Below are 138212 nucleotides of genomic sequence, written 5' to 3'. Positions count from 1 at the left end.
TCAGGCAGTGCAGCCCTGGAGTCTCAGGATCAAGAAATCAAAGCTGGGAATTCCCTGGTGGTCCAGTGTTTAGCACTCCATGCTTCTACTGCAGGGGGCACGGGTTCAATCCCTGGTCAGGGACCTAAGATGCTGCACAATGCAGTAAAAAAAAGAAAGAAAGAAATCTAAGCAAGGCTCTGTCTGCTCACACCTTTCCCCTCTGTGGCAGTGACAGTTTCCCTCCTATCGTCTGTCCTAGACCTTGAAGGCCGTTTCTGGCAAGGAAGCAAGGCGGCCCTTATTTGTGGAGAGCAGAGCCCTTTATAAAAGGCCTTTCACTGAGGACAGCAGGATTTAATCAGATTGTCCTGGGTGGAGTAGTGGCGATAAGGCTAATAAACAAGCCACAGAGCGTGTTCCAGTCATGAAACTCTCCCTGGGAGGGCACTGGAAAGCCTTCTGGAAGAGGAGGGCTTCTCTAGCCTTTTAGGGGGAAACTGGTTGTTCCTCTTTTGCTAAAGAATCCTCCACTCTTCAGAGAGGATGAGGAGAGAGGAGGAACTGGGATATAGCTTCCAGTCGGAGCTCTGGCCTCCACTGTGTGATCTGTGCTTGGGCTTTCTGTAAAAGTTGCGTGAGGAAAACCTACCTGGGAGGTGTGGTGTGAGGTGTCTGTGAGCGGGCATACGGCACGCAGGAGGTCCAGGGGCAAAGGCTGGTTTCTTCCTTTTCCCTTTTCTATTTTAAGCTTCACTCGCCTGTCAAATCCTCCTGGCTTGACACCTTCAGGACACCACATGCCTCCACCCCAACCGACCTCTGGAATGTGCTTCTCACCTCCACTTCCACTCCCGGAAAGCTCTCTCCATCTCTCAAGAGCAGATCACATCTGTCACCCTTGCCTGCTGCTGTGGCCCATCTTGACCACACTGTCCCCAGAATGCAAACCAGGTGCCCTGGTTTCTCAGCACAAACTGTGCTTTCAGTGGTCACAAGTGGTCCCGGCAGTGTCCTCACCAGACTGTGAAAGCAGAGTGGGAATCTGATTTTCACACCTGTGGTTGTTAGTTCAATGTGTGGTCACCCAGGATTCTTCCAGGAACAGAGACCTCAAAGATGGTGATGGTTGGCAGACAGACAATACATGGCTGACAGACGGATCCACTGGATTCCTCTATCAAGTACCCAGAGTTATCCCCCTCATAATGACTTGTGGCTTCCCTGATAGCTCAGTTGGTAAAAAATTCACCTGCAATGCAGGAGAACCTGGGACCCCAGTTCAATTCCTGGGTGGGGAAGATCCCCTGAAGAAGGGATAGGCTACCCTCTCCAGTATTCTTGGGCTTCTCTTGTGGCTCAGCTGGTGAAGAATCCACCTGCAATGTGGGGGACCCGGGTTTGATCCCTGGATCAGGAAGATCCCCTAGAGAAGAGAAAGGCTACCCACTCCAATATTCTGGCCTAGAGAATTCCATGGACTGTTCAGTCCTTGGGGTTGCAAAGAGTTGGACACGACTGAGAAACTTTTACTTATATTGACTTACACACATACACACATTGAACTCCCTCCCTCCCTCCACAAGACAGAGCCCCTTACCATTTAATTTACAAAGCATACCGGTCTCTAGGGTGGAGAGGGTCCTTGCTCTCTATCTGTCCCCAACCTGGACACCCTTCACACTCTAGATGTGTGTCCTTAAAGGATCAGAGGAAGACACTCTGATGGTTCAATTTTTTTTTTTTTTTTTGGCCACGCCACCTGGTTTGTAGAATCTTAGCTCCCTGACCAGGGATTGAACCCAGATCCTGGGCTGTTAAAGCACAGAGCCCTAACCACTGGATCACCAGGGAATTCTCTATCAGTTCAGAGCACCAAGTTCTGGAATCCTAGTGCCAGAAAGGAGGCTGAAGATTATCCAGGCCCATTTTCTCACTTCATGTTGAGGAAACAGACCCAGAGAAGGTAAGAGACTTTCTAAAGCTCACACACGTTGGGCACATCCTGGCCAAAAACACAGGTGTCTTCGTCTAGTAATTTTACTCTAAGTATTCAGGCAACATGAATGAGTCCCCACTGTGGGCCCAGCCCTAACTAGGCATTTTCACATTCATTCTCTTAATTCTCACCATACCGTTTGAGATCGCTCTCTCGATCATCATTGAACAGAGAGGCAAACTCAGGCCCTCAGAAAAGGGAAATGACTGGCCCAAGACCTCGCAGCTAGGAAGTGGCCAAGTCAGGACTTGAACCCAGATCCTTAAATGCCTTCTGGGCGCCTTCCCACCAAGCCTGCAGTCCCTCCTTGGCAAGACCGAAAGGCTGATGGGGGAGCCGGCACCATGCCCAGCTGAGAGGAAAGGGTAAAGGTTAAGGCCCATTGGAGACACTGGGTGGCTGAGAAAGGCAAGAAGCCAGAACTGTGGCCTTCCAGAGAATAGAGTCCTACTTCACACAACAGGCAAACCAGGCCTCACAGTCCTCAGGAATGCCGCAGGACCACTCCTGCTCTGGAGAGCTGAGTGTGGGCAAAGTCCCACACTCAGGCCAGGCCTGGCTCACGCGTCCTGCCTCATGCACGAGGCCTCCTATGATGCAGGCATCATCCACACTCAGCCCTAGGGTTAGTGCTTTCACCTCCTTTGGGCCTCCTGGTCTCAGATGGGAGAGTGATTGTAATTGTCTAGGTGAAGGTTTTTTCCTGAAATACCACTTCATGGAGGTCAAGGCTCCATGCAAATACCTTTAGTCCCTGGATACACCCATAATAACAGCAGTTATGACTTGTTATTAAGCACCTACAATATTCTGGAACTTCGTTCTGTCGATACAAAGTCCCATTTTACAAATAGGAAAACTGAAGCACAAAGAAGTCAAGGCTGTTGCTCGATGTCACACAGCTGGTGAATGGCAGAGCTGTGACTTAATCTCAGGATCATCCAGTTCCAAATTCAGGGCTCTTTCTATGATATCACAACATTCCGCAAAGTCCTTCCTCCATAACCTGTCTCAACTTCCCTTTCCAATCCCAGCTTCAACCTCACAGGCCCCCTCAGTGGTTCTGTTTTCCCCATCTCTGCACTGGCCTAAATGTATATGCTTGTGTTTGGGAGTGTGTGTAAGATTATGGGTCCTTAGGTACATTTGTTTATATGTATGTATGATTTGTGATATATACCTATGTATGTATGGTGAGCATAGTGCACATGTATTTGTAATGTGTGTTCAAGTAAATGCATTTATAAATGTTCATGTGTGTGGTAGATGCATACATGTTCATGTTAGAATGTACATTTCTACATGCATGTGTATATTGTGACAAAGGGGAAGATTTGACAAGAACTCCACGAAGAAGGAACCATTAAAAAAAATATATTTATTTTGGCTGCATTGCGTCTTAGCTGTGGCACATGGGGCCTTCACCCAGTCTTGCAGGACCTTTCATTATGGGGCAGCTCAGTGGTTGTGGCACAGGCTCAGCTGCTCCAAGGCGTATGGGCTCTTAGTTCCCCGATCAGGGATTGAACTCACATCCCCTCATTGCAAGGCAGGTTCTTAACAACTGGACCACCAGGGAAGTCCCTCAGCTAGGATTCTTAATTGTAAATATAATATTTTACTTTAGCTGGTTTTAACAGAATCAAATTAAATCATTTTTAACAGAATTAAATTCAATCAAAGCTTTTGAATCACTATGTTGAACACATGAAAGTGATGTCATATTGTACATCAACTATACCTCAATGTAATTTAAAAAAAAATAGTGCACTACTATATAGTATTCCCATCATACAGATATAATAGATGTAAATAATCTCAAATACATGGATTATAGTGAAATATTATACATTAATAAGAAGCAATGAGTTTCAAATATTTGTTACTTTTGTTTTTAGCCATTTCTTATTAGTGTTTGTACAATCTCTGTTTATAAATGGAATATATATACTCATATTTTAGTAATCCCCGGGTGGTCCAGTGGCTAGGATTTAGTGCTTTTACTGCTGTGGGTCCAGTGTCAATCCCTAGTCAGGGAACTAAGATCCTGAAAGCTGCTGCTGCTGCTAAGTCGCTTCAGTCGTGTCCGACTCTGTGCGACCCCATAGACGGCAACCCACCAGGCTCCCCCGTCCCTGGGATTCTCCAGGTAAGAACACTGGAGTGGGTTGCCATTTCCTTCTCCAATGCAAGAAAGTGAAAAGTGAAAGTGAAGTCTCTCAGTCATGTCCGACCCTCAGCGACCCCATGGACTGCAGCCTTCCAGGCTCCTCCGTGGGATTTTCCCAGCAAGAGTACTGGAGTGGGGTGCCATTGCCTTCCCCGTGAAAGCTGCTAGGTACAGCAAAAAATAAAAAATCATACATTCCTATTTTGTTCATCAATCTCAGACATTATCAGCTTCCTATTAAACTATGATTTAGCTATAATGTATACAGGGAAATTTTAGGTTTTTCAAATCAAATATGATTATAACCAATATTCAGTGTTTGCATTTGAATGTTTATGCCTATACTTACAGTTGGGCATTGTGGTATATAATGATTACAGTTCCTTTACTTTCATTTTTAAGTTGGTATCTGTTTTGTTAACTTAGTTTTCTTTGTATACATTACTAACCCTTCTCATCCCATCTAAAGGCCTATAGTACAGTTTTCCCAGAGTTTATTTACACCAGGTGCTCTGTCATTTCCATATCATTTCTTGGAGGCCTTCATTTTCCTCCACCCTGGCGACCGCCCATCTCCTTCAATCCAGGTGAGTTGCTCTCCAGACGTGCTGCTTAGCTGCCATGCTAAAACTTCCCTGGTGTTCCCTTTTCCTTTCTCTGATTTGGGTCTTCTGCATTCCTCCATTCCTGCATTCCTGGAACCTATTTACCAGCAGAAGGTTGGTTATGACAGCCTTTAATATGATTGCCTCATGAATCGTCCCTCTCCAATGTGAAGCAGTTTTCCTTTATTTCTGGAGCATAATTGGCATCTTGATACCTACCTTCATTGTCATTCTGAAAAGTCCCTTCTTTCTCTTCTAGGCTGGATCTCCTATTTTTCGTGTCTGTTTCTTTTTTATTTTATTATTTAGCTGCTGTATGTGAGATCTTCCTTGTAGCTCATGGGCTCTGTAGTTGCAGTGTAGTTGCCCACGGCGTGTGGGTTCTTAGTTTCTTGCAGGTTCAATGTGCGAGGCAGACTCTTAACCCCTGGACCACCAGGAAAATCCTTTCTGTGTCCGTTTCTTGTCTCTTATTTTGCATCCTCATTTTGGAACATAATTTCTAATAGCTTGATGTGGAAGGATATATGAAGTAAACTTTCTGAGAACTTGAGTATCTGAAAATACCTGATTCTACCTTCATACTAGAATGACAATTTTGTTGGTAATAGAACTAGGTGGGAAATAAATTTCCTTCAGAATTTTGATGTCATTGCTCCATTGTTTTCTTCCTCCAAGTGAAATCTAAAGTCCTTTTTATTCCTGTTCTTATAAAAACTTTTTTTTTGTTGTTTGGAAACTAGTAAGTCATCTCTTTGTCAATAAGACTTTAAAATGTGACAATAATGTACCTTGGAGTGGGCCTGTGTATTTTTTTAACAATTCTGCTAGACATTCAGTGGACTCTGTCAACCTGTAAGCTCACATCCTCCAACTCTGAGATGTTTTCTTGATCGATCTCAATGATGTTTTCTTTTCCTCTAGTTTTTTGGGTTTTTTTTTTTGCCCTTTCTTTTTGGATTATTTGTTTTTTCAAGTCACTGGGCAGTCTCTCTAAATTTACCATCTTTCTTCCACATTTTCTGTTTTTTTTTTTGTTTAGTAAGTTGATTTCCTCAACTTTCTTTGAGCTTTTTGCTTCTATTATCACGTTTTTTATTTTCTTAATGGTCTTTTCCTGATAGCATCCTGTTCTTGTTTCATTGAAACAATGTCTTCCATTATCTCTTTGATAATGTTGGTGACATTATAGGGATTTTTTAAAGTTATTTATTTTTGGCTGTGCTGGGTCTTCCGCTTGGGCTTTTCTCTAGCTGTGGCTACCTGGGGCTACTCTCTAGTCGCATTGCTGGGGATTCACATTGCATGGGCTTCTCTCGTTCCAGAGGATGGGCTCTAGGCACACAGGCGCAGTAGTTGTGATACATGGACTTAGTCACTCTGAGGCCTGCGGGATCTTTCTAGACCAGAGACTGAACCTGTGTCTCCTGCATTTGCTGGCGGATTCTTCACCCCTGTGCCATCAGGGAAGCCCAGGGATATATATATATATATATATATATATATATATATATGTTGGGTTTTTTTTAACTTTTCTTTTTCCTGCCTAACTTCTATTTCTTCTGAGTTTTGTTTTTCCGGTTTGCTTTCGTCTCTATCATCAGTGCTAGAGGCTTTCTTCAGAAGCCAGTAATCCATGCATTTGGTTATGATTACTAGTGGGGAAACAAAAGTAAATTAAATGCTCTGAGCCAACTGTAAGTTGCACTGTGATGACCTGGATTGGTCATTTGTTTGGAAATGTGTCTCTATCTTTGGGTCTTTCCTCTTTAGCTGTTCAGATTACTTGGAAAAGACTCGTCAAGTCTTGCAACTAGAGGGTAGAGATTTTACTTTTAGCATTCTGAAAGCCCAGTAAGAGGAAATGGATGGAGGTTTGAACTTTCAACATGTATAAATAATTAGTACTTATAATATATAATTTCACCTTTCAGTGTAGTCCTTGACTGTGCCAGTCTACCTCCCCCATGCAAAGACCTACTATTGTTCCTTGTTGTAGGAATAAAACCCAGGATTTCCCTGGTGGTCCAGTGGTTAAGACTCCGCCTTCCAATGCAGGGGGTGAGGGTTCAGTCCCTGGTTAGGGGGCTAAGATCTCACATGCCTCTCGGCTAAAAAACCCCAAAGGTAACACAGAAACAATACAGTAAAAAATTCAAAAAAGACTTAAAAAAAAAAAAGAATAAACCCCACTCAGCTGCTGCAGTGGACGAGGGCCAGTGATCCCTTAGTGCCGAGTAGCAAAGGGGACTTGGCTTCCAACTACTTCTCAGCCTTCACCCCCATCCTCTTGATTTTAAATTTTACTCCCATCCCGTCTCTGATTCCGGATATACATACTTGTAATTTCCAATTACTGAGTATTTTAAGGATTCTCTGGTGAAAATGTAGTTGGTTCCCCACTGCTGTCTCAGAATTCTGCCTCTCTGTTCTGTTAAATCACTTGAGCCATATGATCGACATCTTCCAAAATGCTGCTGCTAACTCTCCTTCTCCAAGTCATCTCCCTTCCTTACTTTGATGTATGGCAAAACCAATACAATATTGTAAAGTAATTAACCTCCAATTAAAATAAATAAATTTATATTAAAAAAAGAAAAAAAAAGTAAATATCTTTTGAGACTTCCCTGGCTGTCCAGTGATTAAGACTCTGAGCTCTGAATGCAGCGGCTGTGGGTTTGATCCCTCGTCAATTAACTAAGATCCTACATACCACCCAGTGCATGACCACACACACACACAAAAGTAAATGCCTTTTAAAATCTGTTTACTGTTCTTTTTGTGGAGTATGATGGCAGTGACATTTGTTGCATATGTTGAATCTGCATTTTAACCTGGAAGTAACTCACTTTTCAAATTTAACTCCTCCTCCATACTTTAATTTGGAAGTTATAAAGCCTGTTTCTCTTCTTTTTGAATGTTAACATATTAGCATGCTTGCTTTGTACAAAATTTAAATTATTCAGTGTCTCTGTCATTCTCCTTAACACCAAGACCAATCACCTCATCCCATCTTACATGTCATTGCAGTCCATGGTTTTATTTCTTTTCTTAGTTTCCGACCAGGGATCAACCTGTGCCACCCCACTCCCCCAGCTGGAAGTGTGGAGTCCTAACCATCTGACCACTTCTGAAGTCACTCATTATTTTATTTCTGTTTATGTTTTACAGCCTCCTTCCAAATTAAACCTTGTCATTATAATGTTGATTTGTATAGTTAATGTTTGCTTTGATTTACTCACTTGCCTACCAATTTATTGGCACACAACTCCTTTTTTTCATCCCAAACCTGATTTTTGAGATCACTTATCCTAAATTGGACTTATCATGAATCTTATCATTTGTGTGTCCTTCTGAATTTTGGATATTCCTCAACTAACATTTCTTTCAAAAATTGTCTCTTCCCATTCTCTTTAGATTCTACTCCCAGAATCCAAATTAGACCTGTGTTAGATTTCACATTTTATTCTTCTGGCTTCTTAACTCGATATTACTTTTCACATTTTGTTTGCCTCTGGGTTGAGTTCCGAGTGTCTCTTTAGTTTTGCCTTCAAAAACAGTCTTCATCTGAATCTAATAAACACAGATATATGCTTAGTCAGTGCTCTGGATCTGGTTTACTTTTATTAAAAAAATCAGAACAAAATATGTGTATGTGCAATACTTAAGAGGGTAGAGGTGTTACATGCGTGCGTGCTGAGTCACTTCAATCGTGTCCGACTCTGCGATCCTACGGTCTATAGACCACCAGGCTCCTCCGTCCATGAGATTCTCCAGGCAAGAATACTGGAGTGGGTTGCCATTTTCTTCTCTAGGGGATCTTCCCAACCCAAGGACTGAACCTGGGTCTCCTGTGTCTCCTACATTGGCAGGTGGATTCTTTACTGCTGAGCCACTGGGGAAGCCCAGAGGTGGTAGAGAGGGTAAAATACAGGGCTAAAAGAATTTTTTAAAAGATGGTATCTACTTAGCATGCTAACAGGAAGGACCCAGGAGAAAGAAAGAAAAAAGAAAGTAAGAAAGAAAGAGGGAGGGAGGGAGAGAGTGCAGGCGTTTGTCATTCTCTCATGTGGAGTATGCATGATCCATTAGCGTCTACTGGATCATCTGTTGTTAATCAAGGTTCTTAATTGCCATCTCCAGCATCCAGTCTAGCTGATTTAACTGTGAAAAGTTTATAAATGGATATCAGACGGCCAAGGAATCTCTGGGAGGACCAGAGAACTGAGGATGGAAGTTAAACTATCAGGCCAAGCAGTCAAGAATAGCATGAGGAAAAATACCTAATCCGGCCACAGAATTTTCCAGGAAAAACACTACTAATGGCACAGTTCATTGTCCAGTCCCTATAACGCTGCAGTTTGGACCCTGCAACCTCATTCTTGTCTAACACCCAAAGGAACAGGACAGCTGTTCTATTGTGCTTTAAAGATTTCCAGACTCCCCGCCTGGGGTCTGTAGCCTTCATTGCTCTCCTGTGGGTGCCTGCGCTTGAGGTGGCTTAGGTCGCTGCAGCCACATGGGAGTCTAGAAAACGTAGACTCTCTCGGTCTCTAAAATACAGGGGGGCAAACTCGAAATGGGTTGGAATGGTGCTGAGCGAGCTGTAGTTTTAGTCCCGGTGATTAGAGAAGCAGAGTATGTTTTCATTTGGGGGTCAAGGTCCAGTAGCTGTACCGCCAGCAGGGTCCATGTCCAACAGTGTTCTGGTCACAGTGGTGACAAGCTGTGTCCTGACAAGACAGTTTCTTGGGCAAGACTTGGCTGTGGTTCCTGATTATTTTCCAAGCCTGGCTTTTCAGTTTTCAATTCAGTGCATTCCTTGATGACCTTTTATTTATTATTATCTTTTTAGATTTTTTCCTGGTGGTCCATTTTTAAAGTCTTTATTTACTTGTTACAATATTTTTTCTGTTTTCTGTTTTGGATTTTTTTTTTTTAAGCCATAAGCCATATGGGATCTTAGCTCCCCGACCAGGGTTCAAACCTGCACCCTCTGTGTTAGAAGGTGAAGTCTTAACCACAGGACTACCAGGCAAGTCCCTTGATGACATTTTAGAGAATCTCTATTTAGGTTAGCTAACATCAGTGTCTACTGTTGCCAACAGAACTCTGACTCATACCCACCTCAATCTTGCTTTTTATTCAACCACTTAATCTAAACTACTGTAAATAATCTATAAAGTAAGATAATAGTGTGTAATAAAAATATTATGTAATAAATGTAAAGAAAGATACAATTCAAAGAGAGACTGGGAATATTGGGTAATTATATTTTTGCCTGCGAGGCTTCCACTCCTCTCCTTTTGACTTCTGAGGAACCTCTCTTCCTGAAATCAGTCCATGCAGTGGGGGTGGAGTAGGCCAGTGACACAGCCCTGGCCAATCACAGCATTCACATACCGGCCAGGTGATTTGTTCACAGCCTAGGACTCAAGCCAGGCTAATGAGACTTAATTCTAGTACAATCAAATTCTTCTTTTTACAGTCGTAATATTCTGTAAACTTGCCAGGAATGCTGAATTAGCCAATAGTGAATATTGTAGGGGAGATTAAAGATTAGGTTCCTGTAAGCCTTTGGCCACATTTTCATCAACCAATCAATAAATAACCTTGTTCATATGTATTTCTGTTTACATACCTTATTTAATATATTATTGACTCATGGAAATTGAACTCATAGCCCACAGCACTATCACTCATGCCTGAGAAGGCTTATCTAACATATTTATTTTCTCCTTAAGGCACATTGGCAGCCTGCTTGCAGTTAGGAACACTAGACAGCACTCCAGTATTACACTTGGGGGCCATTTAAAACAGTGAAGTCAGCAAGAAAAAAGCACAAAAATGCCCCCAACGTGGCACTAACTAGATTGTAAAAGGGGCGCTTGTTTACTGTATGAGCTGAAACAAGAAAACAAAGCATCATGTTGTTTGATCTAGCTGGGAACAAACTGGGCGACTCAAAGTTTTCACCACTCCACACTTGTCCACGAACGACCCTGAAAACATGGTGAAAGTGCCCAGTATTGATCTCGGGGTTAAAATAAATTTTAGCAGCTAGGTGAATTCGCGAGTCTATGATTCACTGTCTTGCTGCTCACACGGCTCACTGGACCCAGGGTAGGTAAGGCGCGACCAGGAAAGCGGGAAGAAGACTTGAGGAGCTGCGGGGACTGCAGACAGAGACGTTTATTCTCTCCGGGCAGCAGCACAGGGAGTCTTCAAAAACTACTAATATATTAAGACAGACAGACATGGCCCATGGCCAAGTGGGCACCCAGGCCCAGTGCTCCCAAGGTCAGCAATACTGCACATAAGGCATGAGGCCATGAGGCCATGAGGCCATGAAAGAGTGGGGCGGGAGAGCCTGACTGACGCCGTGTTGTCAGTTAATTGCCCCACATTCATCAGTAATGAGGACTGACTGTACTTTTGTTGGGACCGTAGGAATGAGGAGCTCTGTTTCTGCAGAGGGTGGGGCTGGGAGGGCAAGCTCTAAGTTGGGGGCTGCTTCTACCAGGGGTGAAAAGCCTGAGTGAAGGAGACCAGCACACAGGTTAGCAGAGCTGAGGGGGCAGATACTCAGTCCCAAGATGTTTGTTGAGCCGCTGGATCAAGCCATGCCTGAAGCAGACTTCCCCTAAATTTTTATGTGCAGTGAGCCAGTAAGTTCTTTGGCTTGAAAGAAAATGAAATGAAAGGCACGGGTAGCAAGGTCTTTTTATTTATTTATTTAGACTTTTTTTCCCGCTGGGATAAAATATCCATACAGAAAAGTGCATAAGTCATAGTATATAGTTCAGTGAATTTCCATGAAACAAACATACATGAGTAACCAGAACTCACATCAACATATGGAGTATTAACAGTTCCTTTGAAGCTCCTCCATCCATCACCCCACCCAGCGTAACAACTGCCTATTAATGGCAGACTTCAGCAGTATTTCTGGTTTGGTTTCAGACCACTGCAATAAAGCGAATATCTCAGCAAAACAATTCAACAAGTTTTTTTGTTAGTTTCCCAGTGCATATAAAGGTTATGTTTACACTATACTGTTAGTCTATTAAATGTGCAACAGCATCACGTCTTTAACAATGTACACATTTTAATTAAAAAATACTTTATTGCTAAAAAATGCTAACCATCACCTGAGCCTTTGGGAAGATGTAGTGGTAACACCAAAGAACACTGAATACAGAGCACCATAATTAATATAATAATAATAAAGTTTGAAACACTGCAAGAACTACCAAAGCGCAACACAAAAACATGACGTGAGCAAATGATGTTGGAAAAATGATGCCAATAGATTTCCTCCATGCAGGACTGCCACAAATCTTTGATTTGTAAAAAACACAATAACTGGAGAAATTTTCACATATTGAGGTATGGGAAGGTCATCCTGGCTTATACTTAATTTAACTTAAACCTTATGCTAACTAGGACAGCCAGTTTTGTGGCCTATTACACATACATGGTATAGCCAGTATTTTATAACCACTATAAATGGGAAAGTACCTTTAAAAATTGTGAATCACTATGTTGTACACCTGAAACTTACATGATATACATCAACTACACCTCAATAATAATAATAATAAAATTCATTGTACACCTGCTTTAATCATTAAAGAAAAGGGTCCAGAAGAAGGGCCACTTTGAAAATAGAGATAAATGCCTTCCTTTGAGGAAAGCCAGTGCTGGTATGGCTTCTTTTCTTTAAAGATATAATTGAATTAATTAATCAATTTTACTTTGGCTGCGCTGGCTTTGTTGCTGTATTGGCCTTTCTTTAGTTGCAGAGAGTGGAGGCTATTCTCTAGTTGAAGTGCCCGGGGGTATTCTCACTGCGGTGGCTTATCTCGCTGCAGAGCACAGGCTCAGCAGTTGTGGTGCAGGGACTTAGCTGCTCCACGGCATGTGGGATGGCCCTGGGCCGGGGACTGAACCTGTGTCTCCTGCATTGGCATTGGAGAAGGAAATGGCGACCCACTCCAGTGTTCTTGCCTGGAGAATCCCAGGGACAGCGGAGCCTGGTGGGCTGCGGTCTGTGGGGTCGCGCACAGTCGGATATGACTGAAGCGACTTAGCAGCAGCAGCAGCAGCTCCTGCATTGGCAGGCGGTGTCTTTACCACTGAGGCACCAGGAAGCCCTGGTGTTGCTTTGATGTCTCTCTTCCCAGATACCAAGGTCATGCTGACTCACTGTGTACATGCTATTTTTTTTAAACCTTGAAGATGTATATCCCTGTCCTGTTTGATGTTCTTTGTTCTGACAAGACTTAAAACTATGTTTACTTCCTTAGTGGGTATTCACAGAAGCGTATATTAAACAGCAAGAATGAATGAACTGCAACTCTGGGCAACAATATCTTCCCTAGTGGCTCAGAGGTTAACGGGTCTGCCTCCAATGCGGGAGACGCAGTTTTGACCCCTGGGTCGGGAAGATCCCCTGGAGAAGGAAATGGTAACCCACTCCAGTATTCTTGCCTGGAGAATCCCATGGACAGAGGAGCTTGGTGGGCTACAGTCCATGGGTCGCAAAGAGTCAGACACGACTGAGCGACTTCACTTACTTACTTACTTACTTAGAGTAATCTAAGAGACTGTCTTCCAGGTTAAAGTCCTCAGTTTGGCTCAAATAAAACTTTTCTCTATTCCTGCTATATGCTGTTCATTGATATTTCTGTCAATAACAATACCTGCCTATAGTCAACCTTAGATTTGTTTTGACAGTTCTTCGTAGGTTATGGAAGTGGATTCATGCAGTAGGTTTGTCTCTGATTTCTTTCCCTTTAAGTTATGTTGGTGAGATTCACGCATATTGTTGCCTGGAGTTGTACTTCACTCATTCTTGCTGTTTAATATACGCTTCTGTGAATACCCACAATTTCTCTGTTTTGTTCCTGACGGACATTTGAGTTGCTTTCAGATATTCGGCTGTGTTGTCAAGACTTGATATTTCCTTTTAACTATTCACTATGTAGTAACATTGTATTGTGGCTTCAGTTTGCACTTCCTGGTGACAAATGAAGTTGTGCAATTGCTCATATGTTTATCAGTCCATCTGGATATTTTCTGTGGAATGTCTGTACAAGTCTTTTGCTCATTTTTTTTAAAAAAGGGCTTCAGACCTCCCTGGTGGTCTAGTGGTTGAGAGTCCACCTGCCTGTGCAGGGGACGCATGTTTGATCCCTGGTCTGGGAAGATTCCACACACTGGGGAGCAGCCAAGCCCACATACTGGGGAGCAGCCAAGCCCACGCACTGCAACTACCGAAGCCTGCACCGTCTAGAGATCCTGCTCTACAAGAAAAGTCACCGCAACGAGAAGCCCACACGCCGCAGCCAAGAGCAGATCCCACTCACCACAAGTAGAGAAAGCCCGAGCAATGCAATGAAGACCCAGAGCAGCCAAAAGTAAATTAAAAAATTTTTAAATGAGCTTAACTTTTTCATATTGTTCTTAGGAGTTATTTCTATATCCTAGATGGAAGTGCTATCTTCTATTCTATGGCTTGCATTTTCACTCTTTTAAGGGTGTCTTTTGATAAATAAACATTTTAATATTTCATATAGTTTAATTTCTGTATTTTTTCCCATATAGTTCGTGATCTTTGTGTCCCACTGGAGAAAAAAAAAAAACTCTTTGCCTATTCTGAGGCTACTAAGTATTCTCCTATGTTTTCTTCTAAAAATAAGTCATCTAGAATTGATTTCTGTATAAGGTGTAATGTAGGGGATAATATTTTTTTTCCATGTGGTTTTCCAATTGATCCAGGGCCATTTATTAAAAAGAGTATCCTGGGAGTGGAAATTTCAAGAGATATTACTGTACTAATAGCTTATGAAGGGGATCTTTGGAAAATGTGGGTAAATGTTAGAATTACTTTTAACACTTTCTGTTGCTAAACTTTTGTTTCTCTGCAACAGAGCCCCAAGAGGAGATGAGATGGAGCCAGTGCTGAAGCATATTTTGTTACATTCTTTATTTCTAGGTGGACTACTGAATATATATATTTTAAAATTTTGACCTATTTTTCACTAATAGAGTTATGGTTAAAATAATTGAGCCTCAGAAATCGAGAATGCATTCAGTGACTATTCCTTGAGTCTCAAGACCTTTTATTGTTGGCAGACAGAGGATCTAAGGAGCTCAGGGTGGGAGATAGGGAGATATCTGGAAGGAAAGGTCTGAGCTTGGGTAAGGTGAACCTTGGGATTAAAACCATCGCTAAGTCATGTCTGATTCTTTTGCAATCTGCCAGGCTCCTCTGTCCATGGGATTTTGCAGGCAAGAATACGGGAGTGGGTTGCCATTTCCTTTTCCAGGGGATATTCCTGACCCAGGGATCAAATCTGTATATCCTGTCTTACAGGCGGATTCTTTACTGCTGAGCCATGAGGGAAGCCCCTTCACTGCCTTGCCTGGCTTCAGTCTCTGATTGGGGAACTAAGATCCCACAAAGCCACCTGGTACAGCTGAAAAAGAAGCCCTGGTACCCTCTCAGTTCCCTTTCTTCTTTGGAATGTTGATTCCTTAGCTGTTTGGATAGAAACAGGATTTGGTCAGTTTAACTCTATTGATTAAGATCTTGCTACCTGAATTCACTGCCAGGCACTTGCTGGACAGTTTATTTCATTACTTAAATCCTCTGAATAATCCTAAGGGTTTTGTAATTTTGTCACCATTTTGAGGATCAGAAAGTAGACTCCAAGAGCTTAATTGGCTTGCCCAAAGTCACAAAGCTAGCAGATGTCTTAAAATTATATCATTTTCCTCTCTCCTACCTCTCTCTCTCAGCAATTGATATAACAATTAGACCAAAAATCAGTAAGTATATATGGAAGAACTAAAAAACGCCATAACTAACAGTATCTAATTGACACTTACAGAATATGCAAAAATCAGGTGGCACTACTGGTAAGGAACCTGCCTGCCAGTGCAGGAGGCAGAGATGATGATTTGATCCCTGGGTCGGGAAGGTCCCCTGGAGGAAGGCATGGCAACCCACTCCAGTAGTCTTGCCTGTGAAATCCCATGGACAGAGGAGCCTGGCAGGCTATAGTCCATGAGGTCACAGAGTTGGACAAGACTCCAATCACTTAGCACACATGCATGCATGCAATGTGTATACGTTAATCCCAACTTCCTGATTTATCCCATAAATTTGTTTTCTGTGTCTCTGACTTTATTTCTGTTTTGTAAATAAGTTCTTTTGTATCTTAAAAAAAATCCATATATAAATGATATCATGTCATGTTTGCCTTTGTCTGGTTTACTTCACTATGAAGCTCTCTGCTGCTGCTGCTACTAAGTCGCTTCAGTCGTGTCTGACTCCTAGTGACCCCACGGACTGCAGCCTACCAGGCTCCTCCATCCATGGGATTTGCCAGGCAAGAGTACTGGAGTGGGTTGTCATTGCCTTCTCCGAAGAAGCTTTCTAGGTGTATCCATTTTGCTGCAAATAGAAAACAGAGAGTTTAAAAATAGAGAAGGTCAAATGGGAGGAAGAAAAGCTGGTTCTTTGAAAAGACCAATAAAATTGGCAAACCTCTAGCAAAACTGACAAAGAAAAAAGAGAGATCAGCACTTTGCCTATCCAGAATAAAACAGGGATAATCACTGCAGGCCCTGCAGCCATCAAAAGGATAAGTGAAAGCTATGAACAACTCTATGGGCTTTCTCAGTGGTAAAGAATTCACCTTCAATGCAGGAGATGTGGGTTTGATCCCTGGGTTGGGAAGATCTCCTGGAAAAATGGCAACCCATTCCAATAATCTTGCCTGGCAAACTTCATGAACAGAGGAGCCTGGCCAGCTACAATCCATGGAGTTGCAAAAGAGTTGCACACGTCTTAGTGAGGAAATGACAATAATGAACAACTCTACACACAGAAATTTGACTAACTTAGATGAGATGAAACAATTTTGCAAAAAGCACTAACTACTAAAACTCACCCAATGTGAAACAGAAAATGTTCATAGTCCCATGACTATTCAGGAAATTGATTTTGCAGCTTAAAAATTCCCCCAAGAGGAATCTACAGACCCAAATGGTTTCACTGGGCCAAATATGGGTATACCCTGATTACTGAAAGTTTACTATATACCATTTTCTTTTTTTTGAAAAAAAAAAATTTTTTTTTTACTTTATTTTACTTTACAATACTGTATTGGTTTTGCCATACATCAACATGAATCCACCACGGGTGTACATGAGTTCCCAATCCTGAACCCTCCTCCCACTTCCCTCCCCATACCATCTCTCTGGGTCATCCCAGTGCACCAGCCCCAAGCATCCTGTATCCTGCATCGAACCTAGACTGGCGATTCTTTTATACATGTTTCAATGTCATTCTCCCAAATCATCCCACCCTCACCCTCTCCCACAGAGTCCAAAAGACTGTTCTATACATCTGTGTCTCTTTTGCTGTCTTGCATACAGGGTTATCGTTACCATCTTTCTAAATTCCATATATATGTGTTAGTATACTGTATTGGTGTTTTTCTTTCTGGCTTACTTCACTCTGTATAATCGGCTCCAGTTTCATCCACCTCATTAGAACTGATTCAAATGTATTCTTTTTCATAGCTGAGTAATACTCCATTGTGTATATGTACCACAGCTTTCTTATCCATTCGTCTGCTGATGGACATCTAGGTTGCTTCCATGTCCTGGCTATTATAAACAGTGCCGCGATGAACACTGGGCTACACGTGTCTCAAAGTGCTTATTATCTGGCTGCATGGGGTCTCAGCTGTGTCGCGCAGGATCTTTTGCTGCAGGGTGTGGACTCTAGTTGTGGTGTGCGGGCTCAGTTGCTCTGCGGCATGTGGGGTCTTAGTTCCCTGACCAGAGGTCGAACTCTTACCCCTGCATTGGAAGGTAGATTCCTAACCACTGAACCACTAGAGATGTCCCTAAAGGTTTTTTTTTTTATTTTTGATGTGGACCTCTTTTAATGTCTTTATTGCATTTGTTACAATGTTGCTTTTGTTTTATGTTTTGATTTCTTAGCCAGGAGGCACATGGGATGTTAACTCCCTGACCAGTGATTGAATTCATGTCCGCTGCGTCGGCAATTGGATTCTTTTCGGGGGTGGGGGAGGGGGCAGGTGGATTCGTAACCACTGGACCACCAGGGAAGTTCGCCATTTCCTTTTATGTAAGACCTATGTTAATACCTGTTTTCAATAAGCAAAAGAAATCTGAAGAGAATTTTCACTTTTACAAAAAGATGCTAAAAATGAAAATAGTGTCCAGCATTTGTCTTGCAGCAAGGGTTACAGAGGCAGCACATGCCCCTGGACAGCAGCAGTAGCACCCAAGCTTCTTCCCTGGGAGCCACGCTCAGCATCTCAGCATTCAGCCGCTACAGCTTGGACCTGTGCCCGTGAGCATCTGTGCTTTATCTCAGCTTTTTGTGCATCTGTTAGCACAGGTGTCCTAAAGAAGCAAGACGTGTGCTACTTTGCTTTGCCCTATTTCAGCGTGGGAAAGGTTTCATAGGAACACTCTGCCTCCAGATAGCGGGGGAACCCTACATATAAAGAGGTTATATATATAACACGATCCTACAATCGCTTCCAGAAAATAAAGGAGGAGGGAACACTTCTCAATTCATTTTATGAAGCTAATATTACTCTCATACCAAAACCAGACAAAGACAGGACCAAAAAAGTAAGCTACGGACCAACAGGTCACATGAATATGAAAAAAGATGCAAATAAAATTCAGCAACATATAAAAAGAAAGAATTACACACCATGTCCAAGAGGAGTTTATTTTAGTCATGCAAGACTGTTTCAATACTTGAAAACTAAACAATGTAATCCATCATATAAACAAGTGAAAGGAGAAAAATCACATGATTGTATCAATCAATGCAGAAAAAGCATTTGAGAAAATTTTATCTTTTTCATGATTAAAAACTCTCAGCAAAATAGGAATAAAGAGGCGCTTCCTCATCTTGATAAAGAACACCAACAAAAACCCTACAGCTAACATATTGGTGGTGAAAGATTGAATGTTTTCCTCCTAAGTTTGGGAACAAGACAAAGACTGTCTATCTACTCTCACCACTTTCTTCAACAAAGTACTGGAAGTTCCAGTCAGACCAGTAAGACAAGACAAGGAGATTGGAAGGCATGCAGATCAGCAAGGAAGATAAAACCATACCTATTTGCAGATAACATGATTGCCTATATAGAAAGAAATTCCAAAAAGATTCACAAAAAGAAAGAAAGAAGAAAGGAAAGAAAGAGGAAACCTATAGAACTAGAGAATATGCATTCATTAATACATCAGTACACTGAAATTTAAAATATAATACTGTTTATAAGCACTCAAAAAAATACTTAAGTACAAACCTAACAAAGTATATACATCACTTGTATGTTGAAAACTAAAAAATGCTTAAGAAAGAAATCAGAGAAGATCTAAATAAATGGAGAGGCATGGGGTGTTTACATATTGGAAGACTCAACATCATAAAGATACTGATTCTCCCCAAATTAACATACAGATGTAATACAACCCCTATCAAAATCATAGCAGGAGTTTTTGTAGATATATACAGGGTTATTCTAAGATTTGCGTGTAAAGGCAAAGGAGTAAGAATACCTAAAAACAATTCTGAAAAGAATACTACAGTGGCAGGTACAAGTCTACCCAATTTCAAGAGTTTTCATTTCAGTTCAGTTGCTCAGTTGTGTCTGACTCTTTGCAACCTCATGGACTGCAGCACACCAAGATTCCCTGTCCATCACCAACTTCTGGAGCTTGCTCAAACTCTTGTCCATTGAATCAGTGATGCCATCCAACCATCTCATCCTCTTGCCTTCAATCTTTCCCAGCATCAGGGTCTTTTCCAATGAGTCAGTCAGTTCTTTGCATCAGGTGGCCAAAGTGTTGGAGCTTCAGCTTCAACATCAGTCCTTCCAATGAACACCCAGGACTGATTTCCTTTAGGATGGACTGGTTGGATCTCCTTGCAGCCCAAGGGACTCACAAGAGTCTTCTCCAACACCACAGCTCAAAAGCATCAATTCTTCGACACTCAGCTTTCTTTATGGTCCAACTCTCACACCCATACGTGACTACTATAAAAATCATAGCTTTGATTAGATGGACCTTTGTTGGTAAAATAATGTCTCTGCTTTTTAATATGCTGTCTAGGTTGGTCATAGTTTTTCTTCTAAGGAGCAAGTGTCTTTTAATTTCAAGGCTGCAGTCACCATCTGCAGTGATTTTGGAGCCCAAGAAAATAAAGTCTGTCACTGTTTCCATACTTTCCCCATCTATTTGCCACGAAGTGATGGGACTGGATGCCATGATCTTAGCTTTTTTAATGTTGAGTTTTAAGCCAGCTTTTTCACTCTCCTCTTTCACTTTAATCAAGAGGCTCTTTAATTCCTCTTCACTTTCTACCGTAAGAGGTATCATCTGCATATCTGAGGTTATTGATATTTTTCCTTGATTCAGCTTGTGTTTCATCCAGCCCTGTTTCATTCCAGAAAAACATCTACTTCTGCCTTGTTGAATATGGCAAAGACTTTGACTGTGTGGATCACAATAAACTGTGGAAAATTCTTCAAGAGATGGGAATACCAGACCACCTAACCTGCCTCCTGAGAAATCTGTATGCAGATCAAGAAGCAACAGTTAGAACTGTACATGGAACAATGGACTGGTTCCAAATTGGGAAAGGAGTATGTCAAGACTATATATTGTCACCTTGCTTATTTAACTTATATGCAGAGTACATCATGCGAAATGCCAGGCTGGATGAAGCACAAGCTGGAATCAAGATTGCAGGGAGAAATATCAACAACCTCAAGGGTTATAGTTAGATTAATCAAGACTGCAATTGGTGGGGGATTCCCTGGCAGTCCATTGGTTCAGATGCTGCGCTTTCACACCTGCCTTCAATCCTTGGTCAGGAAACTAAGGCTCCAAAAGCAACATGATGCAGCCACAACAAAAACTAGTATTGGTGGAGGAATAAACCTGTAGATCAATGGAACAGAATAGAGAATCCAGAAGTAGACCCACACAAACATGCCCAAATGATCCTTTTTTTTTTTTTTTGGCCTTACCAGACAGCTTGTTGGACCTTCATTTCCCAACCAAGTACTGGACCTGGGCCCTCAGTGAAAGCATGGAGTCCTAATCACTTGACTGCCAGGGGATTTCTCCAGCTGATTTTTTTTAAAGGAGCAAAAGTAATTTAGTGGAGAAGAACAAGTTTTCAGCAAATGATCCTGGAGCAATTGGATATCCAAAAGCAAAACAACAAAAACAAAAACAAAAACCCTCAACCTAAACCTCACATCTCAAACAAAAATTAACTCAAAATAGATCCTGGACTAAAGTAGAAAATGAAAACTGGGCAACTCTTAGGGGAAAAGTGGGACAAAAACTTCAGGAGGTGGCCTAGGCAGAGTTCTTTGATCTGATACCAAAAACACCATCCATGAAAGCAAAAATTGCTAAGTCAGACTTCGTCGAAATGAAAACTTTTGTTCTGAAAGACCCTGTTAAGAGGATGAAGGATAAGTGACAGACCGAGAAAAAAAGATCTCTTGCAAACCACCTATCCAGCAAAGGACTAATATCTAAAATATAAAAGAACAGTCAAAACTGCATTTAAAACATCTAATTAGAAAGTTAGCAAAAGATATGAAAAGAATACACAGATAGTACATTTCTCACAACTGCATGTGAATCTACAATGATCTTAAATGAAAAAGTTTAATGAAAAAATTAAATCCTTATGGGGTGAGAGGTGGGAGGGAGGTTCAAGAGGGAGGAGACGTATGTACACCTATGGCTGATTTGAGCTGAAGTATGGCGGAAACCTTTGTAAAGCAAATATCCTTCAGTTAAAAATAAATACATTAAAAATTAAATCCTTCCTGACAGATTGCAAGTGTTTGCATGACAGAAGGAAGTAAAAATCCTTTATTTAAAGACTTTGTTGTTAATATTCTTCTACAAACACACACACACACACACACACACACACACACACACACAGAGGACTCAGTTGATAAAACATTCTGGTCAATGAATCCTTAATTAATGACCATTTGCAGTGAGAATTCTCAGCCCCAAAGCTTTAGTTTCAGAGGAATGACTTTCCCAGAGAAGGATTTCTGGCCCAAGACCAGTTCAGTGGGTGTGGTCATTTTTTCAGGAGCTTCCCATAGCCCTTAATCCCCACTTGTTAATATCCCCTGCCTCTTTTTTTTTTATTTCCCCTGCCTCTTGATGGCTCTGGGGCTCCTGCGCCTGCTCCAATTGTAAAATGGGAATATTTAGAGGTCTCAACGAGATAATATTGCATTTTTTTGTCTTTCTTTTAGTTGGAGTATAATTGCTCTATAATATTATGTCGGTTTCTGCTGTACAACAAAGTGAATAAGCTATATGTATACATATATATCCCATGCCTCTTGAGCCTCCCTTCCACCTAACCCCCATCCCACCCATCTAGGTCATCACAGAGCCCCCTGTGCTATACAACAGCTTCCTACTAGCTATCTATTTTGCACATGGTAGTGTGATAATATTGTTGAGTGTTTAATACAGTGACTGATCCCACTGTTGGTTTGCAAACTGACCCCTGTACATGCAGGGCAAGGAAAGACCAAATAAAAGAAGCAGCCACTCCAGATGGCTCGGTGACAGGTTTAAAATCACCAGAACTTACGTACCAGGCTTGTTTTGGGTGACTGCAAGAGGAGTAGATCTCCACCAGCATCTTTAAAATTTATGTAGAGGCCTTATCTGGGCTCAGTCGTATATACTAACCAAATGGCCTCAAAACATCTATCTTAAGGCTGTGTCCTTGGGGCACCTTCTAGAAGGGGGAGAGGGAAGCTTCTAGAAAGGCCAGTTGGATGCATATTCCAGGCACAGGGGAGAGTGTGAGGAGCTTCTGATTGTCCTGGTCTAGCCTGAACGTCAACTGGAGGTACTGTCCTCTCAATAATCCCCTCCTCCTCTCTCACTTCTTTTCCTCCTCTTTGAGAATAGGAACACTAATTACACGGAGGTTGAAAATAGTAGGTGATGAATTGAAGGCTGATGGGATCTGGAGAAGAAATGCTGGCACTCAAGCCTGGAGGGGATAAGAGGTCTTGTGATCAAGGAAGCCGGGGGAAATGAAGTCTGTGCTGAGAAGGAAGTTCCTGGTAAAAGGGGATGTGAAGTGTTGACAGGCTAATGCTTCAGACTGTGGACTTTTCTCCTCAGTGGAAAGAATCACAGAACCAAGAGGGCTGGTCTCTGGGAGGTTTGCTGAGGCTGTGGTCTGACGCTTACTTGCAAGATTCTAGGAGAGTCCTGGGGTCATGACTTAGAATTGGCTTACTAGAGGTAATTGTTCTTGTGCATACCTTTATAAAGCCTGTCATTGCGTAAATCCACCCACTGAAAAGAACCTTTTCTCTTGACAGTTCTTTGTTTGAAAAATATGCTTGGGTTCACTTTCAAGATGTTGGGTGAGGTTTCTATCCTCAGGTTGGGGACTTTGTCAGAGACTGGCAAGTACTGTCATACTAGGACATGGCCACCAGGAAGCAACTGAGAGAGCTTGGGACAGGTCTAGAGAGAAAGTTCACTAGGAGCAGGATGCAAGGAGAAAAGGAAGACACGGGCAGCTAAGGCTCCCAGTGGCCAGGAAGCCAAGAATTTCCCAGGCCACAGAAATTGAAATCAGTCTTGCTGCTGGAGCCTGGTCCCTGGTGTTACCCTCAGGGTGGTGGTCACTGAGCCTGTGCACACTCCTTAAATCCTATCCTGTCCCTCAGTGGGGTCTGCTCTGAACAGACTAGAGCCCTACAGCACACTGGCTGTCTGGCTGCTCTCAGTAACACCCACTCCAGCGCTATGACGTTCAAAAGAGAGCCTTGGGGAGACCCTGCTGGAACTGGACCGAAGATAACCCTTTGCAAACCACACTGAATATTCTCCATCCAGCTTCCTGTATCTCCAGAATCTATCCAGGTTGTAGCTGGATTGAGGTCAATGTCTTCTTCCGACTGGCCGTCAACTCACCTTCTGGTAAGAGCATATTTCTCTGCATGCCCCACTGCACGCAGCCTTGGGAGAAACAAGATTCCTCTCCCAGATTGAAAGGTGCGCGTATGACCCGGCAGCCCAGCCAACCTCTCCATTTCTTGGGGACCAGAATCTTGAGAGTGATGGAACAGGGTTACAGCTGCTTTCTCCTGGCAGCAATGTCCAATAAAGTGTGTCTGATGGTTCCTGCTGCCTGGATTCCCAGAACGGTCCCATTTCCTGTCCTAATTGTGACCTGTTGTTCAGCACTGTTTGTCTCCTGAGAGTTACCCTTCCAAGATCTTTAAAAAATCCTTAAAAAAAGAAAATTTATTTATTTGGCTGTGTCGATCTCAGCGGCAGCATGCAGGGTCTTTGTTTCATCATGCAGGATCTTTTGTTGAGGTGCACAGGCTCTCTAGTTGTGGTTCACGGGCTCAGTTGCCCCATGGCACGTGGGATCTTAATTTCCTGACCAGGGATCAAAGCCACGTTCCCTGCATTGCAAGGCGGATTCTTAGCCACTGGACCACCAGAGAAATCCTAAACAAATCCTTTTTAAAAAGCCAGAATTTGTTTCTTTTCCTTGCAACTAGAGAGTGTTAAGAGACACAAATGGGCTGAATCTCACAAGATGACATCACATGTAAGGGCTACTTGTATGGGCCTGACCAGGGGTCCCAAACCACCTGCACATGGGCCAGATGGTGGACCCAGGAGCAGAGTTTGAGGTGGAAACTTGGGGATTCCCGGAACAATACAGTAGGAGCCAGCAAGGCAGTGAGCGTGCCCTTCCCATGTGCATGTGTATGTGTACGCTAAGCCGCTTCAGTCGTGTCTGACTCTGTGCGACACTATGGACTGTAGCTGCTAGGGTCGTCTGTCCATGTGATTCTCCAGGCAAGAATACTGGAGTGGATTGCCATGACCTCCTCCAGGGGATCTTCCCGACCCAGGGATGGAACCTGTGTCTCTTATGTCTCCTGCATTGGCAGGCAGGTTCTTTACCACTCCCACCCCACCCGCAATTATGGTTTAATTAAGGGGACCAGGGATGCTCCTGTACCATCCTGCAAAGTAATCTGTTCCTGCAAGACAGGTCACTATGGGGAGGCATGTGGAAATGCCACCAAAGGAGGAGTTATTGAAGGAGCAGAGGTGTTCAGCCTGAAGCCTAAAAGGCATGCTATCTTAAAACATCACTTAATCAATCATCTGAGATTTATTCCTGGCATGTCAGACACTGCTAGATAAGGAAAGAAGCTAGTACTCTTTTGAGGGGATCACAGCTCTGTGGCCGTGCCTGCTTCAGATGGGAAGTGGGCTTCTTGGAGGAGGGAGTATCTAAGGTGATTCTAGAAGGATGTGCCAGTTCAGTTCTGTTCAGTGGCTCGGTCGTGTCCTACTCTTTGTGACCCCATGGACTGCAGCATGCCAGGCTTGCTGTCCTTCATTGCAAGGAGTATTCTTGCAGAAGTAAACTCCACTTCCTGGAGTTTACTCAAACTCGTGTCCATTGAGTCAGTGATGCCACGCGACTATCTCATCCTCTGTCACTCCCTTCTCCTCCTGCCTTCAGTCATCAGAGTCTTTTTCAATGTGAAGGATGTGAAGTTATTCCAGGAAATAAGCAGGGAGGGAGTGGTGGGCATGGGAGAGAGACTTTCTAGCCAAGGGCAGTAGCAGGTGCCAGGGTACTATGGGAAGTGGGCAGAGAGTCTTATGTGGAGTGGGGCTGAGTGTGAAGGAGCTGGCACCAGATCAGAAAGAGCCTCTGATGTCAGGCCAAGGGAACTCTTGAAGGTTTTTAAGTAGGGAAGTGACCCAGTAAGATTTTTCAAAGGTTGCTGTGGAAAAAGGTTTGGAAGCAGATGAAGACAAAAGAGTATAAAAGACAAATTAGGAGTTAGCTGGAATAGCCCGAGGAGAGACGGAGCCTGGGCTGGTGGAGTGGCAGTGGGGTCAGGAAAGAAATCGCTGGGGTGGCTCATCGGGGCGGCAGAATAAGGGAGAGGAGAGGAAAAGAAGAGGTCCCGGGAGGCCTCGTTCACCAGGCAAGATGTTTAGTGGTGAGGGTGGCAGCCAGTCTGAGAGCCGTCCAGGCCCAGCAGCAAAATCTTGGGCAGCCAGATGCCACCTTGTCAGGATGGCCGGACGGTGTCTGGTTTTCAGAGGCTGACATGCAGTAACCGAGACCATACAGGACTGCCTCATGGTTCCAGATAGCTACATGTTACCTCCTCGTAGGGAATCAAACTTCAGAAAATCTAAAGAAATCCTTAGAGAGGGACCAGAGTAGTTGTACCTGTCAACAGACGCTTCCACCCCATTCATCAAGGGCCCTGGAGGTGGAAGGGTCATCAGGGGTCACCAAGGGAGATGGAGGCTGAAGGCTTGTGTATGCGTAGACTGTAAGGTTATTTATGAAGACTCTGAGCAACTTGCTGACAAGGACTCTTGTCCAGTGAGGTCTCCATGTTGCCTGTGAAGTGAAGGCTTATGGCTACCCAGTTCAATGCCTCTCACCCGAGAGTGGATAAATTACCAGATTTCAGTAAGAACCTACTATATAGCACAAGGAATTATAGTCAATACTCCGTAATGACCTATATGGGAAAGGAATCTAAAAGAGTAGATTCTTTTTAAGATTTTTTAAGATTGGAACCAATCTTTAAAAAGAGTGAATATATGTATATGTATAACTGATTCAGTTTGCTGTACACCTGAAATTAACCCAACATTGTAAAGCAACTATATTCCAATAGAAACTAATTTTTAAAACATTTATCAAATTTCATCTTTCCCTTTGATCTCCATTTCCTGGATGTCTCCCTCATCCTATCTTGGGCCATTCTTTTTTTTTCGGGGAGGGGGGGAAATGTTTTTTATTTATTTTTTGTTTGTTTTTAATCTTTTGGCCACACTGCACAGCACATGGGACCTTAGTTCCCCGACTAGGGATTGAACCCATGGCCCCTGTATTGGCAGTGCAGAGACTTAACCACTGTACCACCAGGCAAGTCCCTGGACCACTCTTCATATGACACATTTTTCCACTTCAAGAAGTGCCTGATTTCTTACATACTGCAGAAGTTAAGGATACAGAAGTACATAAATAGGTTTACATGTGATATGGTAGAGTCCATTCGCAGAACTCATGAATGCTATAAAATTCCTATTTATTATATAAACATGTATGAGTTTTTTTAGAACTCAGTATGATCCCATTTATACATGATTTTCTTTTTTAGAAACATTAAACATTGTTTTTTCGACAAGCCAATGACATGAAGGGAGAAGAAAATGGCACCCACTCCAGTACTCCTGCCTGGAGAATCCCAGGGACAGAGGAGCCTGGTTACAGTCCATGGGGTCTTGAAGAGTCCAACACGATTGCGCGATTTCACTTTCATGTTTCACTTTCATGCATTGGAGAAGGAAATGGCAACCCACTCCAGTATTCTTGCCTGGAGAATCCCAGGGACAGGGGAGCCTGGTGAGCTGCCGTCTATGGGGTCGCACAGAGTCAGACACGACTGAAGTGACTTAGCAGCAGCAGCAATGACATGAAGAGGAGGAAAAAACAGATGAGGAGGAAGGTACGGAACAGAGAGACTGTTCCAAACAAAAGAGATTTAAAAGCTGTGATGTGCCCTTAAAATGCATTGTGTGGTCTTGTTTGAAGTTTGATTCAAGCACATCAGTAATAAAAAGACATCTTTTGGAAGCACTTATTGAATACCCAGTATTGGATCATATCAAAGAATTGTTCTATTTTACAGTATGAAATAACATTGGACTTATGTGAGAAAATGTCTATATATTTTAGAAGTGGAAAATAGGGGGTGAAATGACAGAACAGCATAATGTCTGGAATTTGTTTTTAAATACTTCAGCCAAGGAAAAAAAGTGGTTGAATCTGTGGCAGGATTTTGATAATTGTTGAATCTAAGCAATGAGTCCATGGGGGGCGGGCGCGGTTCATTGTGCTATTCTATTTTGTGTGATTTGAACAAGTTCATAATCATAAAAAAGTTAAGATGGATTAAACCATATCAGCAATGAAAATTAAGTTCCTAGGCTAATTTCTTATCACCCCATTTTCATTTTCTCATCCTACTGAGGAGACGGGGGAAATTCATTTACGCTTGGGAATGAGGGCTTGCTGAGACTGATTTCTCAACAGGGACTTTATAGAAGATTGAGTAGAAGATTGTGATGTGAATGGGTTTTAGTGAACTTCCTTGAAAAATTTCAAGAGGAAATCGAATAGTCACTTCTTTGTTTGAGAAAGGACTCTAATGAGCTGGCTGTCTGCAAACAGATCTATAGACCCAGGAGGCGGCAGAGGGCAGGAATAGCAGTCTAGTCCTGGACGCAGGCAAATAGGGTTCCAGTGATGTCTTCGACTCAGTTACACAGGACTTCAGATAAGTTACTCAATCCTTAAATGCTTCAGTCTTCCCCTTTATGTGTGTGCATAGTTGCTCAGTCGTGTCTGACTCTTTGCAACCCCACGGACTCTAGCCCACGAGGCCCCTCTGTTCGTGGAATTTTCCAGGCAAGAATACTGGAATGTATCTCCTCTAGGGGATCTTCCCAACCGGGATTGAACCCAAGCCTCTTGAATCTCCTGCATTGGCAGGCAGATTCTTTACCTCTGTGCCACCTGGGAAGCACTCAGTCTTCCCCTCTGTAAAGGAGAACAGTAATAACCACCTTGTAAGGTTTTATAAGGATTAGTTGAGATACTACTGTGCTTGTCACATGGTGAATATTCATTAACCATTAACTACTAATATTTCTTGATTTGGGTCACTGTAATATGGGTCACTGTAAAATGGGTCACTTTTGCACTTTCCTAAAAAAAAAAAAAATTGCATATCAGAAAGACTGGGGGATATCCCACTATCCAGAAGCTGGCTGACTGCTTATGCCAATTTTTACAGGTTCTCTATTATTCATGGGGAACACCCAGGAGCTCTCTGATTCAGGTTTACACTTTGAAAACAGAGGAAATAGAGATAAAGAAAAGAAAACATGTATTTAAAAAATATTCAAATGTACATTTTCAAAACATGAGGAATTGTAGTGCACAGGCAAAGTTTTTATCTGAAAGGAGATTTAGATATATATCAAAAAGAAAGGATGATGTCATGGTGTTGGCCTGAGGAATTAGAATTCCTGCAAGAATCCTATGTTGGTTTTCATCATTTGCACTCCAGTTCATACCAGCGATCCTAAGGAGATTTATACTGTGCTCCGGGTAGATGGTTTGATTCTAATCCATCCTTTTAAAGGCATTCTATTTCTTCATGGTCTTCCCAGGCAGTGCTAGTGGTAAAGAACCCGCCTGCCAATGCAGGAGACATAGGAGACGCAGGTTGGATCCCTGGGTTGGGAAGAGTCCTTGGAGAAGGGGGTGGCAACTCCAGTAGTCTTGCCTGGAAAATCCCACGGACAGAGGAGCCTGGCAGGCTACAGTCCATGGGGTTGCATAGAGTTGGACACAGCTAAGTAACTAACACTAACTATTTCTTCATGTTTTATTTTATTTTCATTTCTTCATGCTTTAGACACACCCCTGGATATATAGTCTCATCAGTCCACAGGGTTCTTTTTTTTTTTTTTTCTTCCAGTTTTATCAAGATATAACTGCCATCATATCTCAGAGGGTGAGATATTTGGATGGCATCACTGACTCAATGGATGTGAGTCTGAGCAAGCTCCGGGGGTTGGTGATGGACAGGGGAGCCTGCAGTCCCTGGCATTACAAAGAGCTGGACATGACTGAGCAACTGAACTGAACTGAACTGCCATACAGCACTGTATAAGCCTAAGGTGCCCAGCACAGTGATTTGACTTATATACATCATGAAATGTTTACCTCAGTAAGTTTAGTGAACATCTGTCATATAGAGACAAAATTAAAAAAATAGAAAAAAATTTTTCCTTGTGATGAGAACTCTGATTTACTCTTTTAACAGCTTTCATATATTCTGATTTACTCTTTTAACAGCTTTCATATATAACATACAGCAGTGTTCATTATATTGATCATGTTGTACATTACATCACTGCCACTTGCTGCTGTTGCTGCAGCTAAGTCGCTTCAGTCTTGTCCGACTCTGTACGACCCCATAGACGGCAGCCCACCAGGCTCCCCCGTCCCTGGGATTCTCCAGGCGAGAACACTGGAGTGGGTTGCCATTTCCTTCTGCAATGCAGGAAAGTGAAAAGTGAAAGTGACGTCGTTCAGTCATGTCCGAATCTACGGACCGCAGCCTACCAGGCTCCTCCGCCCATGTGATTTTCCAGGCAAGAGTACTGGAGTGGGGTGCCATTGCCTTCTCCGGATGAGCTTCTCCAGTCCCTGGAATTTTGCCTCAGGTGGTTTCTTGGCTGCTCCTCTTCTGATTAGCTACTTTGGAACTCAGGGAAGGTTATGAAGGCTGGAGTCAGGACTTAATGAAGCTCAGGTTCTTGATGTCTCATCACAGAGAGACCTTAGTGAGAAACAAAGTGATAGATAAGAAGTGGACTTATTTAGAGAGAAACACACTCCACAGGCAGAATGTGGGCCATCTCAGACGGCAAGAGTGGCCGCATTTCTAATTAGTGTTTTTGCTCTTCGGATAAATACTCAGGAGTGGAATGGCTGGATTGTATGGTAGTTCTATTTTCAATTTAATGAGGAACCTCTATACTGTTTTCCATAGTGGCTGTACCAATTCACATGCCCATCAATGGTGTACGAGGGTTCCCTTTTCTCCATGCCCTCACCCACACTTTTTATCTGTTGTCTTTTTGTGATAGTTATCCTGACAGGTGTGAGGTGATAGCTCACTGTGGTTCTGACTTGAATTTCCCTGGTGATTAGTGATGCTGAGCATCTTTTCATGTGCCTGCTGGCCGTCTATATGTCTACTGTGGGAAAACGGCTTTTCAGAGATTCTGCCCGTTTTTCAATTGGATTGTTTGTTTTTTTGATGTTGAGTTGTATGAGCCACAAGCCTTCTTTAAATTTGCCCCTTTCCTTCACTGCTGAACACCTGTCACTCACTCTCAGGGCAACGAGTACTTGCCTGTGGCCCAAACCCACTGCTTTCAGGGGCCTGGTGCCATTCTGTCTTTTATCTGACACCACAACAGGGTCAGCTCAGTGTTTTCCCTTTCCCCACTCAGTCTTATGAGATTAGGGTACCCATGAGGGCCCAGGGTGCAGTGGCTACAAACAGCAGCCTCCTTGATAGTATATGCAGCCTGTTGCTATACAGGTTGCCCTAAGGGAGCTTGGAGACAGACCTTTCCAGTGGACATTTATTACTGGCGTGCTGTCCCCAGTCCCAGGCCCCAGACGCGTCCATGGCACCTTTCCAAAGCCCCAGGGCACAGCAGCCAGGGTCCACGTTGGCCAATCATAATGTCCATCCGCACCAAGGTGCAGAACAAGGAGCATGTAATTGAGGCTCTCTTCAGGGCCAAGTTCAAGTTCCCTGGCCACCAGAAGATCCATACCTCCAAGAAGCGGGGATGTATTAAGTTCAATGTGGATGAATTTGGAAACATGTAGGCAGAAAAGTGGCTTATCCCTGATGGCTGTGGGGTCAGATACATCCCGAGTCATGGCCCTCGGGATAAATAGAAGGCCCTGTACTCATGAGAGCCTTGATGCTGTCCCCTCCTTACACATACCCACCAATAAATCCTACTTTCCTGTCCAAAAAATGGCGGTGGGGGCGGGAAGGGGCAAATAGCAATTAAATGACAAAAATAATTGCATAGAGGACTCCCCTGGTGGTCCAGTGGTTAAGAATCTGCCTGCCAGTGCAGGGGACATGGGTTCAGTCCCTGGTCCGGGAAGATCTCACATGCTGCAGAGCAACTAAAGCCTGTGCGCCACAGCTGCTGAAACCTGTGCCCTAGCACCCGTGTTCTGCAACAAGAGAAGCCGCCACAATGAAACCTGAGCACTGCAACTGCGTAGTAGGCTCTGCTCACCACAACTAGAGAAAGTCCACGCACAGCAACAAAGAATCAGCATATCCAAAAGAGTGAAAAATAAATAAATAAATAAATTTTAAAGATGGAGAAGGCTAGTGAGACAGCCTGAAGTGTGGGTTTGGCAGGGCTGAAAAGTGCTCCAGCCTAGCCTCTGAGAGTCGGCCTAGGAGCCCTGGAGTGTTAGTATGAGACGTCAGCGCTCGGACCTTGGAGGGCACTGGCTACCTCGACAGGTTACGCTGTGGGGGATGGGAGAGCGCGTCTGCTGCTGTCAACACCGAGCCTGGCCAGGGTTAGCTGGGGTTGCAGCTTTTGCTTTCTCTCTCCCCTAGACTGGGTTTCAGCCTCAGATATGCTTCCCTGAGATTACACTGGTCTCTGATATCAGCCCTGCCCATCCCTGAACTTCAGTCCCACCTCTGAAAGAGGAGCCAGTCTCACCCCAGATGTGTTGCATCTTGCTTGCTACATTCTCTAGGGGTGAGTTTATCAAGGGCCACCTTTGCCTCATTTCCTGGTATTAAATGCCTCGCCAATCCGTCCTCAACCCATTGTGATTTGATTTCTAGACTTCCCTGGCCTTGTCTCACTGGCTGAAACTTCTGGGGTGCCCAGCACTGACCCCCAGTTGCCTTGATTTTTCTTTAATATCCCACGTGTCACCAATGTTGCCTGCAAATTCTTCTCTCTTGGCTTTCTCAGCACTCGTCTTCTCCTCTTTCTCCCTCTCTGTCCACTCCTTCTTCCTCTGTCCATCTGAACTGTTATGCTCCTCATAGCCTCCTGCCCAGGCTCCTTGTCACTTGTCTTCTCAGGAGGGTCTGTACCCCACCCCTGACTCTATCAGGGGATGATGACTCCAGTCCCTCTGTTCCTCAAGAGCTCTGTGTGCAGCTGCCCATCAGGGCCCCCCTCCACCGGGATGTCACACAGATACCTCGAACCCCGTAAGATCAAAATTGAACTCCTCAGGGGCATCATCTGGCCCGTGCCGACCTCTCTGGCCTCACACTCTCTCCCTGTTGCTGTAAGGTGTAGCAGTACTGGATTATGGTGGCCTTGCGTGCATACACAAAGTCGCTTCTATCGTGTCCGACTCTTTGGGGCCCTATGGACTGAAACCCACCAGGCTTCCCTGTCCATGGGATTCTCCAGGCAAGAATACTGGAGTGGGTTGCCATGCCCTCCTCCAGGGGATCTTTCCGACCCAGGGATAGAACCTGTATCTCTTACATCTACCTGATTGGTAGGCGAGTTCTTTACCACTAGCGCCACCTGGGAAGCCCACTGGGCTTACAGCTAATGAACCTATTTCCAGGGCAGGAATTGAGATACAGACATGTGGATCCAGGGCAGTGGGGGGGAGGGGACAGGGGACAAGCTGGGAGGTTAGGATTTACATAGATACATTGTTGCTAAATCATGTCCAACTCTTTTAGGACCCCATGGACTGTAGCCTGCCAGGTTCCTCTGTCCATGGGATTTCCAGGCAAGAAATACTACAGCGGGTTGCCATTTCCTTCTCCAGGGGATATTCTCAACCCAGGGATCGAAACTGTGTCTCCTGCATTGGAGGCTAATTCCTTCCCCTCTGAGTCACGAGGGGAGTCCATACATACACTACCATGTATAAAATAGATAGCTAGTGAGAACCCACTGACAGGGAGCCCAGCTCCGTATTTGGTGATGACCTAGAGAAGTGGAGTAGGAGGGAGGTCCAAGAGGGAGAGGATATATGTGTACACAGGCCTGAAACCTGTTGTTTCAGAGCATGAAAACATGATTCAGAACAGAAACTAATACAATGTTGAAAAGCAACTATGGAGTATTTTTTTTTAAATGTATAGGAGGAAACAATGCTTTTCAGACCCTTGTTACAGCCGCGTGGCATAGTATCACAGTGATTCCATCTCTTTATGTTCAGAAAGCATCAGCACAAGCTCTGTAGAAACTCTGGGATACTTCGGAATCCTGTTTCCACACAATGGCAGAGCCCAGTAAAAGGGCTGCAAGCTTGCGGGCCTACAAGGCCAGGTGTTTTTTGTGTGAGTGAAAGTGATGGTGGGGGAGTGGTGAACTGGAGAACACACGCCCTGCCTCAAAACAGAGGACAGTCCCATTCTAGCTTCAACCAGGTAATAGGCTTACGTAAGTGTTGTCACAGTTTTGAGTTTTCTTTCTTTTTGTAAATCTTGTGTTGTTTTTTATTTTTATATTTAATTTAAAATTAAAAAAATTTTTTTGGCTGTGCTGGGTTTTCACTGCTACATGTGGGCAACTAGTTGCAGCAAGCTAGTTGCGGAGCATGGGCTTCTCACTGCGGCGGCTCCTCTTGGTGCGGAGCACGGGCTCTAGAGCGCCTGGGTCCAGTAACTGACGCTTGCAGGCTTCACTAGTTGTGGCACATGGGCTTTGTTGCCCTGTGACATGTGGAATCTTCCTGGACCAGGGTTAGGACCTGTGTCCCCTACGTTGGCAGGCAGATTCTTAACCACTGGACCACCAGGGAAGTCCCTGAGTTTTTGAGAAAATCTAGAAATCTGGATTTTCATGTGAAAGTTAGTTGGAAACTAATTCAAAATTTACAAGATACTATGTGAGCCAACTAGTTTTTAAAAAACATTGTACCGCTCAAACAAAACACACATGTGGGCCATATATCCAGCCCACAGGCTGTATGTCCGTGAACTTCCCTTGTAGCTCAGTCGGTAAAGAATCTGCCTGCAATGCAGGAGACCCAGGTTCGTTTCCTGGGTTGGGAAGATTCCCTGGAGAAAGAAATGGCAACCCACTCCAGTATTCTTGCCTGGAGAATCCCATGGACAGAGGAGCCTGGCAGGCTACGGTCCATGGGGTCGTAAGAGTCGGATACAACTTAGTGACTAAACGACCACCAACCCACCACAGAGACTGTGGCAACTGCAGCCTTTGGAGTCAAACTGAAGCCAACTCAAACACTGACTCTGCTACTCTGAGTGTCTTTGGGCAGATCATGTAACCTCTCCAACGTCCTCATCTGTAGAATAAGGATAACAGTAGTTCTCTCACAGAGTTGTCATGAGGATAAGAGAAGATATTTTGTTTTCTTTTGTTTTCTTGGCAGTGTCTTGCAGCCTGTGGGATCTTAGTTCCCTAATCAGCGATCAAACCCACACCATGGCCGTGAAAACATGGAGTCCTGACCACTGGACCACCAGGGAATTCCCAAGACAGGTTTTCAAATTTTATTTTTTCTCTTTATTTTTTAAAATTAATTTTTATTGGAGTATAGTGGCTTTATCATGTTGTTAGTTTCTACTGTGCAGTAAAGTGAGTCTGTTTTACATACGCATGTGAGTGTGTGTGGTGGCTCAGTTGTGTCCTGCAGCCTCCAGGCTCCCCTGTCCATGGGATTCTCCAGGCAAGAATACTGGAGTGGGTTGCCATGCCCTCCTCCAGGGCATCTTCCCAACCCAGGGATGGAACCCGAGTCTCCTATGTCTCCTGCAATCCAGGCGGATTCTTTACCTGCTGAGCCATTGGGGAGGCCCTCACATATACATATATCCCCCCTTTTGGATTTATTTCCCATTTAGATCATCACAGAACACTGAGTAGGGTTTCCTGAACTATATACCATAGGTTCTGAATAGTTAACTATTTTATGCATAGTATCAATACTGTATATACGTCATTCCCAACCTCCAAGTTCATGCCACCCTCCCTCTTTCCCCACCTTCGTGTCCATGTGTTTGTTCTCTACGTCTGTGTCTATTTCTGTTTCGCAAATAAGATCATCTGTACCACCTCTTTAGATTCCACATATATGCATTAATATACGATGTTTGTTCTTATCTTTCTGACTTCCTTCACTCTGAATGACAGTGTCTAGGTCCATCCACATCTCTACAAACAAGACAGATTGTTATAGCATATTTTAAACATTTACATTGAAAGAATGAAAACATTTTAAGACATACAACATGATGCTATTTAACTGTGCTATCCACGGACCTGCCTTTCCCAGGGCACAGAAAACCCTTCTCTATTTCTTCTCTCTGTTTGCCTGATGACGTCGTTTCACCATCTCATGCTTCAAAATTCAGCTTCTCTGCTGTGAATCCTTTGACCTCCTCGTGAAGACACTTTGAACAGATTTCTGTAGCTGCGTACTTCTATTATTGTGATTTGGAATTGGTGGTGCTGTTTGAGGGAATGCCCTGAGGAAGAGGATTGTGTAAACACTTATCTGTCACCCCAGCACCTGGCAGTGAGCCTGGCAAGCAGTAAGATGCTAAGTGAATGGATGGAGGGATGGAAGGATGAGAAGCGTTCTGCCAAGGACAAAGTTTTTAAAACGAGACCAACCCAGGGGGGCGGGGCTCCCTGGTGGGGGTTAGGATTCTGGGCTTTCACTCCATGGTCCGGGTTCAATTCTTTTTTGGGGAACTGGGATCCTGCAAGCTTCAGGTTGTAAGGAGCCTCCCCTGTAGGGTAGGTGATTAGGGAGCTATGTCCGCAGCTTTGCACTTCCCTGGATCCTGGCCAGCATTCTGCTCTAAGGCTCAGCTGGTGCTTTCAGATGGGACAGCCTCACTTCTTTTTGGTGAAATTCCTCCCCGTCTTCAAGCTTGGTTTAAGAGCAACCACCATCTGTGGTATCTGGACACAGTCACACAAAGCTCAGAGTTGGCATGGGAGAAGCAACAACCGGAAACAGGAAATGTCTTTACCCTCATGCTCTCTTCTCCCTCCCTTGTAATATCTGAAAACAAGAACAGCTCTCCTGAAGCTGTGGTTGGCCAGCCGTGAAAAGCAAGCACAGGCTTTGAGTGGAAGTCAGGACAAGACTGCTGTCTGGATGAGGAACTCTTGTTGGCTATTGTCTCTCTCATAGTGGTTGGTTGTGAGACAAGGTTCTTTGACTGGGAGTGAAGAAGCCACTGTAGCTTCCCCGGGCTTTTCCAAAGCTTCCCCACAAAAGTTACAGAGCAGCCAGGCCAGGTCTAGACAACCCTGTCATTAGAGATGTTTATTCCTGAGGCCAGGGCAGACAGAATTAATGGATCACATGACTCCTTCCCACAAGCCAGAGAAATTGTTCATCTCGATGTAGCAATCCAGGCAGCTGCAATCAATTGTCTGGTGTTGGTGCATGCCATCAAACCTATTTACCATTTCATCTTTTAAAAATGTTTTTTAACTTAATTTTATATTGGAGTAGAGTTGATTCACAATGTTGTATTGGTTTCAGGTGTACAGTAAAGTGATTTAGTGATAGATAGATTAGATATATACAGATTCCTTCTTTTTCAGATTCTTTTCCCACATAGGTTATTACAGAAGGTTGAGTAGAGTTTCCTGTACTGCATAGTTGATTGTTGATTATCTGTTTTGTATGTGGTAGTGTGTGTATGGCTTTTCATCTTATTGCATGCCAGGCCCACTGCTAGGAGATACAGAGATGAGTAAGTAATAGTCCTGCCCGTAAGATGTGGGTAGAGTTTGGGAGGAGACAAACCCATGAACACATATTTATAACTAGGTGAAATCTAAAACAGGGTTAGAAGCATGAAAACAGTCTTGTGGAAGCATATGCTGCTGCTGCTACTGCTAAGTCACTTCAGTCGTGTCCGACTCTGTGCGACCCCATAGACGGCAGCCCACCAGGCTCCCCCGTCCCTGGGATTCTCCAGGCAAGAGCACTGGAGTGGGTTGCCATTTCCTTCTCCAATGCATGAAAGTGAAAAGTGAAAGTGAAGCTGCTCAGTCGTATCCGACTCTTAGCAACCCCATGGACGGCAGCCTACCAGGCTCCTCCGTCCATAGGATTTTCCAGGCAAGAGTACTGGAGTGCTGGGCAATTACTAATTCTGCCTAGAAGTGTGGTGCAGAGGTGGATCTTGAAGGATGAACAGGAGTTTACTAAGGCTAAGCAAGGTGGGAAGGGTAGTCCTGGTACAGGACTAAGATTTACCGAGGCTTGGAATCCAGCAAACACTGGAATGGATGTAAGCTATGGCCAGAGTAGGAAGGATTTTTCCTGTATCTCTGTAAGCCATAGATAATGTCATCTGTAAAAATAACAGTGCCTACTTCATAAGGTTGTGGTGAGGATTGACTAAGATAATACGTAATACTCTCACACAGTGCCTGGTTCAAGGAAAGTCAGGTCCTGTTGATGTCTCCAGAATTCCAAGGGGAGGAATTCCCTGGTGGTCCAGTAGTTAGGACTCCATGCTTTCACTTCAGAGGGCCCAGGTTCAATCCCTGGTCGGGGAACTAAAATTCCACAAGCTTACAACTTTAAAAGTCAACTACTTAAATTTAAAAAAAAAGTAGAAGAACATCATCAGATTAAAAAAATTTTTTATTTTCTATGACTAAAATGCATGTTTATATTAAAAGAATTAAAAATATAAAAGAGAAAGAAGAAAAGAAAACCAATCTGAGGAGTATAACCTGGGAGATGGTCTTCCAGAAAGCTCTGAAGATTGTCCTACCTTTATATAAATTTTTGAGACAAAATGTTATACATCAAAATACTGACAGTTTACATAGTGCAGGAGGGCTAGTCGTGGGTTAGTGTGACCCCTTTACAGGACTGAGAAAGAAAGGTCTCCTAAGGAGTTACCTTGCTGGTGTCAGGAGAAAAGTGCTTTTTTTTCTGGAGGAGGTAGGGGTTGAACAGGCATTGCTGGGTCTTCTAAGGGGATCTAGTTAACGTCTTACACAGCTTCTTAATGCACAGTAAAGAGCAAGGGGTAGTGGCTCAAATGGGCAGAGAGAGAATTTTATGTTTAAAAATGTTCTTACCCTGACTTAAAAATAATCTTATTTCATCAGAGAAGGGGCCTCTCCCCGAGTGGGGACTGAGGGCTCCAGCTCCAGGACAAGCCACACCCTGTCCCATTTTCAGAGATGGACCTTGGCCCTCCGCCTTTCAGTCTTAGTTCTTTATCTGGAAACGATTCTAAGATTTCAGCTGATGACTTCCCTGGTGTTCCAGTGCTTAAGACTCCCTGCTCCCAATGCAGGAGGCACGAGTTCCATCCCTGGTCAGAGAGCTAAGATCCCCCTTGGTGCAGGGAGCAACCTTTAAAAAAAAAAAAGTAGTGTGGACTTCTCTGATGCCTCAGTGGTGAAGAATCTGCCTGCTAATGTGGAGGACAGCAGTTCGATCCCCAGTCCAGGAAGATTCCACCTACCTTGGGGCAACTAAGCCTGTATACCACAAATGCTGATTCTGAGCTCTGGAGCCCTCAAGCCACAGGTGCTGAAGCCCATGTACCCTACAGCCTGTGCACAACAAGAGAAGCCACTGCAATGAGAAACTCTTGAACCATGACAAAGAGTAGCCCCTGCTCTTCACAACTAGAGAAAGCCTGTGCACTGCAACAAAGACCCAGCACAGCCAAAATAAAATTAAAAAAACAATTAATTTAATTTTAAAAAAGAGAGATTTCAGCTGGACACCACCCTTTCCTCACTGCAGCTTACCTAACTGGGCCAAGTTTTCTTGCAGGCAGGAGATAGATGGGCCTCTGGGCTAGAGAGCTGGTGTTTGTCAAGTGGAGTAAAATAGAAGTTTTGTTCTCACCCAGATACTCCCAAGGACAAAGCAGGTGGCAAAAGCTGAGCTTTGCTAAAGTTAGGAGACAAGGTACCCACTTCTCAGGTCAAGGAAGACGTTCCTGTCTGAACATGTGCAGGAAGGCTTCTTGGGGGTCCAAAAGAGAGGAAGCCTCACCCCATAATAAGTGTGGAAATGTATCCACAGGCTTCTGTGGCGGGATCCATCCTAGCAAAAAGTTGTGCATGCATCTTGGGGAGAGTCTAAGGACCAGTCAGTTGTGAAAAAAGAAATAAGACATTCGACTAAAAGTGAACAAAGACCCGGCTTCCCAGGTGGCGCTCGTGCTAAAGAATCTGCCAGCTAATGCAGGAGACCGGGGCTTGGGTTTGATCCCTGTGTTGGGAAGATCCCCTGGAGTAGGAAATGGCTGCCCACTCCAGTATTTTTGCCTGGAAAATTCCATGGTCAGAGGAGCCTGGTAGGCTACAGTGCACAGGGTCACAAAGAGTCAGACATGACTGAACACACACACACACACACACACACACCTGGAAGGACTGTCTGATATAAGGGGCTTAAAGCTCTTCTTACTGCACTCCTTATTCCGGACATCTGTATTCCTGCCCTGCTTCTGACATAAATAAGCTGTTTCTTTGTGTGCCCTCCCATACTTTGTGCTGTGTCTCTAATAATACGCTTTGTATTTGTTTTGCAGCGTTTGCCTCCTTGAAACATTTTTGCTTCCAATTGGGGTAAGAATCACAGAACTTTGCTTCTAGTCTCCACCTCTGGTGGACTGGCTATCCCTGGACAGGAAAACAAAATCCTGCTGCAAGACTATGGTCCCTCTGAAAGCAGTAGAAAGGGGAGGGAACCAACCCAGGGGCTTGTATGTTTCACGTACTATTTCCTATCTCTAGGAAGACTTGGGTTGGGAAGATTTGCTGGAGAAGGGATAGGCTACCCACACCAGTATTCTTGGGCTTCCCTTGTGGCTCAGCTGGTAAAGAATCTGCCTGCAATGTGGGAGACCTGGGTTCGATCCCTGGGTCGGGAAGATCCCCTGGAGAAGGAAACAGCTACCCACCCCAGTATTCTGGCTGGAGAATTCCATTGACTGTATAGTCCATGGGGTCACAAAGAGTCAGACACAACTGAGTGACTTTCATTTCACTTCAGGAAGAGCTGAGGATGGTGATGGCTGTTTGGGGTGCAGGCATCCTTCAGTCTACCGTATCTAGCTAGCATCTACCTTGTCTCAGCCTGGGGCTCCTTTTGGCTCAGGGGAGGTAGGTGAAAATTAATAAGCCAGCAACGAGCTCACACATAGCCATGATGGCCAGAAATGGAGCCCCCATCACCCCAAGAATTAGGTTTATGGGTCATGGCACAAGGCTTGCCTTTAGAAATCCAGTCAGCTGCCCTGTTGTCAGGGAAGGTAGCCTTTCCTGGTTTAGCTCCTTCCAGACCTGGCCAGGCTCCTGAATTTGTGCCCTTAGAGCTCCACAGCTTGTCTCCTCTAAAGCACTTTCTGCAGTTGAAATCTTGCATGGATTAGTAGGACTGTTTGATGTCTCTCCCCCACCATTCTACAAACTACAGCCCACACCACCCCTTTGTTTCCTCATTGCTGTCAACTTGAAAAAAACGCACAACATTAGAACTGTGAGTTGGGTTTATTCAGTTTCTTACTGAGCTCTAAGAAATTGTTCTGAAGAGGCAACGGAGAAACCAGGATGTATGTGAGTTTTTCTGTATGTCCAGGACTATACTAGGGGGTTGGGTGGGGTGGGGAGGGAGGAGTTCTGGAAACACAATCAGTTCAGTTCAGTTGCTCAGTCGCGTCCGACTCTCTGTGACCCCATGAATCGCAGCACGCCAGGCCTCCCTGTCCATCACCAACTCCCGGAGTTCACTCAAACTCACGTCCGTCGAGTCAGTGATGCCATCCAGCCATCTCATCCTCTGTCGTCCCCTTCTCCTCCTGACCCCAATCCCTCCCAGCTTCAGTATCCTATCACAATAGTGTTAAAAAGTATATATATATATATTGCCTGCCATTCCAGTTCTATAAGGCCACTAGCCACTAATCAGTCACCCAATGGAAAGAAAAACATCTAGTTAAGGGACTTCCCTGGTGATTCAGTGGTTAAGACTCCTGGTTTCCACTGCAGAGGGTGCAGGGAAGTTCTACATCCTTTGAGGTGTAGCAAAAAAAAAAAAAAAAAAGAAACAGGTAAAGAAACAGTCAAACATAAGAAAATTAACAGCAAACCACAAAAAACAGGGTGATTTGAGTACTCGCAGAGTCAGACATGACTCACTGACACAACAGCAACTCTTCAGTGTATGGGAAGACACAAGAACCTGAGATCACTGAGATTTTTCCCTAAATGATCTCAACTATCTGGGGCTGGGGTTCAAAGCACAGAAGGCCCTTCAGGATACTGCCCTAGGGTGGATGGTGAGTGACTGTAGCTGCTAATGGCTTGATCCCTACAGAACTGGAATGGCAGGCAACATTTTTTTTTTTTTTCTCTTTACATTGCAGTGTTTCCAGGACCTCTCCTGTCCACAGTCCCCGACATACAAGGGGCATTCAACCAATGCACTGATAAGGAAGAAAGTCAAGTAGTACTATTCTCTTTTACAGTCAATAAAACAGGGCCAGATAGAGATCCAACAGCCTTCTGCCCCTATTTCTGTAGTAGGAGCACCAAAGTAGGGCCACACTTAAGGGCCTCCCAGGCCCTCCACCATCTCCTCCTCCTCCTCCTCCTCTGCTCCTCCAAGGGCACTGCAGAGCCATGACCCAGCCCCAGAAACAGATTAGCTTCCCAGGAAAAAGATTCTGTGGGCAGAAGGGGAACAAGTGACAGTCTATTCATTACAATAATAGCATTTACAATATATCAGACATTGTGCTTTCCGAGCAACTCTTTGAGTCACATTCTATTAGCACCATCCTTTTAAAGATGATGAAACGGAGGCCCCAAGAGCCAAGTGGCATGCCCAGAACCTAGGTGATGGAATTAAGCCAGTAGAACTGGAGGCTGCACTTTTATCCACCGAGTCGCTCTGTCGCAGGGCAGAACATCAGCACAGACATCAGAAGTCGTGTGTTTTCCAGCTCGGCTTTGAATGCCTGATTGTTCTTGTCTCTTTATGGGTAAATTGGAATCCTTAACAATAACTAGCTTATAAAGTTGTTGGGAGATTAACCCACGTGGAGTTTAGTACAGCGCCCAGCACATAAGTGATCAATGAATGTTAATTATTGATATTCTCCTACTGTTATGGGGTTTTCGGGGCCTGGGAAGGAGTGCCAGCCGATATCCTGGCACAGTTTGCAGGCGAGGTCACTTTGTAAGTCAGGGGTTTCGAGGATGGGGGGGCCCGCCTGCCCTTCCTAGCCCAGAGGGGGAGGGGCTGAGAGGAAGGAGGGGCTCACCAGTCCTGGCTCCGTCCCGCCCACTTTAAAAAAAAAATAAAAAAAAAGACGCTGAGCGCAGGCGCAGAAACATGAACCTTCTGCCTTGCGCCAACGCTGCAAGGAACCCGCAAGCATGGAGGGGCGCGCGAACTCCCCGGGCGAGCCCCGCGCCTGGCCCACCCGGTCCGTGCTGTGCCGCGGCTGCGTGGAGCCACTCGTTTTCCTCGCCAACTTCGCCTTGGTCCTGCAGGGCCCGGTCACCACGCAGTACCTGTGGCACCGCTTCAGTGCAGACCTTGGCTACAACGGCACCCGCCACAGGGGCAGCTGCAGCAACCACAGCGTGAACCCCATCGCGCAGGTAGGGGCCGCGCGCGTGGACGTGGGCCGGGGGAGGGGTGCGGAGAAGCGAGGAGCGTGGCAGGGGCGGGGCCTGGGTAAAGACTGGGGACGGCCGCGGGGGTTAGGATCTTGGGTGGTGGGCGGGGCGGGAGCAAAAGTTGGAGTCTGAGAACTTCGGTGTCGAGATGCTTAAAGCTGATGCAGATAAAGCGAGCTTTGAGGGTTAACAAGGGGGTATTTTCTGAAAAAACAAAATGCACAACTTAAAAAGATGAGAGTTTTTTCAATTTTATGTTTGGCTATGCTGGGTCTTCATGGTTGCCCCGACTTTTCTCCAGTTGTGTCAAGCGGGGGCTACTCTCTAGATGCAGAGTCCTGGGCCTTCTCACTGAGGCGGCTTCCCTTGTTTGGGGACAGGGGCTCTAGAGCACAGCTCAGTAGTTGTGGCACACAGGCTTGGTTGGCCTGCAGCGGGTGGAATCTTCCCCGACCGGGAACCGAACCTGTGTTTCCTGCACTGGCAGGTGAATTCTTTACCACTGAGCCACCAGGGAAGCCCTGAAAATTGTCTTGTTTAGCTAACTTTCTGAGGACTCAAGCCCTGGGGGCAGTCTCTCAGACAGCTCCGAAGGACTGCTCCTGAGAGATAAGGGAGGAGCCAGGATATATAGGAGTTTTGTGATAAAAACCAGGTTGGAGGAACATCAAAAGATTACAAATGAAAAAAAAAAAGTTACAAATGATAAGTGTTAGTCACTCAGTTGTATCTGACTCTTTGCAACCCCATGGACTGTAGCCCACCAGGCTCCTCCATCCATGGGATTTCCCAGGCAAGAATACTGGAGTGGGTTGCCATTTCCTTCTCTAGGGGATCTTTCCAACTCAGGGATTGAACCCTGATATAGCAGCAGCATTTTTCATTCACAGTGGTAAAAGTAAGGAATGGATCCTACAAATTTCCCATACCCTCTCCAACATCCATACTAAACTTCTCTTGAGGTTTAGGGCTTCAGAGAAAGTCCAGATCCCTGTATCTCCCAGGTTGGTGACAGTGTGGGGGGTGGGCAGCCCAGAGTGAGGGATAGCTCTCCCCGTCCCCATAATACAACTCTCGCCCCCACAGGAAGTGGAGACACTTACCTCCCACTGGACCCTCTACATGAACGTGGGCGGCTTCCTGGTGGGACTCTTCTCGTCCACCCTGCTGGGCGCCTGGAGTGACTGTGTGGGCCGCCGCCCACTGCTGGTGCTGGCCTCCCTCGGCCTGCTGCTGCAGACTGTGCTGTCCATCTTTGTGGTTCAGCTGCACCTCCACGTTGGCTACTTGGTACTGGGCCGCATCCTTTGTGCCCTCCTTGGCGATTTCAGTGGGCTCCTGGCCGCTGGCTTTGCCTCCGTGGCTGATGTCAGCTCCAGCCGCACCCGTACTATCCGAATGGCCCTGTTGGAAGCATGCATTGGGGTGGCAGGAATGCTGGCGAGCTTCACTGGTGGCTCCTTGCTCCAGGAGCAGGTTTATGTCAACCCCTTCTGGCTTGCCTTGGCCTTGCTGACCGTCATGACTCTCTATGCAGCATTCTGCTTTGGTGAGACAGTGAAGGAGCGGACACCTACCCGTCTCTTCACACTCCGTCACCACCGATCCATCATCCAGCTCTATGTGACCCAGGCCCTGGAGAAGTCCAGGAAGCACTTAGCCCTGTACTCAGTGGCCATCTTCGTGATGATCACAGTGCACCTTGGGGCCCAGGACATCCTGACCCTCTATGAGCTGAGTGCACCCCTCTGCTGGGACTCTCGGCTGATCAGCTACGGTTCTGCAGCTCAGCAGCTCCCATACCTCACCAGTCTGCTGGGCCTGCGGCTTCTGCAGTACTGCCTGGCCGACACCTGGGTGGCTGAGATCGGCCTGGTCTTCAATATCCTGGGGATGATGGTCTTCGCATTTGCTACCATCACACCCCTCATGTTCACAGGTAAAGTGTATGGGTTCAGCGACAGTTTGTTTCAGAATTACTGGGTGGCCACGTGCTGTCCCCAAATGCAGTTCATGCCCATGTCTTTGGAAACATCACTGTGGCCCTCGCCTGCACTGGAGGACAAATGACTAAGAAATGTCATTAAAAAAAAAAACAACCCACCTGTTATACAGAAAAGATAGACCTTCAGTAGCCAAAGTAATTAATTCACATTACCAACCATAAATATTGTAAGATAGAGCCAAAGACAATAGTATTGCTTGTACACTAATTGCTTCACTCCTCCCTCCCCTGGTGCTTTTAAGCAAAGTCCATGCTGTTAATGCCTTAATGCTCATTTCTCTGATAAGGATCACAGGACCTTGGGTTTTTTTTAAAAAGCCAGCCTTCTCAGACCACAGCTATCAGATTCCTGCTTGTGTTAGTTCTTCTTTTCATTTTTTTTTTGGTTGGAGGGGACAGCTGAAAATGAGGAAGTTCACTTTCCTGAATGAACAGATTTAATAGAGCCTGAAAATGTGTACAGTCAGCCACTTAGTAATCACAGATTAAAACAAAGATTTTTTTTAATGTTTGGCATGGAGGCACACGGGCTTTCTCTTGTTGCTGCACATGGGCTCTGGAGTTCGAGGCCTCAGTTGCTGCAGCACTTGGCCCTCTCTAGTTGCAGCACGCAGGCTTAGTTGCCCCGAGCCATGTGGCATCTTAGTTCCCCAACCAGGGATCGAACCTTCGTCCCCTGCATTGGAAGGTGGCTTCTCAACCACTGGGCCACCAGGGAAGTCCCAGTAATCACAGACTTCTTAATGTGGCTGCTCCTCCGGACAGTGCAGCTGATGAGGGCCAGGCACCTTTCCTTCTACACACAGCATCCTCCATGCACATCTTCCGTGTGCTGGGCTCAGCGCCTTCAGGGCTGCAGAGATGATGAAGGCACTGTCATTGCTCAGGGATTTGGGGGTGCCTGTCATCTTCAGGGGCTCTGGGGGCGGGGCCTCGTCGTGTGCCCACTTTGGAGGCTCCGCTGTCCTTGAACAGTTTGCAGTTTTGCTGAGGAGGTGACAGCTGCACAAGGAAGAGAAACAGTCCCTAAGGAAACAGTGTGAGCCTGTGAGTCACTAAGTGTCCAGTGAAAAGGAAGTCGCATTTCCTGTGTGCTTACTGTGCGCCCTCATGGTCTGCTTCCTCCTCAGGGAAGTTCTTCCAGTGTCTAACCTGTGTCCCTCATGGCGTGGACACAAGAGCTCTGCTGCATCTCACTGGGGCATCCCCTCCCCCAGCCCATTCTCTCGATCTTTCCTTCTTTCTCCCCAGGGTACGGGCTCCTTTTCCTGTCCTTGGTCGTCACCCCTGTCATCCGGGCCAAGCTATCTAGACTGGTGAGGCAATCGGAGCAGGGTGAGTATCAGGGTCAGCCCGCGTCTGGTTCCTCAGGCCAGTGTTGCCTAAACTGGGCCGAGGGCAGCCATGGGCTGGGAGGAGCTTACCTTCCTTCCTCCCACCCTGGAAAAGTAGCTAAGACAACTGCGTTGCTGTCCAAGCACCCAGGGCTGCCAGAGGACCACAGGGATTTGCATTTCCCGACCAAATCAGAGTTGGAATTTGCAGTCAGCTGCATGTGATTATGTTCTTTTGCTGGGCTTATGTTTTTAAGCCCAGCAGAGGATTTACCCTTTCCAGAATTCAGCTTTTCCATCTGCAAAATGGACGTGACCATGCCCAGGCCCCTGCTTTCCTGGGGTCACAGTGTCTAAGCTCGAAGGAGACAAAACAACTTGGTGACTTAGGTTTCATTGTTTCCGCATGGCAGATGAAACAAAGGCCCAGAGTGTTCAGTTGATTCACCTAAGATCACTCAGTAAGTGGTGGACCTAGGATGCACACCCAAGTGTGTTTTTAAGAGCACCAGGGCTTAGGATCTGTGTGTTTAGTCCTGGTTCTGTCACACCAGCTGTGTGATCTTGGTTAGGTCCCTTTCCCTCTCTGGGCCTGTTTCCTCATCTGTAACACGCGTGAATTGCTCTTGGTGACATCTGGAGGCCCTTCGAGCTTTGACAGTCTGATAGTTTAATCTCAACTTCTGTTAGGTTGAGCTTCAAAGCAAAAGTGAAATGAAAGTGTTAATCACTCAGTTGTATCTGACTCAGTTGTGTGCGACCCCCTGGACTGTAGCCCACCAGGCTCCTTTGCCCCTGAAGCTCTCCAGGCAATAGTACGAGTGGGTTGCCATTCCCTTCTCCCAGGGAATCTTCCTGACCCAGGAATCGAACCCGAGTCTCCCACACTGCAGGCAGATTCTTTACCATCCGAGTCACCAGGGAAGCCCAGGGTTGAGCTTACTTTGCAATTTGTGTTCTGTTGGCATATCTATAAAGAGTAGTTTCTCAGGTCACTGGGTCTTTAGATCACAGTCAGAAAACATCTGGCTTATCCTCCTTTTCCCTTCTACTCGGGAAAGAGGTTCTGGCGATGGCAGAGATTTTCGTGTCATATATCCCATCGTGGGTTCTGTTGTCTCCAGAACCATTCATTCACAACCATTCTGTTGTTTCCATTCCTTCACTCAGTAAGCCTTTTTCTAGCTCCTTCACTGTCCCCAGAGATGCCAAGAGGAACAGGAGAAAAGAACAGCCTTTGCTAACTGACTGCCTCTAGGAGGGCAGGCCCTGGCATAGCTGCTTTACCTGTGTATATAATGTTTCCAGCATTCCTAACAATCCACGAAAGGTAATGTCCTTGTTTAACAGAAGGCGGACAGAAACCCAGAAAGATAAATGACTTTTTCAGTGATCACACAGCTAATAAGTGTTGAAACTGAGAATTAACCCAGAAATTTATCCTGAACAGGTGATGATCCCAAAGGGGATAAACCCCACATGATTTTATCAGACTTTATCAGACTTCTTCGAGAAGACATCACATGTCCTTGTAATAGATTTAACAACAGCTGTTTATTTTATAGCACAGGTGCTCTCCATGTATGACCTCACTGAAGCCTTATCACACACAACACATGATGTAGGGTTTATAGGTGAGAAAGGTCAGACTCAGGTGAAGTGGCTTGCCCCCGATCACACAGCTGTTGGGTAGTAGTGCCAGAATTTGCATTTAGGGCTTTCAAATTGCTGTGTGGTATTTATTTCTTCACAGGAGCTCTCTTTTCTGCTCTGGCCTGTGTGAATGGCTTGGCCATGCTGATGGCCTCCGGCATCTTCAACTCGCTCTACCCAGCCACCCTGAACCTCATGAAGGGCTTCCCCTTCCTCCTGGGAGCTGGACTGCTCTTCATCCCGGCCATCCTGATGGGGTAATACAGAGCTGTGACTCACGGTCAGAATGGAGCCAATTACCTAAAGGGCTCCTCTTCCTCCTCCTCCCAACCTCCTCGTTTCTGGAGCTCTTCCCCTGTGGGTGTCTCTCTCCCCTTGCAGATGGTTGCCTAATTCTCCAGGGGCAAGGCAGAGGCCAGTAGGGGAAGGGACATGCTCACAGTGCTGCTTGGCAAGGCTGTGTTCTCGCACTCAGATCCCCTCGCCCCTCTCCATTCTCATTTTACAGATGCAACAACCGTGGCAGAAATGTGCTAAAGGGAAGCCTGGAGAGCTTCCTGGGATAGCTGTAGCTGGGCCTCATGCTCACCTGACCCACTTGCTTCTCTTTCCTCGAGCCCTCTGTTTTGTCTTCCACCTCTTAGCTTGGGGAGGGAGGGTTACCTGGACCAGCCCACCCAATAAAGCCCATGTCACTCCTCCAGGAGGTGAGGGTCCCCCCCATGTTGAGTCTGAACCCTCTCTCTGGTCTCTCACAGGATACTGGAAAGGGATAATCATCGCCCTGAATTCCAGGAGTTTTCCCAGAGCCCCTGATCTGCCTGGACCCAAGGACAGAGGGCAAGAGGAGCAACGTGAGTGCTGACCAACTGGAAGGAGACACATCTGGATCCCAGCCCTTAGCATAGCGGCAAAGCCCTCCAAAGGGCCATGTTCACCTCGGACAGGATGGTCAACCTGGACCAAGGCCCCTGCCTCATCCACAGCCATGCCACCCTATGACTCCCAGATCTTGAATTGTCATCCACTCAGGGCAGGTGGTGGGGGAGCCCCTATTTGGAACAGGGATCTGTTTACCCTTTAGGCCATGAATCACAGAACCCTCCAGGGGAGGGGAGAGGTCCTGATGGAGGGACCAGTTGAAGCCTGAGGGCTGGCACCTCTGCTTCCAACACAAACTGGGCAGCTCAGAGTGTTCAACTCATCACTCCTTAGTGATGAATATGGTACCTTTGGGGGAGGGACTTGGTGTCCCCTGGAGGGAGAATGCTGCTGTTTCTGGGTGGGAACTAATCTGCTGGGCTTAGCAGTGCCAATCATCATCAGTTCAGTTCAGTTCAGTCGCTCAGTTGTGTCAGACTCTTTGCAACCCCATGAACTGCAGCACACCAGGCCTCCCTGTCCATCACCAACTCCTGGAGTTCACTCAGACTCACGTCCATCGAGTCCGTGATGCCATCCAGCCATCGCATCCTCGGTCGTCCCCTCCTCTTCCTGCCCCCAATCCCTTCCAGCGTCAGAGTCTTTTCCAATGAGTCAACTCTTCGCGTGAAGTGGCCAAAGTTCTGGAGTTTCAGCTTCAGTATCAGTCCTTCCAAAGAAATCCCAGGACCGATCTCCTTTAGGATGGACTGGTTGGATCTCCTTGCAGTCCAAGGGACTCTCAAGAGTCTTCTCCAATACCATAGTTCAAAAGCATCAATTCTTCGGCACTCAGCTTTCTTCATAAGTCAGTATGATCACTCTGAAATGAACTTCCTGGCTCCCCCATGGCATTAGGCTATGGGGCCTTGTTTTCCCAGTTTGCCCACCATAGACCAGACAGCAGCAGCTTCTGGAAAGGACAGGAGCCCCCAGAGTTGCCATGAGATTGGTACTGGGCACAGCTGGCTCAGTCCTCATCTGACTGCCCATTGTCTTCTGAGCTTCTGGGAGGCAAAGCGCTGGCATGCTTGCATTAGGCCAGTGGAGAAGCTCTGGGCAGAGCCCTGGCTGCTCATTCCTCAGGGTCAGAGATCCACTCCCTGAAGGCACCTGTCCCAATCTTCCTGGCTACACCAGCCCAAGCAGAATCAATTTTTGCTACCACTCAGCTCTCTAACACCCCCCATCTCTAGCCATTTCAGCAGGGCCATGTGCTGACACCCTCCCTTGGGTACCTATAGGTCAACAGGAACCTGGAGATGGGCCCAGCCTCCCCATATGGTTCAGGAGGCCCAAGTCCCAGAGAATGCGAGGCCCATTTCTAGGGCTTTAGGGAAGCCTGAAATTGAAAGGCAGAATCAGATTGGGTCTTAAGGCACTGGCTTTGATGGGGACCATAAACCTCCAAGCAAATCAGATTAACACCCGACTCTTCAAAACAGAATTGGCCACAAGGCATAGTCCCCTGCTGGTATTCCCGCCCTCATTCTCTCTCACATCCCCTGCCAGCCAGTTTCCTGGTTAGAAATCACGCAGGTAAAATGAGGGTGGCCCAAGGCAAACCAAGGTCAGTTGTGGCCTGTTACCAGATTCCCATGTCACTGTTCCCTGTCGTGAGATCAAGTGAGGAGAGGCCCCTCTCCTGGCCCAGCGGTGTGGATGTAGGCAAAAAGGCTCTGGGTTGACCTCAGGCCTGGGATCTACTCCAGGTACCGCCTCTGACTCGTATGTGGCCTTCTGTGAAGGGCTAGCTCAGCGACACCCCCCAATTGTCTGGTCATGGTTCGACAAGTTAGGAAACACTAGATTAAATATTGTTCTTAGATCCTTCCTACCTCATACATTCTAAAATGGAATGCCTCTATTTGTGGGGCCCCAGGAAGGCTAAATGAGTTGGAGCTGGACTTTTGACTTTTGAGTGTTTCTTGGTCATGAGCAAGGTCTTGGTCTCGGAGAGGGGTGGGATGGGGTGAGGCTGACTCAGCCCCATAGTGGGGGCAGCAGTTACAGCCCATCCAAGCAGAAAACTCTGACCCTTCAAAACAATGTCAGAGCAGGCTGGGGGTGGGGGAAGGCTGTTTCTCAGCCCTCTGTCTCAGGAGAGGCTCTGTGAGGCCAGGCCTAGGTGGATGGTGAGGGCCAAGGTGCCCGCCCTGGCTGCGATTGGGGCAGTGGTTGGTTATGGCGAGGGAGGCAGGCCCCTGAATGCACTGGGCTGGCAGAGTGAGGGTTTTTATTTCAGCTGCTCCAGCAGGGCCTGGAGGCTGGGCTCTGATTCCCCAGAGAGAGGAGGCAGGCAGTGGAGGGTGTGCTGGGCAACCTCTCAGAGTACTGCTGGTGAGGGGCCTCCTGAGAGAGTGGAACTGACAGGGAACAAGAAGACAAGGCCTTCTCTGGAGGAGACTCATCACATTATATTGTTACTGCCTCTGCTCTTGGGGGCCACATCCGGTCTGCCTCGGTACCGTCCTGTCCAGGGCCTGACACTGGTGGGCGTTCATGAAGCATGAAGGAGAAAGGGTGAAGGGCACTCAGAGGACTGGCTAGTGTATCTGGCAGGGAGAGGAGTGGAAGGAAGGCGTTCCAAGCCTGGGGCGAGACCTTTGACTTTGTGTAGATGTGGCTGGGGAGCTCTGAGGGGCCTAGCTTGCATCTGTGGGAGGCAGCTCTGGGACCTGAGCCAGTTGTGAACGCACTGCCCTTGGGAGGGGAGGGGCTGGGCCGGTGCCCGCCGAGCCCATTAGCTGGAGCCTGCATTTATTGGCAGGAGATGCTCTCTACCCCTGGTGGAGAAAGGGGCCGAGGGACACTTCTGCTCGGTTATTTCTTTACAGCCTCTGGGTCAGGCGTCTGTTGTGAAAGCCTGTCCCCCATGGCTTGAGTCCTGGGGGGAAGAGGGAAGCTGGCCGTTCTGTAGAGCAACAGCCCTGCCCGGGATGCAGCCTCCTGGATAATTCTCAAGAGAGCAGTGCCCCTGGCCATGGACGGGGTGCCAGGAGGCCTGGTCTGCGTCTCTGGTGACTTGGGACACTGGGCACATCATTCAGGTCCTTCTCTGTCAGACAGAGATGATACCAGGTAAGGTTGCTCTGGTGATTAGAGGCCAGCGGGTGAAGTGTCAGGGAAATGACTGACATCTGTGAGGACTTAGAGCCTGGCTGCCTAAGGTACTGAGTGTCATTCCTTGGTCACCAGCTTTAGCCTACCGGGGAGTTCATGAGGAATGCAGGAACTCGGGCCCCACCCCAGGTGTTCTGAATGGAATTTTAACAAAATCCCCCCTTCTTCAGGATCTTGCCTCTCCTCACTGGCCCTGCCTCTCCCCTCCTGGAGGGCAGTGGATTGACACCTGGGGGAGCTACAGGTTCTGCCCAGGCTACTGCTGCTGCCCCACGGATCTGCCTCGCTCCACTTCCCTGAGTCAGTGGGTGGTGAGCAGCCTTTGGTGGGTGGATGGGGGGCTGAGCCAGGCTGGGCAGAGGCCTGGCACACAGCACCAAGGCATAATAGGTTGGCTAGCTGCACTCTGAGACGCAGCCTCCCCTGCTCAGGCCTAAGCAGGAGCTCCCATTGCACCCGTGAGCACAGGCCACAGCTGCTGACCAGCCTGAGTGAGGGCCAGCTCGCTGTCACCCTGACCCCAGGTGTGGCAAAGGAGGTTGCACATCAGGAAGGCTGGGAGGGGACCTGGGGTCAGGTCAGGCTAGCTACGGGCACTAAGTGGTTATGAAGCAAGGCCACAGGCGGTAGGAAGTGGTGAGCACAGGGGCCAGGCACACTCTCAGTGGAGACCATGGCTGGCCTCTCATCCCTGGCTGGCTCCTGGGCCCAAGCCCTTGCTTGGTGGAGAAGGGTGGCCAAGGCACCAACCCCTGCTGGAGTTTGCCTGCCTTCACTCCACTCAAGCCGGCTGTTGGAAGGGCAGGAACGGTTAACACACAGCAAACCCTCCTCCTCCAGAACCTCCTCAGAGCTGAGCAGTGACCCTTCCACACTTAAGACAGGAACTGAGGGCAAGGGCCTGGGGGAGGTCTTAGCGCCCCCAGTGCCTGGCTTCCCTTCTCTTTGCAGATACTGAGGACGTTGGGTTTGAGGTGGACCATGAGGGCAGGGGAGTTAGCCATTTCCTGAGAAGAGCCCAGGCTGTGTCAGCCCAGGGAGGCCAGTTTGAGGGGCTGTTCCACTGGGGTGGGGAGGATGATGGAAATGGGGGGCATGACGGAAATGGGAGCTAGGGGCTGGTTAGATGGGGCCCAGGGGGTGCAGTGCCCTCCAAACTGGTGTCGGAGCCAGCAGACGAGTCCCGGGAGGAGCGGCCCTGCAGGAAGCGGATGATCTTCTCGATGGTGGCCTCCTGGTACTCGTGGGACCACCTGTGGGTACACAGGCAGCTGGGTCAGAGGGCTGGGCAGAGGGTGCTGCAGGCCGGGGGCCTGTGCAACCCACCCTGCCCCCTCCTCACTTGATGGCATTGAAGTTGAGCACAGCCTGCATGTCCTCCGGCAGGGCCTGGGGCTCTGGCCACTCGAAGCTGTCAATGACAGGCACGATGTTCTTGCGGTACTTCAAGGCAGTCGCGATCTCCTAGAGAAAGAAGAGAAGAGGACGGCACTGGGGACCCATCTGGGGGCCCTGAAGCCAGGCAGGCACTGGGAGGGCCAGTAGCCCAAGGCTGTGCCCAGGGTTGGATGCTGGCCCTGAAGTCCACCTTGACTATAATAAATATACACACACACACACATATCTGTATATTGATATGTGTGTGTGTGTGTGTGTGTGTAAATACATATTAGTAGATGCTTCCTAGATGGCTCAGTGGTAAAGAATCTCCCTGCCAGGGCAGGAGACACGGGCTCGATCCCCGGTTTGGGAAGATCCCGTTGAGAAGGATATGGCAATCCACTCCAATATTCTTACTTGGGAAATCCTATGGACACAGGAGCCTGGTGGGCCACAGTCCATGGGGTTGCAAAAGAGTTTAATGACTAAACAACACCAAATATATATATATATATATATATATATATATATATATATATATATATATATATATATATATATATATATATATTCTTGGTGCAGAGCTCCTAAAGCCCTCTCAGATGACCTGGGGATGGAGATCTGTGCCTAGATAGCTTTAGGATGGGGGCTCATGGCCAGAAAGAGGAAGCTGTGATTAGAAGGTTGGAACTTTCAGTCTCAGCTCCTCTGCCCCCAACAGCTCCAGGATGAGGGGAAAGGGGGTGGATTGAGACGTCACTAGTGACTCAATCGTGCCTACATAATGAAACCTCCATAAAACCCTTAAGGACTGACCAGGTAGGTTGGTGAACACATCTAGGTGCAGAGAGGGTGGCCCAGAGAGGGCATGGAAGGGCATGGAAGCTCCATGCTTCCCCTGCCCATGCTCCCAACTCCCCCACCCCCTGCTTACCTTGCCCTGTGCATCTCTTGCGTTTAAATGTTCCTGAATTGTACCTTTTATATTAATAATAAACCAGTAATAGTTCTCTCCTGAATTCTGCACATCATCCCAGGTCACACTAGTGGTAGAGAACCCGCCTGCCAATGCAGGAGACATAAGAGATGAGGGTCCGATCCCTGGGTCTGAAAGATCCCCTGGAGGAGGGCATGGCAACCCACTCCAGTATTCTTGCCTGGAGAATCCCACGGACAGAGAAGCCTGGCAGGCTACGGTCCATGGGGTTGCAAAGAGTCGGACACCACCGAAGCGACTTAGTGTGCATGCACGCACATCATTCTAGCAAATTATTGAACCTGAGAGGGGTGGTCATGGGAACGCCTTGAATTTGTAGCCAAGATGGACAAGCAGTGCAGATGGCCTGGGACTCGGGACTGGATCTGAGGTGAGGGCAGACTTGTGAGGCTGACCCCTTAAACTAGAGGTCTGTAACCTCCGGGATCTAATGCCGGATGATCTGAGGTGGAGCTGATGCAACAATTAAGTGCACATCCCCTTCCCTGGCCTGTGGAAAAATTGTCTTTCACGAAACCGATCTCTGGTGCCAGCATGTTCAGGGGCTGCCGCTAAACCATGGCATCTGACGCTCATTCTAGGTGGGTAGTGAGCGTCGGAACTGAACTGAACTGTGGGACAGCCAGCTGTGTGGCGGAGTGGAGAACTAGTTGTTGGTATGGGAAAAAAATCCCGAACAAATTTTAGTATCAAGAAGCACATCCCACCCCCTGTATCCAAACTAATCCGTCCTGAGCCCTGCCAATTGTAGTCCTTACTTATTTCTCAAATCCCTTCATTTTTCTCCACCTCCACCCCCACCACTGCCCTGCTCCAACCCCGTATTAGCATTAAGCCCCTCCAGGTCTCTTCTCATCCATTCTAGCCTCCTTTCATTCATCCTCCAGGTTGCCCCTTCACCTGGCAGCTCTTTGCAAAATGCAAATCTTATCATGTCACCCCCTACTTCGAATTCATGGCTTCACACGGCTCTTGGAATAGGGTTCAAGGCTCTGTGTGGTTGTCCACAACTTACTGCTCAAACTCCACTTGGCACTGTCTCCTCAGTCACACAGACCTCGCAGCCTCTTAGATTTTCCATCTTCCCTCCCTGCACAGGGCCTTTTCGTACATGCTTCTTCCTCTGTCTAGAACATTCTTCCCTGCCCTCTCACCTAGCTAATACCAACTCATGTTTCTGGTCTGAGCTCAATCAGGTTTCTTAGAGAAGTCTTCCCTCACTTTCCCTGACCAGATCAGATGCTCTTCTTACAGGCTTTCATAGGCTCTGTAGCACTTGCTACAGTTGGAAATTTAAATTCACAAGTGAGAAATTTACTTCTCTGTCTTCTCCACCAGACATAAAGGCGGGGACAATGTCCAGGTTTCACTCCCCTTGTATCTCCCGATCTTTCACAAAGCCCTGCCCACAGCCTGCTTTCGCTAAATATTTAACAGCTGAGGGGCTGTATGAATGAATAAAATAGTATAGCATTTGGGGGTTGCACTTTTGAATCATCAGATCTGTGTTCACACCTGGGTTCTCTGACACAGGCTCTGTTATGTGAGGCAAAAACAACAGGCTCTCAAAGCCTGTTTTCTAATTTCTAAAATAGGGGTAATGATAGTTCCTATCTTGTAGGGTTGTTGGGAGGAATAACTGCTATCCCACGGCAAGTGTTAGACTAGCAATTAGCATGCAGTGTGTGCTTAATAAATAACAAGTGTTATCATTTCCTCCTCTGTAAGTGGGAATAATAAAACTTACCTCATCAGGTTATTCTGAGGATGTTGCTATTAATGGGTGCTCGGGTAAGTGCTTACTGAGTGTTTTTTCCTTTCAAGGGGAAACCCCAGAGATTGGACTTTTTGAGTGCAGTTCACTTGTGGTTTTCCATATTGATTACCCGCTAAAAGTGTGGCTTCGGGGAAAGTAGTTTCAAAACCAGAAGCAATTAAGCACTAAAACCAACCAAGGAGGGATGATGGAGCCTTTGGGACTGGTCCAAGGCGAAGGCTCCCACCACCTGCCTGCTCTCCCCTCCTTGCAGTCAGCTGGAACAGTGAGGGATATCAAACATCCTTGTGGAACAGAGCCTTCCTGGGGAAGCAATCTCTAACTTCAACCCCGACTGGCTTCTGGGGAACCTCTCCATATTACAACTGAGAAGAAGGAAGCCCAGCAAAGGGATTCGGTCCCAAGTCAAACACATGTGAGCCCAGACTCAAGCATTCTGATTCCAAGTCCAAGGCTATTTCAGCCAAGCTGTCTGCCTCTCTGCTGATCACCTGGGTGAATTCTGGCCCTGCAGCAATTTATTGGGGAACCTTCAGACGTTTGTTTCATCCATTAAACAGAACCAAAGACAGGGATCTGTGCTCACTGCACAGATTCAGAGGCTGGCCAAGAAATGACTTGCTCAAGATCAAACAACCAGGTAAGAATGAAAACTGAGTTGAGTCTTCTGACCTAATAAACCTAGTAGATATGGATAGAGGTCTTGTTCTAAAGCAGCCAAGGAGACAAGAATATGCCCAGAATGACTAGATCATATATAAATTGGTGTCAGTGTAAAGTCAGGTGGGTAAAATTCTTACTTGCTATAAGAACGTGGAGAACAGAAAAAGCGTCAAGGGAGACTTCATGGAGGACGTCCATTCTCCTGCTCATCTCAGCTTATCAGAATCATCTGTTTGATCATTGACTCAATTATTCTATAAAGTCTGCCAGAGCCTACTTTGTCCCATGCATGGTTTTAGGCATCAGGCATCACGAACAAGGCAAGGTCTGTGCTGTCATGGAGCTCACAATGCTCCTCTTTTTCTCTCAGAAGGCTGCCTGCCATCTACGCTAAGCTGTGATTCTCCAGGGTGTCTCTCTGACCCAGAATCCCCTCCCCAAACCAAACCCAGTGTTCAGCCGCTCCTACACCCTGGAGTTGGGAAGAGATGCAGACAGTCACTCTGGTGTCAGCTGAATCCACCCCTCAGATCTGAGTCATAGGACAAAGCTACATCTGAAGAAAGTGCATGGGCTTTGGAGTCAGAGAGACAAGAGTTCAAAGCCCAATTCTGATTTCTGCCCCAGCAGTGTGGCCATTAGAAAAATTATTCTACTTCTCTGAGCCTCAGTTTCTTCATCCGTAAAATGAGAAGGCAATACCAGTAATAATGTAGGTTTTCGGCACTTTTCTCATCCCTACCTTTGTTTTTTGCTCATGCTGTTTCCCTGCCTCTGATGCCTTCTCTTCCACTGACATAAATTCTTTAGACTCCTCAAGTTCTGCTTCTTCCATGAAGTCTCTGATTTTTCCAGCCCTTGATGCTCTTTCTGTTCTTCATGTTCTTATAGCAAGTAAGAATTTCACCTACCTGACTTTACACTGACGCCAGTTTATATATGATCTAGTCATTCTGGGCATATTCTTGTCTCCATCGCTACTTTAGGACAAGGCCTCTATCCATATGACTACTTCTTCCCTTAGCCCTGGTCCCAGTTTCTGCTGACTAATGAGTAATGATTAATAATCTACAGATGTGATACCCATCCATCCATCATCCATTCATTCTACAAGTACTCAATAAGTTTTACTATGTGTTATGCACTCAGGATACAATGGGGAAATTACGCAGTAGTAGTACTCACAATAATTATATTAACAATAATAATTGCTGCCATTATACAGCAATTATGTGCCAGGCATTCTGCTAGGCACTTCACAAATTTTAGCTCTTTTAATCCTTATAACACTACCCTAGGGAGGTAGGTACTATAATTATCCCACTTTCCAGTAATAAACATGAAACTCAGGAATTAAGTCACTTGCCCAAAGCCAGACCCAGGATTTAAACTCACAGCTTTGCATTCTTAACTTTTCCACTGTGCCTATCACTATGCTTCCCTGCCTCCCTTCCCTCACAGAGGTTATTTTTCAAAGCATGTTGTTCCCTCTCTGACCCTCACAACAGTTCTATGAGGTGAACAGGACAGGTAAGTTATCCTCATTTTGTAGATGAGAAAACTGGGGCTCGGAGAGCTAAGTAAGTTGCTACAGTCCTAGTACAGTCACAGCGGTGGCTCCTGACTTCCAGCTGGGCCATGGAAGTTGCTGGCATATGCAGACAAGAAAGAGAATAGACCACTAGTGGGAAGCTGCTATATAACACAGAGAGCCCAGCCTGGCACTCTGTGATGACCGAGAGGGGTGGGATGGGTGGGACACTCAAGAGGGAGGTGACATACATATATAACTCGACCGATTCATGTTGTACAGCAGCAGCCAACACAATATTGTAAAGCAATTATCCTCCAATTTAAAAAAATACACTGAAGATAGCAGAAACATATAAAAATAAAATAAAACATAAACTAAAAGACTGAAAGGGGAAGCTGAGCCCTGGGCCACAGGCCAGCTCTGGGGCCACCGAGGCCGGCACTTACCTTGTGCACCCAGTCCTTGCAGTCATCGTCTTGCATGCACCTGTCTAGAGCCCCAGCCGACAAAACCAGCACAAAGTTGCGGGCCTCCATGATACTCTGGATGAGCTTGTCCTTGAACTTGCCAGCTTCTAGCTTCTCCACGTCGATGAAGACACTGAAGCCGTGCAGCTGCAGGTGCACCTTCAGGAGGCTGCCAGGAGGACCAGGGTCACTGCTGGGACCTCACCCCGAGGCCCCAGGCTGCCTGCTGGCCCGCCCCCCTCACCTGGCCAGCTGGGAGCCTGTGTTCCGCCGATAGCTGATGAAGACGTCTGGAGTGTCCCCGCCGGGCTTGCCACTGGTGCAGGGCAGCGGGGAATGTAGCATTTCTGAAGCAGACAAGAGACGGCTTGGTGACGGTGGGCCTTCCCCATCATTCACCACGAGGTACATCAGCCCCTGCACACCCAGCCCTCTCGGCCCATCCCAGGCAGAGTGGCTTGCTCCCAAAATAGAGAGGGCTTCCCTGGTGGTCCAGTGGTTAAGAAGCTGTTGGCCGATGCAGGGGACACGGGTTCAATCTCTGGTCTGGGAAGATCCCAGATGCTGCAGGGCAAATGAGCCTTGAGAGCCACAACTACTGAGCCCGTGCTCTGCAACAAGAGAAGCCACCTTAATGAGAAGCCTGTGCACTGCAACGAAGAATAGCCCCACTCACCGCAGCCAGAGAAAGCCCACGCAGTAGTGAAGACCCAGTCCAGTCAAAAATGAATAAGTAAATAAATAATCCAATTTCGAGTGTGTCATTGCCCCCACTTAAAAACTGTGCACGAGTTCCTACTCCCTACAGAAGGTGTTGGTAAGCTATTTTTGCTGAAGCACCCTCTTGTTTTTTAAAAATTAAATCTCAGGGATGTATTGGGAGCTGGAATGTGATAGAAATTAATCTGCTTTGGTTCAAGCAAAAGAATGGAGCCAAAGCCCAGTCCCTGTCCCCTGTGCGAGCATAGTGCATACTTAGTGAATGAATGGTTGAATGAAAATAATCAATCTTCTTATACTAGTCAGACAACACTCACAATGTTGTCTGTTTATGAGGTAGCAAGGCAGAGATTGAAACCCCAGTTGTCATTTAATGACTCTAATAACCTTAGAAAATGTATTGAAATCTTAGTTTCATCATCTGTAAAATTAACACCTACGATGGAAATGTTCTTTATCTTTAATTCAGATAGTGGTTACACAGGGGTAGGCATTGGAAACTGTTCAAACTGGACACTTCTAAAGTATACCTCTTTTATTCTTTACAAGCTGACTTAAAAAATTAACACCCATGGCACAAAATGGATGTAGAGATGGAATAATATCTATTTAACACTTAATCAAGGGCTTCCTTGGTGGCGCAGTGAAGAAGAATTTGCCTGCCAATGCAGGGAACACGGATTCAATCCCTGTGCTGGGAAGACTCCCCATGCCGCGGAGCAACTAAGCCCTGGCGCCTTGAGACACGACTGCCGAGCCAGTGTGCCACAACTACTGCAGCCTGCGCCCACGAGGGCCTGTGCTTGGCAACAAGAGAAGTCACCATGATGAGAAACCTGAGCACCGCAATGAAGACTAGCCAGCTCACCGCAACTAAACTAGAGAAAATCCGCGGGCAGCAGGGAAGACCCAGCACAGCCAAAAATAACATTTTAAAAACTTCATCAGGACCTGGTCTATAGCAATTGGTGATAAACATTAGCTATATAGTAAATTAGTAAATTAAATTAAAAAATCAAGAGGGCTGCTAGAACCCTAGAATTCACCCTGACTTCCCTAAAGCACCCACACTTTGTAAGCTGTCGGGTAATAGGATACGCCCCTTGCCTTCCCACCCACATCCCCTGTATGCAGCCCCCAGGCGGTCTTACCTCCACACTTGCTCACACTGCTCCCTCCACCTGGACCGCTCTTCCTGCTACCACCATCCCATACCCCCAATACAGCCGGCAAGACCTGGGCAGCCCACCCCCCCGTCTCCACAGCCCAGGCCTGGGCGCACAGGATAGCTGGTGCTTCCTCTAGGCTCCCACTGGAGTCCTGGGCATGCTACCCGCTGCCCTCATGTGCTTGTTCATAGATCTGCCTTCCTCCCACCCTCCTACCCACCTCAGAGTGGGAACTTGGTTTGTTTTGTTTTTTCACAGTAATCACTCATTTGCATTTAAAAAAATTGTATCATCCAATCAGTCAGCTCTTAATACTATAGATTTTAGAGTAGAAAAGTCTTACTGTATACTTCTTATGTCAAGCTTGCGTTGATTATGTTTATGAGATTTGTACACACTGTGGGTGGAGTTCATTCGTTTCCATTGCTGTCTCAGTTTCCTTCCTATGCGAATGCCACCAGTGATGGTCATTCGGGTTGTTTCTAGTCTGGGGCTATGAGAAACACAACTGCTTAGACTGGGAACTTCTTGAGGGCAAAGTGCATGTCAGTCACTCAGCCGAGTCCATTTTTTGCGACCCCATGGACTGTAGCCCACCAGGCTCCTCTGTCCATGGAATTCTCCAGGCAAGAATACTGGAGTGGGTAGCCAGTCCCTTCTCCAGGGGATATTCCCGACTCAGGAATCAAACCCGGGTCTCCTACGTTGCAGGTATATTCTTTACGCCGTGAACTACCAGGGAAGCCAAAGTGCAACATACTCATCTTTGCATCCTCAGAGCGTGTGTGGCACAGCAGACATGCTCAGTCAATCAATCCATCAGTCCGCAGTGAGGCTCCAAGTCCCCGCGGGGCGTCTCCCCTCATCCCTCCAGGGCTGGCGCTGGGGCCGAAGCTGGGGCAGGGGTGGGGGCCCAGGTGGGCAGGCTCACCTCTGGCGGCTGTGAGGATGCGGGCGCGGTGCACGCCCAGCCCGATGCCACAGTCCTCCAGGAGCTGCTGCTCGGACACGCGGTGCAGCAGCGAGCGGTCCAGGCCGCAGCTGACCAGGCCGTAGGTGTATTGGCGGAAGCGCGGGTCCAGGCTGCCCAGCCAGTCAGCCAAGTTGCTGCGGTCGCACGTTGCATAGTTGGCGAAGGTCTTGAGCTCCGTGAGCTCCCGGCGGAACCTGCACCCAGGGGAGGAGAGGATGCTGAGGTCTTGACCGGGGAGCGAAGGGGGGTTAAAACAAGCGGGCTGGAGGCTCTGTACCTCTTGCGGGTGATGCCTGACTTCATGTCCAGGTCGGTCTGGAGTTCCTCGTCGGTGAGCCGCAGAAGCAGGTCTCCATCTACTTGCTGCTTCTGGAGGACAAGTCAGATGTGAGAGGCCCCCCTCCTCAGCCTGGGGACCCCACCCAGCACAAGATCATGGGGAGGGAGCTGGAGATGGCGCTGAGGGAGGTGGATGGGACCCAGATGAGAACCGTCAAGACTCAGGAAATGGCTGAGTACAGGCTCCCCACCCCGAGAAGGCCACCCCGGGTGCCTCAGGCGAGCGGTGCCGGGATGGGGCGCTGTCGCCTGTGTGCAGGGCGCCCCTAGCGGCCACGCGGCCCTCGGGGATGCGCTTGCTCCGACTGCCAGCCGGCGACCCCGTGCAGCTCTACCCGGAAATTCTCGCAGTACTGGGAGAAGCCGATCTGCTGCAGCCACGTCTGGACCTCGGCTTCCTTCCAGCTGGGCACGCTGGGCAGGATGCGCCGCGGCACCTCCTCGCCCAGCAGGCGCAGCGCGCGCTTGGCCAGCGCCGACGTGGTGCCATTAGTGGAGTAGGAGACGAGGCGTTTCAGGCTCTGGATGGCACCTATGTCGCTGAATACCTGGGGAAAAGTGTGGGGAGAGGAGGTCTTGGATGCACCAAATCACCAGCCGCCCGGAACATGCCTGGTCCCTCCTCTCCCCTCTTCTCCCCGCTGTGAGCACACTGTTTCCCCTTGCCTTGCCTTCATCCAATGATTCACTGAGTACTGTGAATTCCCCCTCCTGAAGCTCCCTCAGCTATTCACCAGGTCCCTCTCATGTCTCCCATCTACAACTGCTGCTGCCCTGGGATAAAGGCTAGATCTTAATATGGCTGCCAGCTTGGGGAGCCCCCCACCCCCCTCCCGCCCACCAATCCCTCCTCCTTCCATCCCGTTTCACCAAACCACCCACCCATGGAGGCTCTCCCTCCTCTGGGCCTCAGCTGTGCTATTTCCAGACCCTTAGATTTTCCAGCCTGCTTGTGGGAATCCTACTGATCCATTGGATCCAGATTGATTGGCACCTCCGCCATGCAGCCTGTTTTGATTCCCTCACAGCTGGGCCCACACCTCCAATTAGACCTTGTGCCACACTCTAAATGCCATTGTTGTTAACTGATAGTGCAACTTCCACTGGACTGGAAGCTGAGGTCATGTCTTAATCATCCCTGGGGTCCCATGATTGGCACACTGCAGGGCACTCACTGTGTCTTTATTAGACAGTTCTCACTTGGCCTTGCTGGGAAAGAGGTGCCAGAGTTGGTGGTCTTGGCTTTTGCCCAGACCCCCTCCTTGGGGTCCTCACTCTGTGCTTCCCTTTAAATCTCTCCTCCCAAAGCAGAATGGCCTGCTTTGTAACACCAGTCCTCCCATGGCCCCACGCTGGGTGCAGAGAGGAGAATCAGAAGCTCCTGGAACACCAGACCTTGGTAGAGGCCTCAGAGACCCCTAACACAATGGTGTCTTCTGGATCGATGGGAACACACACAATGGGTGGCAATCACCTGCGAGACACATTCCTCTGATGTCGCCTGTCCAGCCCCAGACGACCACTGTCATACAGACAGAGTCTGTCCATGCAATGTGCACCATTCTCTGTGCACCAGGGGTCACTAACCCCCCAAACCTCCAGAGGAATACAAAGGAAGGAGAGTGACATTATGTGAAAGTAAAAGTCGCTCAGTTGTGTCCAACTCTTTGCGACCCAATGGACTGTACCCTGCCAGGCTCCTCCATTCATGGGATTTTCCAGGCAAGAATACTGGAGTGGGTTGCCATTTCCTTCTCTAGGGGATCTTCCTGACCCAGGGATCAAACCTGGGTCTCCTGCATTGTGGGCAGACTCTTTATCTTCTGTAATATTTAAAAAACAAATCCTAAAAACTTTTGATAATTTAACTATTAGTAGTCTCACATCCAGGGTAAAAACAGCTGCTGTGGTCTACTCCTTCAATTTTCCAGAGGACAAAAATGAGACAAATAAAAGCCCAAGACTTCCCTGCAGTCAAGCGGTTAAGACTTCAGGCTTCCACTGCAGGGATGTAGGTTCAGTCCCTGGTCAGGGAAGTGCTGCTTGCCATGAGTTTTAGCCAAAACTTTAAAAAGTCCCAGAGAGGGGAAGCCAGGTACCCAAGGTCACACAGCAAGTTAAAGTAGAGGGCAAAGGCTGTGGATCACGCCTTGAGACTAGGAACCCCTTGGGACTCAGGTGGAGTTATCTGGCTGACACACAGATGTCCTGCCCCAAAACTGTCTCTATACTTCATCTCCTTCCTAAACTCCAGAGCCAAATGACAAAATGGCCCACTGGAGTGCCCCAGCTGGTCATTTCTGAGACACTTCAAACTCCAGGTGTTCCAATGAATTCACTTCCTGCCTACTCCCAACCTGTCTCACTGAGTTCACCTTATTTCAGTACCTGCTGCCATCACCCACTGTGTCCAAAGCCAGGAGCCAACCTCTGATCCTTCCTCTTCTTCATCCAGCCACCCAGCAAGTCTTAATTCTATCTCTTCAGTACCTCTGGATGGAGAAGGCAACGGCAACCCACTCCAGTACTCTTGCCTGGAAAATCCCATGGGCAGAGGAGCCTGGTAGGCTACAGTCCATGGGGTCGCAGAGTGTTGGACACAACTGAGCGACTTCACTTTCACTTTCATGCATTGGAGAAGGAAATGGCAACCCACTTCAGTGTTCTTGCCTGGAGAATCCCAGGGACAGGGGAGCTTGGTGGGCTGCTGTCTATGGGGTCACACAGTTGGACACGACTGAAGTGACTTAGCAGCAGCAGCAGCACCTCTGAAATCTGTCTGCTCTCTCTGCCTCTCCTACCATGCCCCAGACCTGCACCATCCCAAGTGCCTCCTGCACGGCCTCCTATCTGACCCCCTGGCCTCCAACCTGGCCCTTGGCAACACCAACTCTTTGCAGCTGTCAGGAAGGTCTTTGTCAAATGCTGGTGTCCTCTGTGTAAAACCTTGGTCTTGCCTTCAAGGCCACAATGACTAGTCTCTAATCTTTCTCCTTATTTCACCTAACCCTTATTTATACTTCAAGTCCCAGTTTAATGCCATTTCTTCCAGGAAGCCTTCCCAGATTCTGTCTAATCCCCCACCCCCACTCCACCCTCCACCCGCACCCACCTTGGTCTTGCCCTGCCGACTCTTGATGGCTGCCTCCGCACAGAGATAGAAAGCCCCGACGCACTGCGCCTCCAAGCGCGAAGAGTCGAGCAGCGGCACAAGACGCTGCAGGTCGTCAGGGGCACGGCCCTGGCTGGTGTCACTGGCGTCCACCATGCAGCGGGCGAAGTGCCCGGGATCCAGCGAGGCCACGAGCGGCTCCACGAGGTCCAGCGTGCCGGAGTGCTCCACCTCGCGCTCCACCTCCTTGTTGGTGGCCAGCACGGCCACGGCCAGGCAGGCATGCAGGCGCAGCATCTCGTCCTCCTTGGAGAAGGCGAGCGGGAAGAGCCACTCGGCGGCACGCTTCTCCACCATGCGCCGCTGCACCGCCTGGCCCCCGTGCAGCGCACAGTTGGCTAGCGCCAGAGCGCAGTGACGGAGCAGCGCCTGGTCCGTGCGGCGGCACCAGTACAGCACCGCGTCCAGGCCGCCGGCTGTCACCAGCTTCTGGCACGTCTCCTCCGAATGCTTGAACATGTGCTCCAAGATGCCAGCCATACTGCGCTCCAGCTCCACTGGCTCACGCTCCTTTGCCAGGTTCAGGATCACGCCCAGCCCAATGCGCGCCACGCGGTCCCTGCCGAGAGAAAACATGAGGGAGAAGTGGAGTTGCTGAGGCCTGGGGTGCTTGTCTTAACCTCACAGGGGTCACGGCCTCATCAGTTATCCCCTCTGGGCCTCGTTATAGTGTCAAATAGGACGTGAGTCTGGGCCTCCCTGCCTCGCTCACCTCCCTCACTTCCTGCTCTGGTGCTGTGTGCTTAGTCTCTCGGTCGTGTCCAACTCTCTGAGACCCCATGGACTGCAGCCCACCAGGTTCCTTTGTCCATTCCATGGGATTCTCCAGGCAAGGATACTGCAGTGGCTTGCCATGCCCTCCTCCAGAGGATCGTCCCACCCTGGGTCTCCGGCACTACAGGTGCATTCTTTACCTACTGAGCCACTATGGAGAACCAGACTTCTCTGATTGTAAGGACACTCCATCCTGGCCACCGGCTTTCCAGGTGGCGCTAGTGGTAAAGAACCTGTCTGCCAATGCAGGAGACGAAAAAGACTCAGGTTCAACCCCTGGGTTGGTTTGATCCCCTAGAGGAGGACATGGTAACCCACTCCAGTATTCTTGTCTGGAGAATCCCATGGATAGAGGCGCCTGGCCAGCTACAGTCCATAGGGTCACAAAGAGTCGGACATGACTGAATGCTTATATGCATCAGTAAGCACTGCATGCTTGCATGCATCCTGGTCGCATCCATTGCCTCCAGGACACATTTTCTTGGAGTAGCAGTATGTGGGGTGGTTTAAGAATTCTAGCTCTAGGGACTTCTGTGGTGGTCCAGTGGCTAAGACTCCACACTCCCAATGCAGGGGGCTGGGGTTCCATCCCTGGTCAGGGAACTGGATCCCACTTGCTGCAACTGAGTTAACATGCCAAGGCTAAAGATTCCACATGCTGCAAGGAAGACTGAAGATCTTGCATGCTGCAACTAAGACCCAGCTGAGCCAAAAAACTAAATAAAATAGTTTTAAAAATTCTAGCTCTAGAGCAGACCCCCTGGGTCCTGGTAACTTCTCTATTGTATACTAGTTGTGGGACCTTGTGTACCTTCATTTATTCTTTTCCTCATCTCATAAACAAGATAGAAACAATTCCTACCCCTAGGATTATTATGAGAACCAATGTAATAATCCATGTAAAGTGCTTGGCACAGTACCTGACTCATGGAAAAGACTCCATAAATGTTAACTCTTTATCATTTGAAGTGTCACTTGAAGGACCCTATTCTTGGACTTGCCTTTCAATTTCTCGTCACTCTGTGCTCTGTGACTGGAGTGTATTTATTTATTCATCTAACAGATCTTTAATTGAGGACTTACGTGTGCCAGGCACTGCACTAGGGGGTGAAGTTAAACAGTGACAAAGAGAGACTGGAGTTTATACACAGCTAATATGGAGACAAATGGTAAAGTCAGCAATGTGTGAACAGAATAACAGTTATCTGATCAAAATGATAGCAAAACCAGGTGACATAATGGAGAGTGCCTGGGCAGAGGGATATGTCTAGGGAGGTGACATCTGAGAGTTAAATGTCCAGAGACCCCTGCTTGCAAGTATCTGGAAGATAAATATAAAAAGCAGAGAGAACAGCGAGAACAAAAGCCCCAAAGCCGGATGAGCGTGGCATATTCCAGGAAGAGAAAGAAGATCAGAGATATTTGCAGTGTCTAAAACCAACAAGGAAAGATATAAAATCAATAAAGGATTCATATGTAGCAAGGATATATAAATAAATATTCAAATCAACATACAAAAGGCAGTAAATCCACCAGAAAAGGGGTGAAAGATACAATCGGGGAATTACAAAAGGAAATTCAGAACATTAACAAGCAACTAAAGAGATGCTCTAATTCACTAGTAATCAGAGAAATAAACATTAAAACAGCTGTCACTTTACACCCATGAAAGGGGAGAAAAGCAGAAGTTACTTCAAGTGGTTGAGTTGGAAGTTTGAAGGGAAGAGGGAGGAAAGAGTTCTGGGGGTCTTTTGAGCCAGCTCAAAACATTCGGACTTCATTTTTCTAAAAAATTTTTTGTTCATGTATTTATTTGTATTTTAGATTGTGTTGGGTCTTTTCTCGCTGCACACAGGCTTTTTCTCTAGTGTGACAAGCGGGATCTACTTTCCAGTTGTGGTGTATGGACTTCTTGCTGTGGTGGCTTCTCTTGTGGAGCTCCAGGCGCACACGCTTCAGAAGTTGTGGTACTGGGACTTAGTTGAAAACGAGGCATATGGAATCTTCCCAGACCAGGGATCGAACCAGTGTCCCCTGCATTGCAAGGCAGATTTTTAACCACTAGACCACCAGGGAAGCCCCTGAACTTCATTCTGACAGCAAATGGGGAGCCACTGAAAGGTTTTCAAGAAGGGGAATGACCTGGTAACACACGGATTTTAGGAAACTCATTCTGGCTGTTATGGGGAAGACAGTCAATGGGAGAGAGCTTGGAGGCCAGGAGAGCAGGCAGGAGAGTTGCCACACTCCAGCAGAGGTGAAAGTGTCCTGTCTTCCTGACTTCCACCAGTGATGCCCCTCAAAGACTTACAGGCCCAGCCAGCCATCAATTCCTTGCCCAGGGAGGACCACAGCAACCACAGAGCTTGTGACTCTGAGTCCACTGCAGGGCCCAGCTGAGCCCAGAACATGGCCTGAGGCCAGGACAGCTTTGCTGATCTGATCACTGAGCTTCTCTGCAGCCCAAAGGAACAGATGGGTTCCAATCATCCACTCAGGCAGTCAGCACTATAGTTGTTCCTTTAACCAATGAGAAAGCCAAAGCTCAGAGAGGTTACATGGCATGCCCAGGGTTACACAGCTGGTGGGAGGCACAGCTGGGATTTAAATTCACATCTGTTTGTCTTCAGGCCTCAAGATCCTTCATCTGCACTTTGCGCTTCCAGAACAATCTGACTATATATACTCCAAGTTTATCAGAGCCAGGAATTGCTTCAGTTCAGTTCAGTTCAGTCACTCAGTCGTGTCCAACTCTTTGCGACCGCATCAATTGCAGCACACCAGGCCTCCCTGTCCATCACCAACTCCCGGAGTTCACTCAGACTCACGTCCATTGAGTCAGTGATGCCATCCAGCCATCTCATCCTCTGTCGTCCCCTTCTCCTCCTGCCCCCAATCCCTCCCAGCATCAGAGTCTTTTCCAATGAGTCAACTCTTTGCATGAAGTGGCCAAAGTACTGGAGTTTCAGCTTTAGCATCATTCCTTCCAAAGAAATCCCAGGGCTGATCTCCTTCAGAATGGACTGGTTGGATCTCCTTGCAGTCCAAGGGACTCTCAAGAGTCTTCTCCAGCACCACAGTTCAAAAGCATCAATTCTTCGGCGCTCAGCCATTTTCACAGTCCAGCTCTCACATTCATACATGACCACTGGAAAAACCATACCCTTGACTAGACGGAAGTTAGTCAGCAAAGTAATGTCTCTGCTTTTGAATATGCTATCTAAGTTGGTCATAACTTTTCTTCCAAGGAGTAAGGGTCTTTTAATTTCATGGCTGCAATCACCATCTGCAGTGATTTTGGACCCCCCAAAAATAAAGTCTGACACTGTTTTCACTATTTCCCCATCTATTTCCCATGAAGTGATGGGACCAGATGCCATGATCTTTGTTTTCTGAATGTTGAGTTTTAAGCTGACTTTTTCACTCTCCTCTTTTACTTTCATAAAGAGGCTAAAGAGGCTTTTTAGTTCCTCTTCAGTTTCTGCCATAAGAGTGGTGTCATCTGCGTATCTGAGGTTATTGATATTTCTCCCGGCAATCTTGATTCCAGCTTGTGTTTCTTCCAGTCCAGCGTTTCTCATGATGTACTTTGCATATAAGTTAAATAAGCAGGGTAACAATATACAGCCTTGACGTGCTCCTTTTCCTATTTGAAACCAGTCTGTTGTTCCATGTCCAGTTCTAACTGTTGCTTCCTGACCTGCATATAGATTTCTCAAGAGGCAGGTCAGATGGTCTGGTATTCCCATCTCTTTCAGAATTTTCCAGTTTATTGTGATCCACACGATCAAAGGCTTTGGCATAGTCAATAAAGCAGAAATAGATGTTTTTCTGGAACTCTCTTGCTTTTTCCATGATCCAGTGGATGTTGGCAATTTGATCTCTGGTTCCTCTGCCTTTTCTAAAACCAGCTTGAACATCTGGAAGTTCACGGTTCATGTATTCTGAAGCCTGGCTTGGAGAATTTTGAGCATTACTTTACTAGCATGTGAGATGAGTGCAATTGTGTGATAGTTTGAGCATTCTTTGGCATTTCCCTTCTTTGGGATTGGAATGAAAACTGACCTTTTCCAGTCCTGTGGCCACTGCAGAGTTTCCCAAATTTGCTGGCATAGTGAGTGCAGTACTTTCATAGCATCATCTTTCAGGATTCGAAATAGCTCAACTGGAATTCCATCACCTCCACTAGCTTTGTTCGTAGTGATGCTTTCTAAGGCCCACTTGACTTCACATTCCAAGATGTCTGGCTCTAGATGAGTGATCACACCATCGTGATTATCTGGGTCGTGAAGATCTTTTTTGTACAGTTCTCCTGTGTATTCTTGCCACCTCTTCTTAATATCTTCTGCTTCTGTTAGGTCCATACCATTTCTGTCCTTTATCGAGCCCATCTTTGCATGAAATGTTCCCTTGGTATCTCTAATTTTCTTGAAGAGATCTCTGGTCTTTCCCATTCTGTTCTTTTCCTCCATTTCTTTTCATTGATCACTGAAGAAGGCTTTCTTATCTCTTCTTGCTATTCTTTGGAACTCTGCATTCAGATGCTTATATCTTTCCTTTTCTCCTTTGCTTTTCACCTCTCTTCTTTTCACAGCTATTTGTAAGGCCTCTCCAGACAGCCATTTTGCTTTTTTTGCATTTCTTTTCCATGGGGATGGTCTTGATCCCTGTCTCCTGTACAATGTCACGAACCTCATTCTATAGTTCATCAGGCACTCTATCTATCAGATCTAGGCCCTTAAATCTATTTCTCACTTCCACTGTATAATCATAAGGGATTTGATTTAGGTCATACCTGAATGGTCTAGCGGTTTTCCCTACTTTCTTCAATTTGAGTCTGAATTTGGTAATAAGGAGTTCATGATCTGAGCCACAGTCAGCTCCTGGTCTTGTTTTTGTTGACTGTATAGAGCTTCTCCATCTTTGGCTGCAAAGAACGTACTCAATCTGATTTCGGTGTTGACCATCTGGTGACGTCCATGTGTAGAGTCTTGTCTTGTGTTGTTGGAAGAGGGTGTTTGCTATGACCAGTGCATTTTCTTGGCAAAACTCTGTTAGTCTTTGGCCTGCTTCATTCTGCATTCCAGGCCAAATTTGCCTGTTACTCCAGGTGTTTCTTGACTTCCTACTTTTGCATTCCAGTCCCCTATAATGAAAAGGACATTTTTTTGGGTGTTAGTTCTAAAAGGTCTTGTAGGTCTTCATAGGACTGTTCAACTTCAGCTTCTTCAGCATTACTGGTTGGGGCATAGACTTGGATTACTGTGATATTGAATGGTTTGCCTTGGAAACGAACAGAGATCATTCTGTCATTTTTGAGATTGCATCCAAGTACTGCATTTCAGACTCTTTTGTTGACCATGATGGCTACTCCATTTCTTCTGAGGGATTCCTGCCCACAGTAGTAGATGTAATGGTCATCTGAGTTAAATTCACCCATTCCAGTCCATTTTAGTTCGCTGATTCCTAGAATGTTGACGTTCACTCTTGCCATCTCTTGTTTGACCACTTCCAATTTGCCTTGATTCATGGACCTGACATTCCAGGTTCCTATGCAATATTGCTCTTTACAGCATTGGACCTTGCTTCTATCACCAGTCACATCCACAGCTGGGTATTGTTTTTGCTTTGGCTCCATCCCTTCATTCTTTCTGGAGTTATTTCTCCACTGATCTCCAGTAGCATGTTGGGCACCTACTGACCTGGGGAGTTCCTCTTTCAGTATCCTATCATTTTGCTTTTTCATACTGTTCATGGGGTTCTCAAGGCAGGAATTGCTTAAGAAATCTCTAATCCAACAACACCCTCATTCCTGAGGCTCAGTGAAGGGAAGGGCATGTTAAAAAGCAACAATTCAGAGAGAGAACTTTCTTCTTCTTTTTTTTTAGGAATTTTATAAGGACTTTATTTTACTTTTTGATGAGGATCATATTTAAAGTCTTTATTGAATTTGTGATAATGCTGTTTTCTTTTTTCTTGTCATGAAGCTTGCAAGCTCTCAGCTCCCCAACCAGGGACTGCACTCAGGTCACGGCAATGAAAGCCCGGGATCCTAACCACTAGGCTGCTAGAGAACTCCTAAGTTTTCATTTCTTGAACCTCAGCCCTCATCTTTCTCTACGCACTTGGCATCTTTATTGAGTTGAACTCTGCACTTATTATGAGAATTAGTCACTCAATTCCCAATTCTTCTGTAGCCTTAGAGGCCTTAGAAGTCTGGGTTCAAATCACAACTTGAAAGGAAGGGTAAACTACACACATATACACATAGACAAGCCTGTATATATACTGATAATATACACACATATGCAAGTGCTTATATATGTACAGACTCTCTCAGGAAAGACACACAAGAAACTCATTTCTCCAATTTGCCTCCAGGGAAGGGGCCTGGATAGACAGAACTTTTAAGTGTATACCTTTTTTGTACTTTCCATCGAATTTAAGTGCAATAATTTTTTTCCCCTTTCTTTCTTTTTTAAAACACATCCCCTCCCCTCATTCACTGTGTATTCTTGGAAAAGTCATTTGCCCCATATGGTCTTCTGAAGGGGGCAGGCTGTGATTTTATTTATTTATTTGGCTGTGTCAGGTCTTAGTTGCAGCATGCGGGACAGGGGATCCAGTAGCTCTGAGGCATGTGAGATCTTAATTCTCAGACCAGGGATCAACCCTGCATGCCCTGAATTGCCAGGTGGATTTTTAACCGCTGGACCCCTGGGGAAGTCCCCAGGTTGTGAATTTAGAGGACTAGCAGTGAGAGTGTGGTGGGACCAGGCTCAGAGGGCCTTACCCTGTAGGGCTTCTCCTGGTATTTCAGGACCAATGAACCTGTGACCTAAGCCCCCAGGCAGTAAGTGTGGCAGCACCCCGGGGAGAAGAGAGCTGCAGGAAAGAGAACGGCAAAAGGAGTGGATACACTGATGGAAGAACCTCCTTTAAGAGGAAGCTGGTTGGTGGAGGAAGGAAAAGATTTCATAAACACAAATTTCTCAGTGTGTAACCACACTCTTTCCCGTCTTGCCCTTTCAGCCTCCTCTCCAAGTAGGAGTGGGGGAAATTCTGCCTTTCTCTGTGACGATTTTGATCTTTTGATCAGAACCTGGCTCACTGGGTTCTGTCCTTGGTCCTGAAGTGATGCCAACCAGCATGTTATTTCTTGGAACCAGAGACATGGTTAGTGTGATTCCTTTCAGTAATTCCGAACCAGATGAGGATTGCTTTCAACTTTGAAAAATAGTGCTATTTGCATCTTGAAGCCTTCCTTTTCTTAGGGGGTTGGCTGTTGCACCCTTTCTCTAAGAGTTCAGGTTAGAGCTGCCCCATCCCACATACAGGACACACCCTTGGGCCCTGGCCCATTACATCCAATGAGAGCCTGCTCCATCTGCTAGCCCTTCACGTTCACAGCCCATCTCCATCAGGAAGATTAATGACTTACTGAACAACCCTAACTTGGTCTTCCAACTTAAACTGCTTTATTCATGCATTTTTGACAGTTGTATCATTTCCACCAACCACAAGGCTATCTTTACTTTTTGAAAATGCCCGTTATCCATGTCCATCACACTTGTGAGAGCTTCATAAACGGACAGCGACCCTTCCAAAACCCTTCTAAACCTGAGGGGTCTGAGAATTCAGTGTGAGACTGGAGTGTGAAAGTCTAGTCTGCTCCGGCATGAGAGGGGAGAGAAAGTGGGTTGGGATCCTCATATTCCAGGAGAGATTCTGAAAGACAGGAGAGAGGGGCCACCAGGCTTCAGTTGGACCCCGCCTGCTATATCTTGGTTCGTGTGGGGAAGATGCAGCTGCCTAGCTCCACACTTCAGCCCCCCCTTCCCCCACCCATCCTCCCAACTGAAAACCTCCTGTTCCCCATTAGCAGGCAGAGCATGAGATTATGTCTGCCCCTGTGACATGAAACAAAATGAAAGAGAAAGCAGGAAGTGGATTAGGGGTGACATGAAGGCAGCAAGTAACCTTGCTGCTGCTGCTAAGTCGCTTCAGTCATGTCTGACTGTGCGACCCCACAGACAGCAGCCCACCAGGCTCCGCCATCCCTGGGATTCTCCAGGCAAGAATACTGGAGTGGGTTGCCATTTCCTTCTCCTTAGGTTAGCGCTCATTTCAGCCTGGGAAGAGAGGAAAGGTATTCCCCCCTCCTGTTTTCTGAGCAATGTGTCCTCCTCTCTTAGTGGGAGGGAGATGGTATGGCAGAGTGAAGGTAATACAAAAGGATACCCAGTCCAAGGGGAGAAGGACTGTGGGTTCAGAGGATCCCACCTCCATCCTCAGAACCAGGGACAGATTCAGGACCTACTTCTCCATTCCTCCCTCCCTGTCTCATTCCTCACCCCACCAGCTCTGGGAGTGAATGCTGACTGCACCATTAGTTCACTCTGTGACTGCTGTACAAGTCATTAAACTCTTCCAAGGCTCAGTTTCCTCATCTGTGAAATGGACACGCTGGTTCTCAACAGGGATATAACGCAAGGATTTGTGAGGTGAGGCAGGAAAGGCACAGCGCAAAGCACTGGAGACCCAGGCGACCCCACATCCCGTGGCGCCCTCCGCCCCAGCCCGGCCCCCTCACCGGTTCTCGGCCACCAGGATCTGCTCCAACAGGCGGGCAGCCTGCACGCGCGTCTCCAGCTCCGGCGCCTGGAGCAGGCGTAGCAGCAGGTCCAGGCCACCTTCCAGGCGGATAGCGTCGCACAGGCCTTGGGCTACCTCGCGGCCCATGGCCGGTAGCAGCCAGGCCTCCTCCACAAGCTGGAAAATTTCAGTTAGGCTGGCTCCCAAGGCCCGCACGCTGCCTGCCTGCTTCAGCGCCGAGAGCGCCTGCTGCAGCTCGGGCAGTGCGCGCTCCAGGGCGCCCTGCACCTCGGTGCTTCTCCCCGGCGATACCTCGCGGGGCCTGCGGCTGCCCGCCACCCACCATTGGCTCGCGCCGGCACCCCCGTCCGGCCCGGGCACCGCTAGCCGGTCGGCGTCCGGCCGTGGGCCCGACATGGCGAAGAAACGGCAGAGCTTGTAGGCGGAGAGCAGCAGCGTCAGGACCATGGGCGCGGGGCTGCGGGGAACATCCCCTGTCTGGAGGGGCGGGGCCCGGCGGGGCGACCGAGATGCAGGAGGGAGGGTGGAGAGAAGGGGACCAGGCAAGGGCACCGAACAGAAGTTTGGGGAAAGGGTGGGCGCAGGATCTGGGACGAAGAGGTTGTGGCGGGGGACGCAGGGCCCAGCTGTCGGGGACAGGCGGGAGGAGAGAGCGGGAAAGGCTAGGAAATTGGACCCAGGCGCGGGAGGGTTTAGGAAGCAGCAACTAGAACAAAGAGTGGCTCCAGTTCCTGTTAGGTTCGCTGAGATGCTCTGCAGCCCCACCCCTGAGAAGCGGCGGACCGCGAGCCGACACCCCTCCTCTGAGTCTTCCGGGGCTCCTCCCCTGCCGCCTGCGTAGCCCCACCCGCAAGTCTTCCCCAGTCACTCCCACATCCTGGCCAAGCCTCGCCGTCGTGTTCTCTACCCCCTCTACGGGGTTCAGAGGTGGAGGGGCGGAGTAGACTCAAATTTATGTCCACTCAGTCGGTGATGCTATCTAACCATCTCATCCTCTGTCGCCCGTTTTACGCTGGAATGACACTAGACTGTGAGGGGAACAAGGCTAAGTGTGCCCTTGCCCTACTAACGGCTAATGCAATCATAGTAACATTTCTTGAGATAACTTACGCTTGTTTCTCAGTTAAGTCTTCATCATGCCTACCAGGTAGGAATTAGTGCTCCCATTTAACAGCCAAACAGACTGAGGTCCATAGAGAAGATTGCCCAAAGGCACACCCCCCTCTGATTTGTTGTTGTTCAATTGCTAAGTGTGAGGATCTTTGCAACCCCATGGACTGCAGCATGCCAGATGCCTCTGTCCTCCGCCATCTCCCAGAGTATGCTCAAGTTTACGTCCACTGAGTTGTTGATGCTATCTAATCATCTCATCCTCTGTCACCCTTTCTCCTGCTTTCAATCTTTCCCAGCATCAGGGTCTTTTCCCCTCTGATTTAGTTCAGTTCAGTTGCTCAGTCGTGTCCGACTCTTTGTGACCCCATGAACCACAGCACGCCAAGCCTCCCTGTCCATCACCAACTCCCAGAGTCCACCCAAACCTATGTCCATTGAGTCGGTGATACCATCCAACTATCTCATCCTCTGTCGTCCCCTTCACCTTCTGCCCTCAATCTTTCCCAGCATCAGGGTCTTTTCCAATGAGTCACATTGGAGTTTCAGCTTCAACATCAGTCCTTCCAATGAACACCCAGGACTGATCTTCTTTAGGATGGATTGGTTGGATCTCCTTGCAGTCCAAGGGACTCTCAAGAGTCTTCTCCAACACCACAGTTCAAAAGCATCAATTCTTCGGTGCTCAGCTTTCTTCACAGTCCAACTCTCACATCCATACATGACCACTGGAAAAACCATAGCCTTGATTAGATGGATCTTTGTTGACAAAGTAATGTCTCTGCTTTCTAATATGCTATCTAGGTTGGTCATAACTTTCCTTCCAAGGAGTAAGTGTCTTTTCATTTCATGGCTGCAATCACCATCTGCAGTGATTTTGGAGCCCAGGAAAATAAAGTCAGCCACTGTTTCCACTGTTTTCCCATCTATTACAAAACAGAAAAAAATCAGTGAAATCTCTGAGAACAACTTCCTCCAGGTGGTGGGAAAACTTGAGGAGGTCCATAGACCCCTCAAAGTGGGCATGAAATCAGGCATACTGTGCCAAGTGAACATTTTCTGGGTAGAGGGATCTTATTTCTCACTAGAGCCAAAAAGTGTGGGGAACAGGATCAAAATTGTTACCTATGGGAAAGGATGAGGTTGGAGAATGGGAATTTACTGCTGAGAAGCAGTAAATTAGTAAAGGACTCAGGCAATGGCACCCCACTCCAGTACTCTTGCCTAGAAAATCCCATGGACGGAGGAGCCTGGTGGGCTGCAGTCCTTGGGGTCGTAAAGAGTCAGACACAACTGAGCGACTTCACTTTCACTTTTCACTTTCATGCATTGGAGAAGGAAATGGCAACCCACTCCAATGTCCTTGCCTGGAGAATCCCAGGGACAGTGGAACCTGGTGGGCTGCCATCTATGGGGTCGCACAGAGTCGGAAATGAATGAAGCGATCTAGCAGCAGCAGCAGCAGGAATCTTATCCACTCCAAAGGGTTAATATTCACCCAAAGGACTGTGCTGAGAAGACCGGCCTGGGGAAATCAATGTACCCTAGAGATGAACCCAGAAATGAAAACTTTGTTCTTTTATGATTAAAAAAAAAATTCCCCAGCTCCTACCCCCTCTTCCACTGCCTTAAATACACATGGGGTGAGTGAACTACCCAGCCAGGAGTGTGCCTCGTCAAACAGATCACAGATCAATAACTACTGCAGTAGAATGAAGTTGGAGCTGCTCCAGGAGTTGGACTTCTTGTCGGCTTTAGCTCCCAACACCCTATGAGGCAAATATGATTAGTCTCATTTGCCTAAAAAGAGAACTAAGGAGGTTAAAGCAGTTTGCTCAAGGTCACACGGCCAGTGGATCAGCAGAGTGGGACTTGTTTCTGCACTCCAGGCTCACTGCGCTAGTCCTCTTCAGAGAGGTCCCTGAACTTGGCAAGGATCCTGTTCGTAGCTGTCCCAGACCCACAGTTCTAGGAACATGACCCTTTGCTGCAATAGCCTCTGGGGTCGGGGCACTGGGGGCTGGGCTGGAGGTGGAGCAAACAGAGCAGTAGAAAAGGGAGCTCCTCTTCTCTGGTTCCCCCACTTCCACTCCCTGTCTCTCCGCTTCCTCCTTTTCTCAGGCATCAAAGCAGAGACCACGGGAACCTAGTTCACCAGGCTCGAGGCCAGAGGCCCCGCCATGACATCCCTAAGGCCCCTTCTGATGCTGGCCCTGCTGGCGTGGGTTGTTGTGGCTGACCAAGGTGCGGGAGGGTTTTGTTGGCCATTGGGGTCAAGGTAGGGTGGGAAAGGGTAGCCTGGGCTTGGCTGTGCCAGCTGACACTGGCTCCTCACAGAGTCCTGCAAGGGCCGCTGCACCGAGGGCTTCAACGCCACCAGGAAGTGTCAGTGTGACGAGCTCTGTTCTTACTACCAGAGCTGCTGTGCCGACTTCATGGCCGAGTGCAAGCCCCAAGGTGCGTGCAGAGCGGCTGGGTGGACCTGGGGTACCCGGTGCAGCTGGAGACTCACTGCCACGCTCTCTGCCCGCAGTGACTCGTGGGGATGTGTTCCATCTGCCAGAAGATGAGTACGGGACCTATGACTACGGCGAGGTGCAGACGGTCAACCGCAGCGTGGAAGCACAGCCCGAGAGCCCCACCCTGGCCCCTGTTCTGCAGGCCCAGATTCCTGTCCAGGCACCGGTTCTCAACCCTGAGAAAGAGGCCCCATCACCTGGGCGGGGAGACTCAGACCCTGGGCTGGGGACCAGTGACCTAGGGACCTCTGAGTCCCCAGCAGAGGAGGAAACGTGCAGTGGGAAACCCTTTGATGCCTTCACTGACCTCAAGAATGGTTCCCTCTTTGCCTTCCGAGGTGACTCAAGGGGGGCAGGACTTGGGGGTAGGGGTCTGTCTCAGGGCATCCCCCCTCACACAATATCCCTCCCTCCAGGGCTGTACTGCTATGAGCTGGATGAAAAGGCAGTGAGGCCTGGATACCCCAAACTCATCCGAGATGTCTGGGGCATTGAGGGGCCCATTGATGCCGCCTTCACCCGGTTCAACTGTCAGGGAAAGACGTACCTCTTCAAGGTGCCAGGCCCAGGGGGCTGTGGGTCAGGGTTGAGAGTATCTGGGTAGAGGTTGAGAGCAGCCGTGCCCAGGACCAGCGTGGGCAAGAAGGCTGGATTGGGGCCTGTGGTCCCTGGCTGGGGCTCTGTGAGCACACAAAAGCCCAAGGCTTCAGCTTCTGAGCAACAAGCCTGGAACTAGAGCTGCCCGCCTTGAGTGGGGGATTCTGCACCTCTGTGCACAGCCAACTGCCTGCCTACCCTCTTCTCCTCCCCAACCCCTTAGGGTAGTCAGTACTGGCGCTTTGAGGATGGTGTCCTGGAACCTGACTTCCCCCGAAACATTTCGGATGGCTTCAGGGGTATTCCGGATGACGTGGACGCAGCCTTGGCCCTCCCCGCTCACAGCTACAACGGCAGGGAGCGAGTCTACTTCTTCAAGGGTACTCAGGGGTGGGCGGGAGGGTGTGCAGACAGTGGAGCAGTCTTGGGTTTCTTCCACACTTCACTGGGGATAAGCCTGTGTTTATCCCCCACCTCCCCTCCACACCCCACCTCCCCTACTCCCAACCCCCACCGGAGCTCCCAACTCCCACAACCTCGGGGCTTTCGTCTTGCTCATGGCCACCCCTCCCCAGGCAACCACTACTGGGAATATGTGTTCCAGCAGCAGCCCAGTCAAGAGGAGTGTGAAGGCAGCTCCCAGCCGGCCGCATTTAAACACTTTGCCCTGATGCAGCGGGACAGCTGGGAAGACATCTTCCGACTTCTCTTCTGGGGCGGTTCCTTTGGTACGGAGGGAGGGCGGGAGCGTGAGTCTTGCTTCCCGGTCCAGGGGGCTGGGAGCCCCCAGGTAGAGGGAGGGCTGGGCCAGCCTGAGAGGCTGCAACTGTGCAGCAATCGATCAAAAGCTGTTTGCTCAGGTTGCTCAGGCCAGACTTTGCTTCTGTTGACATTGGTGGGGGGAGGCTTGCCTCCACCTGGACCCCACACTTTGGACTTTGCCTAGCACAGCCAGCAGAAGGAGGGGCTGTGACTGGGGCAACCGGGGAGGGCTACGGTGGAGGGAAGCCAGGGGAAAGGCCGGGATGGGGGGCTCTGCCACTAGCCTGATGGCTGTTCTTGGACAAGGCGGACAGCCCATCCTTGGCCACCGAGGCTCTGCATTCACTTCTTCCTCACCACAGGTGGTGCTGGACAGCCCCAGCTCATCAGCCGCGACTGGTTTGGTCTGCCGGGACAACTGGATGCGGCCATGGCCGGCCACATCTACGTCTCAGGCTCAGCTCCCAGCTCCCCCCGGGCGAAGATGACTAAGTCTGCGCGGCGCCATCGCAAACGTTACCGCTCGCTCCGAAGCCGTGGCCGAGGCCGCGGTCGCAGCCGCAGCCAGAACCCCTACCGGCGATTTCGGTCCAGCTGGCTGTCCTGGTTCTCCAGCGAGGAGCTGGGCCTGGGAGCCGACAACTATGATAACTACGAAATGGACTGGCTTGTGCCTGCAACCTGTGAGCCCATCCAGAGTGTCTACTTCTTCTCAGAAGGTGGGAGCCCCTGCCTGCCCTGTAGCTGGTCTGGCTGGGTCATTCCTGCTATCCCTGGTCCCTGGGGCTGACTACAGCCCTTGAGTGGTGACGAGGCAGGCCAGAGTCCTCGGGTGCCTGGTGGATGTTCACTCACCCTTCTAGGAGACACCCAGGTCTTCTTAGGGCAGGCTGGGCAGGCTGTGTCTCACACCCCATCTCCCAACCTCTCTTGCAGACAAGTACTACCGAGTGAACCTTCGCACGCGGCGGGTGGACTCTGTGACCCCTCCCTACCCACGCTCCATTGCCCAGTACTGGCTGGGCTGCCCAGTCCCTGGCCATGCATAGCAGCCTGAGTCCAGACAGCTGGGCTCTGCTGCTCCCTACTCCAGCATCCTCCTTCCAGCTCAATAAAGATCCCTTGACCCTGAGTTTAAGACTACTGTCCTGAGACTTCCCTGGCAGCCCAGTGGTTAAGAAACTGGGGCACGGGTTCAGTTCCTGGTCGGGGATGTAAAATCCCATGTGCCACGTGGTGTGGCCAAAAGAAAAAAAAGAAAGGACTCCTGGGCCTGACCAAGGCAGAGAGGCAGGAGGTAGGGGTCTGCCTGGGTAAAGAAGGGGAAGTCAGGCAGTTAGGATGACTTGGAAGAGAGAACAGAGAAGATCCTCATTGTGTCCAGCCTGTGTTGGGCTCAGGCACTCTCAGTGAGCCGGAAAACCTGTTGGGAGAGCCTCATGAGTGCAAGCCTTCCTCCCGCACCAAGCAGTCCCCAACAACCCACTAGCAGCTAAGCGTGGACTTGAACCCCTCGTGAGGATGACAGGAGTCACCAAGCCCCCCTATCCAGCCTGGGGCTTGTTTTGCTTCTTGTCACTCACCCAGATCTTAGAAGGGGCAGGGGGTCAGGAGGTAGTGGACTGCGGCTTCGCTTTTCTGCCCATCCTGGACCTGAAATGCTGTTAGCTCAGACACTCAAGAGCCCCTGGGAAGGTGATCACTGTGCTCCCACAAACCTATCCCTATGATGATGGGGTTTTGAGATCTCTGTCTTGGGTCTGGGGTGCAGGGCACTGAGGCAGGCGACACAGGGAAGAGCAGGGACCAAAAGGAAATTCAAATGCACCCATCTCTTGTGGAAAAGTGGCCCAGAAGATTTCAAAGGACGAGAACACTGTAATAACATCTTTCTTAAACTACCCCACCCCCCGAAATGTACCTGTGGAACCTCCTCTGGTTCCACGTTCCTGGACTCTAGGAAGTTCATTTGGGCTCTTAGGGAGCCAGGAGAGCAGGCCAAGCTCTAAAGCAGACCCGAGGGTGACCTGGTAGTGACATCTGCTCCCCATCCTGCTGAGGGGAGGGTGACTCCCGCTCATCTGCTGTCCCCATCGTCCTCCACATCCTGTCTAGCTTCCTCAGCCCCATCTCAGTCATGGGATAGGACTCCACCCAGTCTTGCCTGAAGGCAGCCGGCCCCCCAGACCCCAGGAGGGGCAGCTGCAGCCCTGGGAGCATCCCTGCCTTTCTGGATGGAACCATGGGAGGATTTTCATAAAGTACAGGATTTCAGACATAGACTGCCAGAGTTTGAAGTGTGAGGATGGGGCGATGAGGCCAGCTTCTTTGGTGAAGCCCCACAGGAGCAGGGTTGCCCCACCCATATTCCCACGAGGCTCCTTTTCCTCCGGGATTCCCCACCTCCTGGAGGCGGGGCCAGGCCTCTGAGCAGGATAAAACCCCACACTTGGAGGGGACTGGTGTGGGCACAGCCTTGGCATGGCCATCTGGCTCCTCACTCTGCCGGCTCCATGACCAGCCCAGTGGGTGCATCTCCGGCAGGTGATCTGGTGGGAAAGCGTGGGCAGGGGGAGGACGTGGGGAAGGTGTGATGGGGCAGTCTGAAGAGGGGTGGGGAGCAGGGGCTTCAGGGTCTACTCGGGGGCTTTGGGACTGGGGTGGAGGCTCTCACAGGGAGTCCTGGCTTGACCTCCCCACCGTGGCCTGCAGGCCATGCCAGTGGGTTGGGTCCCCACCGGAGAAAGAGGACCACCTTCAGCAGAGGGCAGCTGCTGGAGCTGGAGCGAGTGTTTGCAGCACGGCCCTACCCCGACATCAGCACCCGTGAGCACCTGGCCCGGGTCACCTCTCTTCCTGAGGCCAAGATACAGGTGAGCTGTGATCATCCCCCTCAGGACGGGGCTGCACCTGCACAGAGTTTCTAAGCTTGACCCACAGTCCGTTCTCTCCGGGTATCCTGCCTCCAGATTCTGCTTTCCCTGTACCTCACGGGAGGGGATGCTGGAACCAGAAGAGGCTCCTTCTTTCCTTACCAGGTGTGGTTCCAGAACCGCAGAGCCAAGAGAATCAAGAATAGAAAGCCAGGAGGCCTAAGCCCCAGGCCTGAGCCTCCTCAGAGATCCTGTTCTCTTCCGGACACCATCCAGCGGTCCCCAGAGCCCTGGACCCTTGGCCAGCCTCCACCCTCCAACAGCACAGTTCAGTGTGCCTCTGTGTGTCGACACGCTTCCTGCCCAGCTCCTGGCTTGGGTCCAGGGCAGGGCTGGGTGGGGGCTAAAGCTGCAGCCCCCTGGGCACCAGCTGGGCCTTCCGGGGCCCACCTCTCTTCCGAGCGAGCTGCTCCCCAGACCTCACTGGGCATTCTGTCTGACCTCATCTATGCCTCGGCCATAGTCACCAACCTGGACCATTCCTAACCTAGGTCTGGGACTTGCAAGACCCCTACGTGTCTCCTGTAGCCCACTCTGCTCCTTAGGACTGAACACACCGGAAGTGGATCTCCTGAACCCTCCTTTTACACAAGGGAGGATGAAAGTACTAGCTCAGGGATCCCTCCCTTCCACTGTTCCCCAGACCAGCCTAGATATGGATTCTATGGTGTGATGGGGGCCTGGCTCCTGCTACCTAACACGCTCCCCACCCATTATCTTGGCACAGAGGGATGAGATAGAAGCCCATGTTTTCCACTTCTGCCAGTTTCCCAATTCTTCTCATCCCAGCTGACAATACCTCCTCCCTCCAAAGGACAATGGGCCACCACCCTGTACCCAAGGGCCCTTTAAGCCATTACCTGACTGTTAAGTAAGCTGGGAGAGGGCTGATCCTAATTTTAGACTGCAGGGACCAGTCGTTTTATAGTTCAGGGCCCCCCTCCCCTGTCCTCCTGCCACCTGGACAAATTAATCAGAGCCATGGATCTGAAGAGGGAGTGATATTAAAGTCATAAAGTAGAAATAGGAACCCAGGGCTTATGCTGATTTAATTTTCACAAATATGAGATTGGCTGCCCTCTGACCCGGGGCTGCAGAGACAACCTGACAGACTCAGGATGTGGTGGGGAGGAGCGTGCATGTCGGCAGTGTTGGGTTTTGGTATCACTGTCATCTGTAATACCAACTAATCTTCAAATAAACCCCCAACTCTGTACCTTAATCTGGATTGTTCTGTGCTGCAAATGAATTGGGATGGGGGCCGTTTGCTTTTGAAATTTATCTCCATCACCTAATCCCTAAATAGCGCCAGGTTCCAAGCAGATTCGGGGTGGGAGGTATTACTCAGGCTTCTGCCGGGATTAGTTAGAGGGAGGAGGGTTAATCGAAGGGATTAGGGCTCTGGCTGACAGACCCTGGAGAGAAAGGAGCCTCAGCTGCACCCCTTGCTCCTGCGCCCACTTGTTCCAGGACACTCCAGCTTCCTGGGCTTCTGGAGCTGCTCAGCTTCTGGAGCTTGGAGTTTGCGATTGGTCTGTGCTAGATTCAAATCCTAGCTGCTATGTAGTCTTGAAACTCTCTGGAAGTCTAGAAGCCTGAAAAAATGGGGATGGTAATACTCATTTCCTGTTTGGGGAACAAAAAGCAATAATGTAGGTGAAGGGCTTCATGTGGTGCGTGACACACTGTATTAATAAAAGCTCTCAATGGACGCTAGTTCTCCCTCCTTCCCAGGTGGGCTTCCCAGGTGGCGCTAGTGAAGAATCCACCTGCCAATGGAGGAGATGTAAGAGACCTAGGTTCGATCCCTTGGAGGGCAGAGCAACCCATTCCAGTATTCTTGCTTGGAGAATCCCATGGACAGAGGACTCTGGCGGGCTGCAGTCTACAGGGTCACAAAGAGTTGGACACGACTGAAGGGACTTAGCATGATCCATACGGTGGGACATGAGAAACTGGAAAGGTCTCAAGCTTCTTGTTTCTCTGGGCTTCTGGCAAGGACTCCCCTTGCTCCCCAGGAAGCCTTGGACCCAGAATGCACTGGAGAAAGCATGGTAGGGTGAGACAGAGGGAGTGGCTGAGAGCAGAGTTCCCAAAATGGGGTGAGAAGCAGAGGAAAGGCCACTCGATTCCTGTTTCTGGTTCTGCCCTTGCTGTACCACGGCCCTTTCCTCAGCAGGCATGTAAGGCTTTGGCTGCTCTCGCTCTAGAAGCCAGTACAGTGGCCCATGCATGCGTGTGTGTGCGCATGCTCAGTCATTGACTCTTTGCGACCCCAAGGGGTACAGCCCCCCAGGCTCCTCTGTCCATGGGATTCTCCAGGCAAGAATACTGGAGTGGGTTACCATATCCTCTCCAGGGTATCTTCCCGACCCAGGAATCGAGCCCACATCTATTGCCTTGGCAGGCTAATTCTTTACCATTGAGCCACCTGAGAAGCCTGATTGGCCTGTAAAGGAGCTCCTGGTGGCTCAGGGGTAAAGAATCTGCCTGCAGTGCAGGAGACTCAGGGTTGATCTCTGGGTTGGGAAGATCCTCTGAAGAAGAGAATGGGAACCCACTCCAGTATTCTCACCTGGAGAATCCTCATGGACAGAGAAGCCTGGCAGGCTACAGTCCATGGGGTCACAAACACATGACTGAGTGACTAACACACACACAAATTACTCAATGCCACAGCAGTCTGTTGGCTTGTGAGTAGGGGCTGGAATCAAGTGAGGACGCCTTCCCAAGAAGGAGTATGTGGGGACTGACTCCAATTGCATCCTGAGAAATTGCACTGGGTCAGAAGCAGTTTAAGAAATCCAGCTCCATGGGAATTCTCTGGCGGTCCAGTGGCTAGGACTTGGTGGTTTCACTGACTTGGGCCCAGGTTGGATCCCTGGTTGGGGAACTAAGATCCTGAAAGCTGAACAGCCAAGAAAAGAGAAAAAGAAAAAGGTCTGCTCTGTATCTAAAATCTGGAAGTCTCCCAACCTGAATCCAGTTACGTGGAGACTGTGAAAGCTTGAGGATATGTGGGGACTCTGGCCATGGAGTTTAGCACAGGTAAGTAAGTACAGCTGTGGGGACTTCCCTGGTGGTCCAGTGGGTAAGACTGCACATTCCCAAAGCAGGGGACCTGGATTCCATTCCTGGTCAGGGAACTAGATTCCGCATGTGTCAACTAAGACCTGATGCAGCAAAAACAAAAACAAAAACAAAAACCAGACAGATGTGACTCTCCAAAAAAGTTTCAGTGTTCAGTACAGCTAATTTTTTTAATATTCCAGGGTTGTATAGCAACTTATTTTGGACAATATTTTGTATAATACTTTAAAAATGTATCTATTGCTATAATCTACTTAATCATACTATTACTAATATTTAAGTTGTATCCAATATAGGATTTTATTATTAGACATAATTGAGATGAACATTGGAATGTATTTCAAAGATCTCTGACATATGAATCAATCACTTTTTTTGTGGGTAGTTTTTATTTTTATATCTATTTATTTTTGGTGGGAATCTTACTGAATAGTTAAGTTTTCAGGTCAGGTCAGTTGCTCAGTCATGTCCGACTCTTTGCAACCCCATGGACTGCAGTACACCAGGCTTCCCTGTCCTTTACCAACTCCCAGAGCTCACTCAAACTCATGTCCATTGAGTTAGTGATGCCATCCAACCATCTCATTCTCTGTTGTCCCCTTCTCTTCCTGCCTTCAATCTTTCTAAGCATCAGGGTCTTTTCCAATGAGTCAGTTCTTTGCATCAGGTGGTCAAAGTATTGGAGTTTCAGCTTCAACATCAGTCCTACCATGAACACCCAGACTGATCTCCTTTAGGATGGACTGGTTGGATCTCCTTGCTGTCCAAGGGACTCTCAAGAGTCTTCTCCAACATCACAGTTCAAAAGCATCAATTCTTTGGCACTCAGCTTTCCTTATAGTCCAACTCTCACATCCATACATAACTACTGGAAAAACCATAGCTTTGACTAGAAGGACAATTGTCAGTAAAGCAATGTCTCCGCTTTTTAATATGCTGTCTAGGTTGGTCATAGCTTTTCTTCCAAGGAGCAAGCGTCTTAATTTCATGGCTGCAGTCACCATCTGCAGTGATTTTGGAGCCCAAGAAAATAAAACTCTCTCACTGTTTCCATTGTTTCCCCATCTATTTGCCATGAAGTGATGGGACCGGATGCCATGATCTTCGTTTTCTGAATGTTGAGTTTTAAGCCAACTTTTTCAATTTCCTCTTTCACTTTCATCAAGAGGCTCTTTAGTTCTTCACTTTCTGCCATAAGGGTGGTGTCATCTGCATATCTGAAGTTATTGATATTTCTCCTGGCAATCTTTGCCGGGAGCCAGCGTGAGGAACTTCGCCCATGGCAAAGGTCATGAGGAACGAGGCTTGGTATACGCAAAGGCGTGATCAAGCCTCAGGAAACCCCCTGTTCCCGAGCATCTAACCCCAAAACCAGAGTCTGTTTTATGCTCTCACCTACACCTCTGACTTTACGGGGGGCTCTCCTCCATAACCGTTTTTCTTGGAGAAGGAGTAAACGTGCAGCTCCAAGGCAATAAAAATTCTTGGGCGTGACAAGAGTGTTTCAGCTTATGGACTCCTCTGAAGGTTATCTAGCCCACCTGTATAGGTTCGTCCGGGCACACGTGATTGTTTACAGCCTCCCAATCTGAGAGGCACGAGATGTTTTAGACTTACTAAAGGCAAATTCTTTTGGGGAATTAGAAATTATTAGTATAGTGGGTTGGTTAGGAATTATATTGGTGAAGGGTTCTTCATTTGTTGTGTCAATAATTGCTGCTAATTCCCTGCTCTGGGTGGGACAAGGATGTCTCAGGTCAAACCTCTCTGCTGACAGACTAGCTTGTGTGACAGGATTATCCATACTCCTGCCACATGATTGTTTACTACCTCTTAACCATAAACAGCACAGAGAGTTTTGGAGTATTTTGAGAGTCCTAATTAGCATAGGGCTTTTTCTTCTTGTTGAGTCAATGATTGCCGCCAGGCCTCCATATCCTTAGGCACCTGGGAATATATTAATCAATGTATTTGGAATATAGCAAAGGAAATATAGTAGTTTGATGTTAGCAATACTAGACTTTTTGAGTTAATGGATTTTCTCTTTTGTAATAGATCACTGTACTTTGTTATAAATCACTGTGTCCTTGCTATGTAAAAATGTAACTTTATCATATCTTAAGACTACATAGATCTTAAGGGGAGCATTGGTGAAAGGATTTTCATTTGTTGGGCTGATGTTTGCTGCTAAATCTCCATGTTCCCTACCCTTATAATGAATATAACTAGCATTTAGGAAGAAGTATTAACCTTTAAGCATATAGGAGAAATAAGTATTAACCTTTAAGACTAATCATGTTAACCTTGGGTTAAATAAATTCCTTTCTTGATTGTAACTCACTACACCCTCACCCTATAGGAATGTAACTTTATTTGGAGGGTGGTGCCTGGTTTAAGAAAAAACACCCTTGGAAGAAATAAGTTTTTTGGTTATCAGAAAGAAAGGATCATAAAATGTCAGCAGGTCTCACTCATGGCCAGAAGATGATGTACCTTTTTTATACATTTATGTGAAGCACCTGATTTTGATAAAGGTCAGGACTGCTGACTCCCGCGTGACTCGGTATTCATCCCTTTGTGTAACAAAAGGTATATAAGCAAACCCCAAAATAAAGAAATCGGATCAGTTTCCGGAAAGACTGATTCCCCCATGTTGCTTCTTTCTTGCTCCCGTTTTTCTGGCTGCATTCCCATCTGGAGCATGGATGCTATTCCACGTAATCCAAGTTATTCAGCCTCTTTTTCTCCACTAATCTTCCTACTACACTATCCATTTCTAATCTCTCTATATCTGTGATCAAATATGTATTTTTCCAAAGACGCCGACTCCGTCCCCACCTTCGAATTCCCTGGATCCACCGGGGCTGGACCCCGGCAAATCTTGATTCCAGCTTGTGTTTCATCCAGCCTGGCATTTTGCATGATGTACTCTGCTTATGAGTTAAATAAGCAGGGTAACAATATACAGCTTTGACATACATACTCCCTTCCCAATTTGGAACCAGTCTGTTCCATGTCCAGTTCTAACTGTTGCTTCTTGACCTGCATACAGATTTCTCAGGAGGAAGGTAAGGTGGTCTGGTATTCCCATCTCTTAAGAATTTTCCAGTTTGTTGTGATCCACAAAAAGGCTTTGGCGTAGTCAATAAAGCAGTAGATGTTTTTCTGGAACTCTCTTGCTTTTTTGATAATTCAATGGATGTTGGCAATTTGATCTCTGGTTCCTCTGCCTTTTCTAAAACCAGCTTTAACATCTGGAAATTCACGGTTCACATACTGTTGAAGCCCAGCTTGGAGAATTTTGAGCATTAGTTTGCTAGCGTGTGAGATGACTGCAATTGTGCAGTAGTTTGAACATTCTTTGGCATTGCCTTTCTTTGAGATTGGAATGAAAACTGATCTTTTCCAGTCCTGTGGCCACTGCTGAGTTTCCCAAATTTGCTGGCATATTGAGTGCAGCACTTCCACAGCATTATCTTTTAGGATTTGAAATAGCTCAACTGGAATTCCATCACCTCCACTAGCTTTGTTCGTAGTGATGCTTCCTAAGGCCCACTTGACTTAACATTCCAGGACGTCTGGTTCTAGGTGAGTGATCACACCATCGTGGTTATCTGGGTCATGAAGATCTTTTTTTGTACAGTTCTTCTGTGTATTCTTGCCACCTCTTCTTAATATCTTTTGCTTGTTAGGTCCATACCATTTCTGTCCTTTATTGTGCCCATCTTTGCATGAAATGTTCCCTTGGTATCTCTAATTTTCTTGAAGAGATCTCTAATCTTTCCCATTCTATTGTTTTCCTCTATTTCTTTGCATTGATCACTGAGGAAGGCTTTATCTCGCCTTGGTATTCTTTGGAACTCTGCATTCAAATGGGTTTATCTTTCCTTTTCTCCTTTGCCTTTACCTTTTAAAAAATTTATTTTATACTGGAACATAAAGTCCATGGGGTCACAAAGAGTCAGACACGACTGAGACTGTAACACTTCATGCCTCATAGCTGATTTACAATGTTGCTAGTTTTATGTGCACTACAAAGCGCTTCAGTTATACCTACACTTTTTCAGATTCTTTTCCCATTTAGGTTATGACAGTATATTGATTCCCCTGTGCTATACAATAGGTCCTAGTTGACTATTTTATTTATCAGTTCCGTTCAGTCGCTCAGTCGTGTCTGACTCTTTGCGACTCCATGGACTACAAGCATATCAGGCTTCTCTGTCCATCACCAACTCCCAGAGCTTACTCACACTCATGTCCATTGAGTCAGTGATGCCATCCAACCATCTCATCCTCTGTCATCTCCTTCTCTTCCTGCCTTCAATCTTTCCCAGCATCAGGGTCTTTTCCAATGAGTCAGTTCTTTGCATCAGGTGGCCAAAGTATTGGAGTTTCAGCTTCAGCATCAGTCCTTCCAATGAATATTCAGGACTGACTTCCTTCAGTGTGTATATATTAATCTCAACTTAATTTATCCCCCCCCCCCACCACCTTTCCCCTTTGATAACCGTAAGTTTATTATCTAAGCCTGTGAATCTGCTTCTGTTTTGTAATTAAGTTCACTTGTATGATTTTTTGATTCCACATATAAGTGATTATTGTACGACATTTGTCTTTCTCTGAATTCACTTAGTATGATAATCTCTAGGTCCATCCATATTGCTGCAAATGGCATTATTTCACTCTTTTTTATGGCTGAGACAAGTTGCTTTCTAAAAGGGTTGTTGGTATGTTTAAGATACCTATTTTTTAAAATACCTCTTCTTTTGCTGATCCCTGATGCAGATCATCAGAACTGCCCAGACATCTTTAGGTCAGTGTATGAAATATGCTTTAAAGAGAGTGGAAATGGAGGGTAGTTCTATATGACTGACTAATGCCAAAAAGCAAAGTGATGATCAGCCTAACCCCCAAAAGTCTGTCTGAAGGCACATGTGTTGTCAGGCTCCCTAATACCAAAGCTTAATAGAGACCCTACACAAATACAGGCAGTATTCGCCATTCTTCCCTCAAGCATTTTAAGTATGAAGGAAAACAAGCGAGAGAGAAAACAGAAAATTAGGAACTGCATCAGACACAATGAAAACTTCAACCTCAAGACTCATGAAGGTCAGGGAGAGAAGCAGCAGCTAACAGTTATTAAGTACAAGGTGAGAATAAGTTCCCACTCCATGTTGGTACTTCAAACGTACTTTCACTTAACCAATTTTCTAATGTTAAGAAGAGACTGAATAGCATTATGTGGAAAGAGACATGGCATGAGAGCCAAGAGCCAGGGGTTGGAGCTTTGGCTATAACTAAGTCCATTCTGAAGAAGATCAGGCCTGGGTGTTCTTTGGAAGGAATGATGCTGAAGCTGAAACTCCAGTACTTTGGCTACCTCATATGAAGAGTTGACTCATTGGAAAAGACTCTGATGCTGGGAGAGATTGGAAGCAGGAGAAGGGGACGACAGAGGATGAGATGGCTGGATGGCATCACGAACTTGATGGACGTGAGTCTGAGTGAACTCCGGGAGTTGAAGACGGACAGGGAGGCCTGGCGTGCTGTGATTCATGGGGTCGCAAAGAGTCGGACACGACTGAGCGACTGAAATGAACTGACTGAAGCTCTGTAGCCTTGGGACAAGTCAGATGATCCTCTGGAATATTAATGTCTTTGTGAACTACTTGGCTGGGAAAATTAACTTCTCTAAGTTTCTGTAGCATTTTAAAATTCTCTGGTTCTCTGTTCTGATTTATATGTATTAGGATAAAATCTGTAGATTTTTTCCCCTTATTTTTCTTACTGTTCTCTGCCCATACACCCCAGAGATATTGTCAAAGGAGGAGAATGGAGTACAGACCAAAACAAATAATTCAAATAGATTTTTAAAGCACGTAGCATAGATATTAGTCTGAAGGTTAAAACTCTTTCCACTTGCAAGACTCAGGCACTTGAAAAGAGATTATATCTACCTGAATTCTAAAAATCTGACTTGGCTTTGCTCATCAGGAGCGAAGAGTGATTCATTGTAGCTTTTTAACTCAATCTTAAACAGTCAGGATTGCTAAAAGCACTGTAAAATGCCACCTGTATTTTTTTTTCAAGTTGATATTTCTTCCAGTCAACAACAGAAATCCTGATTTCTCAACAAAATGATCTGTGGTGTAACAGAAGGGCCTACACCCTCCTTCTCTCTCGTGTAGAATATTGTCCTTAGAGGCTGACTTGCTGTAATTCAAGAAACTGGCAATACTGTGGAGGAAACGTCTATTGAGTCAGTGAGTGTATAATTTCTAAAACAGAAGAGTGTCCTGGGGGAAAAAAAGACCTTAGGAGCTCATACACTGAACAAACAGAAATAAAAAGTCTCCCATTAGGAGCAGACCTGAATTAAGTCTCACAACTATGGAAGCCTTTGGACTTCTCTGTTGTCATAAGATTTGAAATAAGAATACCCTGGAGGGAATTCCCTGGCAGCTCAGTGGTTAGGATGCTACACTTCCACTGTAGGGACCTTGGGTTCAATCCCTGGTCAGGGAACTAACATCTCGCATGCTGTGTGGCATGGCCAAAGTTAAAAACAAACAAACAAACAAACAGAAGAATATGCTGATTTGATAAATATTTATTGTATAAATAATAATGCCACTGTAATTTCTAAAAGTCTTATACAGATTCCATCAACACACCACTAATCTAAGTTCTTAAAAGTGTAACATTACACAGAGACTTCAAGATAACCTAGGAGTCTTTGGCTCCATTTAACAGAAAAAGGACTGCTGAGGGTCATTTGACCTCTCTCAGCCTCAGTTTTGTCTTCCGGAAAAGGGACCTAAAACTGCTTCCTTGTCTAACCTCTGGAATAGTTCTGAAGACCAAAAGCAATCATGTAAAACAATTTTACATACTATTTTTTGCACTTACCCAAATATGTTCAAGAATCCGCATAAAATAACCTGTAACAGGCTTATGTATAACAATATGTACACATACCATATATTTTTGTTATGTGTATACTCGTATAAATTACACATACAGTTCAATCTAAAAACAGTCACCAGTCTACAAAGAATCTCTCCCTTCATTAGCTGAGACAACTCACAGTAGACATACTCTCCTTACAAATACAAACAAGTACAAGGGCTTTTGCAATTAAAAGCAGACATACTGCTTTGCTATCTGAACTTTTTTCATTTTTGGAAGCAGAGCAAAGGGTGACCGGAAAGTGGGAAGTTGAAGGAGGGCTGATGAATAGTGAAGACCGGCAGAAACACAGAAAATCTGAACAAGGCCAGCAGAAGGAAAAAGATGAAGGCAGAAACTAAGATTCCAAAAAGTTGCTTTGAGTACAATTGCACCATCCTATACCAACTGGCTTTCTCTTAGTTGATGTCCTCTGATCAGTTCCTCTTCCAGCACAAACTGGAGAAAGCGAATCCCTCTGCTTTATTGGAGTCTTCTGATATAAATTACAGGTCTGCATCATGATATGTGGAGCAAGGACGAACACTGACTTGTGCACCTGGGCAAGTTCAAGGCAGTATGGTCTACTTCTGGAAAGGCCTGGATTCTCTGATTCCAGTGGGGAAAAAAACCAGCCCCAGCAACGCCCAGAATGGACAGTAGAAGGCAGATGGGCACTGGCTTCAGGAAAATGTACGGACAGACCAGTTCTTTCCTGTTGTTGTCTGAGTCTCCTCTACAGCTCCCTCTGTTAACTGACAGGATGGGGCTGTCCTGTAGGAAGAGCACGTGGCCTTGGCTTGGCTGAGTACGAATCACTGACTGAGAATCAGCAACTGGCAGCTGAGACCCTGGAGTCTCCGGACTTTGATGAGGAAGCACAGTTACAGTTCTCCCAACTCGCCTTCCATCGCCCGCACCATGACATATAGCTCGGCCAGACCCACCACAGAGGCCACGATCAAGGCAGCCAGTATTCGCTGGGAAGGGAGAGAATCAGGCTTATGGGATGCAGACCAGCTTCCAGCTCTGGAGCCTCTAGAACCTAACAAGGATGGAGAGGACCTCAACCCAGCCCATAAGTTGGGGGGAAGGGAAGAAAACCGGATCCTGATTCTCTTGAGGTTATTATCTACCTCCATGACTGCTGGACAGATCAAATGCCCCCTTTGTTTATCACATAAATACATAACCTGTTCAAAGCATTTTCGTGTACCTCTCCCTATCCCACCAACACTCCCAACTAGGGCACCCTGCCCTGCCCAGAACCTACTCACCGAGGTCATTTCTGTGAAGATATACTGGCTTCCAAGGTAAGTGCAGACGAAGGCAGCCGCCACCGTGACAATGAAGTTGAAGATGGTGATGACCAGAGCCTTCACTGACCTCACTTTGGGGAGGAGCCCAGGCAAGAAACTTTTAGGTCAGCATCCTCCATGAGGCCCTTTTATCTCACAGCTGCCTCCCCCATCAGCCAGGCTTCCCTCAAACAGCAAGCCTGAACAGCTCAGGCTTAAATCCTGAGCAATGGAGTGGGAAGGAGGACCACGGCTGACCCATCCCAGTGAGAGGCTTTCACAGCCTGATTTCCTAGTACCTCACCTTGCTTTCCCAGGTCACTGAGAGTTCCGCCATGCCTTGGATCCTTGGAAAAAGAAAAAACAAAGGGTTTCAGAATGGAAGCAGCCCAGACAGTATTCATTTGTCAGTCTGGGCTCAGCCCTCTTTATTAGCCAACACACTAGTTCTGTCTTCTCCCTGGATTTTGTCTAGGACCAGTTGGATTCTACTCTGGATCAAGCATTTCAGAGAAGAGACATATATTTCCAGTACCCATGTATCCCTCTCCTCCTCTGGGCCAGGTGCATGCCAGAGAAAAGTAGGGTGCTCTGCCAAAAGAATGGCTCCAGGCTCATCTCCACATCTACAACCTTTAAAAATCAGTCACCATTTGAGCCGACAGTCTCAGTAAATAGGATGGGAACTGTATTTGGCTTGTACGCAGCACAGAGCTTCTACAGTCCCTTAATATTAATAGTATACAAACCAGGTTTCCACATTTTTTCTTTCATCTGTGTGTCTTCCCAGTGCAGGGCCCTGCTTTCAGGGACTACAGGGTCCATATATTGAAGAGTGGGCTCTTACCTGACAGGTGACATTGCGGGTGATCCGCTTATATTCCTCATTGGCCAGCTGTATCTTAATCTTTTCCAGACGAGCAACTAGCTCTGGGTTCTGAGGCAGAAAAAACAAACAAGAAGAATGATATTTCCAGCTTGCTAGAAAACACATCACAATCACTGGTTTCAGGGGGCAAAGTACTGCTAAGAAGACCCAGGCACCAGTCCTGCCTCCAGTGCTTTGGAAACTTTTTTTTTTTTTGGTTATCAGTTTTTCAAGCTGTCAAACTGGGAGGACAATATCTGGTTTCCTCCACCCCAGCTCTCAAGGATTCAAAGAACAATTTTTGAGGCCAAAGATTCATAAATTTGGAAATAAAATGAATAAATCCGAGTCAACATCCATTCTCACAAATATATCCCTTACGTACCCGAGGAGGCTTCACAACCTCTGGGAGATAGATTTCACTGCCTTCTAGGAGCTCATGAAGGTATAGTTTGGAACCTGAGGAAAAATGCATAGAGGTGAGGTTGAAGGATCAGAGAAGGATCTAGCCCGTCAATTCTTTTTTTTTTGGCAGTGCCATGAGGTATGTAGAAGTTAGTTCCCCAACTAGGGTTCAAACCCGCACCCTCTGTATTGAAAGCACGGCATCTTAACCACTGGACTGCCAAAGAAGTCCCCAGCCCGCCAATTCTTTCTACCAAAATAAAACATGGCTACTCTTATCTCAGTTCATCTGCAAGATCATTTTTCACTGGAAAGAAACTAAGATATTCCCTTATACATAAGTATATCCTACTGCTACACAGTGACTTTAATTGTTGGCTCAATTACCCAACCAATGTTACAGCTAGTAACAAGTAGGTCATTTTTATTTGCCTTTGCTGCTGAGTCGCTTCAGTCGTGTCTGACTCTGTGTGACCCCATAGACAGCAGCCCATTAGGCTCCCCCGTCCCTGGGATTCTCCAGGCAAGAACACTGGAGTGGGTTGCCATTTCCTTCTCCAATGCATGAAAGTGAAAAGTGAAAGTAAAGTCACTCAGTCGTGTCCGACTCTTAGTGACCCCATGGACTGCAGCCTATCAGGCTCCTCTGTCCATGGGATTTTCCAGGCAAGAGTACGGCAGTGGGATGCCATTGCCTTCTCCATATTTGCCTTTAAGTTAGGTCATTTCTGTGGCCACAAAAGAACGTGCCCTAAACAGGTTTAAGGCCTAGTGATGGTGAATACTTAGAGGACACAGTGCTAGATGAACTCTAAGGTCCTTTTTAGTTCTAATAATTGAGTAATCTACCCTTCACATTTCTGGGTAGGCTGTTAATTCTGGCAAAAGACCTTACATGCCAGTTTGTCTTACTGGACCCCTTTACATATAAGCGAACAGAGGCTCAAGGAAGAGAAATGACTCCTCCACAAAGAGTCAGTAGCAGTTAGGACTATAATTCAGATGTCACTCCCAGTCCAGATATTTCAACAGAACTTCCCATCATTCTATACCCAAAAACAAAAAACAACCAACTCTATCAGATGTGACCACTCTTGCTTTTAAGATGGAAAGAAATCTAGATTCACACACAGGGCGAGCTCACTATGTTCCTTTTTTAAAATGTGGCTTAAAAGAAAGAAACTGAACCTGTGCTGTGCTACTGAGTTGGAATTTGGACTTCCTCAAGGGTCACGTGGGCCTAGATGTAAAGATGAGACTCAAGAGAACAGAAACTGCACAAGTAAATTTTGTCATCCACGAAAAATTCCCGTGGAAATTATGAAGAGAGTGGGTTGGTTCCCCAGGATTTATGAGGTTACTCTTGGGTTGGCCAGATTATCATTCCACGGGTGAAAGAGTGGTGGATTCGAAACTCAGTCCCCCTAAAACTGAATTTCCTTGCTGACCTTACGATTAATCTATCTAAAACTTTATTCCTTTCCCTGTCTCCTCTAACTTCTATCTTGTGTTAACAGAATACTAATGAACCAGAGTCTGATGACTAAAACTGCTATTGTTGATAACATCTTTAATGTAGTGTTATAAATATCATCATTAATGTGAAAACTCTGGTTGCTTCTCCAGGGCAAAGTGAGCTAACAGACACCGGAGCCAAGGACCACTTGACCTGAGAATCGTAAATCAGAGACATTCTGACTCCTGAAACCACAATTAGGAAATGTCACACGACAATTATTCCTAGCTTTTGTTCTTCTCCTTTAAACGAAAGTTCCTTTACTCAAATTCCAAGCGAGAGTGGATTTGAGCCTTGTTTCCCGTTCCCTTGCTTGGCACCCTGCATTAAATACTGTACTTTCCTTCACCACAACCCTGCCTCAGTATATTGGCTTTGCTGGAAGTCATGAAAGAAGCCGCGAGTTTGGTTCAGCAACAGATACACCTCCTCAGGAAAAAAACACCTCAGGAAGGGCCTAAACTCTGGGAAAAAATGAGGCGACTCTGAACCGGAGACTGGGGCTCACCCCTTTCTCTCAAGTACTGATGCAGATCCCGGATCAGGCGGAAAGAAACCAGGCGAGCCGGGCGATTGCCGCCCTTGTGCTTCTTCCCTAGCGCGGCCTCAAGCTCTGCTCGCAGCTTCCCGGGCAGTTGCTCTGGCTCCAGCTCCCCACCAGGACCCAGAGCGCGTACAAATCGCTCGCCAGCTAACAAGCAAGACGCCATTACTAGCCGACTTTACGGTCAGGTGACCCAGAACCTTGACTTCCGTCCGCCTGCGCCGGAAGAAGCGCGAAACTCGCGGGGCGGGGCAGAGAGCCAAGGGGGCGGGGCAACGGCGCGGGGCAGTGTGGGGCGGGGGCGGAACGCCGCCCGGCCGCGGGTCGGGCGGTGTGTCAGCAGCCCAGCGGGCGCTCGGGCTAGACATGGCGGGCTGTGTGGCCCGGCGGGCCCTGACCGTGGGCAGTCGATGGTGGTCCCGGTCGCTGACTGGGACCCGGGGGCCGAGGCCGTTCTGTGCGGCGGGTGGAGCTGGGGTCTTCCCTCCCGTGGCGACCACGACGACGCTGAGGCACCTCTCGTCCCGGTGAGGGACGGAGCGCGGGGGTCGGGCCCGGAGCCTAAGGAGCGTGTCCCGGGCCAGAGGGCCCAGCGGCAGAGGGTGATAGGAGTTCGACCCGGGAGAGTTCCGGCCGAGAGCCGACCTGCGCTGCCTGGGACGCGTGCCAGGAACGAGGAAGGGAGCGCGGCCCAGAGTCCTGGATTGTGCCGGACGGGCTCCGAGGGGGAACTAGTAACCCTCTCGGAGCAAAGCCTACTTCCTCGAATGCGGGCATCCGAGCGCCGGTGTTGGTGGGAAGTCCTTCAATTAAGTGCTAGGGCTTTTAATTTGAACCCCCAGCCCGTGACTGAGGGTCAAGGCCTCCCTCAGAAAGATGCTGGAAGTGGGAAACAGGACCCGAGTCTACGCCCTGCGTGGGTCCCAGGCTTCAGTGTGACCTTGGGGGCACATACTCTCTTTATGTGACTTGAGGAAGGGGGTTTGAGGCCACGGGGATGGTATGAACAATGTGCCTAGGGATGGGACCCTAGAGATCAAATTGGGGCAGGTGAACCAAGTGGAAGGAGACATGGAGTTCACCTCTCCACAATAGTAAGAAAACGGTGCTTTGAAGGGCCCCCAGAAAAAGCAGTCTGGTCCAGAAGTCACTGTGAGAGCTGACCTTTTAGTGGCTGAGATGAGACACAGACATGGGGGAGAGATGATAGCTATTTGCAATTTAAGACTCCTCTGAAAACTGATGTAAACCTGAACAAAAGCTAGATTGCGAGAATAACATTGGTGCAATGCCAGGATGAGGACTGCAGTTTAGAGGTGGAGTTGGGCATGGCATGATGACACAAAAGAAGTTTTCTTTTGAGCACCCCTTATACCCTAGGCTCTGAGAGGGAGCACAGGCTAATCAGACACAAACATTGCTCCCAGGGAACTTACAGTCTCTAATGGAGATAAGACAGTGACACAAATAACTGAAATGCAAGATGGGAAAGGCAGTCACTGCTGTGGGAGGTCAGGAGGATGGGTCAGGGAAGAAATGGAGGCAAGGGATATGATGAAGCAGGGTCTGAGGGCGTGATAGAGGAATGCTAAGAGTCAAGAGAGAAGAAAGTGATTTAGGAGCTGTCAGATATCATGGAAACCAAGGAGGCATCTGCGGCTGGTCCTCAGAGGAGGAGCAGCAGAATCTCTGTGGAGGGGTGGCTTGGCAGGACCCTTCCCTGCTTCAGCTGGCCCCTATGCCGCAACCCTTCTCTGCTGTCATGGCCCCGGCCCCCCCAGTATCCTAGTAGCTTTTTCTGATGAATTAGTACCCTTCACTTATTAGCTTTTCAGTTCCTTGTTCCTTTTCTGTCCTAATTAGAAACCGACCAGAGGGCAAAGTTTTGGAGACAGTTGGTGTGTTCGAGGTGCCAAAACAGAATGGAAAATATGAGACTGGACAGGTGAGTGCTGGGCAGCATCATCTTTTGTTTTCAGGGTATGCTCTGCTTCTGAAAGGGTGAAATTTGGCCACAGGCCTGAACATTATGATTTTCTGCCTTGATGTTTGGTGCCAGACCAGAATCAAAAGTTTTGTTGTTGTTGTTGTTAAGATGGTGTTTTGTTCCTGTTTTCCTGAATTTGAATGCACTTCATGTGTCATCGGTTTTTGTTTCCAAGTTAGTGTGGACAGAGATGGTTTGAACTATATTGAGGAGAAAGTCCTATTGCTAAAGAGTCATCTAACATAGTGATTGGTGAGAAGCCAGTGGAGGGCCTGCTTTTTGATGCTTTGTTCTAGTTGAATTGAGTGCAGTGAATTAAGCTCTGGGTGTGAGGCTCTTTTTCTGAGTCAGTTTTATGCCTGATCTACTGAGATAGATTTAGGCCTCTTGTAGATAAGGAGGACTTTTTGTTTATTCAGCTTTTTTCCCCTGTATGCCTACAATAGAGTGGGCTTTATGCATTGGTATTAAATCAGAAAGCAGTTCCTTCATGGAGTTGACAGTCTAAGAAAAGAATTACAGAATACACATGGTTCACAGCTGTACACCATGCTAAGTGGAAGGGAGGGAAGGGAAGGCTTCCTTGAGGCCTCGGCTATGGCCTGATGGCTCAGTAGAAGTCAGCCAGGTACAGGGACAGTAAACGTGCTCCACAGTTGGTCTGGGTGGATCTCAGAGTCCAAGGGAAAGAATAGCAAGACCTTGTGCTGGAATTGCCACCACCTGTGCCACTTAGTGGTCTGGGCGCCACCTGGATGTACCTGCTTGACTGCAGACTCACTGAAGCCTCTCTTCTCCCAGCTTTTCCTTCACAGTGTTTTTGGCTACCGAGGTGTCGTCCTGTTTCCCTGGCAGGCCAGACTTTATGACCGGGATGTGGCTTCTGCAGCCCCAGAAAAGTGAGTTTCCCTCTCATTGTGCCTCGCAGTATCCTCTGGAGGAGGCCTGACCCATGGTAGACATACGTAATTGGAGTCCCAGCAGTCAAGACAGCATCCTTCTGGACCTTAGGAACAGTCCCAAAACACGCCCTTGGCACTGATGCCCATGGAGACAAAAGTGCTGAGTTCTGAGTCTTAAGCCAAAGGGTCCCTTCGGACCTCCCCAGGATGCTCACCCCAGGCATTCTTAGTTTGCATTATAAGTATCCTAGAGGGCATTTGGGGAACTAGGCTTCTTGATTTCTTGATTGTTCAGTTAGAATCTTTCTCCTCATCTCTTACCATCACTAGAGTACTTTAAAAAAAGAAAAGGCCCAGCTCCATTAAGTGATCACAGAGAGCCCCTGGGATGTGAGAAGAGTGAGGTGCTCTGGGCTCCAGGGACTGAAGCAGCAGTATGATTTTCTCAGCTTGGCCCCTTTTTTAAAGAGGCATCCAGAAAGTAAGATAAACGATGACTCTTCACCCCACTCTATTGTTTGCTCCTGACTGGGGAGCGTTGGGACAGGGCGTGCTGAACGTCTGCCCAGCTGCTGCTAAGCCCCTTCAGTTCAGGCACTGGTTTGTTTAGGTGAGGGGGTGGTAGGGAGCTGGGGCAGGCCCCGCTTCCGTTTCTCAGGTTGAGCTTCGGCTTTTCCTCCTGCCCCATAGAGCAGAGAACCCTGCCGGCCACGGCTCGAAGGAGGTGAAAGGCAAAACTCACACTTACTACCAGGTGCTGATTGATGCCCGAGACTGTCCACATATAGTAAGTAAGCAAGGTGGCTGTGCCTGGGGTTCTTTTCCATGGGGAAGGCCTGATGGGACTAAGACCCTGATGGGGACTAAGAGAAGGAGAGGGATCCAACAGTTCCATACTGCACTGGGCCCCAAGTCCTCAGGACTGGATAGTGACCGAGCAAACCTATGACTTGCTTCTTGCCTTAGTCTCAGAGATCTCAGACAGAAGCTGTGACTTTCTTGGCTAATCACGACGACAGCCGGGCCCTCTATGCCATCCCAGGTGAGTTATGACCGTCTGAGTGGTGCCCATCGGTGAGGGGTCTGGTGTGTCTCAGGAAGAGAATTCCAGTGCCTTTCTGCTGTCCTTGAATTTGCTTTGGAGGGTGTGTAGATGCTGAGAGCCTTGGTGCGAGGGTTGTCCCACCCTGGGACAAGGCCCAGAAATTGAGTTTCTTTTCAGCCCCACTCTTCCCCGTTCCTCCCTGAGTTTTCTGTCTCTCTCTCTCTGCCAGGCCTGGATTATGTCAGCCATGAAGACATCCTCCCCTACACCTCCACTGATCAGGTTCCTATCCAGCATGAGCTCTTTGAAAGATTTCTTCTGTATGACCAGACAAAAGGTACCCTCTCTCATAAAGGGAAGCTGGAATGGGAGGGCCCTTTCTTCAAAGACAGTGTCACAGAAGCAGTTTCAAAGCTGTTTCTACAACTTGATTTAACCTCCCTTTAGACCTGTCAGGTAGATGGCTCAGGGATGATGAGAGCAACTCAAGGTTGCTAGGTAGTGGCAGAGTGAGATCTGAGAGCCAGGGCTCCTAACTCCCAGGCCACTTCTCTTCCCCTGACGTCATATTCCTCCTTGGGGCTTATTCTTGGTAGGCAGCCCTGTGCCTTCTTCCAGCCTGTGCTGCTTTTGCTCATGTGTCTTATATACCTTGACCATCACTGGGAAGGGTTTTATAAGAGGAGCAGTTGGCCGCTGGCCTGGTCTAACCAGTCATTTCTTGCCCCAGCACCCCCTTTTGTGGCTCGGGAGACACTACGGGCCTGGCAGGAGAAGAATCACCCCTGGCTGGAGCTCTCTGATGTCCACCGGGAAACAACGGAGAATATCCGTGTCACCGTCATCCCCTTCTACATGGGCATGAGGGTAGGTGCTGAGCCTTGATACCTTCCCTCAGGGCCGGGCGCCCAGGTTCTGTGTGGTGTCACCACATTTAAACCATGTGCCTGAGGTTCTGGTTTCCAGTGCTGCGTGTATTGATTGGGGTCGAGCACCCTCTTGGCAAGAGCTGACACCAAGACCTAGAGCAAAGAAACTCTCAGATCCCAGGAAGGAGGCCTCCAGGTTGACTCTCTCTTCTCTTCTGGCTCAAAGGGAGCCATGATTATGAAGAACATACACATACTTATTTAAATCACCATAGGTTCCTCTTCCCACATTTTATAAATTTATTGAGCTGTTTCTTGCTTGGCTGTAACCTGGGTCTTAGGGAGACAAAACTGAAAGACTGTACCTGCCTTTCAGGAGCTCACGATAGTGGGGGAGGCCAGCCTACAGCTTTCCAAGTGTTGTTATCCTGCTGGGATGTGGGAAGGCAGAGGAGGAAGACAGCAGCCTGGGCAGCAGTGGTGGGTGAAGGGGCAGCGGCTGATGGGGAGAGTGGTGAGAGGGAAGGGCCCTCTCCTCTGTTTTCTGTTCTCATCCAGCTCTGTGATCTTGATAGGATGAGGAGGAAGGAGGCCAGGGGAGGGCCCAGGGAGCCTGCCTCCCTCTGGGCATGTTGGCCATAGTTAGCACGTCATCAAGATACTTGTGGCTTTGTTCTGTCTTTGCATCCATCCTGGAATACATCTGCTCCACTGGAGAGATGTTGATTGGAATTTCTACCCTTGGGGACTGAAATTCTTTGTGTTTGTTTTTCCCCAGGAAGCCCAGAATTCCCACGTCTACTGGGTGAGTGTCTAATCTCCGGCGGAGGGGAGCTCAGGAGGCGTGCCTGTGGGGGCAGGTTGGGAGGTGGGGGCTTTACCTCCGGGGTGGGAGATGAGACCCGTGCAGTGCAGGTACTGGCCTTTGTTGCCCTTTGCTCTCAGAATCACCGGGGGGCGAGCCCAGGCTCTGTTCCTTCTCAGACGTGAAGTCTCTCCCCTGCTCCCACAGTGGCGCTATTGCATCCGCTTGGAGAACCTCGACAGTGACGTGGTTCAGCTCCGGGAGCGACACTGGAGGATATTCAGTCTATCCGGCACCTTGGAGACAGTGCGAGGCCGAGGGGTGGTGGGCAGGGTGAGCATCTTTGGGCTGATGATCTTGGTTTCTGGTCTCACCCAGCAGGCCTGGGAGCTTAAGGCATGGTCGCCTCCTCTGTGGTTAGGGACGGGCTCAGTGTGTGAAAGCACAGGACTGTTAAGAGTGAGAAAGCTCACTGTGAGGGAGGCGTCTTATAACCTATTTCACAGATGGTGACACTGAGACTGTTATGTAACTAGCCCATGGTTCTTATAACTCATAGCAGCAGGTCCTGGATTTGGAGCCAAGTAAGTAACATTGGTGGCCACCCTGTTTAAAAATCTGAATTGGGAAGCCTTTGGGTGTGGCACACAGCCCCCACCACTCCCAGTTGTCCTTCCTCTGCCTCTTCACACACATACATCCTCTGGTGGCCCTTGAAGAGATCTGATTTTGCAATTCCTGTGCTACCCCACCCACTCTCCTGAGAAATAAAGGCAAGAGAAGGCCACATTCAATAAGCAGTTATACACGTTAGCAGGGACTTGGGGAGGCAGCGTGGGATAGAAAGAACAGGGCTTTGGAGCTCATCTCTTTTCAGATGCCCACTGTGTTGTTTACTTGCTGCATAACTTTGGCCAGGTTATTTAACCAGAATCTCAGTTTTTTAGGATAACATCTATTATCTTATGATTACCAGGACTTAAGTTAGCAGATGTTTGCTGATCATAAGGCACTTAGTGAATGGACTCTGAAAGGGATATTTGCAGAGATCTTGGCATCTTTGTCTGGAAACCTCAGATGTTTAGTCTGAGATTATCTTCCCCAGGGCCAGAGTAAAAGGCCCAGGTTAATGGTGGTGCTGTGAGAGGAGGTGCTGGCTGGCCGTTATGGTGGCATGAGAGGGCATCTGGTCCTGACTCGGTGATGGTCAGCATGTGGCCCTGGGGTACAGGGAGCTTGTCTGGTCTGACCTATTTTGCCTGAACCCTCATAGGAACCAGTGTTATCCAAGGAGCAGCCCGCCTTCCAGTACAGCAGCCACGTCTCCCTGCAGGCCTCCAGTGGGCACATGTGGTGAGTAAGTGGGTGTGGGGGCAGCTTAGGTCCATGGACACTGCGGGTCAGAAAAGTAAGAGCTCATAGCATGCAGTTCACTCTGGACCCAGTGAAGTCCTGAGGTGGAGCTGTATCTGCCGTTCACTGTTGTGTGAGTCTTGCCTGATTCATGACTTTCCCAGTTCTCTGTGATTTTGTGGAATGAGTGTGTGTGTGTGTGTGTGTGTGCTCAGTTGCTCAGTCATGTCTAATTGCAGTTCCATGGACTATACCCTGACAGGCTCTTCTGTCCATAGAATTTTCCAGGCAAGAATACTGGAGATTTCTTTCTCCAGGGGATATTCCCCAGTCAAGGATCAAACTGTGTCTCTTGCATCTCCTGCATTGGCAGGTGGATCCTTTACCACTGTGCCATCTGGAAAGGCCCCTGTGGGATGAGGACTTAGGTCAAAGCGGTCTGGTGACTTTTTGCTACAGAGCTGCCGATGAGTTGGTTTTTTCCCTTGGTGTTTCACTCTGTATCCTGAAAGCATAGTTGGGTGGCTTATGCAGGGTGCATCGAAGGGCTGAATTCAGGACAACTTCATTTCTTCTTTTCATGAAGGGCCAGGATGGCTTGGGTCCCTGGACCAGTGTTATCCTGGCATGAGCCAGGCAGAAGAGCCCGGGCCTGCTTTATTCTGCCTCAGTTGTGGTGCTGAGGGCACAGGGCTCTCCAGACCTCTAAACCAGTTTCTCTCTGACTCCCAGGGGCACTTTCCGCTTCGAGAGGCCTGATGGTTCCCACTTTGACGTCCGGATCCCTCCCTTCTCCCTGGAAAGCAATAAAGATGAGAAGACACCGCCCTCAGGCCTTCACTGGTAGGCCAGCAGAGCCCCTGAGCACCCAGGCTCCGCCCTGAACAACAGCTCACATCCCATGAGAGTTGCTGCAGAACTCTGTAATGGCCACAGTGGGTCTCTTAATCGTTTGTGCCATTTGATTGCGGGGTTCTTACTTTGGCGGGTGGATTATAACTCTTTTCCAGAAGACCCATGTGGGCCTCCTCCAAGGCTGGCCTTCCCCGTAAGCCCTGCCTACGCTGTGTTCCAGTAAACCTTTCCATCAGGAGCTCTTGTGTTCAGCTGCCATAGGTGTGGGGGTCCCCTAGCCTGTCACACAGTTGTTCAGAATGTGAGTTTTGGGCAATAAACCAGTGTACGCTTGGCCACCCTTCCCATCTCTGCCGGGGTCTTAGGCTCCTTTTCTGACCTGGTGGGGCCCGTTGGTTACTGTCCTTAACTGCCCTTCCAGGAAGCTGCCCCTTCGGAGCTAGGGTCTCCATCGTGGGGCAGGGGTTTGCCTGATGTCTCCCAGGTCACTCAGCCAGTGAGGCGGGGGATGGACTGGACTCTGTTTTCTTTATTCTCTGCCAAGTGCAGAGCTGGAGGGCAGCAGCAAGGTCAAAGGAGTGAGGCAAGCCTGTTGGGTTTCCTGGAGCAGTGGGCCTGCCAGCCATGGGCACCAGTCTCAGGCCTCCAGTTCAGAAATGCAGAAACTCTGCCAGGGAGCGTTAGGTATGGACAGACTAAGCCAAGCTACTTTCTGAGCTTCTTGAAGATCTCCAAGAGCCAGAGATAAAAATGTGCTGCATTTTTGCCCTGATTCTTAGGATTCTTGCTTGCTCCCTGACTACCGTAGTGATTGTTAAAGAGGTCGTTTTCTTGAGTTAATATTAAATTTCAGTTCCAGCCCTTTATAGTGTTGTCCTTAATCCTCCACCTTAGCTCAGCTGGCAAAGAATCCGCCTGCAATGCAGGAGTTCCCGGTACAATTCCTGGGTTGGGAAGATCTGCTGAAGAAGGGATAGGCTACCCACTCTGGTATTCTTGGGCTTTCCTTGTGGCTCAGCTGGTAAAGAATCCACCTGCTATACGGGAGACCTGGGTTCGATCCCTGGGTTGGGAAGATCCCCTAGAGAAGGGAAAGGCTACCCACTCCAGTATTCTGGCCTGGAGAATTCCATGGACTGTATAGTCTGTGGGGTCGTAAAAAGTCAGACATGACTGACCGAGTTTCACTAATCCTCCACCAGGGGGAGCCTGGGTTGCAGGGCAACTGAGTGCAATAGGGCATAGGCCCCAGTGAGAATGTAGTCAGGTGGTGAACAGAAATACATGAATTATGTCCACACAGCAGTGAGTGACCAAGCTCTACTCCCTGTAAGCACGGCTCTGAACCACTGCAGTGTAACAGTTTTATTAGAAATTAGTGTTTGTTTCCATCACCTATGCTGAGCAACAGAGAATTGTAGTTACATGATAAAAGAAGTTCTTTCATGCCAGGACCTGTGCCATCCTTCAGCAGACCCTGGTCAGGTAAGAGATCAGAACCTAATAATGCTGGGCCATGTGATTAACAGTAGGCTTCCAGTTTTCTTAGAAACTGACAAGGTTTAGCCTTCATCCACACTTTTTGTGTACATTCCCCAGGGCTGCTCAGAATTGAAAAATTCACACAGCCAAGAGCTGTTTTCTGAATGGGGTTGGGAAACTCAAAATTCCCCAGACCCTTACAACACAGTCTGATTTTAAAAGCTAAGATGACTTCAGTGAGTTCAATGTTAGTATTTTAAAACCAAAGAGATATTTTCAACCGGAGGAGATAAGTGCCCAGAGTCCCAGACTGTTGTGCTGTCTCAGAAAGAAAAGACTGCTCACCACTGAGACAGCTGAGGATCTCAAAGTCCCAGCAGTGAAGAGAGGCCCAGGGACTGGCGAGGTTAAGGGACAAGCATTAAAATACCTCAGTGGGGAGCTGGGACTTTGAGTATTAAAGGGCTTCGGGAAGGCAGCTGAGGAAATAGACTGGTGGCCTCAAGCAGAAGCATTCCAGTTGCTGTGGGAAACCCAGAGTTGGAATCTGGCCAAAGAAATGGATTTGTCTTCATCTTGTTACTCCAGTGAAGGCTTGAAGAACCGTTCATAGCTGACCATCAAGGTGCCTCACCTGAAAGTCTATGCATTCAAGAATATGACTAGCGTAAAATGCCTGATTAGAGTCACCTTTCTCTTGCCCTAGCACAGGTCTTTGTGTCTACTAACCCCGGCCTGGCATTTCCCATAGGCTCAACTATAAGCAGCCACTTAGCTATAGTCAGAGTAGTCAAGAGACATGAACTTGATCAGCTATGTCTTTTCCTGACTGACTGGGTACTGCTGAGTGCAGTGCTGGTTTGTTAGGTTGGCTGAACAGCTCCCTCCTGGTGGCATTCTTTTAGAAAAGAATTCAGATAAGCAGCTGCCCGCGGGCCAAGCCAAACAGAAGGGAATGAAAACTGAAGCCATGAAGAGGAACTTGCACCCTTACCCAAGGGTGCGGCATCTCTAGAGCCAAATTTACCCAGCAAGAAAGAAAAGAAGAACCCTTTCAAGGCTCTTAGGCTACACACATCCTCCTGTGTTCAGGGACTCACCACTGGGCAGAACCACCATCCCCCAAACCAAGAGCATGGATGGCGGTGGGGGGATGGATGGCCAAGCATAACCACCTCAGCGGGGCCCCGGGGAATGCGGGGCTGTGTTTGCTGTCCTTGGATGATGGGCAGGTGGGTGTGGGGCCCATGGGCTCCAGCCTTCCTGCTGCAGCTCCTGCCCCCCGCCACCGCAACGGCCCTCTGGGCTTACAGTAAGTGAGGACAGCTTGCCTCAGAGCCAAGGGCGAGAGAATCAAAGAGAACAGTCATGTAAGACCCTAAGAGTCAGTGCTTATGTGACTCTGAAGATGCAGGGGTAAACTATCCTTTCTTACAGGGGTGTTATTAGGACCACAGGTCCTAACTTACACAAACTCACCCCGTCAGTGCTCTTCGGGTTGGCTGCTTGGCCACTGTGGCAAAGCTAGAGCTGGTCAGTTTTTTTATTGCTTCTTTCCCCTCCCTTAGATTGACTCTACAGGGAAAGGGGAATTAGATCAGATGACGTGGGTCAGGGCAGATTACAAATCTCCTGAATAAAAGTACAAAGTGCTTTAAAGAAACAGATCCCAAAGGTATCAAAAGGGCCAAGGGTTCTGCTTTACTGTGGATCTTGGAACCCTGGAGTGGTAGCAGAGATACCCAGTCCCCTCATTATTCAACTAAAACTAAAAACTAATCATTTCCTAGATTATTTGTTAAAAACGTAACTCATCAAGCCTGTGCTTAGGAAAAAAGGAGCCCCACCTCCTGTAAGAAACTGGGCCTCCACAGCACCAGAAGCCACCTTCCTCAGCGAGACTCGGTCCCCATGGGCCTCCCCTGAGGCCTAAAGTAGCCTTCAGCAGAGCAAAGGCTCGCTCAGCCAAGGGCAGAGGGGAATGCTCCTAGTGGGAGGTGGATGGGTCAGTCCATTCAGCCCACGGGCAGAAAGGGAGGGGCTGAGCAAACAGGCCAGTCCTCCCGAAGTGCTTAGGGAGCCGGGCAGAGAAACACAAGCCCTCCGCTGCTCAGGCCCTCTGACCTCCCAGGCAGGTCCTGTCGTGCCTCTGGGTGCTGGGGCAGAGACCCAGCCAGCAGCAGAGTGGGGTGGCCGAGGGGGCAGGGCTCCACAAGAGGGGCGATGGGGTGTCCCGTGCCCTGACTCCAGGAGGGTCTCGTCAGTCGCGATGGGAGGATTGGTGGCCGAGCTGCCGGTCATCGTAAGTGCTGTAGCGCTTGACGTGGATGCGGCGGACACGGTCCCGCAGTTCCAGGGTTTCCTCATCTTCACTGGGGGAAGCCTGGCTGCGGTTCCGGCTTGTGGCCTCCAAGAGGGAGTTGTCAGGGACTCGGGGGGTCTCATAGAGTAAGACGTTGAGTGTCTCCTCATAGATTCGGGCCTCTGGGAATTCCACCTGGGACGAGAAAACAGCATGAGGTTTCATCCCAAAGAGGGCACAGCACGTCAGGGCCCTTGGCCCTGCTAACTCCATGAGGCCTCCAGAAGTCTCTTAAGAGACTTGACTTTCTGTCTTGCGAGGGCGGGCGGAGGTCTTCCTCTGAAGGAGGCATGAGGAGATGTATTCTACGGACATAAAGATGCAGAAGACTAGTACCCTGCCCCACCCAATCCCAGAACAGTGGACTAGTATGTGGTGAGGTCAGGGCCTTAGCTCTGTGGTCAGGCCTAGGTACAAACACAGCTCCCCCACTCACTAGCTGTGGGGTCTCAGATTTAACTTTGTGGTGCCTAAGTTTCCAAATGTTAACACTGACCTCAGAGACTGTTGTGAATGTTATATGAAGATTGTAAAGTGTTGAGCAGAGAGCTGGGCACACAGAAAACAAAAAAACCTACTTGCTTTGAGCCCTTCACATGCACACAGATCTCCCCCGAGACAAGCTGCCCTTCCACCCTAGCAGTCTGTCGTCTCCTAAACACCGGGGGGCAGCTGTTCTCCAGGGAGGCACCGTCTGCTGGCAGCCTGGGGAGAGTTAGTTGGGTTTGTTGTGCACATGCGCTCAGTCATGTCCGATTCTTTGCGACCCCATGGCTGCAGCCCAGCAGGCTCCTGTGTCCATGGGATTCTCTAGGCAAGAATATTGGAGGTGCCATTTCCTCCTCTAGGGGATCTTCCCAACCCAGGGATCGGACTTGGATCACTTGTGTCTCCTGTATTGCCACTGGTGCCATCTGGGAAGCCCGAAGATCTTTATATATTTATATATATATGTGTGTGTATATATATAGAATATATGTATATATATATAATATATATGTGTGTATATATGTAGAATTAAATTTCTAACAGCCCTAGTCTCCGTTTTACAGATTATAAAAATTGAATTTATTATCTCCTGTCAAATCCCTTGTGCCTGGCAGTGTGTTGTCACTGCAGAGGCAAGCTGACTGACCAGGAATGCCCAACCACCAAGGGCTAGAGCTATTTCTGCTGCCCTGCACTGCTTCTCCTCAGAACTGTCTCATTTTCGTAACAGTTCTGTTAAATTCATACTTTCATTCTCAGATCTTCAAATGAGGAAACTGAGGCCCAGAAGGTCTAAATGTCCTATCCAGATGTCTTATCAGACCAGAATTCCGATCTGAATTGGGCCAACTCCAGTTACCCCGCTGGTCAACAGCCCTGCCTCTCAGCTGACCAGAGCAGAATTCTGTGCATTCCCTAAACTCCCTGCATTGGCTTTTGTCCTTGAGCAACACCACTGCGGTGGGTGTGGGAAACACAGCAGGATGTGCACCGGGCGGTGAAAGGGTCAGCCGCACGCAGGCAGGCGGAAGCCCCATACCTTGGTCTGCTTCTTCTCGGTGGCATACACGATGGAGGTGCAGCACACCTCTGCCAGCTTCCGACCCTGCCCGTAGAAGGACCAGCAGCAGATCTCATCGCCAATGACGTCCTTGATGAAGAGCACGCGACCGTTGAAGCGCAGGGAGAGCTTGTCGAACAGCTCAATGTTTTTCAGCAGGTGGTCATCAGAGTTGCTGAAAAACCAGTGAGAGCCCACCGGCCTGGGAGTGAGATCCCAGCACAGGGGTGGTGCAGGCTGGGCGCTCCCCTGCCCTCCCCTCCCCCATCGTGCTCACAAAATGAGGGAAAGTCAGGACGCCAGAGGGATGGTGAGAAAGGGTCATGGGCTCCCCTGTGAATCTGGGGGCCTCTGAGGGGAAGGAGGTAAGTTGGATTTAAGTTACAACAGAGAGAGCTGAGGGAGAGCCTCCTCTCAGCAGGCCCAAAAAGAAGGAGGCTGACTGCCGTCTTAACAGGAGGAGGAGGACCTGTTGAGACGGCAGTCAGCCTCCTTCCCTTGCTGCAGGGGTGACAGGAATCACTGAGGGCCTGCAGCCTCCTGCCTGTACCTAGCTATGGCCTGTTGAGAGGACACTGGGGGATGAGGAGGCCACTGGCCCAGATGCAAAGAACAAGGGCTGTCTCAAGAGGAGTTCCAGCCTCTTGGCCTCCCAGCCCTGTAAGAGAATGTGGGGAAAACCCCTGGCCCACTGCCGGACATGACACATGCTCAGTTACATGTTCATGTTCAGTCTTGTCTCCATCCCGGCCAGGGCCCTGCACTGGGTTCCAAATGCCTTGGCCCTGATTCCCCTTCTGCTCTCTTCTCCCAAAACCCAGACTCATGCCAACTGTGCCAGGCGTGCAGGTGGCTTCCCTTGAGTCTGCTGCCCAGTTTGTCCACTCAGCCCTTCCAGCTGCTTCTTCAGCCCTTCCCTGGGCATCATCCCCCACCCTTGCCAGGGTGCCCCCCTACCTGGTGTAGGAATACTTGTTGTTGCTCCTGTTGTACAGCAGCTTCACAACGGGCTGTGAGGGGAGAGAAGGTGAGGGCCAGGGACCTGGCCCCCCCTGCCTGCCGCCCCTGGCGACCCCTTGGAGGTCCCGCCTACCTTGGTGGAGGATTCGATGAGCCTTTCCTCTTCCTTCAGGGAAGTGATGATGGGGATGTTGCACACAGGCTGGTAGGAGTCCTTCTTGTCCTGGGTGACAAACAGCAAACAATCTTTTTCTTCCAGATCTTCTGTTTGCCAGGCTTTTCCCAGGAGCTGTCAGAGCCCCTCTGCCGTGGCTACCCCCTGCTTGTTGAGGCATCAGATAGAGACAGGAGGCCCCTGGCAGAAGAAACTGCCAACTGGCAAGCAGATCCCCACTTTCAGAAATCTAAACTCCAGATACCTAGGCATATAAACTAGAAGCAGGGTCTAGTCACTCCACCTGAGTCTGTCACCTTATAAACTGGCTGCCAGCTTGCTGGGGCTTCCCTTGTGGCTCAGCTGGTAAAGAATCCGCCTGCAATGTGGGAGACCTGGGTTTGATTCCTGAGTTGGGAAGATCCCCTTGAGAAGGGAAAGGCTACCCACTCCAGTATTCTGACCTGGAGAATTCCATGGACTATACAGTCCATGGGGTCACAAAGAATCAGACACAACTGAGTGACTTTCACTCACTTTGCCAGCTTGCTTGGCCTGGGCAACATGGTGTGTCTAACTAGGTTTGGACTCATCTCATACGTGCCATGTGGTCTTCCAGGAACTGCACCCTACGTCCCTGAAGGAGGGAGCCAACCCCGCCCTCATCAACCCGCCCTGCCTCTGCCTCCGCACCTGCAGGGCAGACTGGCACATGTTCACCAGCCCCTGAATGAGGTAATATTTTGCTTCAGCCATCAATTCCTTGATCTCTTGCCGGTTTTGAGGGAGGACGATTGTGTCGTCTCGGAGGTAATTCAGAATGGTGCCAAAGTGCTTCCCGCATCGGTCTATGAGGATCCAGCCTAGGGATTCAGACAGGCCCCCGAGGGTTACTGTTTGTCTCCAGGTACCTCAGGGCAGACAGCAGGCAAAAGCCACCTGGCGAGCCTGGTGGCAGGTGATAAGGAGCACAGAGCCCACAGCACAGGGTAACAGGAGGAACCTCTGGCTCTGAGGCCCATGGCTGCTCTTCACCCCTCCTCCCTGAAACCAAGAAGACACAGGCCCTCCAGGCCCACCTCCTGGCAACACAGAAACCACCCAGCCCTGCCTGCTTTCTGCCCACTGCTCAGGCACTCTGGTGATGGTTCTTATGAGAATCTAGTCCTGTGTGAACATTTAAAAAGTACAGCTCTTCTCCCTGAAAAATATGTACACACACAACATTCCATGTACAGTTTCAGAGATTTCTGAAGCTGCACAAGAACTCCAGGTGAAGGAGTCCCGTACTAGATGAAGAAGAAAAATGAATCTAGATTCCAGATCTGCCAGGCTTAGGCCGTGCTCTGAGGTCACTTCCTTCTCCCACCTCCCACCCCCATCCCGCCCAACAAGCCCCCGTGCCTCACCTTCTTTGTCAGTCAGCACCTCCATGCGCCCACTGAACATGGCCTTGAGCATGGTGTCGTGCCGGGTTAGTGCCCGCACAGTGGTGTAGTACAGGGAACCGCCCACATTGAGCTGGACGTATTTGTTGCCCAGGCCTCCTCCCTTGAAGCCGCTGAGCTTGGGCTTGGCCCCCGAGGCTGGGCACAGACAGGTATCTCCTGACATCTCCCGCTGCAAGTAGATCACCACACGGCAGGAGGTTGGCTTGGAAGGCTCCGCCGTGGTGGAAGGGTCACGAGTGAGTGGCCAGTGGAGGCCAGAGCCTCATACTCTCAGCGCTGTGAGCAGGACATGGGAGAGAAGACAGGAGTCAGTGGAGGAGAGCCCGCAGCTGGGAGGGGACAGGAAGACAAACACTGACCAGCCAGTCATTCTCTCCTTCTGAGCCCAAGACTCCCTGAGAAGCTGAGCCTTAGGCAACGACAAAAAAACATTCCTGATGTTCTTCATGGTACCAGTTACCAGGTCTGAGAGCACAGTTTTCCAGAACCCAGTGCTGGTCACCTCATCAGTCTCCCTGAGACTTGGCCCACCTCTGGGTGACAAAGAGGTCAAGCAAACTCTTGGAGCTAATCAGAGATAGCTCCAGGAATAGACTAGGCAGAGCAGAAGTCCTCACCCTGGGGATCCACCAGTTAGACTCCAGCTGTTTTCCTCTCGAGGTTCCCAGGATCCAAGATTTCCAGCCAAACCTACTGGGAATCTAGCCAGCCTAGGAGTTTCCCAGGAGTCCAAGGGACAGGATGCACTTCCTTTCTAATGACTCCAGGCTCGGGGCAGCCTGCACCAGTGCTTCCTTTGAGCACCACCCAGAGTCTGGCTTCACGAAGGCAAGTAACAACAACTTCAGGAGAACACAGATTGAGCCAGGCTGGAGGGAGCTGGCCAGTGTTCCTGGCAGAGGTTATCCTGGTTCCCACTGAGGTTTCCTGACCTTCCTCTTTTTTGGCATCAGCCCTGCCCTGAGTTCCTGAAATTGTCACCATTTTTCAGGCTAGAACAACTACAGGATGGCTATTTTTGCTTCTTTTTTCCTGAGAGGGGACCCAGCCCTATCTCCTCCTCTCTTCCCGCCCAACAAGAATGGGGAAAAAGAACCAGATGATCAGTCTAAGAACAATTAGGTAATTTGGAAACTGAAACACTGACAGGAGTTTACAGGACAGAGAAGCAAGGAAAGCAGAGGAAGACATAGTCAGACCACCCCTTGTGATCTAGATTCTACATGTTTTGGCTATCTAAAGAACTGCTAGAATTCATTCACTGAGAGAAAACAGAAAGCCAACATTCTTTGCATGTTTACTCTGTTCCAGGTACTATTCGCATATATATCATCACTTCATTTAACTCCTTTGTCAATAAAATATTGAGTGCCTACCAAGTTAAGCAGGAAGAGATGAAATGATACTGTCCTTGACTTCAGGAATTCAAAAAAACGTGAATATTCTTGTTCATTAACAAGAATAAAAATAATAAGAGTATTTATCGTGTCCCTGCTTTGTGCCAGGTTCTGGGGATACAGATGAGAACAAGAGTCAGTCCCGTGAAGCTAACCTCATAGTGGGAAGACACAAGAAAATGAAAAAATGAGGCAATTTCAGAAGTGAAAAACTTACTTAATAAGGCGAGTGACTAGGAAGAGGGACTCATTTAGATGGGGAGCCAGGGTAAGGCTCTTTGGGAAGGTGACATTCCAGCTAAGCTCTTAAGAGCATTCCAGACAGATGGAAGAGTAGGTGCAAAGTTCCTTGGTCAGACGCAAGTTTTAGAAGCAGAAATAAGGCCAAGGTGGCTGGTGCAAAGAAAGAAGGGGGAAGATGGCTGGATGTGAAGTCAGGGAAGGCAGCAGCAGATCATATTGAAGAGTTTGGATTTTATATTAATTGCAGTGAAGATCGACTGTAGGGTTTAGAGCAGGGAAGCGATATGATCTAAGATCACCCTGGCTACTGTGTAGAGAATGGACTCTATGAATGCAAGAGAGCAAGTGTGAAGACCAGAAGTCTAGGCAAGAGACGACGAAGGCTTGGACTACAGTGCTGGTAATGGGAGTCAGAAAAAAAGTGAAATGACCTCACTTCATCATCACAGCATGCTGAAGTTTACATCATTATCTCCTCTAAGTGTAACCCAGAAGTGCACTGGTTTTCCCACATTTACTACTCCACTCTCCAAACAGTGCTTAAGACAATGCCATGCACATTTGTAAGTATTCGTCAATCTGTTAGACTGAAACTGTCCCCGAAAAGATTTAAGTAGGTCCCCGGTGGCGCCAGTGGTAAAGAGTGAAGTGAAAGTGAAGTCGCTCAGTCGTGCCCGACTCTTTGTGACCCCATGGATAGTAGCCTGCACCAACCTCCTCTGTCCATGGGATTTTCAAGGCAAGAGTACTGGAGTGGGTTGCCATTTCCTTCTGCAAACACAGGAAGTGCAGGTTCGATCCCTGGATCGGGATCATCCCCTGGAGAAGGAAATGGCAACCCACTCCAGTATTCTTGCCCCGGGAAATCCCATGGACAGAGGAGTCTGGGGGGCTACAGCCCCTGCGGTTGCAGAGTTGGACATGACTGAGTGACTGACCATTCATCCTGGAAAGAATGTCCAAGGAAAGGCCAGGACAGGTGCTGTATGAAGTACTGAACTCCTTTGGTGGTTTGTCCAGTATGGATGAGATTAGCGCCCCGCCCCAGCAGACTGCCCAATTAAGTAAGCTTGAATGGTATGAGATAACTTTACCAAACTGCCCACCCGGAAGGAATAAATCCACCCCTTAACAGGTTTTAACAAGTTCTCTATGCATTTTGTGTCTAGCCCCAATTTCCCCAAGATCAAAGAAAAGGAGCTCACCAAAGGTTAGGCGGCTGCCAACAAAGGAAGACAAATCCAAACTAATCTATTCTTTTCCAACAAAGCAATTGCTTTGAGCCCCTGGATGACGTCAGCTGAGATTCCAGTTGCTCAGATTCCACCCAGGCCAATACGTTCCAGGAATCCTGTGGCAGGTGACGCCCCAGAAGGTAATTCCAGTGAAAATGAAGTTTCCACTGAAAGCCTCAGAGCTCTTCCTTCCGGACTTTGTGTGTGGGTATTTGGGGATGCTAGGGGCCTATCTGTGTCACACTAGGCAAAGCGAATGGGAACCTAAGCGGAATAAAGGGCAAACAATCACGGCGGTGTTAGAAGGTGGGGTCCTAAGGAAAGAAGGTCCCAGAAATTCGTCACACCAGGGATGGCGAGGGGAGGAGCCGATCTTGGTCAGAGAGAGCGGATCTAGCAGAAAATCCAAAGTGTAATTCTATTGCTACATCCAAAAGGTGTGGGCAAATTTATCCAGACCCAACCTCTCCATGCCAGTGTAGAGTCTTTCCCAACTCGTACCCCTCCTCACTATTGAGAAACAGAGACCGGTTCTGACACCCATTCCCAGGGGAGGATTTGAGCTCTCCACACCCACCCCCCTTTCGCCGTCCCACGCCTTTTCCCCAAGACCGCGTGGGGCTCTCTTTGCTCAGCCCAGGACCCAACCATCCCTTCCCCTAGGGCATGGGCCAGCTCGGCTCTCACCCTCCCCGGTGGCGCCTCTCCTCTCAGCTGGGTTGCAAGTCGACACCGTGCCGCCCCCGAACTGTGGCCGCTCGAGCTCCAGCAATCCCGGGCCGAAACTCGCATCCTCCACCCAAGGACTCCGCCCCAAGCCGGCGGGAGCCTGAGCCTAGAAGGCAGGGCAGGCCCAGCACCCAATCAGGGCGGAGGGAGGGGCCCCTGAGAGTATTTTGCGCTGAGAGCATAGCTACTTCCGGCAGCTTTTCCGGCGCAAAGGCTCTGGGTCTCGTAGGCTCTGGGTCTCGTAGACAGTTATCCTTCCTCTCAGGCCTCTGTTTCCCAGCAGGCCCTGCGGGCTTGATGGGTCTAAGTGCTTCCGGGGTCGGGAAGTGACGTTAGACGTAAACAGGTTCTGTCGCCGTGGCAGCGGTTGAGGCTGCTGGGCTGGGTGTCGGCGGCAGCCGACTGGAGAGAGGCGCTGACTTCCGACGTTAGCCTGGGTCGCCGGCGCTGTCGCTGCTGGGTGAACAGGTAGGCCGTGACCCCGGGTTGGCGGGCTTAGGGCAGGCCCGGGGTGAGATTAGCCTAACAGGCCCGTGCCCCGAGGAAAAGCAATCCCGGGGCGAAAGAAACGTGGTAGTTCCGCCAGGCTCTGGGAGCGGTTTTACCCCCGGCTAGGGCCTGGAGCTTTACGCGCTGCTGCTCGCAACTATCTTAGGAGGAAACCGCGGCTCAGATTAAGTTCAAGGAGTTTACGTAGTGAAGACGCGAGCTCCACACCCAGGTCTTCCTAATTTTCCCCACACCCCACGGGTGGAGCCTGTTCGGAGCGCCCAGCGTGGTTCCGGGGAGACCCCGGGGGTGGGTTTGGAGGAGAACGCGTCACCCTCTCATGTTACTGGAGCTCAGTCCGGCTCTTGTGCCCGGTGTTCCTCAGATGCGCGTGTGGTGGGAGTTGGGAGAGAATCCGGTAGTCGGCTTTGAACCCTCTCCGCTTCTTCTCCGGTCTGACCCTTCTCATTCAACTATCCCTTCCAGCCGTGCAGCTGGCTCAGGCCAGGTACGCGGGAATCTTGCCTGACTCTCTTTCACTCCTCCCCAAACCCCTGCCTCAGTCATCCTTTGCTAAGTCCTATCAACTCGACTTACAAAACATTTCAAATCGGAACACTTTTCTTCAGCTCCAAGCCTTGGTTACTGAAATAGCCTGCTCTGTTTTCACAGTCATTCATACCACATACATTTGCTGAGTGCCAGTTTCTGTGTAGGCATCATGTTAGATGCTAGGGTAACAGCAATGAGCAAGATAGTTGTAGCTCCCTCCTCTTTCTTCCTCCGACCCATCCTCTATCCTGGGTCTTGGTGATCTCTCTAAAGGGCAGATAGTCAGATAGACTATGCCACTCTGCTGAGAATCCACTGGCTGTCCGTTAAACGCTTATGAGAAAGCGTTTCCAGGCTCGTTACTGCAGCTTTCAGAGTCCTCCGCCATCCAGCCCTACCTAGCCTTCCCATCTCACCTCATCCCGTTTCTCTTTATCCCTTGCTCAGCCTTTCAGCCACCCTAGCCTCTTGTTACAGGTTCCATTTCTCATAGCCTCAGCATCTTCACAGGTGCTTTTCCCTCTGCCTAGAAATACCTCCTCCTCCCTTCACTTGACAAACTTCTGGACAGCCTTTAGTTCTCAGCGTGTCACTTTTTCAGAAGACTTTTGTTTGCAGTTTTGGGGGGTAATTTTGTGTCCACATGAATTTTATCCTTCTGCTACAGCTTCATGTAGCACCGTGTGCTTTTCCTCATACTTTTATCATAATTTGTGATTATTTGTTTACTTCCTGCCCAGAGGTCGGGAACTTAAAGCACTGAAGCATTTTCTTCACTACTCTATCTCCGGGACAGTAGATGTTTGTGAATAAATGCAAGCTCTCTGGGAAGGGAGTGCGAATTGAAGCAGATCTTTGTGCCCTCTGGTTATTTGAAGCAGTTTGTCTGGTTAGTTACTTGTGTGTGTGCTCAATTGTGTCTGACTCTTTTGCGGCCCCTGGACTGTAGCCCGTCAGGCTACTCTGTCCATGGAATTTTCTAGGCAAGAATACTGGAGTGGGTTGCCATTTCCTCCTCGAGGGGGTCTTCCCAACCCAGGGATTGAACCTGTGTCTCCTGCATTGGCAGGTGGATTCTTTACCACTCACCTGGTAGGTGCTAAATGCTTAGACAAGCGGTCTTCAACCTTTTAGGCACCAGGGACCAGATTCATGGAAGACAGTTTTCCCATGGTCAGGGGGCAGAGGCAGGGCGGGGGTGATGATTTGGGGATGATTCAAGTGCATTACATTCATTGTGCACTTTATTTCTATTATTATTACATCGGCTCCACCTCAGATCATCAGGCATTAGATCCCGGAGGTTGGGGGCCCCTGACTTAGACTGTGTGTGTAAATAGGACAAATAGGAAGACAGATCTTTTTAAAAAGCCCAATTACAAGGGAACTCTGGATGAGTAAAGTGTTTCAAAAGGAAGATGCTAGTTGACTTACTTGAATGGACTGCAGTGAGACTGAAGGCCCTGGGCCATACACAGCTAGACATGTGTTAGTTGGCCCACACAATGTTGGATGTGGGTTTTGGGTGTGTTTTTTTTTTTTTACTTAAAATTTTTGAATTAAAGGAGATACTGTTCTTTAAAAGTCAGATTGCATACATAAATCTGGATTTCTGGTCCTCTTGAAAGTCAGTTCTGGCAGCAGTGGAACTTGATTCTTTTTAACCCTTGCTCTTTCTGTGGTATACCTACCCTGGCAAGTTGCTCCCAGAATTACCCCATTCAGAACAGAACTTCTCTAACGTATCAGGAAGGGAAACAGGGGAGGCTGGGGGAGATGAGAGGGAAGGACTGGTGCAGGGCCAGGCTGTGGTAGCCTTTGGAACACTGGGGGTTTCCAAGTTGGTTTAGGAGCCAAGAGCTAGACCTCAGTAGCATTGCCTCCCTTTTTAGACAGGGCATGTGCTCTCTTATTTTTATTTTGTGTGTGTGTGTTTAAGCCAAAATGAGGGTGAGTTTTCAGTGTTTCCTTCCCAGAATTGAGGCATCCTTTGGACCAGGAATGCGAGGTGGCCTGGGAAGGGAGAAGATAACTCTGCTGGTTCTCATCTACAGAAAAAAAAGACAAACATTAGCTTGGGCCACAGGGTATTTCTGCTCTGGCTCTACCCGGGTTTCCCTCCCCATCCTCTGTCCTTTCGACTTCTAGTCAGGAATAGGCCCTTCCAGTGGCTTTGTGCTCCTGTCCAGGCTGTTTCCTCTGCTTGGAATGCCTTTCCCTGACCTCCTTACTTGGCATGTTCTCGCTGATATTTCACTCCTTTTTGTGTTTTCTGCTAGAAAGAGACTGACCCAGCTTTGGGTCCCAGTTGAGGCAGGTGTGCCTGTGGCATACATTATGGGTAATATTCTTACCCCTGGCTTCTTGTGTTTTTTTTTCCTGTGTTTATTTTTAACCCTAATTTTTAATTCACTCCAATTTTCTCTTTTACTTCTTTCATGTTCCAGCACTATATTTGAAAAGCTCTTTTATGTCCTTTTGGGTACATAACTGGGGATAAAGAAATATGCTTATGGCTCCCAGCTTAGTTCACACATCCCTCCCTCACCCCGAGTTAACTGTTCTCTTTTCCTCCAGCTCTTTAGTGATATTTCTGTGAAAGCACTTAACACAGTATAATTTTGCAGTGTCCGTGTCTGTCTCCCTCCAGCTACACTCTGTGCTCCTCCAGGGCAGGCACCATGTTGCGCGCATCTTTATCCCCAGCATCTAGCAGTGCTGGCATGTAGTTGGCACTCCAGGAATGTGTGTTGAATGAACGATGCCTGTGACAAGCAACTGGACTTTATTCTTTCCTGACCCTTGCTCCTATGACACACCTCTCCCTGGCTGACCCTGTCAGAGAAACTCTCTTCTCTGGGGAAGCTGGAAGGCAAACAGGTGAGGCTCAGAGAGGCGGAGGCAGAGGGAAGGGAGGGAGCCTTTGGAACATCTGGGCTTTTGGCCTTGGTGTCCGGGACCAGGAGTGGGGCTGGCCTGGAAGCTGGCTTCTCCTTGAGGGGCTGGGAAGTGACTGGGGACTGGGGCTGGTTTCTTTACAGCCATGGCCAAGGACATTCTGGCTGAAGCAGGGCTGCACTTTGATGAGCTGAACAAGCTGCGGGTGTTGGACCCAGAGGTTACCCAGCAGACCATAGAGCTCAAGGAAGAGTGCAAGGACTTTGTGGACAGTGAGTGTCGTCTGGGGGGACATGGTGCCACGCAGCTTTGTGTCTTGCCCCCACCCTGACTGCAGCTCTGGGCCCTGCCCGAATGGAGCTGCTGTCTCCCAGGAGGTTGAACCTGGCCCTCCTGAATTCCCATGTGCCACCCACCTTGTCTGCGTGCCCTCCTATGCTCTCAGGTAGTCCCAGGGCACCAATCAAACACTGTTGTAGAGACAGGAGGATGTTTGTTTAGGTAGGCCATCCCAGGAACCTTCAACTTCAGAACCATGACTTGGGGGTGGGAAACGGAGTTAGGATTTGATTTCTTGGGAGAAATAGTGTTCTCAGTGGCAGACTTTCCATTGTTTAGAGTGAAAGTTGATCACCTGGAGTTTGGAGAGGCAGTTCAAAAGACTCAGTGGTCTTTTTTTTTTTTTTTAAGCTAGTGATAGCCAGGATGCCGCCTGTCCCAGCAGCCAAACAAGCCCAGTAGCAGCAAATATAGAGCAGATGTAGCCAGTATCTGAGCCTTCTGGGGCATCCATAGGCTCTGGAGAGAGCTTGACTGGCGGAAGGTAGTGGGTCCTCTCACACGTCTTCTGAACACTCTGTGTGTGTCGTCCTACCCTCTGGGTCTTAGTTTAATCCTCGGTAACACGGGTTCCACTATACCCAGGGACACTGAACAAATGAGATTAACTCCTTAAATGCTTTGAGCTTTTTATTAGCTCTGGTCACAAGTGGAAAGCCCCCAGTCCCCATCAAGTCAAATCTAGTGTCTTACCTGCGGCTTGCCAGAGGCAGCGTTCATATCCTGAGGCGGTCCTTTCATGAGGTCAGTCCTTTGTGCTTCCCGTCATTCCTAGGACAGCAGAATGCAGTCCATTCCGAAGGTGCGCCCATCAGGAGCCTCAGAGCCTGAGCTACAGCTTCTGGCTGGTTCAGTGGGGACTCAAGATCCAAATATACCCCAACCCAGTTCTGGGCTCACGGCCACCCTTCTCTAGTTTCAGATCAAGGCTGTCAGACACCAAATGGCTTTTCACACAAATTAGAAGAGGCGGTTAGCCCTGCCCTCTCGCCACAAGGAAATGCTGAGGGAGAGTGGTAAGGCTGAAAAATAAAACATTTGTTTTTGTTCTTCTTTCCACAAAAGAAATTGGCCAGTTTCAGAAAATAGTTGGTGGCTTAATTGAGCTTGTTGATCAACTTGCAAAGGAAGCAGAAAATGAGAAGATGAAGGTAAGGTCAGCAAGTATTTCGTCTGACTTTTGGCCTGGTTCACTAGTCTCTCATCCTTCTGCCCCCCACCTTGTTTTTAATCTGGTTCTTAAAAAAATGATTCTGGCTGTGCTGGGTCTTCGTGGCTGCTGTGTGGGCTGTCTAGTTGCGGCGATCCGGGGCCGCTCTTTGCTGTGGTGAGCGGCCTGTCACTGCAGCGGCTTCTCTTGTTGCAGAACACAGGCTCTCGGGTGTGCAGGCTCGGGGCTGTGGCAGCAGCTGCAGCGCGCAGGCTTAGTTGCCCTGTTGCCTGTGGAATCTTCTCGCAGCAGGAACGGAACTCATGTCCCCTGCATTGGCAGGCAGATTCTTAACCACTGGACCATCAAGGAAGTCCCCTTATTTATTTTGGTGGGGAGGGCTAGGTGATGGGGGGTTCTTTTTAAATAAGAATGCCTGTGCAAATATTGAATGATTATGTTGCATACCTGAAACTAATATATGTCAGTTATACTGCAATTTAAAAAAGTCCTGGTCCAGTTAACTGACTGTTGAACTCTTACATGCCAGTATACTCTGTTTCCTTCAGTCTTCACATCATCACTGAGATATGATGAGTATGATAGATGGTTTTCCCTCATTTACGACGGAGCAACTGAACTGGACTTACCCTCATTTTATAAATGAAGAAATGAAGGCATGCAGAGTATAGATGACTTAGCAAAGGACACAAGGCTGAATGGTGCACCAGATGGGCCACTGTGCGCCAGGCCCTGCAGATCCCTAGGTCTGCAGATGCTGAGCTACCGCTCTGTTCTCACCAGGCATTTTGGGATCAGGAGGTTAAGCCTTCCTCTGACTTACTCCTAAAACTCTGAAGCTCAACCTTTCCCCACTCCATAGCCCCATGGTTCCTTCTCCAGTTGAGGACTTTAAGGAAGTCATGACCTTCTTTGGCAATATCATGTTTTTCTAGGCCATTGGTGCTCGGAACTTGCTCAAATCTATAGCAAAACAGAGAGAAGCCCAACAGCAGCAACTTCAGGCACTAATAGCAGAAAAGAAAATGCAGCTTGAAAGGTAAGTTTTGTCGTAAAGCAAGTTCTTTACTCAACTGCAATTCTGTTTTTCCTCTTGAATGGTCACCTCTTACCCTTGCTCTTCATCACTGTTCTCCCAGGAATAGTGTCTTATCATCCTGATTTGAAGATTTTAAAAATAAAATTAATTGGATGGGAAGAAAGTTTATTAGTCAGAGAGCCTTTCGTAGTTTGAGGACACACACACTTGAGTGTCTGGAGCTGGCTGGCTCTCTGCAAGGGAGCTACTCAGAGCTGCAGACTTCTCAGGGGTAGCCCTAGGCAGAGCTTTGCCTCATTTCTCCCTCTCTTGCCCTCACTAACTTCATTTTAAACTCACACCATTTCTTGGAATCATCTAAGTCGCTTCTGTTCTTCTCTGGAAGAATTAAGTTCATGGTTTATTTTATCCATTTTGAGAGCTTCTAACAATTTTGTTTTTCAGGTATCGGGTTGAATATGAAGCTTTGTGTAAAGTAGAAGCAGAACAAAATGAGTTTATTGACCAATTTATTTTTCAGAAATGAACTGAAAATTTCATTTTCTAGCAGGAGGGCAAAAAAAGGGAAAAAACCCCCACAACCCCCAAACCAAAAAAACCTCTATCATTCCATGACTTGACCAATGACCCAAATGTGTCATGTGAGAAGCTGTGTGAAGAACTGCAGCATCTCTGAAGGCAATAACAAACCTGGGGGAGTTTGTTTCAGATGTCAGTGCTTATCTGCAGGTGAACATCCAGTGGCCATTGTGGTCCAGGTTCTCACCTCTTGCATTCTTAGTCTGAACTGAGCAGCCTGTCAACTTTTTTTTTTTTTGTAAATTCACAAAGGTTTGGAAGGAAAAGCAATAAATTATTATTTTCAAATGGCTTGATCTACCTCTTTTCCATGCCCTTGAAGTATACATTTATTAACCCATTGTAAGAACCCTGGACTCTCTAGCCCTTAGTCCACAAAACAAAACCAGGCAGTGGTCAGCAGCTACCTTTATTTTGACCAGACACACAAGTCAGATGATATTCCCCCAAAATCAGATCATTAGGGCTTGTAAGCAAAATAGGCAAGAAGGGGGAACTAACCAGGACCAGCATCTACCGTTTTTCCTGTGCGTTCACAAGTCTTTCTGAGTCGGCCTCGAGTATGAACTTAAAGCTATTAGGATAACAAATAAAGAGCCCTTATCTGCACACACTGGACCTGTCATGGGCAGCCCCCCACCCCTACCCCAACTGGGTACAGGACAAAGAATTATGAAACTACTTGGTAGGATAAAGTTATCCAGTAGGAAGCATTCCTCCAGCTCAGGCTTGAGACACCAGACCTCAGAGTAAAGGAACCCATGTCGTCTGTAAAAACTAACGGAAGACTAAGGTTTAGAAAGAGAATGAACAAGGAGACTTTAAAAATTCTCTTCTCCTGGGATGACTGATTTTAGGACAGAAACAATATACCTTCCAGTTTGACCCATTTCCAACTGAAAGTCATGCCAAGGTTGAATATTAAAACTAAATTTATAACCCTCTTACAGAATATTTCATGCCTACCTAGGGGGAGGGGCAAGGAAACAATTTTTAATGAATAGTAGAGAGGTGTAATTTCAAACTGAATTTTGCTCATCAGTGATATTCTGTAGAGACTCATGAGTCATAGTTTTAGTCACATGTATCCTGTGAGTTGAATGACTCAGGAACATGCCAAGCAGGCCATGTTTCTTGGAAGTTTATCTAATTTCTGGTCTGGTTCTGCTTTGAGTAATCCTGCAGTGGCACCTGGGGACACGCTGAGGAGACCTTTGGCACCACTTCCTATCACCTAGCCCACACCCCTCTGCCCGTCCTCAGGTGATCAGTCAGTCTGTGTCAAAGCCCTTGGAAGGTGAGGGTTTGGTGTGCCTCCTGCCAGGATCTTGCTCATGTGTGTTGCTGCTGATATGGTTCAGATTCTACTGAAAACATGGGTTCTGAGCACTGTTCCTGGTACTGGGTCCAACAGGAAACTGCCCAGTGGTCACCTCTCCCCTGGACCTGGGGGCATTTCTTTCATTTTTTCTTTCTCTTCTCCTCAGACTTGTAGTAGGGGTTCCGTGCCATGAAAAGCAGAAGTATAAGAGGGATGAGAAAGTAGGGGATATAGACAGATATCAGGAATAGTCGTTCCTGGAAAGTCTTAGGTCCTTGTCCTCTGAAACGACTGGCTTTGGAGAAATCGTCGAGCAGCACCGTGGAGAGGATGGGAATCAGAGTTGTCATGGTGTGAACCGAGTAGATGATGGCAGGGATGCGGATCCACTTGCAGCCTCCTGAGGTCAGCGAGGGGAGAAAGAGCCTGGTGAGACCTGCTCATGGCTCCTGGGAGCCCGCCACACCCTCCACCCTGCTCCCTTCCGTTCAGTCATTCTACCTCCTTTTCCAAGTGGAAACAAATGGAAAACTGGATGCGATATAATAGCATCCAACGTGCAGTCCTTATGTGACAGCTGGAGCCCTAGCACCGACTGCCAAAGAACACGGGTGGAGTTGGAATCAGAAAAACTCTGGGGCAGTAGAATGGCCATTAGAAGGTAAACTCAGCCGGTCTCAGATACAGTGGGTGGGGAGCAGGCAGCTCTGCCAGCAGCATCTCTCTGCTAAGTACATATGGATGAGAAGAATCAACGGATTCTGCTAAGACATGGATTTGAGGGCTCCGGTGGGAAATAACCTGTATGAGTTTATTTACAATGAACACTGGTATGGCCACCTTTTTATAAACAATAGTCATATGGGGACACTGGAAGAATAATCTTTAAGTGAGAAGTCAGGCCACTTAGGGATAACTTGCTGCTACTGCTTATAAGCCAGTATGATACTAGCCAAAGCAGAAAAATAAAAGCCAAAACAAAAAATGCTAGGAAAACAATAAAAGGGAAGAAGTTCAGTCGGTAAAGTAGCCTCAGGTGGCATGTGTGCGAGATTTCCAGTTGACTGAGGCAGTCCTGCAGCCGCACTGACCCTAGACACTATCCTGAGCCACACTGGTGTCCCTTCACAAGATCGATCCTGACCGTTCCCACTCCTGTATCACCCTCACACATCCTCCAGAGACCGTTCCCCTTCCTTGGTGGAACTTTCCCCAAAGATTTCTGAGACCTGGTCCCAGAGCAAAAATGGGATTTCTCCATTTACTCACCTTTGAAGAAGGCATATGCTGCGATGGGAAAGAAAGGCAGCTGAAACACAAGCTCGCAGAACAGGAAGGATGTGAACCACACCGGGGGGTTCTGGAGCAGCGGGTCTTTGAACTCCTTGATATACCACTGCTGCAGGTTTCTCAGCTGGGAAAAGATGAGAAATATGGTGAGTACAGCCACCTGGGAGGACTGGCTTCCGCAGCTCCAACCCTCTGGACGTGCCTCTCATCACCCAGCCCCCTGGGCAGCAGAGTCACAGCTGGTGGGCCAGCAGCACTCATGGCTGGCTTCAGTGGTGCAGCCTAGATGGTCATTTAATTAAAACTCACAAGCTCTCCCAGGTGGCACTAGTGGTAAAGAACCCACCTGCCAATGCAGGAGATGTAAGAGACACGGGTTCACTCCCTGGGTCAGGAAGATCTCCTGAGTAGGAAATGGCAACATACTCCAATATTCTTGCCTAGGGAATTCCATAGACAGAGGAGCCTGGTGGACTACAGTCCATGGGAGTCGGACACAACTGAAGTGACAGCACACACACACAAGCTCTAACTCAAATGTACCTTCGCCAGCAGCTTTTCTCAGCTCTTCCAGCCCCTGTGTGCTGCCCAGAATTTATCTGTGATAACATACATCCAGGTGTTGCCTGTCAAGAGCAACACTGAGTGGCACTTAGTAAGCTCTTAGTTTGCTGAACACACAAACAGGATGTATTGGGCAACAGTCTCCTTCTTTATAAAGAAATGATATGAAAACCATCCTGAGGTTTGTCTTTTCACAACAGCAACTGCACACCAACCTCCAAGGGCCAGATTTCCTCAAGTACAGAAATGAATTTTTTTTTTTTTGGTGGGGTAGGGGGTGAATGGAAAGAAGGTAAATCTAACCTCTGTGAAGATGCAGTTTTAGACAATTTAAATAATCCCCAAATCTCAAATTCCTCTTCATTCGTAACTCCCCTAGTTTAAAAGATTTTGTTTGGTTTTCTTGGGAGATCCGTAGGATATTTGTAGAGAAACAGACTATAGCTTTGTGAGTGGCCTCAGTGCTAGCATGGGCCCCTCCTTCATGATAACGCTGCCAAAACGAAAGAGGCAGATCCATGTTGCCGGGGAGTGGGGGAGGCAGCAAGGGGGTCTGAGGTTGCCCCTTTTGTACTCCTAGCCCGAAGCCTAGGGCTCTCCCCAGAGAGATTACTGAAGGTCTGTGGCATTCAACCTTCTGGAGATGGCGCCTTGATATTATAAAACAACTTCCAAGCTAGGAATCTGGCTTACAATGGAAAATCCAAAGATACTTTTCCTGTTAACTTTTAATCTAAAGACTTGTGAAATAAGAGGCCTCTTTGCTGCGAGTGACCTTTACACACACTTAGTATAATTAATGACAGAAGGGCCTCAGCTAGATAGCCAATTTATTGACCAAGTGATCTTGAATTTGTATTTGACTTGAAACTTAAATTTATGGAAATATCCTTAGCTTCTTCCTAAGCACTTTTCAGGATAGTCATGTGGTAGAAAATATTCATCAAGGTTAAATCCCTGCATCTCTCCTGGACTCTGTTTTCTCATCTGTAAAACAAGCAACTTGGACTAAATGTTTTTTAAGATCCTCTCTTGCTTTCTAGATTTAATTAAAAAAAAAATTGGAGGGACAGACCTATTTTAAAAGATTTACAACAAAATTTAAAGGCATTCTGATTCATTTGAACTTCACCTACTTAATTAGTATTCATTCTCTCAGATCCACTTATTTCATAAATCCAAGCAGATATGTACAAGAAATTTGTCATTTCTAAGAGGTTCAGAATTATAATAGCAAAATTTAAAATACAGTTGACCCTTCAACAACATGGGTTACAAGGATTTTTTTCAACAGTAAATGCTACATGGTCAGTCAGTGGCTGGTGAATCAGGATAGGGAGGAGCGTGAGTACCAAGGGCTGACTGTAAGTTATAAGTGGATTTTCAACTGTTTGGAGGGTCAACACCCTTAACCCCCAAGCAGAGTGAAGAGCATGGTACCTGGGGGCAGAGTGCCTGAGCAAAGCACACCCTAAGCTGGTTACCTAATTATAATACCTACCTCATTGTTGGTAAGATAAAAGCAGTTAATACTTAGAGTCCTAGAACAATGGCTCAGTTCAGTTCAGTTGAGTCGCTCAGTCGTGTCCGACTCTTTGTGACCCCATGAATCGCAGCACACCAGGCCTCCCTGTCCATCACCAACTTCCAGAGTTCACTCAGACTCACATCCATCGAGTCAGTGATGCCATCCAGCCATCTCATCCTCGGTCGTCCCCTTCTCCTCCTGCCCCCAATCCCTCCCAGCATCAGAGTCTTTTCCAATGAGTCAACTCTTTGCATGAGGTGGCCAAAGTACTGGAGCTTCAGCTTTAGCATCATTCCTTCCAAAGAAATCCCAGGGTTAATCTCCTTCAGAATGGACTGGTTGGATCTCCTTGCAGTCCAAGGGACTCTCAAGAGTCTTCTCCAACACCACAGTTCAAAAGCATCAATTCTTCGGCGCTCAGCCTTCTTCACAGTCCAACTCTCACATCCATACATGACCACAGGAAAAACCATAGCCTTGACTAGAACAATGGCTAGCACACAGTAAATGCTAAGATTACTTGAAAATAATTAATAAGGACTTGGAATTCAGTTTAATCTTACTAAATCTCAGCATGCAACTAGTTATTGATTATTCCCCAAAAAGGTAATAAAACTGTTTCCATTTATAGCTGACTCACGTTTGACTCAACTTACCACTGTTATCCATTAAAATATTCACCTGGCCTACGCACATGGATTTCTAGACCAGAGCTGCTACTGAACGGTCTTGCACTCCTCTAAACTTAGAATGAGCACACAGCTGATTTCAGGCCTAGATGCTCACCTGTTTTTCCTTATTTTAATAGAAGCAATGCTGCTGCTGCTGCTGCGAAGTCGCTTCAGTCGTGTCTGACTCTGTGCGACCCCATAGACGGCAGCCCACCGGGCTCCCCCGTCCCTGGGATTCTCCAGGCAAGAATACTGGAGTGGGTTGCCATTTCCTTCTCCAGTGCATGAAAGTGAAAAGTCAAAGTGAAGTCGCTCAGTCGTGTCCGACTCTTCGTGACCCCATGGACTGCAGCCTACCAGGCTCCTCCGTCCATGGGATTTTCTAGGCAAGAGTACTGGAGTGGGGTGCCATCACCTTCTCCATCTCCAATGCTACCCAGATGCAAATGATATCACAAAATGCTTCCATCCTCTCCAAGTCTTAATCCAAACTGAATTCTTACTGTTTCACAGAGTTTTTTCCTAAGAGTTGATCTGGTTCAAACCAAGAAAGATATTTGCAAATTTCAGTCTAACCATTATGTGATCTCTACAAGCTTTTTAGTTCGAGGAGGAAATTTCTTCTCTTTAGGGAGGAAAAAACACAACAGATGTTAAAATTTGGCATCTTTTTCAAGGAGAATCTGAAAATAACTCAAGGCTTTTATTATTATTTTCCCATATGGAAGAAACACATCCATCATTGCCCACCCCAAAGCAACAAAGGTGATTACAGACACAGGCCTTCAAAGCCGAGATACCCCGGTACAGCTAAGGCCTTTAAATAACATCAGAGATATAGACACAGAGTTTTTCTGGTCAGACATGGCCTGCTTTGGCCCTTGACCTTCGACAATAAGTCAACTGAAAAAAATAAAGCTAAGAAAACTTTACCAAATCAAATATGTAAGTTTAAATGGGGTCTTTATGATTTTGAACAAATTTTAATTGTATTTTGTGAGCAAGGACTTGTGGGAATGGCACATTCAGAAAAGATAAGAAAGGGATTTCCCTGGCACAGTCCAGTGGTTAAGACCTCGCCTTTCAATGCAGGGGATGTGGGTTTGAACCCTGGACAGGGAGCCAAGACCTCACATGCCTCGAGGCCAAAAAACCAAATCTATGCAACAGGAGCAGTACTGTAACAAAGTCAATAAAGACTTCAAAAACAGTCCACATCCAATTTAAACAAGAGAGAGAGAGAAAAACAGCTGTTCGGTCCAGAAAGGCTGGCTACCTGGAGTAATGTAACTGGCCAGGAGTAAAGGGACTCATAACACGTGAGACCGTAAACAGGCAGCCTGCCTGAGTTCTGTTGGCCAAGATCATGTACCACCTGGGCCTAGGCAGTAGGCTGGCTGAATAATCTTAATCATACTAGCATGTATGAATGTAACCCCATTTGGCAAAAGTGACTTTGCAGATGTGGTTAAAGTTCTGGATCATGAAATGGGTAGACTATCCTGGTTATCTGGTGAGCCCTAAATGTAGTGACAAGTGTTCCTACAAACGTCGGGCAGAGGGAGATTGAACTAAAGAAAACAAGGTAAAGACAGAGGCGGAGATTGATGTGATGTGGCCACGAGCCAAGAACACCTGCAGCCACCAGAAACTGGAAGAGGCCAGGAACAGATCTTCCACCAAGACTTTCAGAAGGAATCAGGCCTGCAAGACTCATTTCAAACTTCTGACCTCCCAAACTGAAAGAGAACAAATTCGTGTTGTTTTAAGCCACTTTATTTTTGTAACTTGCTGCAGAAGCAAGTGGAAACTAATACACCTTGTATATGTTTGAGCTTGTGATTTTACTCAACTCTCTCTTTCTTAACAGTTGAAGAGCCCTGACTTGCCCAAGGTGCTCAAGAGGTTCTTAAAAGAACCAAATCCCCAGACTTCAGTCCAATGAAGTCTTGCCACACACAGCCTACACTTTTCCCAGGAAAAGGAAGGTCAGAGATCTTCTTAGTTACGCTTGGGGCTAGAAACAAACCAGACTATGGAGTTGGGGTATATTGTTGAGCAGTGGTTCTTAACCTTTTTAGTACGGTCAGACCTCTGAAAAAGTTGATGGAAGCTATGGAGAGCACAGGACACACACAATTCTGCATACCCCATGAGGGGTTCATGGGTCTCAGGTTAAGAACCCCTGCTTTGCAGAGAAAAAGCGTTTAAGGAGAAACAGAGGCAAAATCATCTTTAGGTAGACAAGTCAGGCTTGCCTATAGTTCTGCTGACAAACTGGAGAAGGGTAGAACTGAGGACTGGAATTCCATGATAGTAGGTTATAGGGTCCAGACATGAAAATTAATCTGAAAAAATCAAAAGCATTTAAAACAAAGTTTAAAGAGTGTTCTCCAACAACCAGGAAATGGGGCCTTTGCCTGTATTTCTACTCAGATGATCATTCCTATTCAAACACAATTTTTAAAAAGGCCCTATTTGCAAGGTATCCTTAATTTACTTCAGAGATTTTGAAGTTGCAGGATCCTAATCTTGAAATTAAGACATTCTCTGCCAATTTCTTTATAGACGCATCTAACTCTACGTGCACGATATTTCTTTGGGATTAGTCGGTATTTTTAAAGTCCTCCCAGGAAACACAACTTTAAAACCAATTCCACATGTAATTTAGACACTGGTTCATCCACTCTGTTTGTGTGTGTGTGTGTGCCCAGTGGCGTCGGACTCTTAGCGACTGTAGCCCACCAAGTTCCCCTGTCCCTGGGATTTTCCAGGCGAGAATACTGGAGTGGATAGCCATTTCCTCTTCCAGAGGACCTTCCCGACCCAGGAATCAAACCCATGTCTCCTGCATCTCTTGCACTGGCAGGCGGATTCTTTACCCACTGAGCCAACCTGGGAAGCCCATTCATCCAGACCCTTTCCCTCAAATACGGACAACTGACTAGAGCTGGGGTATGAGAGTCTTCAAAAAAAAAGAGAGAGAGAGAAGAACTGTCTTCAAAGGGGGCAAGGTGTTTCCCCCCTGAAGCCTGGGAGAAGCCGCCGGGAGAAACAAAGAAAAGCCCAAGACGTCGAGGTAAAGAGCGCCGGCGGAACCCAAGGAAAGTGGGAGAGAACCCTGAGTGGGCGAGGCCCGAGGAGGCGACGTGATGGGGACGCTGGGGCAACCGCTGCGACGAGGGACCCCAACCCCGGCGACCGGGACCGAAGGCGCCCTCACCTCGACGGGATAGAGATCGCGTGGCAGAACCCCCTGCAGGTCCATGAGCAGGGTGATGGGGATGTGGGAGAGGAAGTAGAAGCCCAGCAACCACTCCAGGCCGCGCCGGGCGCCCAGAGTCCCCATCGTCCGTCGGTTGGGCTGAGCGGGAGCCGAGACGACACTCACCGGAACACTACGTCGGGAAAGCGCCGCGCCTGAGCGGTCCCGGGACCCCCGCGCCCCGCCCCGTCCCGCCCCGCCGCGAGGGCGACGCCGGCTGCTCCCATTGGCTGAGACGCCGCGCGCGGGCCGGGAGCGTCCGCAGAGGCGGCCCGGGGACAGTTCCCATTGGTTGCGAGGAGCGCCGCGTGAGGCGGGGGCGGGGCTGTCCGGGGCTTCTCAGGGCGTCCGGGTCGCACACCGCAGCGCTACCCGGCGGCCTTGTGTCCGCGGCCGCGTGGGCGCTTGGCTTCGTGGCGTTTGCCCTCCGTGGCCCTTTCACTCATTATTACTCTTCCGTTCCTTCACTCCATCCGTTTAGTGCTTGCCGGGCGGCTCCTTTGTGCCGGGCCGTGGGGACTTAGCGGGGATGGAGCGCCCAGTGCAGTGGGGTCTCACCCACCAGGGCCGGCTGGACATTGCGTGGTGGTGGTCCGTGCCGTGGCAGCAGTCCCGGGCCTGGGAACAGGGGGCAAGATCCCTGGCCTGCCGGAGTTGAGGGTACCGGAAGCTTTCCGAAGGAGGTGTAGGAGGCAGCCAGCCTCAGTTCAGAAAGAAGCATGGTGATATAGGAGGAGGTAAAATCGCCAGATCTTGGTGATTCGCTGTGGAGAATAAGGGAGGCTCAAGGGTTCGTTTTCAGGCCGCGCAAATACTGATCTTTAATTACATACTGGACCTGGGTCTGCCCTGGAACAGGACAGGTGGGGCACCCATTCACTGAGAAGAGGGACATAGAGAAGTGAGTCAAAGAGAAAGAGAATTTGGTTGTGGCCATGTTGTTACTGAGCAGAATCTGCAGCATGAATGGAAAAGTCCAGGAGGCAGTTAGGTGAACACGTCTGAAGATGTGGATTTGTGAGGCATTTGTTGGACGTGGAAATTGTGAGAGCACAAGACCTGTGAGAGATCTTGGATGACCTCAGGGGTCAGGGGAGGAGGGGGCTGAGATATACAGGTAGACAGCAAGAGTGTGATGTCTCAGAAACACAGGGAAGGAGGGGGTTCTGCTGTCTCTGAACACTAAGTGGTACCCGCCTGTGACTTGTGAGAGCAGCTGTGGTTGTTGGAGGCAGGAGCCGAATGATGACAGGCCGGCAAGGAGCCAGGAGGTGAGGAAATGGAGGTAGGGAGTTAGATATGATTATGAACTGGAGGAGAAAGCCGGGGCAGGAGGTGGAGGGAAATGTGCTCAAGAGAAGGCTGATTTATCTTCTTTTCAGAGAAGAGAGACCAGAGCACTTTCATGTGTCTAGATGCTGCTTGAAGTCTCTGGGTCGGGGGAGAGGTTGTCCAGACAGGAGTTGGAGAGAATGGATCAGGGTTAGGTCAGAGGTGCACTGTGCTCCCCAGGGTGGAGCACGAGAACAGAGAAACGGTGGTCAGCTTCGAGGACCCCGCTGAGATGTGTGGCCATTGATCTGGGGGCCTCTCCCAGGCTGTGTGCTTTGGTCCGTTGTGAGGGCTACACAGAAAAAGGCTGTTGGGGTGAAAGTTAAGAAAGACAGCGTTGATGTTGAGGAGTTGAACAAGAGAGTGATGGAAGAGATGGAGCACGCAGTTCGAACAGGACAGGGAGTGGGTGATGGAAGGCCAGAAGGGGCTGGTAGACTGGGAGAAACTGGAGAAGTGCACGGATTTGAGGCCTTGCAGAGGCATGACTGCTAATGCGGTGGGAGAAACTGGACGAATGGGCCCGAAGGATGGGCGAGCAGAACAAGTGGTACAATGTCTGGGTTCTGGGTATCAGGAGGAGGTTCTGCCCCAGGGAATCTGGCTGAAATGGAGTGGAGGGGAAGGTGTTCGGAGATCACGGAACAGAGAGCCCAGAGCGTGGGGTGGATTGACCACAGAGGCCACTGTGAGCCCATGGCCATAGGCTCAGCGTGTAAGGGGAGTGGCGAGGAAGGAGGTGAGCATGGGCTGAGGTCTGGCTTGAACCTCAGAGAGCGGAGGAGAAATGGTGTGGAGGTGGCCCTGGGGAGTAGGGAAACTGGTGACCCCACCTCCTGACCTTGAACTCTGAGAATGTGTGAGTGTGAGAAAGTGAACAACCTGTGCCGGGGCGGGCTGTGCTGCTGCTAAGTCGCTTTAGTCATGTCTGACTCTGTGCAACCCCATAGACGGCAGCCCACCGGGCTCCCTCGTCCCTGGGATTCTCCAGGCGAGAACACTGGAGTGGGTTGCCGTTTCCTTCTCCAATGCGTGAAAGTGAAGTCACTCAGTCATGTCCAACTCTTAGCGACCCCATGAACTGCAGCCTACCAGGTTCCTCTGTCCGTGGGATTTTCCAGGCAAGAGTACTGGAGTGGGGTGCCATTGCCTTCTCCAGGGGCAGGCTGTGGGAGAGCCCAAATTTCAGGGGCGGGGGAGCCAGGTGTCAGTTACTGCAGGAGATGAGGGCTGAGGGTGTGGAGGGCTTTGTGAGCCCCGCAGTAGAGGGGTTTGGGCTCTGGTAAGGAGTGGGTGTTTACTGGGGAGGAGAAACAGAGCTGGGTGGAGGAGAGGGCACAGCAGGAGAGGAGTGGAGATTTCCTCCTTGGTGGTGAAGTGAAGTGAAGTGAAAGTCGCTCAGTCGTGTCCGACTCTTTGCAACCCCACAGACTGTACAGTCCATGGGATTCTCCAGGCCAGAATAATGGAGTGGGTAGCCTATTCCTTCTCCAGGGGATCTTCCTGACCCAGGAATCGAACCGGTGTCTCCTGCATCGCAGGCGGATTCTTTACCAACTGAGCTGTCAGGGAGGTCCTTCCTTGGTGGTGAACAAGGGATAAACATTATCAGAACACAAGGTTCTGGCGTTCCTGGGGCCTCTAGGGGGCAGGCAGGAGCCCTCTTGCACAGATGCACTCAGGACAGGCCCTGGCCACAGACCCCCTCCCCCGCACCGGCAGGAATGGCTAACACCTGTTAAGCTGTACTCCATGCAGACTAACTGCTCGCTGGGGAAAGGGGGCTGGGGGGCCCTAAGCTGGGGTTTGCCCAGGGAATGTGGGAAGTGTACAGCTGTTAAAGTCACTGTTCCTCTGAAAGCATCTCACTCAGCCAAGCTTCTTATCTGTAGATAAAGATTTTCAAGGCCAGGCACTTTTGAAAGGCCCTGCATCCAGCGAAATCTCTGTCCAGCTGCTGTGTTCAGCTTGAAATTCCTGTAGTAGGGGTGCCAAAGCTTGAGACGATCAGAGAAGGCATAGAAGGTAAATGGCCCTGGGAAGAAGGACACAGCTAATAACAGATTCTTACCCAAAGCAAATATTGAGTAAAAGAATGACTTAAAAAAAAAAAAAAAGAAAGTTCTGAGCAGCTTCCCTGTTGTGAGTGAGAAGAGGTGATGACCTTTTGGAAATTATTCATATTGTGATAAGACAAACACTGCTAGCTGGACAATGGACCCTCACAGTGGTGGGAAAAGAATTCTAGTCTTGTAACTCCAGCTAAAAGGCACTTAGAGAAGGTCCGAACTAGACCTGCCACCTGCCTCCTGAGCAGCAACTATGCAAGTCCCTTCCCTCTGTCGACTTAAATGCGCAGTGTGAGAGCCGTGAGTTAAGTTTTTATTGGAAAATGCAAAGTGAGGACTGCAGCCTGGGAGACAGCACCTCAGATGGCGCCTGAGAAACTGCTCCAAAGAGGCAGCAGGGGACAGGTCAGTCTGTATATGATATTGGTGAAGGAGGAATACATGCAATGAAACACATATTTTTCCAGAAACTTACTTCTAGTTTTGTGAAGCTTTTGCTAGTCATGAGGAACAGTCGTCCCCATGAACAGTTTTAGTGCTTTACTAGATATGAGGAGGAGATACAAGGATTGGGCTCATAAAGTTGACTCCTGAAAATATCTTATCTGAAGACCTGTCCTGCCAGTTTCTCTTCCCCAGCACAGAGTGCCTCCTTTCTGTTCTCCACCCTGGACTCTTTTCATGGGTGTTGAAAATCAGCTATAGCAGCACATGGTTTAATCCTTAGAAGTAGATGGCAAGTGCCCATGGCAAGTGCCAATTTATAGTTGACACTCTCTCTGCTTTTGTTTCACTCTTCCCTCTCCTTAAAATGCTCCCACCCTCTTCACCCCAACCCAGCCTCCACCCCTAGTTGTTTTAAGGCCCAATGGCCCCCTGCCCTGACTGCCTCTGAGTGGGGGTCGCTGCTGTCTCTGCGCCTCTGCAGCACTGCCTCTGACACGTTTGCTCTTTTCACTGATTGTTTTCACCGATCTGAGTACCTGTCTGCACCTTTCCTGCTAGAGTCTGGGTTCCTGGACCACAAAGACTGTGCGACCGGCATCTTTCTTATACTAAAAGCCGGGGTTATTGTTGAGTGAACTACATGTGACAGTGAGGCTCCTCTGTCCACCGAGACAGAGACGGTCACCCAGTGTAACTGTGAAGAGTTGGATCACTGGGTGTAAGAACAGCCGACCGATGGCAGGATATAGACACAGCAAATGTCAAGAGGTTCTGCTGCTAATGGAAAGCGATTAGACCTGGCTCTAGAGTCAGCAGGGCGCTCCACACCTCAAAGCTAAAACATTATGTCTTCATTAGTAAGAGCTAAGATTCTGTCAGTGCTGGAAGCAGAGCAAGGAGGCTGGGTTATGGAGTTGGGGGGTGAGATTCAGAAGGATCTCTCTGCAGATCCGTGGGTTTTACCTGGGCAGAGGGCAGCTGGCCCCCTGACTTGAGTGATTACCTCCTTTTTGTGTCAAAGAAACTGTAAACTCATGCAGAGCAGGTGGGGGTTAATTCTGAAAGACTTGTTCAAAATTTGGGTCTTTTGTTGTTTGTAACTCTTTTTGCATTCATGTTGATTTTTTTAAAATATTGCATTAAAATATTATCTGTTCTGATGACTGACTTTGGGTGCCCATCCAAATTGTGTGCCTGAGGTGTCTCACTCACCTCACCTGGTCCCAGCACTGGCTCTCAGGTAGGTCTGGGGTTAAGTTTGATTTGGGGGAGAGAGGTTACTGGGGCTGGCAAGCTAAGCGTAGTAAGTCTTTTGATTTGATATCAAGGCAGCAGGGAGACAGGTAGGTGGGATTACAGTAGTGTTCCAGGAGGATTCCCCTGGTCCCTGTGTGTGCAAGGTGGACTGACGTGGGGGTCAGGAGCTGGGGAGGCTGGAAGCAAGATATTAGTGTTTGTCACCATATCATGTATTTCTGGAACTTTAGTAGTCAACACAGGAAAGGGCTGGAAGTATCAAGATAGGTGTGTCTCCAGTACATTTGGTGGTGGAAGTAGTGGGGCGCATTTAATGAAAGTTAATATTTTTCACTTATGGAGTGCCTACTGCATACATGAGAGCAATGGTTGGCAAATGTTTGCTATAAACAGAGCAGACCGTATTTTAGTGTCTCTGGGCTCATCTCTGTCTCAGCTACTCAACTCCGCCATTTGTTGTATAGGAACAGCAATAGGCCACGTGTACACGAGTGAGCCTGGCTGTGTTCCAGTAAAACTTCATTTATGAAACCAGGCATTGGGCCTGATTTGGCTTGTGGCTGTTGTAGTTTACTGACGCCTGCTCTAAGGCATTGCCACCTTTGTGGTCAAGGCCAGGTA

At 48.1% G+C, this 138212-nt stretch overlaps 9 protein-coding genes and 1 pseudogene across 16 annotated transcripts; 6 read left to right on the top strand and 4 right to left on the bottom strand.

Moving 5' to 3' along the window:
* Positions 1–31004: 31004 nt before the first annotated feature.
* Positions 31005–31129, top strand: LOC138084870 (small nucleolar RNA SNORA70; annotated as a pseudogene).
* An 11820-nt stretch (positions 31130–42949) lies between these two features.
* Positions 42950–50885, top strand: SLC46A1 (solute carrier family 46 member 1). Of its 2 annotated transcripts, XM_068976736.1 has the most exons (5): positions 42950–43177; positions 44282–45134; positions 46452–46535; positions 48288–48444; positions 48946–50885. In XM_068976736.1, the coding sequence occupies exons 1-5, from the start codon at positions 42950–42952 to the stop codon at positions 49001–49003; spliced, it is 1380 nt and encodes a 459-aa protein (XP_068832837.1). In that variant the 3' UTR covers positions 49004–50885. The 2 variants fall into 2 exon arrangements, with proteins under 2 accessions (XP_068832837.1, XP_068832838.1); XM_068976737.1 differs by lacking the exon at positions 46452–46535.
* Positions 50886–53176: 2291 nt separating this feature from the next.
* SARM1 (sterile alpha and TIR motif containing 1) lies at positions 53177–75259 on the bottom strand. The gene is made up of 9 exons (XM_068976735.1): positions 74790–75259; positions 65363–65981; positions 62586–62798; positions 62189–62280; positions 61870–62105; positions 59294–59396; positions 59029–59218; positions 53574–53695; positions 53177–53484 (listed from the first exon to the last, which is right to left on the bottom strand). The coding sequence occupies exons 1-9, from the start codon at positions 75257–75259 to the stop codon at positions 53343–53345; spliced, it is 2187 nt and encodes a 728-aa protein (XP_068832836.1). The 3' UTR covers positions 53177–53342.
* A 2745-nt stretch (positions 75260–78004) lies between these two features.
* VTN (vitronectin) lies at positions 78005–80924 on the top strand. The gene is made up of 8 exons (XM_068976834.1): positions 78005–78166; positions 78260–78379; positions 78456–78779; positions 78858–78997; positions 79262–79418; positions 79614–79766; positions 80163–80519; positions 80737–80924. Exons 1-8 carry the CDS (start codon positions 78103–78105, stop codon positions 80847–80849), a joined length of 1428 nt encoding a protein of 475 aa, XP_068832935.1. The 5' UTR covers positions 78005–78102; the 3' UTR covers positions 80850–80924.
* A 1364-nt stretch (positions 80925–82288) lies between these two features.
* Positions 82289–83852, top strand: SEBOX (SEBOX homeobox). The gene is made up of 3 exons (XM_068978670.1): positions 82289–82344; positions 82513–82673; positions 82839–83852. Exons 1-3 carry the CDS (start codon positions 82314–82316, stop codon positions 83217–83219), a joined length of 573 nt encoding a protein of 190 aa, XP_068834771.1. The 5' UTR covers positions 82289–82313; the 3' UTR covers positions 83220–83852.
* An 8579-nt stretch (positions 83853–92431) lies between these two features.
* On the bottom strand, positions 92432–97568 carry TMEM199 (transmembrane protein 199). Its single transcript, XM_068978237.1, has 6 exons — positions 97367–97568; positions 95323–95396; positions 94917–95006; positions 94374–94416; positions 94049–94161; positions 92432–93751 (listed from the first exon to the last, which is right to left on the bottom strand). The coding sequence occupies exons 1-6, from the start codon at positions 97566–97568 to the stop codon at positions 93656–93658; spliced, it is 618 nt and encodes a 205-aa protein (XP_068834338.1). The 3' UTR covers positions 92432–93655.
* Positions 97569–97719: 151 nt separating this feature from the next.
* On the top strand, positions 97720–106028 carry POLDIP2 (DNA polymerase delta interacting protein 2). Of its 3 annotated transcripts, none has more exons than XM_068977003.1 (11): positions 97720–97929; positions 99266–99347; positions 100245–100288; positions 100982–101078; positions 101258–101333; positions 101566–101673; positions 102067–102203; positions 102984–103010; positions 103218–103343; positions 104284–104363; positions 105096–106028. In XM_068977003.1, the coding sequence occupies exons 1-11, from the start codon at positions 97769–97771 to the stop codon at positions 105208–105210; spliced, it is 1053 nt and encodes a 350-aa protein (XP_068833104.1). In that variant the 5' UTR covers positions 97720–97768; the 3' UTR covers positions 105211–106028. The 3 variants fall into 3 exon arrangements, with proteins under 3 accessions (XP_068833104.1, XP_068833103.1, XP_068833105.1); XM_068977002.1 differs by having other exon boundaries at positions 100191–100288; XM_068977004.1 differs by lacking the exon at positions 103218–103343 and having other exon boundaries at positions 100191–100288.
* Positions 106029–106583: 555 nt separating this feature from the next.
* Positions 106584–116838, bottom strand: TNFAIP1 (TNF alpha induced protein 1). 2 transcript variants are annotated; one of them, XM_068979139.1, is made up of 7 exons: positions 116739–116838; positions 113135–113452; positions 112419–112588; positions 111705–111794; positions 111569–111621; positions 110591–110786; positions 106584–109197 (listed from the first exon to the last, which is right to left on the bottom strand). In XM_068979139.1, the coding sequence occupies exons 2-7, from the start codon at positions 113337–113339 to the stop codon at positions 108961–108963; spliced, it is 951 nt and encodes a 316-aa protein (XP_068835240.1). In that variant the 5' UTR covers positions 113340–113452; positions 116739–116838; the 3' UTR covers positions 106584–108960. The 2 variants fall into 2 exon arrangements, with proteins under 2 accessions (XP_068835240.1, XP_068835241.1); XM_068979140.1 differs by having other exon boundaries at positions 113135–113345; positions 116739–116833.
* Positions 116839–117134: 296 nt separating this feature from the next.
* IFT20 (intraflagellar transport 20) lies at positions 117135–124125 on the top strand. 4 transcript variants are annotated; one of them, XM_068976543.1, is made up of 6 exons: positions 117136–117248; positions 120472–120701; positions 120863–120991; positions 122124–122209; positions 123165–123268; positions 123713–124125. In XM_068976543.1, the coding sequence occupies exons 2-6, from the start codon at positions 120632–120634 to the stop codon at positions 123792–123794; spliced, it is 471 nt and encodes a 156-aa protein (XP_068832644.1). In that variant the 5' UTR covers positions 117136–117248; positions 120472–120631; the 3' UTR covers positions 123795–124125. The 4 variants fall into 4 exon arrangements, with proteins under 4 accessions (XP_068832647.1, XP_068832644.1, XP_068832646.1 ...); XM_068976545.1 differs by having other exon boundaries at positions 117203–117248; positions 120528–120701; XM_068976544.1 differs by having other exon boundaries at positions 117221–117248; positions 120493–120701.
* Positions 123866–132619, bottom strand: TMEM97 (transmembrane protein 97). The gene is made up of 3 exons (XM_068976542.1): positions 132445–132619; positions 126438–126582; positions 123866–125568 (listed from the first exon to the last, which is right to left on the bottom strand). The coding sequence occupies exons 1-3, from the start codon at positions 132568–132570 to the stop codon at positions 125309–125311; spliced, it is 531 nt and encodes a 176-aa protein (XP_068832643.1). The 5' UTR covers positions 132571–132619; the 3' UTR covers positions 123866–125308.
* Positions 132620–138212: the final 5593 nt, after the last annotated feature.

This window comes from Capricornis sumatraensis, chromosome 8 (genome assembly GCF_032405125.1).
Source record: "Capricornis sumatraensis isolate serow.1 chromosome 8, serow.2, whole genome shotgun sequence".
In the NCBI taxonomy this organism is placed as follows: Eukaryota; Metazoa; Chordata; class Mammalia; order Artiodactyla; family Bovidae; genus Capricornis; species Capricornis sumatraensis.
This window is presented reverse-complemented; position numbering and strand designations above follow the sequence as displayed.

Excerpts from the sequence above, each read along its gene's own strand:
- SLC46A1 (XM_068976736.1), top strand. The coding sequence starts at position 42,950 with ATGGAGGGGCGCGCGAACTCCCCGGGCGAGCCCCGCGCCTGGCCCACC. Across the intron at positions 43,178-44,281 it reads GCGTGAACCCCATCGCGCAG|GAAGTGGAGACACTTACCTC; the intron begins GTAGGGGCCGCG and ends TCGCCCCCACAG. Across the intron at positions 46,536-48,287 it reads GGTGAGGCAATCGGAGCAGG|GAGCTCTCTTTTCTGCTCTG; the intron begins GTGAGTATCAGG and ends ATTTCTTCACAG.
- SEBOX (XM_068978670.1), top strand. The coding sequence starts at position 82,314 with ATGACCAGCCCAGTGGGTGCATCTCCGGCAG. Across the intron at positions 82,345-82,512 it reads AGTGGGTGCATCTCCGGCAG|GCCATGCCAGTGGGTTGGGT; the intron begins GTGATCTGGTGG and ends CGTGGCCTGCAG. Across the intron at positions 82,674-82,838 it reads TTCCTGAGGCCAAGATACAG|GTGTGGTTCCAGAACCGCAG; the intron begins GTGAGCTGTGAT and ends TTTCCTTACCAG.
- TMEM199 (XM_068978237.1), bottom strand. The coding sequence starts at position 97,568 with ATGGCGTCTTGCTTGTTAGCTGGCGAGCGATTTGTACGCGCTCTGGGT. Across the intron at positions 95,397-97,366 it reads TCAGTACTTGAGAGAAAGGG|GTTCCAAACTATACCTTCAT; the intron begins GTGAGCCCCAGT and ends ATTTTTCCTCAG. Across the intron at positions 93,752-94,048 it reads TCTTCACAGAAATGACCTCG|CGAATACTGGCTGCCTTGAT; the intron begins GTGAGTAGGTTC and ends CTCCCTTCCCAG.
- TMEM97 (XM_068976542.1), bottom strand. The coding sequence starts at position 132,570 with ATGGGGACTCTGGGCGCCCGGCGCGGCCTGGAGTGGTTGCTGGGCTTC. Across the intron at positions 126,583-132,444 it reads GCGATCTCTATCCCGTCGAG|CTGAGAAACCTGCAGCAGTG; the intron begins GTGAGGGCGCCT and ends ATCTTTTCCCAG. Across the intron at positions 125,569-126,437 it reads AGCATATGCCTTCTTCAAAG|GAGGCTGCAAGTGGATCCGC; the intron begins GTGAGTAAATGG and ends CGCTGACCTCAG.
- SARM1 (XM_068976735.1), bottom strand. The coding sequence starts at position 75,259 with ATGGTCCTGACGCTGCTGCTCTCCGCCTACAAGCTCTGCCGTTTCTTC. Across the intron at positions 65,982-74,789 it reads ATCCTGGTGGCCGAGAACCG|GGACCGCGTGGCGCGCATTG; the intron begins GTGAGGGGGCCG and ends TTCTCTCGGCAG. Across the intron at positions 62,106-62,188 it reads TCAGGCATCACCCGCAAGAG|GTTCCGCCGGGAGCTCACGG; the intron begins GTACAGAGCCTC and ends CCCTGGGTGCAG.
- IFT20 (XM_068976543.1), top strand. The coding sequence starts at position 120,632 with ATGACACACCTCTCCCTGGCTGACCCTGTCAGAGAAACTCTCTTCTCT. Across the intron at positions 120,992-122,123 it reads GTGCAAGGACTTTGTGGACA|AAATTGGCCAGTTTCAGAAA; the intron begins GTGAGTGTCGTC and ends TTTCCACAAAAG. Across the intron at positions 123,269-123,712 it reads AAGAAAATGCAGCTTGAAAG|GTATCGGGTTGAATATGAAG; the intron begins GTAAGTTTTGTC and ends TTTGTTTTTCAG.
- VTN (XM_068976834.1), top strand. The coding sequence starts at position 78,103 with ATGACATCCCTAAGGCCCCTTCTGATGCTGGCCCTGCTGGCGTGGGTT. Across the intron at positions 78,998-79,261 it reads GAAAGACGTACCTCTTCAAG|GGTAGTCAGTACTGGCGCTT; the intron begins GTGCCAGGCCCA and ends CCAACCCCTTAG. Across the intron at positions 79,419-79,613 it reads GCGAGTCTACTTCTTCAAGG|GCAACCACTACTGGGAATAT; the intron begins GTACTCAGGGGT and ends ACCCCTCCCCAG.
- POLDIP2 (XM_068977002.1), top strand. The coding sequence starts at position 97,769 with ATGGCGGGCTGTGTGGCCCGGCGGGCCCTGACCGTGGGCAGTCGATGG. Across the intron at positions 101,334-101,565 it reads GGCCCTCTATGCCATCCCAG|GCCTGGATTATGTCAGCCAT; the intron begins GTGAGTTATGAC and ends TCTCTCTGCCAG. Across the intron at positions 103,344-104,283 it reads GCCGAGGGGTGGTGGGCAGG|GAACCAGTGTTATCCAAGGA; the intron begins GTGAGCATCTTT and ends GAACCCTCATAG.
- TNFAIP1 (XM_068979139.1), bottom strand. The coding sequence starts at position 113,339 with ATGTCAGGAGATACCTGTCTGTGCCCAGCCTCGGGGGCCAAGCCCAAG. Across the intron at positions 111,795-112,418 it reads TGTGCCAGTCTGCCCTGCAG|GACAAGAAGGACTCCTACCA; the intron begins GTGCGGAGGCAG and ends TTTGTCACCCAG. Across the intron at positions 110,787-111,568 it reads AACAAGTATTCCTACACCAG|CAACTCTGATGACCACCTGC; the intron begins GTAGGGGGGCAC and ends CTGGTTTTTCAG.